Here is a 144,179-nt window from a genome sequence, read left to right as displayed (position 1 = left end):
CTACATAGATTCATAATCCCATTACCAAGCACTAATTACACATTTATTTAAGCAATTAACCATGAAAGTGGCTCTATTGTTAGAGATATAATACATGATCTGAAAGTCATTTGGTTAATGAAGAACAGGAAGTGCTTACTAACCAGGGCAGGTATTTTGTTGGCAGCATCACTAATTACCCTGACAAGCTTCTAAATGAGGATTCTGCATCCAGAAGTTTTGCTGGTTTTCCTCCCTCTCCATCCCCAGGAAAAAATCCTTTTCTTTTTCTAACTGGCTATATTATTTGTGATGGAATCACAGAAAGTTTTGGGTTGGAAGGGACTTTTAAAGGTCATTTAGTCCAACCTCCCCAACATGGGAGGGGACATTATTGTGCTATATCATTGTTCAAATGCAGTGTATTGACTGTGCTTCTCATGGAAGTAGAGTCCCACTATTCAAATTTGCAGTATTCTTCTTTGATGTAGCACTACATATGTTGGCTACGTTAAAAAATTGCTGCAAGAAATACTTTCCATGAGGATAGAGCCAATGCACTTAAAGAATGCATAGGACAGAAGAAAATTTACTATTCTTAAAGCTGGATGAAGACCAATTATATTTTATGGTGTTGTCTTGTAGACGTAGCACAAATGAAATTAATGGACTAAGCATGTGCTTAAATACATAAAAGATAAAGGTCTAACTCTGCTTTACAGTCTGCCAACAGTTTTTCAAGTCAGGTACCTGATTCAAGTTTCAAAGCTCTATTATTCAAATGTTGGCCAAGTCAAATGTTGCATATTCTATCTTTCTGCAAAAGTACCAATAAGTAAATAAGAAAAAAAATAGGTAAGTGAATGTTTACATTTAATTGCCTTATGAATGAATAACAGGGGTTTTTTTATTTTAGGGGGTTTTTTTCAGTTAATGAAAAAAAGAGATCAATGACAAGGAAAATTGAAAGTCTGATGACCCAAGAGTACTAAAACTCATGTATCTACAATTTGTAATGGTACCATAAAGCATCATATTGCTTGAACTTTATTAGATTCTCCACTACAGTCTTAAGTTCAGTCCAAAGATTTCAGTAGACTGCATAAGATAGGTGTGTTATGATTCTTTTATTTGAATTCTAGATTAGATCATCTATACTTTACACCAGTGTTATAAAATAGATCACATATAAGAAATTACTGCCAAAATAGTTCTATCAACAAGCTCAGCACAATTCTTTTTATTCCAAGCTAGTGTATATCTAGTTTATTATAAAGAAAATTTTAATAATCACAAGAAATTATTATAATAAAAACACATAGTTCTATTAAAAAATCCTTATTAATCTAGGTAATTTCTATTATCTAATTATAGACATATTCATTTACACATAATACATAGACACCGAACTTTTTGTTACCACTTCAGTGTGAATAGTAAATAGATAACTAAAAACTACTTCTTTATGAAAACAACACAGCTAACAAATACAGAAATGCAGGCTCATATAAAATGTATTTTAAAAAATTTGAAAGGGATTTTGTTCTGCAAGACATCTGTGTATTATCATTGCAATGGTTACTGTTTTAGCAGAAATACTGAATAAAAACGTTCTGATTCTTTAAAGTCAAAATATAAACTCTGGAATTGTGTGTGTGTGTGTGTGTACATGCAAAGCTTTCTACAAATATTTTGAATCTGCAGGCAAATGTAGTCAGAGTGCTTACACATTTAACAACTTAATAAAGCAGAAAATTAGATTTATTTTTTTTTTACCCCAGAGTGCTATCAAATTTATTACTTTGTAAATGGTCATCACATACAGTATCATCAAGAATTGTTGTATTTTGAGGTTTAAAATAAAGTACAATTCCATTTTTTATGAAATAGTGTTTCAGTTTAAGAAAGTTCATGACACATTCACAACCAAAGATGTTATACATTTAACATTAAACTTTCCTAGTTTTATGGGTATATTTCATAACAAAGAAAAATTTTCATCTGCACTTAGGTTTATTTGTTGACCTTGTAAAATTGAAAACATTTCTTTTTAGCAAGGCAAGAGACTAAAGAAGAAATGTGGGCCAGAATCTCAACCAGTGTGTGCTATCTTCTTTCCATACTCCTTCCTCAAAGCTCACATAAGGTGAATATGCCTTACACAGAAAAAGATACACCTTTCCCGCAAGAGCTCATACTACACTATTCAATGTTGCATTCTTCAGTAACCTAGTTTTTAACCCAGGTTACAGTTTTTGCTTTAGACATCTCCATAGTTCCTCTCTAGTGATACTGTTAGCACCATCAATTCACTCTGCATATTTCAATTAATTGCATACAATTAAAACAGATTCTTATTCTGGGGATATTGAAAAGTACTATACCTCTTTTATAATCACAATTTTAATTGTAATTTTGTTTATTCATTTATCGTTACTTGAAAGGAATCTACTGAGGCATACATTAAAGTTATTGGAAAAGACTACAGTTGCAGTTAACATTTTTATATAGCTGTCACAGTTTTATATGGTGTATTATGCCTCTGACCTTTGCACAGCTCCTCTGGGAGAATAATGGTGATAGACTTCAGGTCTCCAGTACTCTGCAAAGGTGAATTCCATGCTCAGCTGTGCTGACAGCTCAGTTTGCTACTTTACTCTTTCTCCTCCACCTATCTCTGCAATGGTATTTATTTTTCAGTGAAACAAGAAAAATTTTGACAAATAAATCACTATTACTAGAAGGAATGCAGTAATTTGGTGTGGTTATGGTAAAACACACACACACACACACACACCAGCCTAAATATAAACATACATATATTTGTTCCCCATTAAGCAGTCTGGGAAATCTATGTTATTGACTTTTTTTTGACACTTCAATTCTTTTTCAAACTGTAGTTGTTTTCCTAAGTTTTATCTTTCTTGCCCAATAATTATTAAAAGTTATTAGCCACTTCAAAATGTGGTGCCCAACCTGTTTGAATATATGTGTTACATAACAAATATGATTTAATGTCCCCTGAAACATACTGTATACCTTTCAAAATCAGGCACAGGGGGAGTACTGCAACCACAGTTCCATTCATGACTTATATCACAAAAAAAATCTTTGAGTTCCACTGGGTAAACAAATAGATGTAAGTCACTTGTAGATGCCTACATTTGCAGTCCCAGCAGGCTTGCCTCTTTCTGAAAATGGAAACTCTGATTATCATTTCTAGTCTATATTCTACCATGGAAATGGAAAACAGTCTCTTAATAACTCAAAAGCTAAGACATGTATACACCTGTATGCAAATACATAAATAAATACATACAGTGATATTGGACAACCTGTGGTAGTTTACTGATTCTACGGCCCTTCACAAGCACCTGGCAGTATTAATACCTGGTAGTATTAATGTCTCCATCTCTAGTAGGGAATAATAAAAACTGTGTAGAATCAATTAAGATTTTTATTTTGTGTTTTTGTTTGTTTTAGAAGAAAAAAATATTTTTACTATTGCCCTTAATATTATTTTTCATTGGCAAAGTATTTGAAAACTTTAGCTACTTAAATCAGCAAGTCTTCACAATACATATATGAATATTGTTGACATTGTAGAGGAACAGGAGCATAAGAATTAATATTATTTCCAAGTTCGCAGAAAGAAAAGCTCACATATATTTTATATGCTCTAGACTGTGAGGGCCATATTGACCCAGCAGAAGTGCCAGTATATACATTCCTTTTCTTTTAAGGTAAGACGATTTAGCTCACTAATTGGACGTAGTACTGAAAAGAATTACTCCCTGTAGAATCCTTCCTTTCTAGTTTTGGTTTAATGACTCAGCTTTCCATGAGCAAAACTATGCAAAGTTTATGCAATTGCCTCAGTAGATTAGTGCTGTAGCAATGTTAAAATTACCCATTGTAGTTATATAGAATGAAATGTGAATGGATAACCTTAGATATTATTAGTGTTCAGGTTAGGTCTTATCGACAGATCCTTCATATTCCAAACCACTTAATTTATTGTATAGAATGTCTAGTACAACTGTTGCACTGTAATCTATATACAATATTTGGTTTTGCATAGTATTAATTACAGATTAGTGAGAAATTTTAGTAGTTGATATTAGGTTGACTCATTAAGAGTAGTACCTTTAGATATGCACATACTGCTTCATCAGTTAAACAAATAAACAAACACCAAAAACCCCAGAACCTAGTAAACAAGAAAAAAAATAATCTGAAGCTGCTCTGAGAATTTGAAAAGAACACTGATTTGTTGAATTTGCACATAGACAGATATGCTGACTTCCACATGAGAAAGAAACAACAGCTAAACAGCTTCAACATTACCCTCATTTCTGATGTTGATGTTTCATGCTAGCAATATCATATGCAAACACACTTGATGCTATATAGGGAAACAGCTTTGGCCAAGGTCAAATGATTTATTGTTAGTGTTTTATAAAGAGAAAATATTGGTAGGTATATACTTTTTGCAGCATTAAACAAAACACAAGTGATATTGCTACAAGTAATTTTACTATTTTAGTCACAAATTTTTGTTTATTCTTTCTTTAATTGTCTGCTTAGTTTAGAATCTTTTAATTTATGTCCAGAGCCCATAGGACTCAAATAAATTGGTGACATAAAGTAAATTCCTTTGAAATCTACCAAATGGATGCTATATCTCTCAAGGATTATAGGAATTGTGACTGAAAAATATAGCAGCCTTCTCAGCTTCCTCTATGAAACTGCTTCTGGGAGTAATTAAAATTAAGAATCTGTTCTTTGATAATAAATGATTGAGGAAGAAGATGATATTTAATATGTTCCTAATTACTAGTTGTATGGTGTACATTCAAATAAGTTAATTAAGTTTTCATTATCTTAATTTATCTGCTTCACCTACAGCTGATATGCTCATAGATTTATGCAGTAGCTGTCACTTTCTTGAAAATATCTACTGATGATTTAATAAGCAGTTATAAACAGGTTAGCTACAGAATCTTATTTTTATAAATATACATATATTTGAACATTTAAAAGGAGTATACATTATAATTTAGTGTACTTTACTTCATCAAATTTGTTCCCATTATGAGAATTATGATTGCTTAATGCTTCAACTACATCTTAATTCTTTTCAATTATTAGCAAAATATTAAACTGTGATTTCTACAGGTTCCATAATTGGAGATTAGTGATAAAGATTAGAAAAACTGAAAATGTGAAAGTATGTGATACCTAAACACGTTAAGAATAAAAACAACAACTGGCCACACCTGTTTCCATATCCAACAAATAATTATATTGTTATTCATTTTGGTAACACTGTTGTTTATTTCCTTCTTTTTTGTTTTTGGCTTCTTTGGGGGGAATAGTGGAAAAACTTTATCTGTCTGAAAAATAATAAATTTAATTCTTGAAACAATGTTATGCATAGAAAACACACATAACATTTTTTTTCAAAAAAAGTTGGTTTTTTCACTCTTTTGTGACATCTTTTGCCAAGTGAAATAAAGATGAATTCATATAAATTTGAAAATAAAATATACAAGCAAGCAGGAAGTCTGTGTTGCTGCTTTCTTCCCCAGCAAGAATCTAGCCATCAGTGACACCAGCAATAGAAGTGGGGAGTACAATAGAATATTTTTTCAATCCTGCATTGCAAATTCTAAGCAATCCTACAACATGAGCTGGATCCCTGCAACCTTATGGTGTTGCCTTGAATATAATGAACACAAACTATTTCTCTATGTATTTTCTTGTTATTATTATTATTGTTGTTATTGTTATTATTATTATTAACAGTAATTGTTGGGTTTAATACTATTTGTCAAATGTAGGTTTAAAAACATTATGAAGATAAAGTGTTTCTAATTACCTTTTACATAGAGCTGTTAAATTAACAAAAACACAATATTATGACAACATTGTAGGTTGGTACTTATCAGAGAGAACTCAACAGAAACAAAGTCATGGATTGTTGTTCATATAGGGATCTTGTTGACTACATAGACTGTGTGGAACCAGCAGGGATTCAGAATCCGAAGTCAAACAAAATGTGTTTAACAAAGAACAATACATTTTAACCAAACATCTTAACTGAGGAGTTACACTGCTATAGAACAGAACAAGTATAAAGATGACAACTTAAATACTATGGTCAAATCACCACTTTTCTTTGTCTGCAGAAATGTAAAAGATTTCTTAATGTTTAACAGGTCCTGTTTAGAATTTACAGGCAGTTTTACAGGTCAAGTGGAGGAATAATGGAGGAAAAGTGGAGGAAAACCTGGAGGAATACTAACTATTAATATTGCATCACAATAATCATTTAACTATTTTTAAAAACACTGCAATTAGTTTCTGTATCCTAATACTCAGACACATGCAGGGTGTAGTAGAATGACTTGGCATCAAATGGAAGCTCAGAAAAAGGAGTATGTCACAAATGCAAAGAAGATCCATATTTATACACATGGACACATATGGGATGTATTTATTTGAAACTTTCTTAATGAACTTCTGTCCTGGTTTCGGCTGGGATAGAGTTAATTTTCTTTCTAGTAGCTGGTATAGGGTTATGTTTTGGGTTCAGTATGAGAAGAATGTCGATAACACCTGATGTTTTCAGTTGTTGCTAAGTAGTGTTTAGACTAAGTCAAGGATTTTTCAGCTCCTCATGCCCAGCCAGCAGGAAGGCTGGAGGGGCACAAGAAGTTGGGAGGGGACACAACCAGGGCACCTGACCCAAACTGGCCAACAGGGTATTCCACACCGTGGGATGTCATGCCCAGTATATAAACTAGGGGGAGTTGGCCTGGGAGGCATTGCTGCTCTGGAACTAACTGGGCATCCATTGGTGAGTGGTGAGCAATTACACTGTGCATCACTTGTTTTGTATATTCCAACCCTTCTATTATTATTGTCATTTTATTATTGTCATTATTATCATTATTAGTTTCTTCCATTCTGTTCTGTTAAACTACTCTTATCTCAACCCATGAGTTTTTTTGTTTTGTTTTTTTTTTTCCAATTCTCTCCCCCATCCCACTGGGGGCCGGGAGAGTGAGTGAGTGGCTGTGTGGTGTTTAGTTACCAGCTGGGGTTAAACCATGACAACTTCCCATCAAATAGGCCCATCATCAGATACCTGTATAAGGAGATATTTGAACCAAATTAATGTAGTTCAATTTAGAAATTAAAGATATCTAGACTATAAAAATAAACAAACACAATCACTTATGCAAATGACAGCAGGATGTTCTGAAATCTTCGAAACAAAGGTCTTTGGGATTTAAACATAATGTAGTTGAAGAAGCAGCACATTGCTCTTGGACACATTGTATGCCACTATACTATGAAAATCAGATGGGTGAGAATCTCATCAGGTGGGTGAGAATTTCGTGAGAAACTGGCAGAATCATCTGGACCATGGGATTAGAGATTAACAAGGAACTTTCCCCAGGTATTTGCTGGAAAATGACAAACCAAACAGAACCAATAGTAACAGAGTGGCAAATAAGTTTTAAAAACACGTGCTTATGGCATTGATTCTGATAGTTATTTTTATATTGAAGAAGTAAAAAGAGAGAAGGGTATGACTGACCGGTAAACCCCTACAATGGAAGAAGGCTCAGAGACAATGGGCAAGGGAGATGTGCCCATGAATCTCAAGGAATAAAGCAGGCTGTGACTGCCCATAGCTGTTGCAAAGAAGCTGACTGTATCTCAACACAAAGAGAACTAGAGGGTGGACTTCCTTTTAGATAAACAGCTATCAACAACTGAGTGCATTAAAAAAGTGTGAATGCCCTCTGAGTTAGCCAGACCAGCATCGCAGGGGGTGAATACATGACTCAGCCCAACATAGAATATGAAAAATGAACAAATAACAAAAGAATTTCAAAGACAGCAATGGACTTCAACTGGTTTCAATCCATGTATACCACCCTAGCAACTAGCATGTGCTGGTTTTGTCTGGGATAGAATTAATTTTTTCCATATTAGCTTGTATGGGACTATGTTTTGGATTTGTGCTGAAAACAGTGTGGATAATACAGGGATGTTTTGTTATTGCTGAGCAGTGCTTACACAGAGTCAAGGCCTTTTCTGCTTCTCACCCCACTCCACCAGCAAGTAGGCTGGGGGGGGGGCACAAGAACCTGGCAGAGGACACAGCTGGTACAGCTGACCCCAGCTGACCAAAGGGATATTCCAGACCATATGACATTGTGCTCAGCAATAAAACCTGGGGAAGAAGAAAAAAAAAAAAGAAAATATTACACAAGTACAATAGCGTAAGACTAAAATTAACAAAATACTTACTTTGCTATTCTTCTCATCCAGGTATCAAGTCAATATTTTAATCAAGGACTTAAACTTCCATATCATGAGTAATTCTTTTAAATCGCCAGACAATTTCAAATTGAATTTAAGGGAAATAAAGTTAAACAAGGGTTATAGAAGACAAATTCAAGACAATCTTGACACATTGCAGAAAGTAACTGAAAGAATGAAAACAAAATAGGTACCTGTGTTTATTTAGTGCTTCTATTGTTGTATTAATTGCATTTTAATTCATGAATGGGATCTGAGACAGCTGGCCTAAGCTTGAGTAGATCTAGACTTACTCATATAAACAAGTGAAGTTAAGTAAAATGAAGAACACTGAAGAAGATTAAAAAAAAACTTTTAGATTAGGTTAGATGCATGCAGGAATGAGGGAAATAAATACTTCTTTACATATGCTAAAAGAGAATAGGAAGCAGGGTTACTAAAAATCAGCAAGAAAAATTTAGGTTGAAGGTTAAGATCAACTTCTCTCTGTAAGCACAAATGAACATTAACAGAAGTTATCTAAGGATATACTCCATCACTACATTTCCCTATATTTCAGTTTATACAAACATCCAATAAGAATTGCTTAGGCATATCTGATCCTTTTTTAGACTTAGAGGATGAACTGGGTACTATCTTGAGGCCTCATAAAGTTTATTTTTCATACTACTAAGAAATTGAATAGATATTATCTTAAGCAATGCCACAGTCTTAAATACTATCATTTTTAATGTTTCATATTCTAAAACTTTTTTTTTTTTTCAGATATCCTAGATAATCAAATTATTAAACTATATTGTATATTCAGATACTGGAAGAAAAGATTGTTCTAGCATTTTTTCACTTTGTTACACAGTGGTTTGTGTTTGTGTGGTGAGGTTTTGGTAGTGAGGGAGGGATTACAGGGGTGGCTCCTGTGAGAAGCTGCTAGAAGCTTCCTCAGCTCCAAGTAGGACCCACCTCTGGCCAAGGCTGACTCAGTCAGCGATGGTGGTAGCGCCTCTGGGAGAACAGGTTTAAGAAGGGGACCCTCCAGTGAGTTGGGGGATTGGGATGTGAGAGGAACCCCTCTGCAGGTACCGAGGTCAGTGAGGAAGGAGGGGAGGAGGAGCGGGGGAGGAGGGGATGCCCCTGCAGCCCGTTGTGAGACGGCAGGCTGTCCCCCCCAGCCCGTGGAGGGGAGCGGGGGAGCGGCGGCCCCCCAAGATGGCCGGGACTCCATGGGAAAGCCCGCGCTGGAGCAGGCTGTGACTGAAGATCGGCCTGCGGAAAGGACCCACGCCAGGGAAGTTCGTGAAGGACTGTCTCCCGTGAGAGGGACCCCACGCTGGAGCAGGGGAAGAGTGTGAGTCCTCCACCCCTGAGGAGGAAGGCTCGGCAGAGACAAGGTGTGTGGAGCTGACCCCAACCCCCACCCCCTGTTCCCCTGCGCCGCCGGGGGCAGGAGGGAGAGAGAACCGGGAGTGGGGCTGAGCCGGGAAGGAGGGAGGGGTGGGGGAAGGTGTTCTGAGGTTTGGGGTTACTTCTCAGTATCCTTGTTTTGATTTGATCGGTAGTAAATTAAATTGATTTTGTTTCTTCCCCAAGCTGAGCCTGTCTTTTGCCCGTGACCATAAGTGGGGAGTGATCCCTCCCTGTCCCTGTGCCGACCCACGAGCGTTTCTTTGTATTTTCAGCTCCCCATCCCACCGGGGCCAGGGGGGAGGAGTGAGTGAGCGGCTGCGTGGTGCTTAGCTGGGCTTAAACCATAACAAAAAGTAACATGAAGAAAGTCTCAGAATGAATATAAGAACACAATCCCATTAAAATTACTAATGTAATTTATAAATACAGTTTAATTATAGAAGATAGATTTTATCACTAAGAAGAGTTATTAAAATAACTTGTGATAGTGTAGTGGGCAGCCAGCAGGAATTATAGCTATTTTTAACGTGGTTTTTTTATTCATTCTGTTTATTCTTTATTTATTCTGTTTATTCTTATTTATTGTATTAAAAACAGATCACTGTTTTTAAAGCAGCAAATCACATAACCATAAGCACTACATGGAAATCATATGGGTGTGATGAAGGCGTTTGAGAAAGTAAAGGAATATCTACCAGACAGAATTTGTTAAAAGCTGAAGTTCACAATACCTCATCAGTTCTTCACTTTTCAGTCAATTCATTATCACCAGATAAAGCCTATGAAGCTCTCTTGTACTCAGATCTATCAGAAAGACTCTTGTCACAAAGCATTCTAGGGATTACTAAGCAATGCCCTCATACAATACGTTATTGATTTCAAATTGAAAGCTAATTCCTAACTCTATAAAAGGACCATAGTTCAGTCTACTGCCACTGTGGCTGTAAAGAAGTGCGAGTACTGTAAATAAATTTATTTTCTTGGCCATTACACTTGATGAGTTGCAAAGTCCTTTGGATATTTTCCATTTTGTCTGTGTCAATTTTTGAAAAAGGTAGTTCAGGATTCTATTTAGCTGCAAGGTATAATTTAAGTGAATTAATATCACATTTACTTTTTCTATGATACATATGCATTGCTTCACTGTTACTCAGCAATACAGAAATGGAAATGACACAAATTCAAGTAATATTTAAGAAGGTTATGACACATTTAGGCCTGAAGAGGGTACAAATCAATAACAGCTCACTGCATCTTCTGTCAAAATTTTTCAATGCCTTCAAGGATTTATTTTTCTTTTTTTCTTTTAATCGTTGCAGAGATAATCCTATGCTGAGTGTTCATAAGTCCCTTCAGCTTCAGTAGAGTTGGAAGCTGAAGACATTCAACAGCTGTCAGGATATACCTCTCTAAGGGCTGGTAATTAGAGCCAGAATTAAATTTACACGCATTTGATAAAGCTGAATGATGCTAATGCAGAGCATGCCAGTCAGATGTCTTCCAAACTACATACATAAGGAAAAGTTGTCTCTTTACTGAAAACTGTAGAATCTTCTCTGAATCTAAAGAAATCAAGATTTCAACTGTAGGAACAGAATTTGCATCATCAAAACAAGTCACAAATGAGTGAATCTACCTATTTTTGTCATCTACTAACAAGCAAAATCCAGTCCAAGCCAACTAGAAATGGAACATCCTTACAGACGTCTTACATAACCAAGTGTAAGTGAGGTTGTAAGAGACACAACCAGTAACTGCGATATGGACTCAGAAGTGAAAAACTCCATTCTCAGTAATGAATGGGTTCTACAGATATGTTACTGAGCCAGGTGTAACACTGTGAAAATACAAGTTAAGAAAATCAATAGCTATGCACGACTAACCCTGTTCAAAACACTAGACAGTAATGCATGACCAATTTTGTGCAAGAACAAATACTAGAACAATAAGTGCAAGAGCACTAGAATAGATAGTGAAATATCATTGCAACCTCACCACCAGAAGAAATAACCCATTTAGCCAGGGAAACAGTACCAGCTTCTGTAAGTTGAAGGAAGATAATAGCAAGTAGGTAAGTAGCCTTGAATGAGTCTGAGGCTTCTGGCAAAAAGATAATACTGCCACAAAAAAATTTGGTCTAAAAATTGCTGAAACAAAGTCCTCAGAGTCCTGATTTGAAAAAGCCAGGCATTTTTTCCCCTCTCTATGCAGAGTTCATCTGCCATCTGCAGTTTATTTTTAAGTACACTGAAACTACTTATTCCATACATGTCCTTATCATGAGGATCAGCTGCTGCTTCTCTCATGCCTATGTCAAAGTACAGATTAGCATGGTTATTTCCCTTTCTAACATCTCTGAAAGTATATTGACATGCTTCAGAATTTCTTAGCACAGAACATTTTAATGTTTGGAAGACAAGTAAAGCAAGCAGCATTTGGCATCATCTTTGTCCAAAAACACTGTCTTCAAATACTAGTATACTAGACGAAGAGCCAATAAAGTTTATTTAATTTAAGTTTCTCAAGATAGCAATGCAGATGAAGGTTGACTGATACGCAAGTTGCAAAATCTGTTGGCAGTGACATAGGTGAAATGGAAAATCATAATGAGGGAAGAATTATAATAGTGGTAAATGCTAAAATTATGATTCAAAGAAGCTGAAATCTTTACAAGAATCAAACCATAAGCTATGGTAAGATTTTTATTTATTTATTTAATTAATTTATTATTTTTATTTTTCCTGCTTCTTTCGGAAAGCAGGTCTAAGGAATTTCTTTGCTGACCTTAAATTCCAGTAAGAATGCAATAAATAACTTTCAATTACATAACATTGTATTAACAAACTAAACAAAATTCTACTTTTACCTGGTTTATAGTTGCTGACCTACTAAGTCATTTATACCTAAAATTTTTAACGCATCTGCTGTATTTATCTTATGATCAATAATGTCTCTTGTAACTGTCTTGACTCAGGAAGGCAGAGAAAATGCTTTGCAAACAACCTCTTAACTAAGCCTCTGATAAGATTCATTTATTAACAGTAGAAACTTCTGCCACAGTTGTCATTATTAATTATTAGATCTTGTTAGATAGTCTGAGCTATCATTTGGGACTCACCTTTGCTGATCTTACTTGTCTTGAATGATACTTAATTCATTGATCATCCCCTGCATTGTTTAAACAGGTCCTATTTGAATCCCTTTATAATTATTACTGGAGTTTCATCTCAGCTTCTTTTTTATTCTCTCTCAGTGCATCCTCTCAGTAGTCATTATGACAGGTTTTGGTCTCAGATAACATTTTCATGCAGACGATGCATCCTTTTACAGGTTTTTTTGAATATTCCATGACTTCCTTATTCCACTTTGACTTTCTGAGAGCAACTGTTTGATGTGTAAAAATAATGAATGCTAATATTTTGATCTGCAATGTTTCCCAACGAGATCTCACAGATGTTGACACTGATGTGACTTACGTTTGACACCAAATATACTATATAAAAATGTCATAACTAACGCTGAGCTGGTGACATGTGGCTTTCCCCAGAGGAAATCACCTTTCTTCAGTATTGCTCAGGGAAAGAGCTGATACTTGATGCTGACTGACTAGCAAAATGTTTTCTCTTTTTTAAAACCAGGATATTTCACCGACCTTCTAGAAAACACAAAATCATAAGAAGTAAATGAAATGCTTATCTAAAATGCTTTTCAGCATTTGCACTTTCTAGGGAAAACTTCAATAAGGTATCAACATTGACAATATTTGAATTTTTTATAAACTTGTATTATGAATAGAAAACAATACTGTTAATCCATTTGGAATGGACTAGAAATGTTGAGCTGAGTCAAAAATGCCTCTTTAGGGACTGAAGCTGAAGAAAAAGTGTTACCTATATTCATAAAGTACAGATTGAAAACAAAGGCATGTAAAACAAGAGATTTTGAAAATTGTAAGGGACTATGGCCAGAGGACTCTTTTATTCTTATTATCATAATACGTAGACACAGACCCACTGACCTAAGTACTGCAGAAATACATTTAAAAAAAATCTGTCTCAGAGGGTTTTGATACTACTGTTTTAGAACACCTTTTGGTCTACTTGCTCCGTTTGTCACTTCCAGGCTTTCACAGACTGATTGAATAAAGATCCATTCCAACAGTCTTGATATAGTGGCATGTCTCTGCTTTTAATATTAAGCAGGTGAAGGATACGAATGTATCCTGTTCAGTGCCTGATGTTCTCTAATTATCAACAACGGCTACTTCTTCTTTATCTCCAGTCACTGAAGAGGTGTTCCTTAAAAAAAGAAATACTGAAGTGGTTCTGTCATGAAGCGCTCACATTTTGACTGAAAAAACCTAGACATTGCAGTGACATCTTCAGATGGATAGAGAGACGATTCAAAGACTTCAGAGTGATGTATATAGGAGCAATCCTATCCATTTTATCAAAAAAATATCAAAATCCCTCTTCCATCTACCTTTTTCACCCCAAAACACGCGTGTATCAGCCTCTGTCTGATGGTCTCACTGCTTTATAGCCCTTAGAGTTCTCAAAAGTAGAGAACGAGACTGTGGAAAAACAAGAATAGAGACATTTATGTCTTCAAACATTAATCATTGTGTGAAGTTTTCTAACTATTCAATATACATTTCTTTTTTTTTTTTTCAAAATCCATTTCAAATGTAATGTTTACATTTCAGTAGATTTGTCTGGACACTTGTGCCATTATTTGTATGTGGTCATTATGAACCATGATGAATCATTTCTTAGATAATCTGTGTAGTACTATTTCATCATTTCTTGTGAGCTGGTTGAGTAAACAGAAATGTTACCATTTTTTGATGGAAATATATAACAATATTACCTACTTGTTTTCTACACAAGGACATTTGTACACTGAGAAGTTTTTTGTGTGTTTATTCAAATACCTGCTTGAACCAAGATTCATACCAAGAATTTTTGCAGTCACCTGGAGGTTACTTGGCAATGTCATTATTTATTCCATTCTCCTTTTCTTAGTTATAAATTTTATTTTTTTAAAAAAGAAACAGCAACTTGCAGAAAATTAGTATGTAGAAGAGCTTGCAGATACTTCATAGATTTAAATAATTTTTTAGGAAACAGTTACTAAAACATTTTTTAGCATGTACAAATTTGGGCTATTTGAAGTTTGTTACTATTGATTTATGGACAGGGAAAATATAACTTATTTGCAGAATAACTTCTTTCTTATGAACAGTTTAAATTACTATTTACAACTAAAAATATATATTGTTCCAAAGAACTTTGAATTTATCAACTGAAGAAGCATTTAGATTTAAGAACAGAAAAGGTCATTATTACCTGTATATTAAAACTCACTCTATTATCTGACAGCCTGCACCTTGACCAATGTCAGCAGCGTAGACAGATTGCCAACACCCTGTCCCCGACAGACATCGGCAGCGTAGGCAGGATGCCTCCCACATTATTCATGTAAAATATGACCCTCTCAAATCACCTACCCTTGGTGGAGTCAAGGGGCAGCACAACTCTTGCCCACATTCAGGAGGCATTTGCACAATTGGCTGTTGTGGCCAGATGACCCAAACACCAAGTGTCCGTGGCAGTCCACTGGAGCTACAGTGTCAGTCATGATCTACTACTGGGGACTGAGTGAGTTGCCATATGGCTGCATTGCTGCTCATCTTTCTTACTGCCTCAGTACAGCTTTGCTCTATAACTTGTTGTCAGACTCATTACTGTTTGGACCACACCATCCTCAGGTCGCATCATACTTTTCTGGTGCTATTTGTCTCTCATCTATCATTATGAATATTTTTCATTCAATTGCTTTTATTTTTCTATACTTAGAAAAACTGTGGTTTGCAAGTCTTTCCCTTTTTTGACTAAAATGAATTACTGCTCTTTATAGTTTAGACTTTGAGTTAAGATTTTATTAAGTGATTTTGAAATTGCAAACATAAAAAATGCAGAATCAATAAAAAGGACAAACTTATGCCAAGATGTAAAACTGAAATGGTGTCTCTTGTGAATCACAACTAGAGAAAGAAAACAATCAACTAGATAAAACAACAACTAAATCATTCAACGTAGGAAAAGGAATTCAATAAATAAGTCAAGCCAGGTAAAATTGAAATAGAGAACCAGACATAAAAGAATGAAAGAGATTTTTCAGGACATTGCAAGAACAGCAAACAACTTTTTAATAAAGTAAGTAGGATAGACAACAAATGAAAGGATTAATCCCTTCTCCTTGACTCCCAAATGGACTGTAATTTCAAAAGAAAGTAAAAACAAGAAAAAAAAAAACCCAAACTTCACTGTATTACAGCCTAATCCAAAGTTAGTCTGAATTGTCAAATGACTGGATCAAAATGTACAGACCAAATTCTGCTTTTAGTAAAGGCAATGTTTAGGTGCCAAAGTAATTTAGTAAAACCAGTTATACCCAGTTCTTGTATTAGGAGAACAAATTCACTCTTATTCACCATCTCTATTCCAAACTTTTATTTTATAGAATATTATCATAAAGCTTCCTCCCCCAAGTTCTTGTATAGATAGATGTTCTTCTTACGGAAAGATGTTCCATGTCTTTCATCAAAAGGACTGACCTAGTGCTCATAGGAGCCTTATCTTTTGTAAGTTTTACAGGCAAGTAAGCCACTATTGTTTTTTTTATCTTATATAAAGAATGACATGCCCTGTTTTGCTAAATTACAGCTTGTCAGCATGCTTTGTAACAGCCAAGAATATTTGATGTGACAGATGAAACATCCAGGCCTAGCTTTCCTTAACAGAATCAATTCACTTTTTAAAATTAGTATATACGCATAAAAATAATTAGTATTCTTTTGAAAATGAGCAGAGACATTGGTTGAATGTATTCTTGGTACAAAATACAGTGACAGAACAGTGACTAGAATTCATGAGGGGTTTTTTACAGCAATTGTACAATACCCTCTGATCTTAACATTTTTGTACTTGAGTTTTATTATCTAGTAATATGTGTTATTTCTATGGAATAAAATAGCTTACACTGTAAAAGTAGAGTTATTATGAAATCCCAATGTTTTCCCAGTGTTTCCAAAGAACACTTAAATAATCTACATTGTGCCTTGCAGCAAAAAGATATTGATTTTAATGAGATGGAGAATTACCCAAACTCCAGAAACCCTGATTCTCAGTGTTTTTTTTAATTTCTGTTTGTATCAGAAATCTGATATTTAATTTTTTTCATTACTTTCATGTAAATATGATGGAAAGATCAGTAAGTAAATTAAAATATGGCAGTTTTGAAGTTGTATGCCTTGATTTTGACCAGGAATTTTGACTGGCATGCCTCATCAAGATTCTGTACTCTGTTCTGATGAAGCAGATTGTAACAAAAGGAAGGTAGTATTTTAAAAACAATGCTCTGGTTTTGATTAAAACATCAAAATCTTTTTGGAATTTATGGAGGATAAAATCATGGTTAGGGCAGCAGGAAATAAGGAGATAACTGCCTGTACGCTGTAGAGCTAGGAAGATGGAAGACAGATTCAGATTTTTTTCTTTTCTTTTTTTTTTTTCTTTTAGAGTAACAAGCTTTTGATATTAGGCTTTTGGCAGACACTGCAGATCATTTAACATTTCCTGATGCCGAGAAGACATTTTTAAGTGCTTTCTCCTAATAAAATATGATGCTTGTCTTACAGCACTGTTTCATTATATTAATATTTTTGGAACAAGCCTTGAATTAATTGATTTTGAGCTTTAAATCATGTGGTTTGCCACTAGATACTTAGTTTCATCAGCAAAACCACCTATTGATTTGAGATCAATCCCTGATATTTGATCCTACTATACTTTCAGAGTGTATTCAGCCTTGTTGAATTTTTCTCATTTGCATTTGCAAAACAATACTTCTGGATGCTAATCATTAAAAAAAACTCAAACAACCTTTTTTATGTGGAGAAAGACATTTCTGTTCACAGAAGTTTAGCAATTTTAAAATATGCCTTCTTTTTTTGCATTGTGAAACAGAAGCAAATTAGTAGGTTCTTTTGAAAGGTAGGTGCAGTTTGAACAGTGAGAAGTCTCTATACTCACTTGCCATGGACTTCTTTGCCCTGTAGCTGTCAGCTCTGATCTTGTGTAAATGGGGTACAAAAGAATAAGGTTACCTATTAGTAAAAATCCAAAGTGTCAAAGAGCCCTAAATCTCAAAGCAACCTTTCCTAGAGCAGACTTCTTTCTCTCACAGCAGACTAGATGATGAGTGGATGGATGAGAAAGCAGAAAACAATGAAGACCTGTGGGTAAAATCTGTTAATGAAGGATTAAAAAAATCTCCCTAGGTTCTTCCAAACATTGTCAACATTCCCAAGCGTTTTATCACATTAATCAGTTGGTAATGATTGATGAAAATATTGATTATTCCATACTTATTACTGCTCTGCACATATAGATCCACATGAGAAACATCCCACTGAAATCTCAATTAATTTACCCATATAAGAAGCAAAATTATTATTCTTTTTACTTACTTAGTTATTCACAGAACAAGAAGCCATTGACATTTTTTTACAAGTGACATTTTTTTTCAAAAATTTTCTCTGATGACGTACTAGGAAATGGTTATCTTTTTCTCTCATTCAATCCAGTTTAGGTATGGAATAAACTAAACAATGTCAAGACTTACACTAGATTTATGATAGTGAAGCAATGAGAATTATGTAGTCTTGTATCTTAAGTTACTTATTCTGAAACAAACTGCTTACTTCAAAATTCAAACCATATTTCACAGCTGCAATTAGTTTAGTGGAATGTTCATGCTACTGAGAAGTCAATTCTAAATCAATTCATCGGAAAAAAAAAAAAACAAACAACAAAAGAATAGCTGTCTATCCGACCTACTTGAATTCTAAATCTATCTGTGATTTCTGGCCTGAGAATGGATGAAAATAGTTCTTTGATCTATAAGTAATGGTGGAAACATTCATGAGTTTTGAGTGAGCAGATCAGAATATGACAATTGGACTTCATGGTTAATGAGAATCTCATACAGTAAAGATACTACTGAGACTAGAGTAGGAGTTTGAATAACATCACAATCTCATGAGTTCATAGGAAACAGTGCAGAAAAAAACAATACAACCATGGTTACGAAACAATGACCTCTTTCAAAAATTTACAGATGAAAAAGAGGAGAGAGGCTGGTGCTTTCATAACAAAGGTGGTACTTCATCCTGCATAGTCTAAGGATAGAGAGTTTTATTATGTACACAAGCTTCCAGAGGCTTCTCTAAGCTTAATTTTTGTTCTCAGTCTTAGTGGGGGGGGAAGCATAACTTTTTCTTTAAAGTTATAACTGTAATCCTAGAACATCTGACTTTTGAAATGTCAGCTTAAGACTTTAACCTGCTGACTTTGGAACTCAAAGCAAGTAGGTACCAAACTGTCACTAAGAGTGTAAATATTGGAAAGAAGACACTAGAAATCCAGGATAAGAACTCATGCCAACCACACGCTTTCTTGAATTATACATTAATACAGCTTATACTGTAAGAGTATCATCTTGTGAGTAGCAAGGTTGAGAGAACTACATAGCAAAGCACATCACTTCTGGCACCTAAGTTGCAAATGAGATGACAGTCATAAATTGATTTCAGGAAAAAAGACTGAAGTTGCTATCTGTTCACTCATTAAAAATCACTCCACTTTATTAATCAGGATTACCTGATATTCTGAGACCTACAGGAGGTAACACCCTTTTAGAAAAGTGCATCAGGAATTTGGGCAAATCTAAGAGGCCTAGTTGAAGGTAATGATGTGTAATTAGAATGTGAAGTTAAAATTAATTCTCTGCTTAATCTTCCTCAAATTATGAAATATTCTTATTTTCTTTGAGGTTACTAAAGCATTGCACAAATTCAATAGTTCTTTCAGTTACTCAGAGTGAGAGTACTAATTAGCAATTTCTAGGAGAAATATGCACGGGATCAATTTTACTGCATTATTACATTTCAAAACAAAAGCTTCCACATTTTAACATGATTCTGAAAAGACAAGAATAGTTATTATCTTCAGTCTTCTCTTTTCAGGAGTTGCTTCTGTAAAGGAATTTCTCTGCATGCTTTTTCTCTTCTGCACACACACTGCACACACAAATATTAAAACAAAAAAGGTAAAGTTTTCGAACAGAAATAGTTTATTGTGCATTATTGTTTATGACGATTATGACAGACAAAAATGCTGTAGATAGTTTGCAAATACAGATAATAGCAAGTTGTAAATATTTAGTGGGATGATTTTCAATACTTCGACAGGAAAGTAAATGTTACCACTGTGTTCAAAGATCCGGTAAGATGCATGAACAAAACTGAATGATTATATACACAATAACTTTGTTAAACAGAACCAGCAAAATCAACTAAGATATTTTACCATATTTTGCTGATTATAAATAAAATATCCTATGCTACCATTTCCAACAGTGTTAGAGTAATCATATTTTTAATATATGAATTTTCTTGAATTGACTATTGTTAACTAATTAGATAGGATTTTAAAAGTAATATTAATCAATATAAGTCAGTTAACCTCTGAATTAATAGCTGTCCATAAGATGCATACAAATAAAAATAACTAATACATATTAAGGGATAGCAGGAAAACAGAATGATTGTGATCTACTTTATTTTTATTTCAAATAGGATTTTTAAGTGCGAACTCATACAGACAGAAAAGAATGGAAGTCATCACTGCTGAAATAAAAAATCTAATGTAGTATGGTACTGATTATAAACAATTACTTTTATTTTCCTCTAGCAAATGACATAAGCAGGGGATATGAGCATTACTAGAGATATGATTACCTTTTAGACAACTTAAGCTGCATTGCCTCTTTAGTATGAGGTGACTCTTTGGAAAGGTGTCAAGACATAAAAATAACTCCAGTGCAGATCCAGTTTTATTCTGGAAAACTTACAAGGGTATGTCAATGCCTCCATAAAAGAGGATTTTGGCATCCAAATCTCAGAATAATTATATTTCACCAAAATTTTGCATATTTTTAATACTGACTACACATCAAACACCTATGACAACTTAGAAGGGAATAAATAGTAAAATGTAATGCTCTTTCTATCTCACCACTGTCCTGAGACAGTGGAAAGGCGTGAGAACAACAAAGTAGAATTTATCAAAAGATTAAGTAAAATTTATCAGAAGATGTTATTAGATAAAAGAGGCTGAAATTCACATGTAACACCACTGTCTTAAATTGTCTTAAAACCACAATAAAAATAATCCATATTTCCCACAACTGCTTTGGTAATTGGCATTTTTCCATTAACTTTCTCCAAATAATTCATGATTACATCTATATTTTTGTTTGTTTGTTTGTTTTTATTGCAACATACCTTGTTGCTTTTTGAGGATTAATATCAGCTATTTCTTGGTCTAATATAAGCAGGACATACTGTAAGCACAGGATTTTTCTAAGGCCATTTTTACCTGATTTCCTTTGCAGAAGCTAGGTTCTAGACCATAGCTTCTGAAGAAAAAAAAAGAGATTTGACTTACCGAGGCCATTGTTGATTTTAAATGGCATTCCTGCATCAACCCATTGTCCTAATAATGTCTCTAATATTATTGTAGCTGTAGAACAGTTATGTTTATTACATTTGTTATATTTAACCTTAGAAATTACTAAAGAAATTCTTTTTGCACCTATGGTGTATCACTGGATTACCTTAATGTTACAAAGATGCAATAGGTGTTAACAGGCAGTTATGGTACTCCTAGCATCTGTCACAGTGATACTTAAATTCACTGAAACATTCCAAAGTAATACAATGCATGTTTATTTCAGCAAAATTAATACCACACCACTCTGATCAAGAAATAAAAATTAATTCAGCTTCATTTTGTGGTTTTTTTTTTTATCAATTTGTCAACATTTTGACAGGAACTTTTCCTTTCTCTCCCATGTTGCTGTGTTGGTGCAACTTTTCCATTAAATTAGGGAAATTATGCTATTGCAGCTGCTATTAGAGTTGAATATTTTCTATCCAAGACCAAGAAAAACCTCAAGATTTGCGTCAAATCTTAAGATTTTCCAGGTTTACGTTTTAATGGTTAAATTTCAAGAATATTCTGATGAAACTAGCCAACATTCCTGAGAGCAAGGATTCTCAAGAGTTTCTTCCAAGTGAAAATAAAATTATTTCCCAGTTCCTCCTAGTTACCCCATGTAGATAAAGGGTCATTGATTTATTATCATTTGCCATTTATGCATCTAATTTTGCTGTCAGCAAGTCACAAGTTTCAAGTTTCACAGTCCTTGTGACTTCTGATAACATTTCTCTGGAAGAATTTTTTTCACTTAAATATATATTTTAGTTTTGGAAAGTAAGTACATTTAACAATTCTTCCTCTATTCTACCAGCTTTCCCTATCCTCTTAGTTCACTAACTTCCTTTCATAAAGAAGAACTACTTGCCTATAAAACACCAATGAAGTAAAACACAGTAGATTCAGCCATCATATGGGCAATATCAGTAGAAGCTCTGGCATACGTTGTGAGCTTCTATGCATTTATGGCAGCCAGATACAGGAGGTTTTTAATTTGCATTCAGCCTTCATTCTGTTGTCATGACAAGTTCCCAGGACCTGTCATGAACAACATTAGAAAAATCAGTTAATTCTGTTAAGATGTGCTGAAATTTTACTTTAAGGCCACCACATGTCCCTTGCTTATTTAATTCTTCTACTTCTGCTCAGGTCCTCTTAACCCCTATGTGCAGAAATATGTTTCCTATGGTAAGACTGTTCTATTTTTCCACTTTGCTACTTCTAAAGCTGTTAATAAGTCACTTAAAGTTTCTACCAGAACAGAAATACAAATTCTGCTTGGATTTTTTCTGGGTTTTTTTTTGCTTATATTTTATCATTACTTAGGAAATTCTCTTTGTTGCTGTAGTAACAGCTTGTCAGTTCAACACTGAGAAGACAAACTATGCCCATGAGAAATTTCCAAGACTGTGTCACTGTCTGCTGCTGGGCAAACACCTCATAGGGCGTCTTGAGGTTTGGCTGCCAGGCTTCGGGGCCAGCTCAGTGTCAGCATGGCCAAGGGCATCCCTGTCCTGCTGCTGGCCACTGGGAGAGGCTCCTGGGCAACCTGCAAGGCTGTAATGGCAATCACAGCCAGGGCCAACCGCCTGCCCATGGGGGTCAGGCAGCTTTTGGCAGAGATGATGGCGCTTATCCCCTGCCAGAGAATGTGTTATTTGGGCTACAGGCTCAGCCTCACAGCAGGCTGGACCTGGAGAGCTTGGAGCTGCAGCAGCCTCACCTCTGTTGGCAGCTGCTGGATTTAACAAATCCCCTAAAACAAGTGTCCCTAAAAGAGACCTCTCAGGCAATGATGAAGAGCGTTCTAAAAACATGTTGAAGAGATCATACACTATATTTTAACTAGTTTATGTATACTATATTACGTACACACAGAAACTGGAACCCTCTCAGTTTTCTCTTTGATTGTTTTTGGAGTTTGGGGTTTGCAGTTCTCCAACTTTAACATTCTCATGTTCACCCTCCAGTGCCCTTCCTATGGTGGCGAACGAAAGCATAGCTTGTGATAGCCAAACTTGAATGAAAAATATTAATCATACAGCACAGACTCTGCAAGGAGTACTGACAATTTTGTATTCAGTTGTATGTACATGTAGAGAACAAATTTTACTCCTTTGTACCATGTGCTATCATAATAGCCTCTCCCCTTACACCTTAGAGACTGTGTCACTTTAATGGTTTTGTTCAAGTGCAGTTTGGCTGTTTCCTTCCAATCACAGGCTCCCCATTTCTGCTCTCTGATGCTGTTTTTTCTGATGCCAGTGAGAACGTCTCTTCCATTTCAAATTGATTTTTTTTCTCACTTCTTTTATACTATTTTCTTTTCTTAGGAAAGAAATACAGCTTCCTCTAAGCCTGGCCTTTGGATTAAAACTACACTTTGGGAGAAATATTTTCAGGTACCATATTTGACTAGCTGCTGTTTGTAAATACATTTTATTTCATGTAGATTTGAACTATCTTAAATGTGTTCAGGCATTTATACTGTACTTCTCATGCTGTCAGATATTTTAGATAATTTGATGTCTAAATTATACGAGTTGTACTCTGAACAACATGTTAAAAGATCACTTTCAGTCAACTGGTCATGCCCTAGCTGTTACTTTCATTCTGTTGAGAAAAAAAATTGTAGTTATATGACTTATGCAAAAAAACCCCAACATTATGAAAAAATACAGTTGAATTTGATAATTTCCTGTTATTTCAGACAATTATTAGTAGGAGAATAACGTAAAAAGAGCTTTCAGAATTAATAATATTTAAAATACTGAATAATTATCCTATGTAGATTTATTTAAATTTCATTCAGATTTGTTCAAATTTATGTTTATTTTTCAAGGGGGTTTTTTCCTCCTTAGAAATTAAAAAAAAAAACCAAAACCAAAACATACAGTTTATGCCATTCCATCCATGAGAAAATTATTTCCAACTGTTGTAGAAAACATTGGTTTTTATGTAATTGATCAGTGTATATTTAAAATAACTATAGTAGGAGTTATTTTCCAAAAAAAGATTATACCCCCCAAAATGAAATATGATGTAGTACAAGGAACCACACCCTACCTGAGGTCAAGACATAATTGGAAAGGATATTTTCTCATTAATTTCTCTTTCTAGGATCTTTCGTTCCACCCCATACTCTACCTGTAAGCATTGATTTGTAATTACTGTCGTCTTTTCTCTTGGTTCCCCTTTTCTCATTTTGGCTGATACTGTCATTCTGCTGATTGACAAAACTTCCTTTAATTCAAAGCTACAGTGGAGGTGGAAGAGGAAAAGAAGAGTACAAGGTAAGGATGAAGAAAGAAGGAAGTGTGGTAGAGGAAGAGACAGATCATTAAACTTTGGAAATATAACTATAAAGGACAAAAAACATTGCGGATATGAAAATAATGAAAAGTGTACATTAACTCAGGTTAGAATTCTAAAAATACTATTCTGACTGTTGATGTATTAGAAAGTAGAAAAGTCCATGGTACTTTGTTACTTTCTGCTTGTTATTTTATTGTGCTTTCCTTCCAACTATATTGCCTTTATCTTTTCTGCCCAAGACCAGTTTTGCCATCAATACTAATGATCTTCCTGAATTGCTTCTTTCAGGATAGAGTTTAATCAGATGCATCCAAAATTTTTGGTTGCAGTCCTATCCATTTACAAAAAATGTAAGAATGCTTTTCCTGAACATGGAAGGGGCAAACAATGAGAGGCAGTTTTTCCATTCAAAAGCTGAAGCATACTTTCAACCAGTGATCTGCTCCCAAAAAAAAGGCCTTTGGCTTTCTGCTGAAGCTACATCGGTGGTACTTTATGTCTGCCTTTCTGTTCAGGTGCTTTTCTGATGCTCTTCACACAGCTGGGTTTGCTGGTAACAATATCAGCCTCTAAGATTGGAATACAATTCTATGAAAAAATCTTGGCCCATCCTCACCATGCCGATTCAATACCTTCTGCAGTTTATTCTATGGTAGAGATACACATCACATCAGAGAGTGTGATTTTTCACTATCACAACATTTCCAGTCAAAAAAGGGAAGCTCCATGGAGCCAATAGCTCAATAGCTAATATTTCAGTAATCTAGATTAAATACTTCTGATTTGTCTGATCCAAAGGGTGGTGTGTTTCTTTTAAGGGAGCACAATTATCTACATTTCGTGTCAGTGTCCTAACATTCAAGTAGGAAGTAATCCTTGTAAATTTTCATTTTCCCATCTACTTAAATAATTATGCATTCAATAAGCCACAGAGGAAGAAAATGTTCTTACAACTCAGTGATATTCCTAACCTGGTGTAGAAAGTCCTGCGGACTTCATTTAATCAATCCCCAGAATGTGAGGAGATTTGAAATGAAAATAATGCATATTAATGAAAAAGTTTTATTTTGAGTGATTGATATTTTTCAAAGGAAAAAAAATCAGAATATTTCATTGCAGCTTTGTCTTAGATTGTGTTCCCAGTTATCATAAACTGTGTGAAGACGACTTTCCCTGGACTTCAAGTTGTAGAATTTTGTGTATATAAATACATATATACAAAAATTTGTCTTCAAAGGTAGTATTGCATACCTTGATTCAATATCTTTAAATGTCTTGAGAAACCCTTGCCTCTGATGAGCATTATTCCTGTCATTTGTTTCTGCAGTTCTGAGTTAAATGACTGTGGTTTCGTGTGAGCAAGGATTGCAGGACATAGCCACCAAGGAACTGACATTGATGTGTAGCCTGCTTAAAACTAATGACTGCTCTGTTATGTATGCATTTGGGTACAACAATTATGCATAGCTAATGTTATGTAGACAAAGTGAGTGAATTTTATTATTTCTGTAATCTGCTTCTTTAACAAATTTAAGTCAGAGCTGTGACATTCACTGAATGCAGTTAGTTTTAAGTCTTTAAAATAGTATCTGATGTTAGTAACATGCCATAAAAGGTCTACAAGGAAAGCAGGATAATTCAGATGATTTTTAGATTTAATTGCACAGCAATTTGTAAGGTTTGTTTTCTTCTGTTGTATTGTTATTCAATTTTTCCATACTTGTCAGATAAAGTTACTTGTTCCATTGCCATAATATGTGTTTATGAGTTTACACTTGTAGAGATTTCAGCCTCCCTTTGTAACAACAATTACCTTTCAAAGTGTTCTGGGTTTTTTTAGGATTAATATTTCATACATTCTCCAGTATCTGCCCTCTGAGTTTACACTTGTTATCACAAGTATGTTAACTTAAACTGTATTTAAACATGTGTGTTACAGTGGTAGACAGTTGTATAGCATGTTTTCCAAAACCATTCATATGCCATATGGATAAAAGCAGCTGTCATAGAACAACATCTATAAAGTAATTAATCATTTACTTCTAATTACTGTGGATTCAAATTAGCCACTAGTTTAATTGGTTTAGTTCAATTTTTCCAAAATGAACCAAAAGTTCAGGAAAAAAAGAAACCCAAGGAACAATTCTGTTTTCTGATTTGGTTTGCTGGTGCTTGTTTTTGGTGTTTTGGTTCTGTACAGTTAAAATATAAAAGTTTCTTGTAATCAGCAGCAGAGTTTAATAATTCTGTTGTGTCACAACAACCTTGTAGCTGTGGCATAATGCAGTTTCAATGAAATTATGTGTAACTCTTTACAAAGACTATAAAATACCACCATTTTGTCTCTCTATTAAAAAAACTCTCATGAGCTGAAAATCAAGTCTGTTCCAAAACTTACCAAAAGGTTCCAAAAGATTAGGTGTCTTCCTAGGACTTGGTAACTCCAAAGATGACTGTAAACTGCAAAACTTTTTTTCTTGCCCACAGTCTAGATTACAAGGATGGTTATATCTTGTTTCAGAATGAATGTCTGAGCTTTAGTTGCAGCAGTTTCACAACAGCATTCACAGTTCTAAATCTTATAAATCAGACAATGCTTCAATTACTTTAATACTTATATTTATAGATACATATATATCTTAATAGCATCAAAAGTTACCATGAAGACTATTTCAGCAGTACAGAATTCTTTAAAAATGTTTGCCAAGTATTTATTTGACAGTCGAAGATTTATGCATTTAAGCAGATTCAAAGGTTCACAGAAGTCAGAAAGCCTCTGGTCAGTGGATGCCACTATATCATCTGTTCTGTCCTTTATACTGCAGATTTTTAAATTTAATCAGTTATCCCCCAACTGATTTCAATAATTTCTGTTTCAGTAAAGCACAGCTTTCAGAAAGAATGTCAATCTTCATTTGAAAGCCCTGGAAAACAGAAGGCCAGCTTAAACACCCTGTTTAATTCTTCTGGCCATTGCATGAAGTTGTAAGGCCTGAACCCTTCACTACGTGAGTATTACCCCAGAATACTCATACACAGGAGATCCCTGAGATCTCACTGTAAATAATCACATTTCTAATAGCAAACCATTAAATCCCAGAGAGTTGTAAAAGCAGTTTGTCATTCATTTTGAACACGAATACTTTATTCAGTGAAGAGGTTGGTCATTTCCTGGCTTTTTGCAAATAGATGTCTAAATCAACTGAAAATATTTTGAAAACTTTACTTTATTCCCAAGATACACAAGTGAGTTGGCTATGTAGGGCCAGTTGTATGATTACAGAAGGTACATGACAGGGGTAACCAGAGCAGATTGTGAAAGGTTAAGCACCCATCAACTTTTAATGTATAAATCTTTGCTAAAATCAAAAGGGCTATTCCAATTTGACTGTGTATTTCTTACTCTGTATTTCTGAACCACTTCACCTTCTATTTCACAGCTTCCCTATCATGCAGGCATGTTTTATAAGCCTAAAAGAAGATGGGATGAATAAAGCAGATGCATTTTCTTAATTCAGAGAGAGACAAATATCTCAGCTGTTTCTTACAAGGCTAAGTAGGATTTTTCTGAAAGTTACCTACTAGGCAAATGTCTGCTTCATTTTTATTTTCACTTTTGACTACATATCCACTTCAAATTCAGAATGCTTTTCTTTCAACATGTTTTCCCTTAAGGTGTTCAAAGATGTGAATATGTAATCAATGCCAGTGATTATACAGTATATTCTTTTCATAGAAATTTTATGAAGAACCAGCAAAATTGTTCTTCCAAAAGTGCAAGTATTAGATGTAGACAACACTATTAATTCAATTTTACCCCATTCTTTCTTCCCAAACCTGTCACATTTCTAATAAAGGAAAAGTGCCTAAGTGCTGATGAGATATTTTGTTTTACTGAGAAGAGAAACTAAACAAAACAAAACCCAGAGTTACTACATACCATTCCCAACAACATAGATCCTGAATTGTGTCAGATATTTCAAACATTATAAAATATTTGGATGCTTACTATTTACAGTTGCAGAAGGGTCTTACAGAACCTCTAGAAACTGCTTCTACTTTGTAACCCCAGAGAAATTTGCAAAATGATCTTGAAGTGCCAGTTCACATAAGACACCAGGTACAAGGAGGATCCTCTTTCTCCAGACTATTCTGCACATGACTCCATGATCACTACGTCCTCTTCTCTCATCTTTACAGATCTGGAAACATAATTCTTATGTCTGACTACAATAGAACACCATTCTAGACATCTGGATAACTGAAAACTTGGAAACTGTATTCTCTAGTCTCCATCCTAAGCATCCTGTTCAACATTTATCTTTTTGGGTTTTACTTCTGCCACAAGATTTTTCATAGAAAGATGTTTGTTTACAAGTTGTCTTACTCTGTTTAAAATTAAGGTTGGTTTTGTTGGCTTTTTTAAAAGTAGAATGACAGAGATATTGACTAAGACTAGAAATATTGGACTGAATAATGAAAATAAATTTGAAAAATAAAAATGCATTGGGAAAGTGAAGTCACCACAGATTTCCAATTAATGTATTTCTGACACAAATTATGAAACAAGATTTCATTTATGGACATTAGTTTTGCCTGTATTTTGTTTTGCTTTTATTTTATCTGGAAAAATTAGTATCCAGGTTTTTCTTACAGAGAAGTGCTGTGTTTCTATATGCATATTTAAGCTCTTTTACTTAGCTAGTCACATTTAAGTAACTAATATTACTATCTTTTTTACTGCCTGTCAATCTTTCTTTAAAGTTTTTTTTTTCTCTAGTATATAGCAAAGTCCATGAAAAAGCCTATGTATTTATTTATGAGCTTACTGATTCTCTCACACTTTGCAGAACAGAGGCTTTTACCCTTGTTTTTTTCTGGCATTTTCCCCCTTTCATAACTTTGTCAAGTATTCTTTCTACTGTGCATCACAGTGATCCTCGATCTGTGGGATTTTCTGAAATGCCAGTCTACCACTTCTTTGAGGAGAGCATGACAACTTTTTTACCACCATCAGTTAGGAATCAGTAGGAAAAATCATCAAATGACCTGAATATCTTAAATGAGCAAGCTTAACATGCCTGAAATTTTGCATTAACCTTTCCATTAAGGTATAAAAGGTGGAAAGTGTGGCCTTCTGACTTCTCACCTTTAACAGTGTGTATGGAAACAGAAATACTGATCACCCAACGCACTGCTGATTTAATTTTGGAGTGATACTGAAGATTGATTAGTTCCTTTACAACAATGTTGCTAGAAAACAAGAAATTTAAAAGCTATGACATTGTTTTTCATTGTAAACTAGACTGAAAGCCATCTGGGGCCAATGAAAGACTTTTATTTGACTTTAGTATGCTGAGGATGAGGCTTTGAAAGAGGAAGATCAGGTACATAACAGTTAAGTTAAAGTTTCTCAAAGACACTCTGTAAATGTAAAAATGCATGAGAGAAAAATAAGGGAAGAAAATTGTTCCCTTATGGTTGTGAGGAAATCACTGACATTTGCATGCTTACTTGTGCAACCTTAATATCACCATCACAGTTTTAGTATTCAGTTCCATAAGGTTTTTGCTTCTATATAAGAATTTCAGTGCCTTTATAAGAGAGTATATTGGTCATCCTGTACTGAGAAGTAGCTCATCCATATAATTGGAAACTTGAAGCAGTTTTATTAAAGAATATGTTCTTACTAAAGACGACCAGTGCACTAGAGTTAAATCCAACTCCTAAGACTTAGGAAGCAGGTTTTTAAGATCTTGGTTCTCTGCTATCCCTTCAAGTGTAACTACATGTACCTTTCTATGCATACATAAAAGATGATCATGCTGAGTCAAACTAAAGATTTATCTGGCACAGCATCCTGTCTCTGAAGTGGGCAACAAAAAGTACTAAGGGAAAGAATATACAAAATTGGCAAATATGGATTTTTAGGTTCTGGGATCTAGTGGTTTAAGAAGTGTATTTAATCTCTTTTTGTCTTCTAAAAGCTTTTACAAAAATGAATTTTTATAACTAACTATACATTGTATGAATAAGATTTTGTTTCTTGCTATAAACTTCTTGCATGATAAAACAGTGATGTCCTGATGCATACAATCAATCAATTTTAATACTAATGAGCAGATGTTAGCATTTGGAAATGTTCATGCAGGTGTATGTATGTGGAAGCTTGGGCCAATTCCCCATTGGAAACCAAGCCCTAATGTGCATTTCTAAGTGACAGCTCAGTCATAAATTCAGATATACATAAAAAAGAGAAGATTTATTAGCAGTCTCATTATGTTTCTGTCCTACAGAAACTGACTGAAATGGTGATGATACCTAGGGAAGTGACAGAAACACTCATGGCTATTTTTTCACTAAATATATGGGTGTTACTCCAATTACGTTAGTGGGAATTATGTGTGCATATTGAGAGAGAAATAAATCAGCCTGCAAAGTACTGAAAGTGCGCAGGTGTTCCCACTTTTAATTTTTTTCTCATTAAATTGCTCATTTGTAATTTCCACATGTATTCATACCCCTTAGAGCTCTCAGCTGAATATTTTTCTCACACTAAATCCTCATAAGCATTTATAACAACTTGATTCTCTGGTAAATAGTCTGTACTCCTTAAGAAAAAAGGAAAAAAAAAAAAAAAAAAAAAAACAGTAAAGGCAAAAACATGGCGCAATCTAAAGAACAAATTATGGATCTCAGTGTTACATTCCACATCATTTTGTGGGAAAGTGTCTTCTTCATGTGTATAGACTATATAATTTCTTTCCTCTGACAGAAAAAGATTTCAAAACTGAAATGCAACTCATCTGTCATTCAGTTATTCAGATTATTTGCTATTTCTCAGCCTTCATTCAACCCTCCAAATTAAGGCAAAGTCTCCATCTTTCAGATTTTTTTCTGCATGACAGTTTTAGTGGCTGAACCTTCCAACCTATCTGTGCAATGAAAACACATCCATACCATCTCATATTCTCTCATGTCATCTAGAGGAAAAATGGAAAAGAGTCCATCTATCTAATTTATTTTAGAAAGGCTGTGCCCTTCATAAATGTAACCTTTTCGTGTTTATATCTAACCAGAATTCTGAAAAGATCATTTTCTTACCTCAAAGATTTCCGAATAGTGCTAGTCTTATCAGTGGGGGGACATGACTTGCTTCAATGTGGTTTGCAGAAGAAATCTCTGTCTCTTGGTATCAGGTGCTGAGTATTGTGGCAAATGCCTCCACACATGGAGTTACTCCTGAACAACTGTTCTCTGTAAGGTCTGCATGTATCCAGCGGTAGCATGAAAGCAGCTGGGTCCCTGGCCCAAAGCACATGCAGTGCCTAGTGGAGGAATCCAGATAGTGTCAGTGTGAACAAACTGTATAGAGCAAGAATGAAGGAGATAACCTGGACTAGGTGAGAGGATGGAGTTATGACCCAGTGTGGTGTACCCAAAAGGATGCTTGACAGCAGGATGAGAGGATAAGATGTGCCAAGAAATGCCTAGTCTGCCCAGAACACAGACTTTCTGCTACTATTGTTAGTCTCACCTGCAACTTTCTCTGCCAGCAGTACCAGTGTATCTGAGATGAAGTAACAATTGTTTTGACCTGCCAAATGTTGATATATGCTCCTTTATCACTATCTCAGGCAGCAGATGTGCAGAAGCTTCTTGTCTTAATTTTAAAAATCCTTCAAAGACTCTCATCTTTCATTCAGTATCAGAAAATTATTTGATTTCCATATCAGAGACCTCTGACCTTCCAAATGTTGCCTGCTGATTGAATTTTCAAACAAGTGTGCTGATAGTCAGTCCTTAGCAGTGCAAGCATATTTTGCACTTCACACTTTTGCCCATATTGGAGTTAATAGGAACAATGTCACATCATAAGTCTCAGGCATATGGCAGAATTCCCATCTCTTTCTCTTAAAATCAAGCTTGAAAGTATTGCTTAAAGATATGATTTCTTACAAGCAGACTTTTTGATCCATTTACATTCAAGGTGAGGCAAATTCATCATTTTAGACCTTTAATTTTTAATTTAGCAATGCTTTAGTGTGACATAAGTTCATGACCTTAATTTTTTTTTTGTAAAATAAAAATCTTCATGTGAAAATTACATTTATTCTTCTATAAATTTGCTTATTATATGTTTATGACAACTATCTTGCATTTAAAAAATGGTAACAAACTGATATGACAATAAGACTGAAAGCAAAATACTACACATCTTAAATGAAACAGAATCTCATACTGGGCTTCCACATTCAAAGCATACACTGCATTTTTTAACAATTCTATTAGCTTACTAAATATGACAAATAGTTCCACATACAAGAAAAACATTCTGTCATATTACTACACTGTTTACTTAGAATTGTGTGTCCTCTGCAAGCTGGTAAATAGGTAAGTGGCAAAATACATTTTCAAGCAACTTCTTGGTACCACAACACTGGTTTCATGACTTAATGAATGGAGAACAATTTGTATTGTTATTAATATAAAATACAGCTGATTTTAGAGTCACCAACTAGTTCTTAGATAATTTTTACACAATAATTGCCACCTACATTACTATTTATTAGATTTCATCATTTCAAGATTTTTCTAGAATGTAATAAAACTTTCCTTGCTAATCAGGTTTTAGTATAAATAAAAACTAGAGCAAGTGCAAAAATTACAGAAAATGATATTAATGTAGGCTGTTGATTTTCTATCAAAGCCAACAACATCTTCATCAGCATTACAGCCATTTTGTTGTATTAGTTTCACTGGTAGGATGGTGAAATTAGAATGTAATGAAGAAGTCTATTACTGGACAATTGCAGCCAAGTATCTAGAAAAGCAAAGTAGACAAATTTTAGAACAAGCAATCATTTTATGATTTCAGCCTATGTCCTTATTTCTGTGACAACTATATCCTTCCTCCATATCCTGTATTTGTGCAACCAAAAGATGGCAGTGCTTCATCAACAATTCCCACCAAGTTTAAGTTTATCCTTAGGTCATCATTTATGCTATGTGAAAGCTTTAAGGAAATGCAGTTTTACAAGCTATCCAGTCTCCCTCTGTGATCAAATTTCAAAGGGAATGAAAGGGGTTCCAAATTGGTTTTAAGGTGTTTTGGTTCTCTGACATCTTACAAAGCTTACTTGATTAATATCCTCTGTTTCACTTATAAAACAAGATTTTGTAGAATACTTAATAAATATAGATCAGTTAAGTCAGTTTCTCCTATTCTAAGATTTAACAAACTTAGGCAATACTGTATCTGGCAGTGACTTATCATCATAACTTTATAGTCTTTCCTCAAACTTGATATTACAACTCAGACTGAATCCTTAACCATTTTAAATAGAGACCAAAGACAGACATTTAAAACTTTGTATGAACCCAGTGATGTCATTTGTAGTTTATTCCTCTATATTAAAGCATAGAAGCCAACATTTTTTTTTTCATAAAAACCAAGTGTCATGTATCATGTTTCTGCCTTTTTCTTTTTCCATGTTGTATTTTCCTCAGAACACTTTTTTTCATACAAAAAGTTGTTCACAACAGCTCTGTCTCATAAAAATTTTGGCAGATTCTGTGCTAGTGCTGCTCAGCATGTCTGTGTCATAAACATGAAACAGATCTATACTATTTACCATGACCCTAGATTTGGTTTATTTTTATGATAAGATACATTCTATTTCATGTAAAATACCTTTCTGTAAAAAGAAAATAAAATACCAAGCCATACAGTTACAAACTAATGAATAGCTCTGTTAGAATCAATTCAGTTGTTCTGTTCTAATTAATTTATCAAAAAAGTATTATATTTACTTCTGTTCAATAGTGGTTCCTGTTCTGATGGTTTTGTGAAAAAGTTAATTCAGCCTTCACTGCTTCATTTATTCTTTTTCTTAAAATGAGGATAATAATACTAATATTTTAAAAATAATTTTGGAATTATACTGACAAGAAAAGACATATATATATAAATATATACACAGACATAAATGCAAATAGGCATGCAAATAGGAGCTACATACTACGAATAATGTTTTATAAATATTTCAACATCAGTACAATGTTTGTTGTGATCTCAGGTCTACATTATAGAAAGTGAGTAATCTAACCTATTATTAGTCATCTGCTAATATCCTTAAGAAAGACATGTATAAACATAGAATTACTGGACTTCTTATTCCTTAAAGGTGAAGTATAACTTTTTGCAAGGTTTTTTTTCAAAACTGATAGCCCAGAAATGCTCAATGAACTGCACATCAGAACATTATGTCCATATTCCTTACTATAAATTCAATTTCTTGAGCAGATACACATCTCACTTTTTTGCTAATGTGACTTTATGCATGAGAGGATATGTATAGTGACTTGAGATATCCATAATGCAGTTTCCAGAAGGTACTAAAGTAGAATTTTTTAATAAAAACTAGTTTTCTGCCAGCTCACCTGACGGTTTCTGGCAGCTCACTTGGTTGGCTATCATAGACGAGCAGCTTTTGGTTATTTTGGTTGCATACCAACATTTATACTTGCTTATCAGTCTGCGTTCACAGCAGAAGTGCCTATTTTGCATCATGCAAATCCCTGGGGTTTTGTCTCTTGTGCTTTTAACAGATATATGCACATGTAATTCCAATTAAACAAAACTTTATCTATTCAGGACAAAGTAGCTTGTTCCCAAGAAGATCTTGTCACTAGACATTCAGCATCTTTTATATGAACAGTTTCTTCCATCAGATGTTGATAATCTGGAAAAAAAAAAATAGTTTGGATTTTGTCAAATCTATTCACAGTCTTCTGGAGCAAAAGAAAAAAATTTAAAAAATTGTAAGGGTAGACTTGCAGGGAGGAGAAGGAAAAAGAGCAAAAATGCATGTTTCTTCAACACCTTGATACTTAAAATTTTGCAGGTTAATTGAGAAGTTCTTTTTTAGCCTGGCAGAATTTCAGTACATGCTCTTTTTCACCATACATCTACTATAGATAAGACCCAAACCAAACTGTTCAAGTTTACTTTACTGAGTTAAAGTATCTTGTAACAATCTCCGACTCAAAAGAACCTTCTAATTTCAGATGGAGTTTTGAATCTAGTACTATATAAATCAATTTCTACAAGTAATATTTTCTAAAGGGAAAAAAAAATATGATTTTGCAATTTCTGATGGCAGCAGATTCCTCCTATATTAATTATTTTTCCTCCTAACCTGTATGTGATCTATGACACTTCTTATCTGAGCAGGTTATTTCTTAAGATAATAATATTCAATAACTCTCAATACTTCTTTTCCCAGACTAGATGAATGCTAAAAAAGTCTAGGTATCCGTAAATGCACAGTTTGCAATCAAAATTAACTTTCTACCTAATGTCAACCAAGTTTATCTTTTAGCTATTTTGGATGTCACTTGGATAACGTCAGCATTTAAACACTACTTAAACACATATTTAGTCTAAGCAATAAAACATTACAAAGCATATTATGAAACATTACATTGAGATGAAAATTACTATTTACAAGCTGAGGACTAGGTTTGCGTTGAACGTAACACAAGATTACAATGTTGTACCGTATGGTAAAGTTTTCTATTTTTATTTTATATTTATATAGGCATGCAAGGGTAGCTTCAGAGAAAAATGAAACATATCTCATCTCTTTGCTACCATTTATATGTACAAATACAGCTTTTGCTCATATTCCCACTATCTCACACCTCAACACATCATGCTGTACTTTCTCTTTGGTAAATGTAAATTCTTAGGACATTTTCATCTAGAAGATTCTTTTTCTTGCTCTCTGCATTCACCATGTCATCTTTTCGCCCTTCTCTTGTTCTGTTACACCAAACACAACCTGATTACCTTTTATTTCACTGGCTTTGTAGTTTATTCCATTACGCCTTTTCATTCGTCAGTGCTGCTTTCAATATGCCCATCATGCCAATCTCCATTACAGACAGTTGAATTTTCCAGCAAGGATCTCCATGCTTTGTCTCTCACATGACAATGGTAAAGTGACACTTTGTAAATCAAAATAACAGTACTAGTGAAAATTAATAACAGTAATAACATTATTTATGTCCTTTCATTTGTTGTGAAACATATTGTTAAAAAGTTGTGTGCAAGAAGCTATCATCAGTGCACAAGAGGTTTTGCTGCAGTCCAGGGAATTAGGATGAATACTTACTAATAAGGTATAACAATGTTTTATTTACTTGAACAACCATTTGCAGAGATGTTGGAATATTCTTGTAGTGGAAACATCTAGGCAATGTAAATGGAAACATATAGTCTACACACCAGGAAGCAGAGCTCAGAAGTACCCAAGCTAATGCTGCATAAAGCCAATTTGACATGGTAGAGTTTGTGAGCTTGTGACCATTTTAATAGTGGCTGAACCATTTCTGTACTTGAGTTGATTCTAGAGAAAATGTAGCTGCTTTAACCCAATGCTACAAATGGGTTACTGAGTCCCCTGAATTCAACCTAGGTGCGTTGTATTTAGTCACCTACACCATGGCATGATTATTTCTCCAAGTTCAGTTACTTGTAAACAGATAATCTGTACCGATCTTCTGATTTTAGTGCACTGTAGTGACATAAATTGTTTTTTCCACGTCTAGTGTTTGTGACATTTAAGCCTTTAGCAGTGGCAGGTTGTATATGGGCCCTTTAACTTTGTGCTTTTGTTTCCTTGTTAAGCGAAATGGATTTAATATTGGTTGCAAACTTCATAAGTAGATGAAGATATAAGTCAATATTACTAAAAATTAGTGAATTACTATGGCAACAAAATCCACCAGAACACTATAAATAAAGGAGACATAAGTAGGATAAATCCAGCCTAAAGACATCAAACCATGTCCTGTTGGTGCTAACATCTTTGGAATGTGTCAGTGGAGAATCTAAATCAGCTGACTTACAGCATCATGGAATAACCACAAGTATGTTCTACCGAACTGCACCATCTCTCCACTGCATCACTTTTACGGTCCTCCTTCAAGACCAGATTTTATCACTGTGACATTTAGTTGCTTTTGTTGTTTAACCTTACTTTTTTATCTCTCTTCCTTTTCTTTTTTTCCTACCATGCACAAATCAGCATTGATACTCCAGCTGCGAGAATAATCCTACCAACTGTATAATGTTATGATTATAGTCTATGTTCTGAGCTATCAATCAGCTCCTCAAGACCATTATATGCATTAAATGGAAATATTTAATATATTTTAGGGGACTCTTTCTATATCTATTATATCTATTTTTGAGAAGATGAGAAGTTCCAGTCTGAGAACCAGAATAGAAATATTTTGAAATATCCCATTTTTTAAACTTTAAAATCAAGAAAGATATAAAATGAATAGCTATCACTACTGAGCTTAGAAACAAATTTTAATTGAGGATCCTTTTCAATAGATCCTCAGTTTTAATTAATTGAAGGGTTTGAAATCCATATTGCTACAAATGGATTTTCTCACTCTGGTCGTTTCCAGGAAAAAAAAAGGAAAAATGGCAAAAAAAGTATCGAATGTTGATACTTTGGGCATTTGGTTTTCTTCAAGATTTGATTCAAGTTGTTTTCATTCACCTATATCAGTGACTGAGCTGAACTAAAAGTGACTTTACTAAGGCATTGTCTGTATAACCTCTATGAGAAGTTACCCATTCTTACTCACATAGTGGAATTCAAATCATTCTTTCCACTTAATTTTACCTATGAGAGTCAGCCTCCAGATAGGTGTCATTATTGAAATGCTTTTTAACCATGACCCAGTTGCTAAGGGATGTTCTGGAAGTCTGAAGAAACAAAACCATTCCCTTTATTAGCCCTTATTTTAAGGAATATCCACGCTGAGCCAAACCCAGGTACTGGGAATATCTTTGATAAATATATCTCTCCTCCCATTACACATAATATTTCACAAGGAAACTTAGAGTTTTTACGCAAGCTAAAGAACTTTTATATGACATAGTTTTTAGGATGATTGTCCACAGATAGCATAAAAGCAAGTCAGATTCTTTCCTAAAGTAAATATTTTAAATCAATGGAGTTATACTAGTAAACACATACTGCTTATAATTAAGTCCTTAAATTACTCTAGAACTATGAAACACAGTATTTATGAATACAAATGTTCTCCTGAAAATGAATCTTTCAAATATTTTAACCGTGAGCAATATCAAATACCACTAAGTTGTGTATTCATCAGGGTTAAGACAGTTCATATCAACAGAAAGCACACTATTACATCCAAGAACACAAAAAATTACACATGCACAGTCAAGTACATCTTCCATATAGCTTTGGTTATCTATACAGTCTTTTCTACACGTTCATTTTTAGAACCTGTTCCAATCCACAACTCATGTACTATATTTCTGCATTAGTCATGCAGATTCTGACTTCTTTTTTTTTCACAGATTTGGGGAATTTTTTGCTAACTACTTTCTGTTCAGTTAAGTACATACACTTTTTAAAAAAATTCATTTAATAATATTCTATCCATGATTTACAAGTAAATAAAAGTGAATATGATATATATCAGATTTAATAATTGATAACCATAAAAAGATTTAGTATTCCAAGCATTTAGGGTGAGATGGTTTTTTTGTTAGTGAGGGTTTCTATTAAAAATAAACAACTCTACTAAATATATAATACTTAGCAGTTTTTAGAAATTAAGATTTAAATATAGATTCAAAGAGCTTGTGAAAAAGCAACTTTATGAGTCAGCTCTTAAATTCCTGTAAATCAGCTTACTCCCATTCAGTTAACTCAAGGTCTGTTTTTTTAAATGCAACATGGAAATATTGCTCGCGCTAGACATGATCAGAAATGCTAATTTATTTTTTCACAAAATTTTGTACTCTTTTCACTTTGTCAAATGGCTGTACTGAAAAGAAATGGTATAAGGCATAGTGACATCTGAGAAATTCTACGTAGCCAGGGATTTACTAATCCTCTTTTAAGAGTACTGAACAATGTGGAAAAAGGGAAAGAAAATTAAGAATAGCATTTTTATGCACATCCAGCTCTGCCTCTCCAGATAGAAGTGTGAAGTGAGGATTGCTTAAATGGGATGGAAGAAGGTGATCAAAAGCAGCATGAAATCTATCCACCATGTGACCAATGCAAAACACATTATAGAACTAAAATAGAAAGGCTTAAACAGTAAATATTTCCCCAAACCTAAAAAGAATTTGCCAGAAATCTTTGTAGTTGGGAAAAGCACCACTGAGACATATTAACATTTACTCCACTTGTTTTGTATTATCTATCTCCAAACACTTGATGTTTTGAATGAAAAGACTAGTGAGTCCTCTCTAACCACACAGGTTTCTTTCTGTTACTCCTCATCAATCTGCTAACTTTTTTTTTTTTTTTTTCTCCTCTGGAATTTCCCACTTTAGTTTGAAATTTTTCACACTTCTTCATGAGTGAATCTTAAAAAGAATTCTGTTATCCTATTCAAAAAAGCAGAGATAAGTTTAGCTGAGAGCTAAATTTAGCTAGATCTATGAACTATTATTCTCAAGAATGCTTCATGTACATGAGGCCATTTTCTTGACTGTCAGAAATCCATGAGCACTTCTTATCTAATACAGTGTGGCAGGGCACAGTGGGGGCCAGCAGCTCCCTGGGGGCAGGGAGGGCTGTGGGCATGGGGGCTCTCCTGGGGTGGGCAGTGCAGGGCCTGGCAGCCAGGGCTGGTCCCACTGCCCCAGCCAGAAGCTTGGGGAGCAGCCCCAGCCCTGAGCACTGGGCACCTCCCTGGGGTCAGGGACACACCGAGGTCAGGCTGGGATGTCAGCCCACAGGTGGGAGTCAGGATAAGGCCTGGTGAGGGGAACCTGGGTCAGACACAGCACCGAGGTGGTCCAGCAGGGCCACGGGGATGGAGATGGGATGAGACGGGGCCAGGGGTCGGGAGGAGGGTCAAGGTCCTGGCCAGGCCAGGGCATGGCTGCAGTCAGCTCAGGCTGAGACCACACCTGACAGCACAGGTTTAAAACTGCTCCTGAGTGAAAAAACAGAGCGGGGAGCCTCCACTGAGCTGTCTTGATGCACTTCATCCAGGACAGCCACTGCCTCATGTCTAAGCTGGCCCAAGCCCCAGCAGCCACATCCCCATGAGCCAAGGTGCACTCAGGCCCCTGAGAGCATCATCATAGACGTTTTTGTGTTTTGTATATTGCTACTGCAAGAAAGAGCTGCAGCTAGTTTCTACAAATCCCTTCAAATCTATGACAGCTCCCAGAACACTAAAAAGGAGGAGCAAGGTTATTCCAACCATGTGCCACTTATGTGGGGGCAATATATGTGTACTCAAATACATAGTTTCAAGTTTCAACCACATTTGAGAAAGAAAACAATTACATTAAAATTCATTTCCCCCCCTTCTTTTAACTCTTAATAAAGGTGAAAACTCAGAATATACAAACTGCCTATGTAAACTGAGAAAATGTCATGTTTAGCATAAATACTCTCAAAGCTTTATTAGAACAGTTGCTATCTTTACTTCAGGGAGCTAAACCTTTGTCTGGGTAAATGGATGTATGGAAGCCACTAAACAACATCTGTTGGATTTCTGGTTTTGTGCTATCAGTATAAATGCTAGTAAATGGACTTCTACTAATTTAATGAAAAATAGTAGCCACTTTTGGTTGAGTGGCATAACTGGATAAAGGTATCCTCTGTCAAAAGTACACACTTCTTCTATCTTCTATGGCATGTGTTATCTTTATGAAGCTGTTCACTAGATCAATTTGTTTGGAAAAGAATGTTTACAGATTTAAAAAAAAAAAGGATATTTACATATGAATATGCTAAATATTTTTGTTTATTTTGCAGGTGTTTTACAAAAAGTCTGGTGAAAACAAGGAAGACAGAAAAAAAAAAAAATCTTACAGGTTATTTACCATTCCACCATCAGAAATCAAAATTCAACACACTTATCCTTACTTGCTCTAAGAGTAGAATGCTTCAACTGCATGGACTGAGAGAAACACATCGTACAAATAGCAAAGGAAACAATGACTGGGCATTTCTGACATTGGAAACACTGCAATACAAATGCTGGCAAGCTACTTCAGACTTTCCCACTTATTGTGAGGTCCCTAAACCACTAATAAATTAAACAAACAAACAAAAAACAATTTTATAACAATTCTTTTTTTTCTTTTTTTTTTTTTTTTACATTTTTAAGAATTGGCTCCATTTTATGTGTTACTTGCTTTTTATGACACTAACAGCTTTGTCACGTGAAACATAAGTTTCCAAGCACTCACCAGAACAGCTTTTTATTCTACAGTGTAAAAAGTTAGTATCTCAATTAAATGTATGAAATTTTTTGGCATCACAGATAATCACCACCACATTTTTGTTATTCTTGCTAATTTCTTTTACAACATGAAAAGCAAAATTTCTCTAAGTAGTGAAATATTTTATTGTTAATTTTGTATTAACCTGCAGTATATGATGCACCAATCGTTGACTTAGAAATAAAGCACCATGTAGAAGACGGTCATGTTGTGTCAATTGTTTAAAAACAGATAACTTCTGATAAGAGATCCTAACTCTTACAGTCACAATACCTTAATAATAATTTCATGTGCTTCTTATAAAGGTTTTGAAAGCTGACAAATAACTTCTAAATACAGTGTTTCATCTGTCAGTCTTTTTTTGTTCTGCAAATAGTTGTTTGTTCTGTTTTCAAAATGCTAGCCAGTTATAGAAATATTACGTGTCTTCTTTATGAAACAATCCAGATGATTTTTCTTAGTCAGAAGAGTCTGAAATCTAAGAATTATGCACAGAAGAATTATCCATTGAACTTGATGAGGTATTCAAAGCAGGTGTGTGTGGTGGCATGGAGATGGAAAGGATGTTGCTCTATTTTATAACGTGATGGTTTGAAACCAGAGCATAAAGATAAACTTTTTGTACAATCAGTCCTTCCTCTCTCTTTAGATTTATGTTGTACAATTTTAAGATACTGAGATGTGGTACTTTCAGCTTTCCCTAGGCACATTCACTACTTCCCACTTGTCTCCAATTTTCCCCATGGGCGGGGAGGGGGGTGTGTGTTAAAAAAAATAAATTTTCAATAAACAGCTACTGCACAGACTAATGGCTGATTCTGTACAGTTGTTTGGTACCTATATAGTGCTTCTGACACAAGAAAACAAACTGCTGATAATCTCCTTATTTTCTTAAATACCTTAGACTTACACAGCTGAAAAAGTTCCATTTATTTTGAGTTTCTTCTGTGCAAAATGCACGGTCTGTTTGTTTTCTTTTATTTGTTTCATTTTAAAAACATAATTGAAAGAAACTAATTTCTTCTAAACTTCAGGGGAAAATCAATTATACATTGTTTTCTGTCTTTAATATTTACTTTTCATTACAAATCCAAGACAAACCCAAATCTCTAATAATTTTAAATCAGATGTTATATGTGAAAAGCTAACTCAAGTTCTGACCATAAATGGTATTTTTATTAAAGTTCTCAACACTGTGTTGAACACCTCAGTCTGGAGAAGCCAGCTATTTTTATATAAGGCTACTGGTGACAAAGTGGTGTCTGAAATAGATGTCGTAACATCAATCAGTCAGACAAAATGGAGTACAGTACTTTATATGATGATTCTTTAATTCACCATGATGCAAAGTGCTTTTTTTTTTTTTTCCTTTTTATTTTTTTTCTTAAAAGGAGTTTACTGTGTGAAGTTCCTAAGTGGCAAAAGACATTTAAATCTCGAGATAAGGATATTGTCTGAGCATACTGCGTTAATCAACACAGGTATGCTAATTCTAGCATTTTGTGTATCTAACAAATGGTGCTGCATTCTAGTCTAGAGATGAGGTGCCTAGAAGTTATGCATTTCAATGTTTGATTTACATATACCAAAATCCTTTGGATTAAGCTTTAACTTCCTTGTAAAGCACACAGACCTACAGCTAAGAACTATAGAAAAACTGTGTAGGAAAACTGTGATGTGTTATTATTATTTCACGTTTGTGCTTCAGATATTCTGATTATGTGTACTTGTGCCCACCTACATTGGACTGCTAATGTTCAAAGAGTGTCAAATAAACAACTTATGTATTCAAACCACACAGACTTTTTAACAACTGACATGCAATAAGGTAAACAATAACTGCATACCTTTTATATATATATAGACTGATTTTGTAATGATCAGTTTTCTAATATTTTAATAAGTATGTAATGAAAGCTTATTTTAAAAGTTGTATTTAAATGATAAACTTTTCTTATAGTATTTTTTGGGCAGGGGTGGAAACAGGATAGGAGAGGAAAAGTCTTGAAAAGACAGTAAAACAACTATGCGGAGTTAAAATAAAGGACAGAATTTTACTACCTGTACCTACATCAAAACTTTTTCAAAGTTTTGCAGTTTTTACAGTGTGAATGTTGAATGAGGAATGTTTTTTCAGACAATAACATAGTAATAGTAACTAGTAGGAAAAATCATTTTTCTAGGTGCAGGTATGTATGGGGGCATCTGTGTGAGCTTATTACAAAATTATATGTTTTTCAGGGTTTTATGCCTCATTGATTTATACTTGGGTTTTGAGTACCAGCAAGCACTGTCCTTAGAAGCTTGTTGTATGATCAGAGTGGGTTTTATTATTATTTTGTGGAGTTTATTATTATTTTGTTGTGATTTCAAAAAACACTTAAAATACTTAATCCCCCCCTTGTGCTGTAGCTCTTGGGTTTCTTCGTGCTACCTCTCACTGAAAAACTCTAGCCTCTAGCACATGCTGGAGTGATAGTCTTACAAACTGTAAATCTATCCAGTCATCTGTGTCTCTGATGAGCACGGATGATTTGGAGGTGATCACAGATGTCAGTGAAGTCTGCAAATCCTTGACAGTGCTGCCAAGATTGCTAACAAGGGAGCTAGTTATTGTCACTAAAAGAAATGGTAAAGCAGATAGAGGTTTCCTGTGATCTAGATTACAACAACCAGTTCATCCCAGTCAAAAAAAGCATGAATGTTCTTCGGTCAGTATCTATCAGCACCAAAACAGTAAAGGAATGAGCTATCTTACTTCTTTCCATCTTCTTCAGATTTTCATGTTCTTTTTTTTGTTTTTCTTTTTCAGCTTTGTATTTCAAAGGCAGTAAATTGCTTCAGTTTCTTACATTTATCAAGATATTATCTTAAAGTTCTATGTGTAATTTCTCACACAGTTATTCATTATTATTTACATGCACACCTGTCATGCCAGGGCTCAGCTCTACATTAAAGATTTACTGTCACTTTGAGCATTTTTTTTACATGAATCTGAGCTCTCAACCACTTTGGGACCTAAGAAATATGTATAGACAAACTACCTTAACCTATGTTTCATGCTTTGCTACAGTTCTTATAGCATCTCTGTGCCTGAGGTGCATCTGGATTCTTACACTTTAATGAACTATTAACTAAAAAACTGAAAAAAACCTGTCCATTGAACAACAGTCTGAAGGAAGATACAACAAGCTCAGCTATGCAGGAGATAACAGGCAGTCAGAAGTAGATTCTTCAGCCAAAATGAATGGTTTCTATGCCTAATAGTGCTGCTGATTTCCACAATCTTTATTTAGCAAGTCACCTTCCTGCTTTCTTATCTCTTTCCCTTTTATCTTTAGTTTATACTGGCTGTAAAAGGTTCAGGGTAAGGAGCATGTTCCACCTCATATATAATGTAAGCTGTTAGGAATTAGGTTGTTTTGTGGTTTGGGTTTTTTTTCACATGTTTTTCCTTGTCATAGTCTCTAAAATTAATTAGCCATGCCAGTTCTGAAGAAAAGGGGTCTTGGTTCCATGGGACATACTTGTTGTTAAAGATCAGGTAGGATCACAAGCCAGGAGTTTATAGACCTGTGGCTAAGGTATGTGTGTAGGACACAGAACACTGAAATCATAACAGTGGTCTAAATAAGACAGCATTAAGTTAAAACTGGATTTATGACATCTTAACTGATCTCTCTATTTGACCATTCTTATATTTCTGCTCTCCATTAAAAAGATTGTAAGTATCTTTGAAATGTCTTGGCTTGATCCAGATGTGAAGTAAAGATTTTTCCACTTTTATTTAGAGATAGTTGTCAAACAAAAAAAATTGACCTCATGCAGGTTTAGTGCTACATTCTGCCAAAATAATTGCATGAAATCTCCAAATAGAGTGGTGCAAATAGAGTAATGATAATAACAACAATAATGGTAACTATGAATTGTATTATTTTTATGCACAGAAACAGGATAATTCTTCCTTGCCTTTAAGATATGTTTCCAAATTAAATGATCATTGTAAATGTAAAATCATCATATATTTAGTGCTATAATCCAAGTCTCTTCAGAAATAATTTTAAGGTCAAATAGAGGCCTATGTCAGTTATCTACAAGAAAATAATCATTTTTCTTTAGATCAACTTCATCCTGATTTCAATCTTCATTTTGACGACTGAAAAGGAAATTTTGTTTGCTTTCAGAGTAACTTTTTTCTGATAAGAGGCAAGCTGGATACTGAATAAGAACAGTCAATTCGAGTAAATGAAGAATAAAAATTTTTACCAGGTTTCCAAAGTCAATGGGAAAAAAAAAAGTATACTGGAATTTACTTTATTTGATCTTACCCTTTATTTCTTCCTTCACTCTTCATCTGCTCTGAGAATATACTGATGGTGCAGGTTTAGGAACTTTTCCATGCACTCTGCCTTTGCTGCCATACCAATCAGTAACTGGGGTGGATAAAATTTTTATGCCCTGGAATTGATGAGGACAGGAGTAATTTGGTCACTGAAACTCTTCTTTTTTATTCATGCTTTTTCTCTCTCCTTATCTTACTTATTAAGAAGGATTTTGACACAAGAGATAATGAATCCATTCCTGCTGCATTATTAATTTGGAATTAGATATTAAAAAACAGTTCTTCTGAAGGAAGAAGAGCATATAATTCATACTTGGGGATTGCATTAATTCTGATTATGTATATATTTAAAAATAGATGGCCTTTATCAGCTTCTGTATTGATACGCTGTACTTGCTTACATGTGCTTACATGTAAATATGGCTCCAATTGCTAGAGAAACCTTTAGGTGATAATCTTGCTCTACCAATTCCCATCAGTTTTTCTGCCTGCTATCTCTGGATTTCACCAGCTTAGCAGTTCCATTTAATGATCTTTTATTACCAGCTTTTGGCACCATAAACACTTGATACAAATTAGAGCCACTCTAGTAAAGAGCAATTACCAAACCTGGGGAAAAAATACACATCTTAAAATATCCTCTCCCCTCACCCCTGTTTTTGGCTATAGGAAGCCCTTTTCACTTAGGGTCCAGTTCTTATGCTAACTTTTCTAAGTCTTTCACTTTTTAAAGTGTTCATTACTTTATTTAACAAAAAAATTGTAAGTGACTGTAGTCTGCATAGTCCACCATAAAGCAAATTACTGGAATTTTTATTAGATCAATTTATGACTTTCATGCAGATATGACTGATAAATGGATCATCTCTTCAAAAAGAAGTAACTTCAAAAGCTGAAAAGAATAGCAGATGAAAAGAAGGTCATTTCATTTGACTTCTCTCAGCAGAAAAACAGCCTGTAATGTTTGCTTCAAGCAGTTCATTACAACTACCTCTGAAACCCAGAACAAGAATATAAATGCACAGATTACTTTGGTTGCTACCCCTCCTACCCCAATTAAAATGATTTTCAAAGGTGTTTAAAATGTGCAAGAGCAAAATTTTGCACTGGGATAAACGGGCAGTATTCTCCTCGACTTCAAAGAATGATGGCTAAGATCATCTGGTAGTACAGCTTGCCCCTTAGTAATGGGTAGTGATGGAGATGTACACTAGCAATTGTTTGAGTGGTTTCCATTAAGTTTACCCTTACGATAATACAGAGAAGCTGTCTGTGACAAGTACTGACATCTCATTTGGGCATGTGATATTCAGATGCGCAGAGAATTCTGACCCCCTTCTGTAAGTGCTATATCATTCTCATACCTGCTCCCCCTACCTGCAACCTTTTCTTCTTATTTCTCCCCTTCAGTTACAAGTTGCCTTCCCCAGTGTATTTCTTTTGCAGCTCTTCAAAGTAGGGACAGTTTTGTCACAAACAGGATGTGCATCTGCTCCTCAGAAAGACTCTCAAATATTTCCCTGTTACTTAATACCGTTGACAGCAATACACAAATTCCAATTCTATATTTTTAATGTCATTACAGTCAATGGGATTACATGGTAGTATTTTATTAGTTTACAGCCTAAACAATTTGCAGCCTAAACAACTTCATTTCAATCTTTTGTTGGGTTTGGGGCTGGGGGCGGGGGGGGGGGGGGGGGGTTTGGAGTTTTTTGTGTTTGTTTTTTAGTTTGGGGGTTTTGGGGGGGGCTGTTTGGTTTGGTTTGGTTTGGTTTGGTTTAAAAAAATGGCAAATCATTGCTTTTAACGCATATTGATAAAATGGGACTTCTGCAGGGCTAGATTTATGGAGTTTGGAGGTGGATTTCAATAGTATGAAAACTAACTGATTAAGCCCACCATCCTTAGTAGAAGCTACCTGTAAAGCCTAGCAGAATTCTTGCTTCCATATCAAAATGGATATCTTCAGACTTCACAGTTAGCTGTTAGTGATTTCCCTCTATTTAATTCTTCTCACTGGGAGTGCTAGGAATAATTACTGGATGAAGTAATATGTTCTTAATTACTAATTGCTCATGGAGATAAACGTAGATACTTTCCCTTCCTCTGGTGTAACCTTCTGCTGGCATTTCAGATCTCAAAAATCTCCTTAGGACTATGTAGGGATACTATATACCATTAAGCTGACTTAACACATCCTAGGTTTAACTGTATGCAAATGGTAGAAGACAACAAAATCCGTTTATTTATGTGTGTTCCTAGAATATGTTTGGCTGAAGAAAGTGGGAAATATATACCAAAATAAATTCATTTCCCCACATAATTCTGTAGTTAATGCATGTTATGGGTTGGTTTCTTTTTCTTCTCAGAATAAGTAGAGTGAAGAACAAAAAAAATGTTGCCCAGGAGGAAGAATTAGGACTTTGAGTTTACATTTTTATGTTACCAACCCTGGGCTTCTCTCCTATTTTTCAAGTTAGACCAAGGTATACAAGACTGGGCTGACACAATCTCATAAATCACCTCTCATTTAAATGAACAACCAGGATTTTTTTCTCAGTATACTTAATATTTTATAATCAAATCATTTTTATAGTTGATAGGCTAAAATGAGTAAGATACTTGCAGCTATGGTGTACTATTTTCAGCACACAGAAACACAATATAATTCAAGATTGACTGTAAGTAATTATTCCATTACTAAATTTAAAAAGAGGTAGTTATTAACAAATTGTACATTGCATAAAAAGGAGACACATTATTTTAAAAAATGGCTACTATGTGGTTCTAAAAAGCTGTTAAATCAGGTTTGATTTATGTCATTAATATTCAAACAATTCTGTAAAAAACATAAGGCAATACATACATTATGCAATCCATCAAGAGCCAGGTATATATTGCATAAAGTATACCTACATATTCTAGAAATTTTATGTGGACAGTTATGCAATACAGCCACTGCTGTAGTGACTTTGACACTTAAAGAAAAGCTATGTAATAAATCAGCTAATTCTTGGAAGAATCTCAAAGTACCCTCTGAGATTAAGTACACTTCTGTTTCTCCTGTTACATGCCAAAAATACATCCTGGTCACTTCTGATTACTGTAAGAGTTCTTCATTTCCTGACTTCTGTGACTGCAGCTCTCCACTTGGTCCAGACTGTGTCTATCTGGGTGAACTGGTTTCAGCTGGGATAGAGTTAATTGTCTTCCTAGTAGCTGGTATAGTGTTATGTTTTGGGTTCAGTGTGAGAAGAATGTTGATAACACACTGATGTTTTCAGTTGTTGCTAAGTAGTGTTTAGACTAAGTCAAGGATTTTTCAGCTCCTCATGCCCAGCCAGCAGGAAGGCTGGAGGAGCACAAGAAGTTGGGAGGGGACACAGCCAGGGCAGCTGACCCAAACTGGCCAAAGGGATATTCCATACCATGTCACGTCATGCCCAGTATATAAATTGCGGGGCGGGGCGGGGGGGAAGAGTGGTGGGGATTGCTGCTCGGGAACTAACTGGGTGTCAGTCGGCGAGTGGTGAGCAATTGCATTGTGCATCACTTGTATATTCAAAACCTTTTATTATTATTGTAATTTTATTATTATTATCATCATTATTAGTTTCTTCCTTTCTGTTCTGTTAAACTCTTTTTATCTCAACGTGTGACTTACTTTTTTTTTTCCAATTCTCTCCCCCTTTCTACTGGGTGAGTGACTGTGTAGTGCTTAGCTGCTGGCTGGGGTTAAACCATGGCACTGGGAAACACTTCATTGCTTTTTTTGACAGTTGACAGTGGCTTAGGTACCCAGTCTTGCACTGTGTGCATTTGTTAGGCTCTTCAGTTAGGAAAACCTTGTTGGCATTTACAAAGTCATCCTGAGCTCAAGACAGCTTACAGTCTAGTAAAAATAAAAGTATTCATTCACAGCACCCAATACAAATGGCTATGTTCTTTGTTTGTTTTGATAAAAGATGCATTTGAAGAAATAAAAGTGAAGGAACATTAAGACAGAGTTGTCAAAAGTCCTTCAATTCCACTGTCCATGACACCACCTTTGTATATTTGACACTATCATGACAGGGTTTCTGTCTTTCTGCATTCCTTGTTTCTGAGGTTACATCTTAAGTGAGAACTCTTTTATCTTAGCATCCAGGATTTATAATTGATTTGGTTTTGAAGTACTTCAGAGGGCCTACGCAGTTTAAATCCTACTGAAATTCATTCTTTCTTTTTTACTAGAAGATACAAATTGGCCACTCTTTTTCACTGAAGTATGCATGTCTTAATAACTGTGGAGATGGAAATGTCTCTTTTTTTATACTAGATATCGATTCTTGGACTTGACTGGCTGATTTATGACTATTTGACTCCAGATGGTGAAAAAACAAAGTCTGTCTTTACTGGCTTAGGCACAATTACACATGAACTATAGCCAAGCTAGCCTGCGTATGCAGCATTCCTACCATTTGCAGCCCTCAGCTGCATAGTTCTGTTATTAGTGGTAGCTGTGACACTCATACAAACATTTGGTGAGATGTTTTATGTAGTTGTTCTGGATGAAAACTAACCACTTTGTTTTATAGGATTGTTTTCAGGCAACTCGACTATCTCTGAACTAACTTGCTACACATGTGCAGAAGTGCTGGCACACGGGATGGACAGAGTTATTCCTTGTGAATAGAACAAATAAGACTGCTGAAGTAGGACCAAGGGAACTCTGATTAGGTTTGGTTGAAAATGCTGTGAAAGCACATCCTTATCATGCATCTGTCAGTTTGAAGCACCTCCTCTACTGAACCTTGCCTTCTGTATTATTTTGTACATTTGCTAACATATTTAATAAAACAGCTGAGTCCAATACATTTTGATCACTAATAAGCCTCAGTTGATTGAGATTTACACCACTTAAAGTTGACAATGTGCTTGCTGTGGCTGATCATTTACTACCTTTCTTTTAAGGGTACTGTATATGGCACAAAGCAGTTTATTGTTAGACAAGAATCAAAACAAAGCACTTGCCTTACAGAGATTTTATTAATTAGGTTATAATCTTTCCTTAATGCAGGATGAATAGACAAAAATATGATCTAGAATTTCCATCCAAGGACCCAACCTAATATTTACTGACAGTTTGATCCTCAACCAGTTGTGACTAGATTTAAATGAGTTAGAAATTTAGTCATCAGTTTTATTGACTGGATCATTCTGACAAGACAGACTCATCTCCCAAGAGTGTGAGGTCTGAACCATTAGGGCTGTTTGAATTTCTAAGGCTTTTATCTTGCTTCTTTTAACATACAGGTGATTCTAGTCTTAACAACTGCAATAATTTTTCAGGTAATTTGAAGAATAAAAAATATCTGAAGAACCTAAAAGCTTTAAAGTGCACAGAAATGAAGAGTTAAAATGTCTGTATTATAGGAAATGACTGACTGTCTCTTCAAAATTTTGCCAGGATGAAGAAGACGTATTCTCAAATAGTTTTAAATTCTATTTGCAAATAAGGACAGAAAGTGAAGATTTTAAACTAAATCAGATATGGTGGGTTTTGTAAAGAAAAAATACATAGGGAGAGGACAGGATCATAAAGAGATTGAACAAGGCAGCAAATACAGTAGGACTGACACTAGAAAGGGAGATACCAGTAAATTAGCTGAAAAGAGAGCCAGCAGAAGTCAGGGACGCATAAGACAAATCAGGTTACTAACTCTGGCCACCCTTCTCTCCCACCACACATTTGTTCCATGTCTAAGTTCTGGAAATCAAACTTAGAACATGGATGTACAATTTGTAAATTCCTGTCATTGCTATCAGTTTCCTTTGGGATTCTGAGCAAGCCCATCATCTACAGGACTCATCTCATATTCTGTAAAAGTGGACACTTTTACATAGCATTTCTCACCAGCAGAATCATAGGATATTGTGGGAAGCATATTAAGAAGTATTCCAGAAACAGTAACTAAATTCAGAAATACCAGCAAAGACATCTGAAAGCATTCAGGAGTTTATCAGATAACAAATTTGCACAGTTATTTAGCCAGTATATCATAGTTTCTGCCTCACACATGAACTGAGACTGTTTACTTTTCTTTTGCATACCTTTAAAATGAATTAATTATATATTTGTATGTAAGGTGAAATTTTTCCCCTTCTTTTATCAAGTCAGGACAAAGTTTAAATGCCTCTGTTGACAGACACTGAGATAGCATGCTATTGGGATATAGTGCAGTTTTTCAACTATAAGTTCCATGACCATTGAGGTAAAAATAGTTCAAAACTAGTTTTAAAATTCTACTCATCACATAAAAAAGAGCCAGTCCCCATCTGCAGATTTTTGGCTGATTCCTTACTATAAACCATTTACAATATTTTTAATAAAATTTTATTTCCTTTATGCCTATTAAAGTCAGTAGTTTTTTGTGACATTTTGTTTTAGTTTTCCATAATAACACCCTACAGTCAGCATTGCATGAGAGGTACAGCAACCACTTACTGTTGAACAGTATCAATGTATGAATGCAGTAATCAGCTATGTCTGAGAAATACATGTACAAGACAAAGGAAAGTGAATGACTAAAAAAAAAGGAAAATACTATAAACAGACATAGAAGCTATGCCAGAAAAAGAAGCAAGGATTAGCCAGGAAAAAATCAGGGAATTAGAATAAATGAAGAAGAAGCCCAGTGAGTACAAGCAGCAGTTAAACACTCATAATGAAAGAGTTTTTGTGTGTACTGACCAAACATAGTCCCATGTTGTAATCCACTTGGTCCCAGACAGAAACCCAGTGTATTCTGGCAATAGTATTTCTGTGTCCATCATTCTGATATCTGAACAGCTAAAGAGAAAAAGTCAAGTTCAAACCTTCCTGACTCAACAGGAAATTGGACCTACTATGAGGGATCATCTAATATATCTGTCTTACATTAAAATATGATGTTAGTTTAGCAGATGGACTAGAAGCCGAGTGGAAAGCTAGAGATATAATTCAGTTAAGCACTGGTCATTATGCTAATTGTTTAATTGGTTTTAAGCTTACACCTAGTGCTCATTACACAGCTTTACTTTGGTATAAGTTTATTCTAAGTTCTTCTGATTCATATTAAGACTTTTCATGAGTCAGTCTACTAGTGCTGATGTTTTATGTGCATTTTACATTTAGATTATGGCATTAATTATTATTTCTAGGATAAGGTATTTATCCATAGTAGTTAAAAGTACTTTCTCCACAAACCTTGAATTTTCCAGGGCCAATATGTTTGATATTCACAAGTAGAGTAGTTGTCAAGTATAGAATATTACCTTTCTTAAGATCAAAGCAGCATGTTGTAAAAAACACGACAAAGTTCTTTCTTTAAATTAAACACATATTCATCAATGTACCCTGAGTATTGCAATATCCAGAAAAAGCTTTTTTTTGCCCAAATGATATTATATATCCTTCACAAGCTCTGAATATAAATAATTACATATCTACATATTAGCAGTACAGTCCCTATTCATTTTAATTCATTAATATTTATCTGAACTAGAGAGTGAGATCCTAAAGTAGCTAAGAAAATATTAACCAGTGCACCGCTTACTACCAGGTAACTTTTCCCCCCCTATGCTGTCATAACTGTCAAACTGTATTTTTAATACAAGTAAGAGATACAGCTCTGTAACAGTTGTGTCTACCTTAATGCATAATGTCTGAGTATCCTAAATTTGGAAACAACATGAAGTGCTGCAAACTGTCAGTTTGAATAAGGCCACGTTGTATTTACTTCCTGGTGTGTGTATCTTCTATTTGTACTGTTTCCATAGTTAGCGTATATCATTATTTATTACTATACCTTATTGAAACTGAGCTGAATCAGTAGGGGGAGCTTTAAGACCCATGAGCCAAAATTGTTTTTCTGTTCTTCTACTAAAAGCTTAAAATGCCTGAGGGCTTCAGTGTTAAACATATTGCTCCGCTCAATGAATAGTGGCACAGAGATTTCTACAAATGTATTTTTGTTTCCAAAGCACTTGTAGGGTGCCTATAATCACCTTGTCCTTTGTAACATTGATTTTTAATATATATGGTTAGCCCAGGATATTTTATAACCCAAATGAAAAGCTCCTGGAAGTAAATATCACAAAGGACTGGAAGTGTATAGTTTATGTATCCAGAAATAGAAAATCATTTGTTTAAATAAACTCAAGCTGAGCACAGTAATTGATGGCTTCTTTACCCCCTGAAGTTCCATGAAATGACTGTGCCTTTATATAGTAATTAAAATGTGCCAACAACTATTTTATTGTCTCCAATGGAACTGTCAAGCATTGTTCCAAAAACAAATCGGGGCAAAGCTGCTAAACATGGTATTATCTGCCATTGTAGTTTGTAGGCTTGTATTAAAAAAAAGGCCAACTGTCACATCATATGTATGTCTCCATTAACAGTTAAGATCCTGAGACTCTCTGTTCCTTTCTTAGGTAAAAGGTAGTTCATGTCTTTTTCTTAAATAAAAAATCTGTTCTGACCATCTTGTTCCTCTTTAAACCTACAAGATGCACAAGGACCACCATCTTTGTATCCTGTGGACAACGTTTTATTTATTGAAAAGGAAAATTATAAACCAAATTTAAAGAAGTGTTCTGGTTCAATCTTATTTTGAAAAGAAAGGTCTAGACACCAAAGTGTATCATCAAAATGGTCTGAGGAAAAAAATGTTAGAGATTAAATTTAGGTATAAGGGATACTGGAAAAAAGCAAACTAAATACCCATGCCCTATATTGACTTAGTTTTCATTTTCATTAAATGCAAGATTAGAAATGCATAGTGTCTGTAATATCAGCTGTTTCTTTTTCCATGGAGCCTATAACCAACTAAACAAAAACACAGAAAATTCCAAATTGACTCATGGATTCTTATTTTTCAGCAAATGTTATTGTACTAAGAAAAGTTTTACTCGATTCTAAACCATAAATGCATTAATAAGAATTAAATACTTAGAATTATTTTTATTACTTAATTCTTAAAAGCAAAACTTACTTCTCTGACTACCAGTCATACTGTTCCAAACATAAATCACTTGATACCATCAGGTATGTAGAAATATGAAATATGAAATGTCTCTTCCACAGAAAGCACACTGCAGTTATTAATAAGCCTAAAAATTACATATGTAAAATTCACATGCGACCTTACAACTTTTTTTTTTTTTTTTTTTTTTTTTTAGCACTCTTATTTACACTCTGTGCCTTCTGTTACTTCTGCAGGACTTCTTTCTTACACAGTGAACATGTTGGAATGTGACCATTAAAGAAGGTAATTTTAGAATATATACACATATTCTTAATCTGTAGAAATGATGTTGTGTCATTATACAATTCTTCTTATTTGTAATTTAGAAGATCATGACACAGTATCCAGCTTAAAGGTTTTACACTGACATCCTTCAGTTCTGTCTTCAGTTACAATATTTATGTCTTGAGTTACTTAACAGAATCTCAAAATAGATGTCAGAATTTGGCTCCAAGTGATCTTTCATGACTTTATTGCTGAGATCCCAGAACTCTAAGGATATCTCAGATGGAAGTGGAGTAACTTAAAGGTTTCAATATCCTTTTCTAGTACTTATCTGTGTTTATCTACAACTTTGACAATAAGATATTGAGGTTTTGGTTGTTAGGTTGGTTTTTTTCAATACCACCTGTATGCTTATAAAATGTCTTTGACTGTAATAGGTCACTGACTGCACATGCAGGAGAGAATGTTCTATTAGACTGCAATAGGCTTAAAGTTAGCAAATGTGACAAAAATCCTAGACAGGATATAACCACAATTGTATTGTTGATGATGTGGTACAAACTTGATATAAGCAAAACAAGTCAGCATAGAAAAAATGCATAGAAATAGAATCTCTCCTTAGAGATGATAATAATTTTTGTATCCAGACACCTAATTAAAATATGAATGATATTTCCAAGAAAGGTAAAGGGAAGATTTTTATTACCAAAATAATATTGATTTGGACACAGCAGAAAGAAGGATGATTGTACCTTAATGTAGTTCAGTTAGACTGCAACTTCATTAACTTTTTATAATTATATATTTCCAAGCATAATTGACCCAGTGTGAGCCAAACTTGTCTTAATAAACATTCCCTCAGGAAAGCTAAGTTCACAAATAATTTGCCTTTATCTCACCCTGCAGCAATCCTACCACCTGTCCTCACTGAGGCTGAAGACAGAGAATGGGAGGCTGCCCTCCCAACTGCACATATGCTGAATTTCTTGGCTTCTCTTATTCTCTGTTCTCATTCCATTTGACTTGGGATCTAAAATTCTTCTAAAGTGTTCAGTAGTAGATGTTCATAAAATTGAAACAATGTGAAAGTGTAGTCATATCTAGTCTTTCCATCCCACATTTGTGTCACTTGCAGGGAAAGAAACAAACTTCCCCCATTTGTGTGCATCATTTTGTATCTGAAATAGTTTGTGCTGATCAAGAGCAAGGAACTAAAAAGGAATAATTTCAAAAGCAGGCCTAATTCAGCAACAGAATAAAAGTCTTTTTCACCCCTTAGAAGAAAAGAACAGATACAAAAAAGCAGCAGCATCTCTGTTATCATAGCTGCCTTTCCCATCTCTGCCTAAACTGATGTATTAGACCTTCCAGATAGTCTATTTAGGAAGAAAATGCTGAAGAGCTAAATTAAACTGTGACAATTGTCATTTTGCTAAATGGCTTCCTGAGATCTGAGATTTTTCACCTTCACTTTGTCCTATCTGTGAGGCTGCTTTCCATAGAAGTAAGTCCCAGCTTTTCTAAGCAGCATTTATGTGGCCAGAGGCAGCATGCCTAGCATGTACAGTAGTCTTAAACTTAAGGTAGCAAAAAAAACCCCTTTGCCTTTTCTTCTGCAGTATATTTCAACACAACATGTTGTTATTTTTCAATTAAATTTTGAATTTCATTTCTAACTGCTACCTTTATCAGTTTTTGTGACGTTTTCAGAAGCAGCTGAAAAGCAAAGCTATGTTTCCTAGTGTTTTCCTTTCTTTTCCACACTGTTTTTTCTCTTTGCTACTTTTCTGCTTTTCTGTCTCTCTGCGTTCTGCTTATTTACAAAGTTTTAGCTGTAGTCATCCAAGAGTCTTTTTTACCATAGTGTATGGGGTTTAAGTGGCAAAGGGTAGGGGGTGCTGCAGGGCGGCCTCTGTGAGGAGAGGCCGGGGACCACCCTGTGCAGGACCGAGCCGGTTCCAGCCGGCTCCAGCCGACCCACCACAGGGCACGGCTGAGTCCCTCAGGCAAGCTGGGGGCACCTCTGTAAACCATGTTTAAGAAAAGGCAAAAAGTGCTGCACAGACAGTGGCAGATGGAACAGAAAGAATGAGAAACAGCAGAGGGAACACCACAGTCAGACAAGGAGGGCAGGGAGAATGTGCTCCAGGTGCCCAAGCAGCTCTTCCCCCTGCAGCCCATGAAGAAGACCATGGTGAAGCAAGTTTTGCCCCTGCAGTCCATGGAGGACTATGCCGGAGCAGATATCCACACTCTGGGGGACCCCACACCAGAGCAGGTGGATGTGCCCTGAAGGAAGCTGCAGCCCATGGAGACCCCACGTGCTTCTTGCAGGAACTGAAGCCTGTGAAGGACCCGTGCTGAAGCAGTCTGTTCCTGATGGACTGTGGAGAGAACCCATGCAGTTCTTGGAAGAACTGCAGCCAGTGGGAAGGATACACATTGGAGCAGTTTGTGAAGGACTGTATGCCGTGGGAGGGAAACCACACTGCAGCAGGGGAAAAGCGTGAGGAGAAAGGAGCGGCAGAGACAAATTTTTATGAACTTGGCTGCAATCCTAGTTCCCCATCCCCCTGCACTTCTTGGGACGAAGGAGGTAGAAGAGTCAGGAGTGAAGTCGAGTCTGGGAGGAAGGAGGAAGGGAGGGGGAAGTATTTTTTAGTTTTTGTTTCTCACTATCCTATTCTATTGCTAATTGGTAATAAATTAGACTAATCTTCCCATAGCTGAGTCTGGTTTGCCCGTGATAGTAATTGGTAAGCAATATCCCTGTTTTTAGCTTGACCCATGACCTTTTCTATCTTATTCCCACCCCCACCCCCCACCCCCATCCCCTGTCCTGTTGAGGAAAAGGAGTGAGAGAGCAGATGGGTGGGCAACAGGCAGCCAGCCAAGGTCAACCCACCACACGTGCTGTTCTGATTCTATATCCAGAAATGCAAGGGGAAAAAAATATTCAACAGCCTGACGTTATTACATGCATGCCATGTCTTGGAGTGGCTGCTAAGACAATGCTTATTGCTCGTATTTCCAGGAGCGGAGGTGTAAGCAAGAACTAGCACCACAGGCAGAAGATTGTTTATGGTATTGCTCTGCTTTTCTCATTTTGTGTATTTGTTTTTATAGTTTTTGTATGTGTTGTCTTTCAGAAGAACCTAGTTAGACTTCTCCCTAAAAAAAAAACCAAACAAAAAAATTTCCAACTGGTATCACTCTTCATACATGTATGTATAACAAGGAGTAATTTCTTTATGTTTGTTTTCTGGTTCACCTCGCCTTCCCTCACTCCACTGTAAATTTTGTACAGCCAGAAGGAGAGGAAGTCTTTATCAAAAGCTTGCCTTGTTTCTTTTGTCCTCTCTCTCCCCCCCGCCCTTCCCTCCCTCCCTTTCTTCCTCCCTTCCTTCCTCTTTCTCCCTCTCCCCCTCTACTTCTCTCCTCCTTTCAACCTTCTTTTTTCTTCCTTTCTGTGTCTATCCTTTCTCTGTATCTTTAATGAAAACAAGTCTAAAATTAAGCAAAAGTTGCATGGCTTAAAATCTCTCATTACAAAAAAAAGATAAAATATTTGCTGATTTTGGAAAAATCACCTGAAGCATTTAGAACACTGGAGAATGTGAATTTTCTGATACTTCTGCAGTTATTAAATAGCTCTTTCCCCACTCTTTTCTTCAAGTAAACTGTTTCCCTAACACCTGATTGAATTTATTGAAAATAACTAAACATAGAGGGGGGAAATTGAAAAGATACATTAAAACGATTTGTTATTGTACTGAGTGCAAAATACAGTCACTAGAAGTAAAATCATTCTAAAATATACACTGGAAACAGGAGTCAAATCCAGAATGGAGCAGGGAAAGCAACAGTCCTTGTTTATCTGCATTATAAATAAACCAATCAAAACTACAGATAAAGAGATCTAGAAGATGGGTGCTCCATTATGTTTGTAAAAATTAATTTCTCTAAGTGATGTGGCAGAGAGAAGCATGGAAACCCTTATGCAGCTGTAAAATGGAGTTAGCATGTTCATAGGCTGGAATATAGCACTTTGTACATTTGTTCTCAAAAGCAATATAGTTAATGCAATGCCATGCCAACACTGATGAACTGTGCTGCACCTGGTGCTGGAGTTAGCACAGTCTATACTGGTTTAAATATCATCATATTTCTCTGCATTGCACATGTTATTTTCTTTTACAAAGCAAGCTAACCTAGTTCAAGAACAAAGGCAGCAGAAAATAAAATTGTGTGTGCATAAAAATGTGCAGGTCAGCTGTCTGATTGTGAAGCTAACAGCAAAGAAATTCAAATTTATCTGCTTGGAGGTAGCAAGGATCTATGCAAACTATCCATCTTCTGAGCCAGTTCACCTTCCTTGAATTGTGCTATAGAATTGAGTCCAGGAATGCCTACAGATCCATTTATACTTTAACTCAAGCCTGATTGAGTCAGGCTCAAAGCAAGGAGTCCAATAATCCGACATCCCGAAATTCTCCAGAGCCCTTAGGGTCAGTAGGCTGCAGACCCCTTTATTCTGGATCAGCATGAATGAATTGGCCTAAGAGGATCATTGATGTAATAGAATTCTCTTTTTTGAGTTGTTACAAGTGTTTCTGCATTTTTCTCTCTTTTACTCAACTGTTGCCACAATCCTTCAGCACTGAAAAAAAAGAAAAAGTTTCTCTCTCTGTCGTCTCAAACTTCTGGATTGTAAGATGGTGACAATAGAAGTAGGAAACAAATACACAATGGGCCCACAGTATTTAAAAGATTCTATTAAGCACTTTTATTAGTGATGGACTGAACTTAGCCAGCTTCTAGATGCCCACCCAGCTGCTCTCTCACTCCCTTTCCTTAACAGGCTGGGGAGAAAAATAAGATAAAAAAGCTTGTGGGTCAAGAGAAAGACAGGGGGATCACTTATCAATTACCATCATGGGCAAAGCAAACTCAGCTTCAGAAAAAGTAATTTAATTTATTACAATTAAAATAGATTTGGATAGTGAGAAAAAAAGACAAACATTAAAACACCTTTCCTCCACACCACTCCCTTCTTCCCAAGTCCAACTTCAGTCTTTCATTCCCAACACCTCTACCTTCCCCCCTCCCCCCAAATGGTGCATGGGGATGGGGAATGGGAGGTTGCAGTCAGTATGTAATGGTTCCTCTCTGCCACTCCTTCATCCTCATGCTTTTCCCCTCCTTCTGTGTGAGTCCTTTCCATGGGTACAGGCCTCCAGGAAAAATCTGCTCCAGCACAGGCTCTCCATTGGCCACAGTTCCTTCAGTAAATATGCATCTGCTCCACCAGTCCTCCCCGCTCCAGCACAGTCCTCCCTGCAGGCTGCAGGAAAATACCTACTCCACCATGCTGCTTCCATGGGCTGCAAGGGAATCTCTGCTCTGGTGCCTGAGGAACCTCCTCACCCTCCTTTTTCTCACTATTTCCATTCTCCCTCCCTCCCCCCGCCCCCCCCAATTCAGGAAAGACACAGACAGACTAGAGATTTTTCAAAGGAGGGCCACAAAGATGATCAAAGGGCTGGAGAACTTGGAACTTGCCCTTTGAGGAAAGACTGAAGGAGTTAGGCCTTTTCTCCCTACAGAAAAGGTGGCTCAGGGGGAACCTCATCACTGTATTCCAGTACATAAAGGGTGGATACAAAGAGGATGGAGGCTCTCTCTTCACAAGGAGACACATGGAGAATACAAGGGACAATGGGTACAAGTTGCACCAGGGGAGATTTCATCTTGACATAAGAAAGAAATTTTTTACAGTGAGAACAATCATTCATTGGAACAGCCTCCCCAGGGATGTGGTAGAGTCCCCGTTGCTGGAGTTTTTAGAGATGCAATTAGACAGGGTGCTAGATAATCTCATATAGTCTCTCTTTCCCACAAAAGGTTGGACCAGAAGACTTTTCAAGGTCCCTTCCAGCCTGGGCTATTCTATGATTCAATGATTTTAAGATTTTATGATTCTGTGATTCTATGATGACTGATGTCTAAAAACCAGCTGATCATCAGCTAATAGTCAATATATTTCAAAATTTCTCCCTACATCCTTTAATAATTACATATTTGGATAGTTAGTGTTCTTGTGCCACTGTCTAGACAACTACAGACAGTTTCAGCTCTGTCAGCAGTTCATTAACACAGCAAACAGGTGAAACATTAGGAACAGTGCATGACAAACACTAAACTCTTGTAGAAGCCGTTGCTTTGTATCAAATGTTGGGATTCAGCAGCAATATTCAGGACCACCCTGTTGCACCTGACTACATTCAGTTTTAATGCAGGCGTTTGAGTCAGAAAGTGCTTTTTCAAGGGGTCCAGCAATGAAAAGCCTCAACTTCTGAATGGGAATGACATAAAAAGGGAGCTGAGGCATCTGCTCTGAATCATTTCCCATGAGGAACCTGCCCTTTTCCATCAACTCTGCAGAGATGGGTAGTGGGAGTCATTTAGTTAACCCTACCAGAATCAACTGAGACTTTACATTTACCATTACCTTTACAATTGGTTGATTCAGAAAACTATAAACCAGGTGTTGCTTAGACTGTTTTGTTTTATTTTATTTTATTTTATTTTATTTTATAATTGGGAGAACTATAATTGGTAACTTTTAACAAATTGATGTATAAGCACTGTTTCTGTAATTTTACAGTAGTATTTTACAGCAAATATTTGAAGAAGTAACATTACATTTATCCTTACAGACAATACTGCAGGTATATGAAGAAGATGCCCATTTTGTGGATATTATTACAGAGAAGGTAAAATATAAGTGAATCAGAGTTTCACAGATTTATATGTAGTAAGGCTGGGTGAGGAGGAAGAACTAGATTTATTTCAAAAAGTTTTGAGGGAGCGTGAACTGGACAAGCAAAGTGTAAGATACTTTAAAAATATGTTAAAGAAAAATGAAATTCAGACTCAAAAAAACCCAGAAGAATGCTGATGTCATATATTTTTAAGGATAGTACTTGAGACTTACATTTTAAGAAAGCAAATATTACACTTGAAGGAGAAAACACTAAATTTTTCCTAATCAGTGCCAAAGCTAATATAATTCTCTTTGCTTACAGTAGAGTTAAAATTTCAGCATTTTCCTGAGTGCAATTTTTTCCAGGATTAGTTGCAGCTCACAGAGTCCCCCTGCACCTCAAATAATAAAAGAGATTGTGTTAGTGTGTAATGATTTCTAGGTTACAATTAACCTGATATTACATGAGAAATAGTTATATACTAGGATCAATAATGAGCAAGAAATACTTTTCTACAATAGAACTAAGATACATTGGTCTACAAATTAACACCACAGACAAATGAAAAAGTACATCTGATTTTCTAGGTGTGGCTGACTCCAATACAAGTTTTGCTTGGAATATAATTTGAAACACACTACTTGAAATTAAGCATGGCTCAAGTGCTGTATATCAGTCTTTTCACTTAGGATTAGCTGAAATATATGCAGGTCAGAAGAACTTTTAAATATGCTGCTTAAAAGTGGTTTTGGAGCATGTGAGCAGAAATGTATGACTTATCTGCATGGTGCTATCAGAAGAGAAAACTGAAGCCATCCCTATGACACTTCAGTGATAATGATAGGGCTGTCTTCTGACAGTCTTCACTCGTTGCTGCATTAGATATGAATCAATGACAACAACTCTAAATGAGCTTTTGTTCTGCAGATAGAAACTGTGTTGGCCCATTTATCTTACAGAAACCTCTGAAGGTTTGTATCACTCCATAGTCCATATGCACTAGGAACTATCTTTGCATAGGAAATCAATTGATGTTTCTTCATAAGGAACAGAATAACTTCACTTCCAGATGAAACTTACACTGGAAAACAAAGTGGTTTTGCTTTTTGACCTGTCTCCCTTGGAACAAGGCAAGACAACTCTGAAATTAGTCTGGAGACTACAAAACATCTTTATTGTGAGAAAAGAAAATTCTGGTATTCATGGTTAAAATATTGATTTTAAAACCCGTACATGAATGTGAATTGCTTTTTGTGATGCTGTTGAATTTGTCAACTAAGGATAATGATGAAGAACCAAGATACAAGCATGACATTCTGTTTACCCAAGGACAAATGACACAGTGCATACTATGGGCAATGACTGAGTGTTGCTAGTGTCTGACATCATGAATAGTCATGTATGAAAATACATTTTTACTATCTTGCTAGTAAAGTGTATTAAAGCAGATATTGATATTTCTCAGTGTGTGGATCACAGTTATTACACTAATGAACCTTTAATCCTAACTATGCCAAGAAACAACATGGATATTAAAAAAATAAAGTTTCACTACTCATCATAAATTGATAACACAACATATAAATGGTAAAACAGCTTCCAGACTGACAGCAGATATGAAGTTCTTAATGCTCATAAGGGTTAGTATCAGGTTAGTCTCTAAATTGTTTTCCTTTCATGGTACAAGGCAAGTTTTTTCTATTGTCTCCAGGAAATAGTGCAGGGAAATGAAGAACACAAATGTGAAAAAGTTAAAGAACATCCATATTATAGTAAAAAATGCAAAGACCTGCTTCAAAGGCCTTTTATGGATAGAAATAAAGAAACAATAGGCAGTGAGGGCAGAATCCCTTTCTTAATGCAAATAGCAGAGGCTGCAGCAACCTGGTAAAAATCCAAGTGACTGGAAAGAAAATTACTGCTCTTTATATGATCAGGGAGCTTACATATATTTCCTGCTGTGTAGAAGTGTTTCCAACAGCATTTAAGTCACACAAACAGATGTCCAGCTCTGAAATGTAACCCATTCAGTAGCCACAAGTATCTTGAGGAAACGAGCAAAAAGAAGAAGAGTTATGCATAGCCCTGGGAAGATCCATATGAGATACCTTTCTCATTAAGTGAAAGGGTGGGGGAGGGAGCAAGTGGCTGTGTGGTTGCCAGCCAGGGTTGCCAGCCAGGGTTACAACATGCCAATATCCACATTACTCCGTATTACTTTTGAAACAGTAAAGAAGTGTAGCATTGGTGAAGCAGAAAAGAGTATACATGGAAAATGAAAAAAAAACTTAAGAAAAAAAAGATGGGCCTGTAAATAAATCATTCTTTGGTTATACCAGTGGAATAATTAAGTTGATACTTCATTGAAAAAGAGGCAAGCCAAAAAATTCTTTTTGTGGCTGCTAATACATTTCAGAATTCGGCATCTTGGAAAGTTAAAATAGTGTGATATACCTTATGCTCTATTGATCTAAAATGTGTTAAAAATTATTGTTAAAGCACAAGCATAATATAGTAGCTGTGTAGAGCTTTCTTACACAGCTTCATTGTATCTTTTTGTCAGTTGAATAGTTTATTCAAAGATAAGCTTGCCTATATCCTCACATTTGTATTCTTTATTATTCAACAACTGTATCTATTTCATTGTTTTATTATTATTAAATGTGAATTTACATTCCTGTATGTATTGCCCCATTCAAAATACCAAGAATAACAACAAGGTATCTGATTTCAAGGACTTAAATCAGGTCCTTAATTTGTAATTTTTTTTATTTTTTTTTTTTACAATAGCTCAGGAAAAAAATCGTGTGTCCTTTTACATTAATCTTCCATTTCTACAATAGTTCAGAAAAAAACCTGTGCCTTTTGCATTAATCTCCTTCCATTTCCTGCAGACAATAAAAGAAACATTCCTTATGCAATTAAATGGAAACAAAGAGATCAAAGAGAAGCATCAGATTGTCACCTTCATGAAGAATGAGTTCCCAATAGTTCAATAAGTTCTTCCATTTTTCAGAGCAGAGATTTTGCAGTTTAACAATTTACCAGCCTAGTTATCAAAAGGTAAGGACTGTTAATGAAGGAAGATTGGTCGTGCTAATTCAAGTGTGTTCAAATGTTGTTCTTACAAACAAAGAATTATTCTGGATCAAATAAAGGCTATTCTTTTAATTGTTGAATTTTTTTTTCATGCATTTGTACACTTCTTAAGTATGATAATAAGTTCCTTAATAAGATCTGATGTATTGTAGCAAGATAAAATGTTTGCTAATATGAGACAGAATTAACTCTGATCTTATTGTAGGAGGGAACATCAAATCATATTAGATTTTTGTTTTTCTCCCTTCATATCAGTGGTTATGTAGTCTGCTTCACTGATGATCAGATTACTGTGAAAAGAAATATTTCTTTATTAAAAAGGTTGATTTTCCATAAACTCATCATGACGCAAGATATCCCAGTTTGTTACAAAATTCTGAAGAGACAAGCAGCTGTATGGAACAGTTCATATTTTCTAAAAGAGTAAGCAAGGCATTCACATAAAGAGTGAATAACCCATATGTTTTAATCTAAAGAAGAAAAAGGAGTTTTGGACAAGACTTATTTAATCTTTTTACCTCATATGATTTCTTTGTGTCTCTGAACCTGTGAATAAAAAAAAATTAAATTATTTACAAGAGGTCCAAATTCATTAAAATGGAAGGATAATTTGTATATGATTTGGACAAACTTCAGGAAAGTTCAGAATGTACTTTCAAATAACGATATCTGCACACATATATAATGCATACACTTCGGGGAAACAGTAGGCATTTTTATTAATCCAAGACATTTTCTCCTATATTCAGAAAAGAAGAAAATAAATGGATTTGTCAAAAAAAGAATACTGCACTGGTCTCAAATGTAGAAAAATCACATAATTGATATGGTTTAGAGGGAATATTTTGAAACAAGGATTCTGTTATGGTTGCACAGATACATACATACTGCAGTAAAGATTCAGACGCTAACCAGATCCTCCTTGCAATGCAAATATTGCAGTGCAAATTCTCATAGAAGTGATAGTTACAGCAGCAGTAATGGATTGGAGCAGAAGCTGTATGAAAAGGATATTCTAAATGTTCTTTTATAGAATTTTTTTGTTTAATGATAAAATTGAAGATCAAAATTCAACTTGTACAGCTGTCATGCATACCAATATGACCACTACATAAATGAGAAGAATAATCTAAATATCAAACTATTCTGTTCTTGTGCAAAGTATTACAAATAGAAACACCAAGGTAGGGTAATATACTTTATACTCTCTAATACTGTCTATAGCTTCTTAAAAATACAAACTAATATTTAAAATATTTGTTATGCAGACAGCAGCATTCACCTTCAGGCAAAAATCAATACTGTGTAAATGAAGTCCAATATGCACCCAATTCCACATTATTTTCTCCAGCATTTATTCTATAATAACAACCAAAAAATGATGGCATAGGTGCTGTTATAAAGCCTTTTTTGAAAGCTCTTCCACACAAGAGAGATTTTACAGGCAAAAGTAGTTTATTAAAGCTACCTTATGCTAGCAAAGTTATCTGAATTTTCCTGAGCACTGGGGACTATCACTTCAAAATTTGCACTTAGACATCATCAGTTCATGTTGTACCTAAAAGGTTGAAAGATCAGTAGAGGAAGGAAGGCTGCTTGTTTGCTTGCTTTTAAAAGCCAGGGAGTCAAATATGAAACAGCAAAGAATCACAGAATGGAAAACCAGAAACTCCAACAGAAATGGGAGTGACTATGAGGAAATTTTCAGAATATGATTCCTTGACACCAAAAAGGGTAATATTGACCTTCTGTTTCCTTCTAACCCAGGAAATTAATTATGTCTCCTTTACGTTATCATTAGTGATCAATGAGGATGTGCAAGGGATGAGTTCAGTCTAATAATCATACTGAAAGCTTCTCCTTTTCCCCCCAATTAATTTTTAGCAGAATCATCGAAATCCATGATTACCACATGAGTCAATAATCAACTTCTGTGTAGTTTATACACAGAGGAGGATATGAGAAAACCTGGGCCATCTCTTTAAAAAGGATTGATTTAAAATTAATTGTGAAACTGCAACTACAGGAAAGAGAGATGATTTTTCTTCATCTGAAAGGAAGTTATTAGGTGAAAGCAAGTTAGTTAGGTCATTCCAACTGTGGATCCCATTTTAAGTATCATCTTTTCTGATGGTTTAAATTACATGTTCAGCTTAGTACAAATAATGATGGGACACTATTAAAAAGAGCGGACACGCTCCTAAATTTTTCTTGGTACATAAAACTTTTGATAATGACAGAAACGGATCTTCTGCAAATACCATGCTAATGCAAGATAAATTAATAAGTGTGTGGGAAGATAGAGTGAAAGAATGAAAGCTGTTGTCAAAAATATCAGAAACTAATAACATTTTGGATTTCAGCAAAGATGACCTGAAAAATGTATATGTAATAAAAAAACCCAAATCCTATCATCCTCAGGGAGCATCATTCAGAAAGACAGGAAAACTTTAGCTCTGGGGAATCTCCTAGAACTTGTATACTTTTGTTGCTGCAATGGTATGAATAGAATTTGTTATATTCTCTGGTTAGACTGGATCCTAATTGATTCAGTCATAAGGTATTTTAACCAAATATTTCACACTTGTTCCAGTTGTTTAGATAAAAGGTCAGAGTACAAAGTCAGCTGGACACATTTTAACAGCATTTTCACTTTGTAGTCTCATCTGTTGGTTATCCATTGAGCAAACTCCTTCCAGAAAGAAGTGTTCTTCAGATAACTGAGCTCAGTATTTTGCTGAAATGTGGTATTTCCATTGTTCAAAAGTTCTCATTGTGTCTCTCAAACACTTTGTAGGAGAATGCCTCAGGCTACAGAGGGCCTGCTGAACTATCACCAAAAGATGTAATATGCAATTATTTTGGTAAGTGTTATTTGATCTTCCCACTGTTTAGAAGACCATAATCTACTCAACTGTACACGTATTTAAAAAGCTTGTGTTTACGGGCGTCTCAGTGTTAAGGATAAAATCACAGGAATGCTGATCTTGGGTAGATACAACTTTACCTAAGCATTCCTGTACTCACTGTAGGAAATAGTATAAATATTGAAAAAAACATATTATTTTTTTTTTTCTATATTAGCATTTAAAGAAATCAAAGGGATTTGGAGACTGACTGCTATCTTCCTTTATTTGGGACAGATGGCAGAGTTTGCTTTTAGCTTTGAATAAGAGGTGATACAGATTCATATCTCTATACCAGAGAGGCTTTAAGTTAAAGTATGCAAGATAACATGAAAATTATTTCTCCTCTATGTTAGGCAACATAATTCTCCATGAGACTGGGAGCAGGGAAACCATTGCATAATTGACCCAGGTTTGAATTTACTGACTTTGTGACTGCTGTGTCACAGTCAAGCCTGGGGGTTTTCAGACACTGAAAGGCAGAAAATATTAGCAAGTAGTTTCTCATATCAGACTAGTTTTTTCCTGCATGTGAAATAAGATCTCTTCTGCCTTGATCTACAGGTAATTTTAAGGAAGCTGTTTCACTATCAGAACCACATTTGAGAGACAGTTGTTGCCAACAACCCCGTTCTAGTGCCTGTCAGCAGCTTAAAGTAAAGGGCTTGTAGAGTGGGCACTCATGTAAGCACCAGTCTCATCTTGGAGGCAAAGTTTAGTGGTGCCAGAAACTCTTAAATAAGACTGAAGCTTTCCTGTGTGAACCCACCTTTGCTGGTTGATTAAGCTATGGTGCTTCTGGTACATATCAGAACAACAGAGAAGAAATCACACATCTAGTTTCATGAAGGAGCAAGCAAAGCAGCTATGAGCACTACTTCCCAAGTTAGGGGAGAGCCCGACTGCTTGAATGATCTTCTTTGCTCAGCCTGTGAGAGTGCAGTTGCTAGATTTAGCGTGGAGATATGACTATTGGTGAATACCTCTCTCAGGTGGTAAGTAAGAAAATCTTGGCCAGGCTCTAGTTTCAACTGACATCCTAAGGGTGTCTCTACCATCCGTGCTGGAATATTTAAGCTCTGTGGGGTTGGTTCTGATTCTATGGATATCTAGGGAGTACTGTAGTCCAGGTTAGAAATTGAAACTGTGTGCATCATAGGTTTCAGACCAGATGAAATATATTATGAGCAAACAGTGTTTGTTGCAAATGCCTCCCAAACTGTACTGGCTGGTTGTAAGATTGCTAGAATAACTTTATGGCAATATTTGCTGCTGGCTAGGTTTCTGTGCAGGATAAAACATCCAGTATGTATTTCTTATACTTATTTCTTCATGCTATTTTGCAGTTACAACTGTGAGAGCAGCAAATACAAATGTTATTTATACACAAAGCTGTCGGTGTTAAGTAAACATGTATAACACTTTAAATCAATCAGTCTTGATATTGTACGGAGAGATTAGCAGTCTGGAGGGAAAGGGGCTTCCCTACCAACCACAGACCAAGTTTGGAAATTAAAAATGGGTAGAAATAAAACAGATTTTGGAGCAAACTGCAGGAACTTGCTCAGATTCATAGCCTACTTTTTGAAGAAAAGTCACTATAAATCAATAATTATAAAATGGCCACAATGGGCCAGAACAAAGGTCCACTTAGTTAAATACTCTAACGGTGAGTGTATCAGGTGCTTGCAAAAATGGTATGGAAGAGAGCAAGCATAGAATATGCCTCCTATAGTACAGCTTCTCTGCCTAAGGCAATCAGCAGTTTAGGGAATCTAACTATATGGTCCAGTATTAGCCCTCTATACCTATCTTAATCTTTATATATGTGCTTTTGGACAAATCATTGAACTTTTGCATTGTTCATCCCACTTGTCCTTCAGGACTAGCTTATTCTTTTAAAAATACATTTGTACAGGACCTAACACAATGCAGTCCTGATCTTAGTGGGGATTTGTGAATATCACTGTAATTTAATGAATTCTCTTCAGTACTAGTTCAAGATCTAATTTTATTAATTTTATTCAAAGCATACCAGAAATGTACATTCAAAATTGCTAGCAAAGCAGACTGAACTTATCAGTGGCTGCTTTAGGACGGACTAATTTTTTCCTAGAAAATAAAAATACGTAATTCTGCATAATTTGCCAAGCTTTCTTTCAGTTCAGGTAACAGTGGTCCTTACACATGCTGTTAAATCATATACCTAGCAAACACTGCAAGAAGTAGTTTTTTAACATCCCTGGGTTTTATTTGAATGGCTGCCACTCTATAGTCTTTTCTAATTAAAAAAGATCTAAGTTAAGAGCAAACAGAACATACTGTAAGTGAAGTCAGAAAAGAAATTACCTGTTGTGGTGTCAAGATGAAATTAAAACATTTCATTGCAAGGTATGATTGATATGTGTAGTACCTGGAGTCAACTGTGATGAAAAATTTTGATTACCCAAGAGAGCAAGTAGCTAGTGAGCTCAGTAACGTTTCTTACTGAAGCTGACTGTGATGCTACATTGCAACATGCTAAAGGAATTCTGTATCCCTAAAACATTTAAAGTCTTCATATGAATGATGCATTAATAATGCTACAGGCTCAACCATCCTTTGATGGTACAATTCATATGGATCATTTACAAGCAATGTGAAGAATATTTATGTCCTGGACAATAGAATTAAAACCCTTTTCTTCTTTCTATTTCAATGAAAATAAAGAGACTGAGAGGGAAAGAAATCTTTGATTATTTTCCTGGGATTATTTGCCAATTTGATCATTGGTCCTGCAGGATTAGAATAGGCCTACTGTTCCTTAAAATTTTCAGGGTAGCATATCTTAGCATTAGTTTCAGTTTATTTTAAAGGAGGGGTTCCTATTCAGAAGTAGATATAATCACTCATTTTGTGCTAATACTCATAGATGTTACACTGTGGAATGAGATGAAAGTCAAACAGTTAGGCCTAACCAATTCATCTTTAAAAACGCCTTTAAGTTTGAAACTGCTTAAGAAGAAAGAGGAGGTTTGGTGTGATGTGATACTCCAGCCATTTTTTGTTACCTATGTATTAATTCACCATTTGTGTCTAGTGCTGTCACAAATTGGTGAGGCATGAAATGGCCTGTCTCCTAGTGATTAAGGAAGATAAGACATTAGTGTGGTTTGCATCTGAGAGTTATTGATATACATTTATAAGCATTAGATCTTCTAAATTAAAAAAACCATCAGAACAATAGAAAGAATAATGATATTAATATCCTTGTTGAATTTGTTGTGCAGACTCCTTACTCAAGAGTACCTAAAATTCTAACTCATTTACATTAAATATCTTAATTTAATAAATGTACAGAAACTGCTACAACAGGTTCTTTTTAAAAAGAAAATGATCTGGTAAAAATAAAGCTTTGTTTTTTCCTCTTGAAATCTGCATCATTGTCCTTGTTTTTCAACACATACTAAGTTAGTTGTGCAGATCTCTTCATCCTACTATTTGAACACCTCCCACATGACTGAAGAAAATTAAAATTATGATGTTCATTTTACATCAACCCTCTTTCATTATTAGGCTTTCCTTTTTTGGCATCAATAATAAAATATTTTGATCAGGGAATGCAATAAGAAATTCTCTATAGAGTATGCATGTCCAGAATTATAGAACTATAAAACTTTATTATATAATTTAACTTCTAAATTTATAAACCTTATGGGAGGAAAACTTCTTTTAAACTAAGGAAACTAAATCTTTTTACATATCATTAATGTTCTTGCAACTGTTTTGAGAGATACACTTAATACTAAAAAATACTTCTTATAAATTTTTTTTTTACTTTCTCATAACTACCCCAAATATTCATCTCTGGGGCTGACATATTCTTTACTTGATTTCTACTTGAAGGTAAATTGCTTTCAGATAAGTTTTGGAATAAAATCTCTTTAATATGTTTTGTGGGTTTTTAAAAAAATTATTTTATTTATGGATTTATTTATTTTTTAGTTTCAGGAATATTAGACAAAAACCCCTTTTCCTAACAAAAATCAAAACAGCAGTTAACAATTGAAATCAGAAAATTGATGGGATTATATTCTGGTTTGGAATGTAATTACATGGATGTGAGGCACAGTTTTTCATTAAATCATCACATGGTAGTCAACAAGTAATTACAAATTCAGAACATGAAGGCATTTAAAAGTTGAACCTGTTCATTAGCCACCCTCTTCACTGAAAATGCTTTTTGCCATGAGGTTTTTTAATTTAAAATTATCCAAGATTTACTGCCTCACAGCTTTTAGAAATACCATCAAGTTGCTGCATGTCAGCTTAGAGGCAGTAACAGCCTATGTATACATTCTTAGTCCATCATGTGTCTGCAGGTCTGTTTAGTAGAACATTATTGCAAGTCTGTTTCTGAACTCTATTCCCAGTTTGGTTTGATTTCTCAAGTTCTTATTTGACTTGAAATATCATCCCTCCTATTGGGCTTTAAAAATTAAATGTAATAGCTATCGTGTCTGACCTTTGATTCAGTTCAGTTTTGATGGTTCCACATATGAGACAGCAAGATTTTAAATCACATTGTTTTACAGTTTAGCCTAATCAGTCTGCTAAGGGGACAACTGAGAAAGAGAGGCAAAACTGAGTTGTTCTACTATCCCTGACTTCTGATCAGCTTGAAAGCTGATACTCACTCATTCCATGCTTAAAAAGATGTTTGACATTTCCAGGTCATTCCCAGTCTCTGCTGGTTAAAATATAGTAACACAGTTTGAAAAATGTTCTTGGAAATAGCATATGCAAAAATTCTTAGTCATAAGCAAAGGCAATGAGGTGTTGTAGGGAAACCAAATTCATTTCCTCAGAGGCTGATTTTTCAAAATACATTGTTCATAAAGAAAGACTGGACAAAGACTATAAAAGATTAATCAGTATTCACCCTTTCATTCAAATTGTTTTCTGTTTAAGGACAATTGGTTCGCTCACAGAAGCATTTGTGAATAACATTTGGACAGATTTTCCTGAGTCAAAACATGCAATTTAGTTAAGGAACACTTAAGGCACGTTTCTTATCAGAAAAGGTGTTAAAAACTATCCATCTTACTTATCCAGACTCAGTTACACAAGGAAATGGAAGGATAACACAATAATTTGAAAGAGGTAAAGAGAAAAATACCAAAGGGTTCTAGAATACTTAATTTTAAATTAAAGAATCAGATCACACTTAATTATTATTGTAATAGATTCCTGACTCAAATCCATGATGTTGTTTGTTCACTCGCCTGTCAGTTTGTACCATCTGAGAGAGTTGCCACAAACCCAACAGACTTTACATGCAGCAGATGACAGTATAGAAACCTCCTCAACATGTGTAAAGGAGTCCATCTGGAAGACACAGTGGAGCAGCCATAAACTTCACCTACAGCTAAGAAACAGAAACTTTTCCACTGGCTTCATTAGTCCCATGACTACAATTCTTGAGGCTATAGAAATCTTCAGCTGGAGGACAAGATCCTGCAATTATTTTTTAGTAATCACTGTTTCCTTCTAAAGAATGTTATCTGAGGGGACTAAAGGACTAAAATCATATGCAGGAAGGTTAAATGACCAACTAGAAAAGCTTATAGGAATCTAAGGCACTATAATTATATGCAGCCATTGTTATGAACTGTAGGTTGTTGCTTTACATACCTGTTCAGATAAAAAACATAAATACTAACTTCATTCATTAATAATAATACAATTATTAATAATAATGAGTTAGAATGGTTGTTGGTAAGAACAACTCTCTTTAATTTTATGCTATTTTATTTCTACTAATTGTCAAGATAGGAATTTATATTATTAGTGTGTTTTCTTTACTCACTTTTTGAATTGTTGAATTATAAAATTGTATATATTATTACTTTTCTCACTTTTGCAAGTGTTACTTTTGGGAGCTGCATACACACTTTGATGTCTCCATGTTATTCTAAGTTTCCCTACAACATCTGAGAAAGAAAAAGTTTTGTGTAGATGACCTGTACAGGAAGATCTAATTTACACTTTTAATGCTCCTATTTGTCTTTTTAGTGGTCCTGAATAAACTACTTTGCTTAAATTTAGGTTTAAAATAGGCCCTTACTGTCTCTGTCTCACATGTACATTGAAAGCTATTTCATTAATGCCTTTAAGACAATTTTAAATAGAAAAATACTGCAGTTTTTGTGATGTCACACAGTCCTAGCATTTAAAGCAGAACTCTTCATCAAGAGTTAAACAATACAGGATGGTATTTTTAATGACAAATTTTAAGCCTAACTTTATCCAACTATTGCAATAATCATTGTAAGCACCACAGTTTTGAGTAATTCAACTGTTTTATTAATCATGTCCTGAAATAATATCCAAGGTTATTGCCTGTTGAACTTTTTTTTAAAATTCCAGTTAAAATTATTTAGGAATATTATTAGCTTGAGACTATTATTAATAGTAATGGGAGTTACAGCAACAGATTAACTAGGAAAATGTTATTTTATGAGTTAGTATTTGTATGATAATATTTGCCATAATTTTGCTGTACCTTTACCTTCAGCCATTTCAAATACTAAAACTATCACAAAATGGTAAAAATAAATAGGGTCCTAAGCCCAGCGTCATTAGTGCCAGGGTCTTTTGGGGGGCAAGGTGGAGAGGGTGTCTACAAACAAAACATTTTTAATTTGTGCCCATTGTCTAACTTCTTTCAGTGCCTTCATTTTTGAAAGTGGGCTTCATAGCTATCGAATTTTAATGCATATCACCCTCAGAAATCTAGTCTATCACTGGATACAATTCTCAGTTTTCTTCCTTTAACTCTTTGGATTCTCTGCTGACCTGTATTGAATTGAGGTTCTCAGATTAAGGGGTCAAGCCTCTAAAGTATTAAGGTAAAAGATTCCAGATCTCTGAAACTTTGTAAGAAAGACAACCTGTCTGAAGCAACAAAGGGCAATTAATGTTTGGCAGTGCTGAAAAATGTCTCCTCATCATTTCCTACTGGCTAATTTAGATATTTTTTTCTCTTCTTGCAAGTATTGAAAGAGTAGTTCTCTTGGGTTCCTGTGGACTATACCGAGGACAGGATTTCTCTAACTGTAGGAGTAGGTACCTATGTAGCCAGGTGCTTCTTTGGCTGAACTGCTTTATTGATAAAATTTCTTTGTTGAGCTAACTCCAAAAGTACTTGTCTATACAAAGGATAATATATAATTTTAAAATATTTATGAGGTTTTTTGGTTGGTTTGTTTGTTTGTGTGTAGGTTGGTTTGTTTTCTTCCCTTTGGGAAGCTGTTAATTCTTGCCTTGTACATTCTAAAGTTTCTTATTTTCTATGAAGAACTCTTGTATGAAGCTTAAAATTAGATAAAGGCAAGTACACAATTAAAAAGGAATAGCATTCTGTTCAGGAAAGACTTTGAGAAGCACTACTTGACTTTAAAACATTGAATTACCTCCTTGGGATTCTTACTTGCAATATTATTATTTGCATTTATATTAGAGAAGTGCCTAGCAGTCCAAAGTAAGCACAAGTTTGCTGTATTTTGCACCTCCCGGATAAACAGCAAGAAGCAGACTATATTCAAAGAGCTTAAAAAGTAAACAGGCAAGACAGACTAACAGAGATGAATTTAAAAAACACTTTTTGTTCCAAGTTTTATAGGCAGAAATGGGGAAATAAGGTGGTCTATGCTCTAGGACTTTGGTTAAGTACTTTGGTTAGCCTTCAAAGAAGCTTCCTCATTCTGCTTCAGATCTGCATCTGGGAAACTTGCCTTGAAGGCAAGCAACTGCTTCATTTCACTCAAAAACTGAAAAGGAACAGTCTTTTATTTTGAATCACAGCCACAGAATGTTACCAATGCGTAAAAACAGATTACATGTAAGGTAATCCTCAGAGAAAGGACTATCTGTGTGTATACATGTCTATATATATTTGTGAGAGGAAAAAGAACAGCAAGCTCATAATAAAGATACTTAAACAGGAGAACAGAGTCCTGTGCTTTAATTCGTGATAATCAGGAAAGTATATAGATAGTTTTGGTAAGAGGGTTGAACGTAAAGGAATACATTTAACCTTTTCTTGTATACCATAGATGAAAAGTGTCATCTTCTCTGTATTTTAAACAATAGCCAGGGCAATGGTTGTATTTTTGAACACAACAATAGATCTGGTTGAATACCAATGAAGCGCAGAAACAGACTCCACAATCAGTGAGACTGTAAAGTAGGTATGTTCATTCAGCGCTGGGCAGCACAGGGGGTAGTCCCACCAAAGTCGTGCGTGCCCGACTTGGCAGTTCACTTCAAGTTTATACAGTCAAGTGTTACGTATTCACAATACACCTATACATATGCATGACCTATCCCCGCTTCATATTAAAATTAGCTCCGAGAGGTCATTTCCATAGTCTCCTCTCAGCTGCGCTTGCGCAGTGCCTCCTTATGGTGGTCATCTGGTGGTCACAGAGATGAAGATAGACGACTCCTCTTTGTCACCGCTAGTAACCTCTTTTCTTGTGCAGGCTCAGTGGTTTCTTGGTATTCACCCAAGCCGCAAGACCAGTCTTGGCTGGCCCTTGGGGCCAGCTCCTGCTTCTTATCAGGAACTGTCTCTGCCTCATTGGCTGGTTCTTGGGGCCAGCTCTTCTTATCAAGGACTGTCTCTGCCTCAGCTAATTTCAACAATGTAAGCACTAAACATTATCTTTCATCCCCCTTTATTATGTCTACTGAGATTCTTTTGACTCCCCTTGTCTCACCAACATGCTGGATAAATGTGATTTGATTAAATTTCTCAGGATTTAGGTGAAAAAGTATCTTTCTTCTAGAAACTAGGTGGGCTTAGAAATGAGAATAGTAATGAACAGATAGTAAATACCTCAATATGAACAGAAGAGATTTGTAGTATATTAAGAAGTTTAAATCAGAAACACATTCTCTGTGCTATAGCAAAAGTTTTTCAGGATCACAGTCTTGGGATTAAACATGTGGGATGAAGTTTAGTTGCTTAATCTTAAGTGTCTAGTGACATTTAAGATGTCCTTTTTATCTGAGGCATCTACAAAAGCTATGACACAGGAACCATGAGATGTCCCAGATGGAGGCCATTTGTGTAGTCTTAGGACATCCAAATTGGCTGATTAACATGAGTATCTAGTGCCAACTTCCATGCCTAATGTATGTATGAGATCCCCAAAATACTTTGTCTTTTGGTTTTAAATTTTCTCTTTTCGTCATGTCCTTAAATCTAAGGCCAAACACAAGTCCTATAGCAAAAACAGTTGAAAATCAGAACTTCACTTCTTGAATGCTGCTCAGAGAGTTTAAGCATAAGGAAGTTTTTATTGCTTTTCATTTTTTTCTTCTTGTGCTGTTGGCTGCATAGATGCTAGAGAAGTCTCTTTTTCAGGACTGCAAAACTGACCTTGAGATGATACAGGTAAAAGTCATATTAAAAAAAAAAAGGAAAAGTTATATACAAAACCATTATTTACTGCTATTTTAAATTTGGCTAAGGGAGGCAACCATTTCTCCTACTGAATACAGTTTCAAAATATTTAACAATAAAACTGTTTATATTCCTTTGGAAACTCACTGAAACACCATTTCATAAAATCTGACTTTCACAGTTAACATTACTACAAATTGCAAGTGAATCAAAAAGACTACTGTATTTGACAGATCAGGGTGGGAGGCAGAACAAACAAAAACCCCTGAAACCCAGTTGTCATTAGTCTTCACTACTAAATATTGCTTATTTGGAGTTCCTCCACATTTCAGTGGACATTAACATTATGAAACAGAACACAAAATGCTGATATATATAATTAGGGTCCAAGCAATGAGAGTCTTGCTTTCCCCAAAGCAAATTATTTCAGTGGACATTGGATCTATTGAACACAAAAATATTAAATACTCTACAGATTGTTTTTATTAGGTCTGCAGTAATTAATTAAGCACAGATGTCTCACCAGAAGATGAAATGGAATGCATTCAGGGAAGAGGATAAGGAATAATGAGATCCTGAAATACAATACATCAAATGAAGGAAAGAATGTAAAATATGGCCTAATCACATTCTGCATTACACAGATGCTCTGGGAGAGTATGTGGACCTTCAAGGCAGGTTATGCATCTAGTATTCAAATCTGTACAATGCTGCTCCACATATGCTCCACAGCCTCTAAGGAGAGCACATTCAGCTGATTTAGGTGAATTTTATGTAATAAGAGGTATAGCATGTACAGGCTGGAAATACTTAAGTTTTTTCACTTTTCCTAGCTGGTAAGAATTTCTCAGTGCCTTCAGAGGAGGAAGTCCTAAGTCCTACAGCATTTTAAAGGAATATTCAGGCACCTGTTTCTTCTAATTGTGCCACTTTATTTCTTCACCAGTTGGAAGCTACACAGTAGGCCAATGCTAATCAGACTATACCTTTACCACTGAGTGCATAGTGGGCATGCAGAACATGCAACCAGCTGATATCCCTTTAGTTCTGAGTCTCCTTCTGTAGTGGATTAACCCCAGCCAGCAACTAAGCACCATACAGCCGCTCACTCACTCACTCCCCCCCCACCAGGTGGGTTGGGGGTGAAAATCGGGAAAAGAAGAAAAACTCGTGGATTGAGATAAGAACAGTTTAATAGAACAGAAAAGAAGAAACTAATAATGATAATGATAACACTAATACAATGACAGCAGCAATAATAAAAGGATTGGAATGTAGAAATTATGCACAGGGCAATTGATCACCATCCGCCAACCAACACCCAGCCAGTCCCTGAGCGGCAATTCCCCGCCCCCACTTCCCAGTTCCTATACTAGATGGGACGTCCCATGCTATGGAATACACTGTTGGCCAGTTTGGGTCAGGTGCCCTGGCTGTGTCCTGTGCCAACTTCTTGTGCCCCTCCAGCTTTCTAGCTGGCTGGGCATGAGAAGCTGAAAATTACTTGACTGTGGTCTAAACACTACTGAGCAACAACTGAAAACATCAGTGTGTTATCAACATTCTTCACATACTGAACTCAAAACATAGCACCGTACCAGCTACTAGAAAAACAATTAACTCTATCACAGCTGAAACCAGGACAGTATCCACCCCTTGATCACAAGCCCATCTATATGTTGCATCTCTTCCCTGATGGCCTGAAGTATCATGGGCCCACCGAGCCATAAATACCTCACAGTTATGTTGCCAGTCCAGGCCTACCTGAGCCACTTCAATCTTGGCAGCCTGATCCACCTGTTGGTTATTTTGATGTTCTTCAGTGGCCCAACCCTTGGGTATGTGAGCATCTACATGACATACTTTTACAACTAGATTCTCTAGCCGGGACGCAATATCTTGCCACAGTGCGGCAGCCCAGATGGCTTTACCTCTGCGCTGCCAGTTGCTCTGCTTCCATTGCTGTAGCCACCCCCACAGGGCATTTGCCACCATCCATGAGTCAGTATAGAGACAGAGCACTGGCCGCTTTTCTCTTTCAGCAATGTCTAACGCTAGCTGGGTGGCTTTCACCTCTGCAAACTGGCTTGATTCACCTTCTCCTTCAGCTGCTTCTGCAACTTGTCATGTAGGACTCCATACAGCAGCCTTCGACCTCTGATGCTTTCCCACAATGCGACAGGACCCATCAGTGAACAGGGCACACTGCCTCTCATTTTCTGGCAGTTTCTTATACAGTGGGGCCTCTTCAGCACGTGCCACCTCCTCCTCTAGTGACATTCCAAAATCTTTGCCTTCTGGCCAGTCCGTGATCACTTCTAAAATTCCTGGGTGACTGGGGTTTCCTGTGCGAGCCCGCTGTGTGATCAGTGCGATCCACTTACTCCACGTGGCATCAGTTGAGTGATGTGTAGAGGAGACCCTCCCTTTGAACATCCAGCCCAGCACTGGCAGTCGGGGTGCTAAGAGGAGCTGTGTTTCAGTACCAACCACTTCTGAGGCGGCTCGAACTCCTTCATATGCTGCCAAGATCTCTTTTTCAGTTGGAGTATAGCGAGCCTTGGATCCTCGATATCCTTGACTCCAAAACCCCAGGGGTCGGCCTCGGGTCTCCCCAGGTGGTTTCTGCCAGAGGCTCCAGGTAGGGCCATTCTCCCCAGCTGCAGTGTAGAGCCCATTTTTAACACCTTGTCCTGCCCAGACTGGTCCAAGGGCTACTGCATGAGCAATCTCCTGTTTAATTTCTTCAAAGGCTTGTTGTTGCTCAGGGCCCCATTTAAAATCATTCATTCTTCCTGGTCACTTGATAGAGAGGGCTTACAATCAGACTGCAATTTGGAATGTGCATTCTCCAAAACCCCACGACACCTAAGAAGGCCCGCGTTTCCTTTTTATTAGTCGGTGGAGACATAGCTGCTATTTTGTTGATCACGTCCATTGGGATCTGACGACATCCATCTTGCCATTTTATTCCTAAAAACTGGATCTCCTGTGCAGGTCCCTTGACCTTTCTTTCTTTTATGGCAAAACCGGCTTTCAAAAGGATGTGGATTATTTTCTTCCCTTTCTCAAAGACTTCTTCTGCCATGTTGCCCCATACGATGATGTCATCAACGTATTGCAGGTGTTCCAGAGCTTCACCTCTTTCCAGTGCAGTCTGGATTAGTCCATGGCAAATGGTGGTGCTGTGTTTCCACCCCTGGGGCAATCAATTCCAAGTGTACTGGACACCCCTCCAAATAAAGGCAAATTGTGGATGACACTCTGCTGCCGGAGGGATTGAGAAAAATGCATTAGCAATGTCAATTGTGGCATACCACTTGGCTGCCTTTGACTCTAGTTTGTATTGAAGGTCTAGCATATCTGGAACGGCAGCACTCAGCGGTGGCGTAACTTCATTCAGGCCGCGATGGTCAACTGTTAGTCTCCACTCCCCATTAGACTTTTGCACTGGCCATATGGGACTATTAAAGGGTGAGTGAGTTTTGCTGATCACTCCTTGGCTCTCCAGTTGGTGAATCAACTTGTGGATGGGAATCAGAGAGTCTCGGTTGGTGTGATATTGCCGCCGGACCACCGTCGTGGTAGCAATTGGCACTTGTTCTTCAACCTGCAGCACCTTCACAAACCTACCTCTTGCAGTAAGTATTTCATCAAAGTCAAGGCAGAACTTTAATATAGAAATTAGCTTTGTTGTTTAACTTTAAAGCATCATAGATGAATCCAGAATGTTAGACTGACAAATGGTTATTTTTTTATGTCAGAGAAGTCATAAATTCAGCATGCCTCTAGCATCCCTAGTATTAAATGAAGTCTAGTGAAAGATTGTTAGTGAAATGAAGTGGGACAAGGATTCCAAAATAATTATGACCTCCATTAGAGCATATAGTAGTTACAGAGATATTTCTTTCCGCCCTATAAGCACTGACCTAGGAATTGTGGACACTGCATATTGTATCACTAAGGACTGACTGAGATTCTAATTATATACACTGCAGCTTTATAATACTGATAATAATGTTTCTTATAGACTGCTAGCAGAAATACAGTGACTAGCTGTACATCTGTTAGTCATCACTTTCCTTGCATTTGGGTTTTTTGGTATCAGTTTAGGAGGGAATCTAATTAATTGATGATTGCAACTTTTTTTACATATCCACCAAAAATCATGTTTGTTAATCAAATTTGTACTGTAGTTCTAAATAAAGACTCATTTTTGTGTCTGTGCAGTTTCAAATACTGCTTTATAGAAATGTATAAATAAACTATATTAAAATGTTGCATTGTAAGTGTTCTATAACTATTAAAATATCTGAATAAAAAAATTCCAGTTAATTTGAATATTAGACAATTGATTCATTATAATTATTTTGATGTTTAGATCACCTTTTGTTCAAGGAAATTCTCTTATTTCTAAGTTTGAACATGTGAATTTCCCTTAAAGTAGCAGCAGTAGAAATGTCAGGGAAAATATTAATTCTATATGAACAGTACTACTAGTGACTGTTATTACTGGACCAGTTCTCACATCACAGACTAGCTGACTACTTTTGCCAATTGGGTTTGCTTAACTGTCATACTTTCTTAGCCAAAGGCACAAAGTATTGAAAGTCTGTAACTGAAGGCATTGGCAGGAGCTTTACTGATTATAATATGTGTGAGAAAGTATCAGACCAAATGCAGTCTTAAAGATAATGAAGCTGATATTGCAAAGAGAATTCAGGGTGACAGTTTCATGTTGTTTTTTAACTCTTCCATTGTTAAAATCAGTGGTATATGGTCTGTAAACCATAGGGCAATATTAACATGCCATTCTTTGCAACCAAGTTATCCAAGACGTTTACTATGTTGGTTAATTTGAAAATATAAACTACCTTATAACACATAACATGCGAAGAAATTTAATTTTTTAAATCCCCTACACTTCAAAAAAAATTACTGGAATGGGAAAGCAGTAGATAATTGTTATTTGGGTATAAACAAAAATGTAAATGGAAACAGAAGAAGAACCAGATAAATATGGATATTAAATGACTGTACAGTTCATATTATTCTGTAAATAATAAATAAAAAAATCTGTAAATTTCCATGTTGCACTGAAAACAGTGGATTTAAGGCAAGGTCTGCCTCATAGAAATGTGCATACAATATTTGAAAAAAAATCATCCTCCTGTTCAGAATGTTGCCTGTGCTTCCAAATAGTTGTTCAGCATGTAACTGGAACAAGACTGTTGAAACTTGAGATGTTTGGAAAACAAAAACTTCCCTTGCAATCGAAAATGAAATTTCATCACTCATTTTTGATCCAAGCAATGAGAATATTTTGATTTAGAAAATAATCAGAATAATCTCAAAAAAGAGACATTTTGTCATTATTAAAAGTAAATTGTGCAATATTTTTTTTCCATTGATCTACAAATAAAGTTATTAGGACTTTTGTATTCACCTTTTAGCATGTTAGCCACTGTCCCAATCCAATGTCAGGGAAGGTTTTGATATGATCCCAAGAGCGAGTTTAAGACACAAACGAGGTCAAATGCCATATAACCAAAACAGCTTTTATTATCAAAAAGTATCAAAAGTAGAAAATAGTAGTGATAGGATAGAATGGAAGAAAAGGCAGAAATAAGCATCAGTCAGTATAGAGTTGCAAGAATAGTCACCACCATGGATCCAGCGGCATCCCGTTGGTCCTCAGTATTCAATTCTTCGGTGATGGGTGCACACCACGGCTTGTCTCTACGTTTTGTTGTAGGGCATAGTCCAATGATGCATGCACATACGTACTGTTCATGCACTGTTCATGCACTGCAGGTTTCATCTATCACATGACCTTCCCATAATCAACATCAGAAACCAGTACCTTATCTCAAGGACTACAGTTTCCATGACAATGGTAGTCTCCACATTCCTGCATGCTTTGTTGTCTCCAGCTTGTCTCCTCCCCTGGATGCCTCAGTGGCCTGGTAATCATCCTTATGGACAGAGGAGTGCCCTGCTTAAACAAGCCATCCCAGAGACAAATGAGGTAAATAGTTCACAGTTCAGTCTCTCACAGCAAACAATCTTTGAGACAAATGGCTCCAGATGACAGTTCAGTCTCTCACAGCCACTAAGGTGGAAAGGAGTAAAGAATGCACAAGAAAAAATGTCAGTTAATAAAGCTGTACTTTGTCATTGGATGAGAGAGGAGTGGAAGAAGCAAAAAACAAGGCTGGGAAGAGAGAAAAGGTAAAAGACGAAAGAAAGGCAATGCAAGGAGTGGAAGAAATATTCCAGTATTTATGAAGGAAGCCAGACTTAGTTACATGACTTTGAAACAGGTGATCACATGCACTACAAGCAGAAGTTGTCATAGACATGTTTTTGATCATATGGCCTCGAACAGCATGTGGCACTGCTGGTGCGTGTGTGATGGTGCACCATCTCAGAGCACAGCAAACAGTGCTGCTATAACATTAGCTGTTTTATAATCCTAACCTCCCATGTCTACAGAGCTTTTCCCCATCAGCCTGCCATTTCCCACCTTTGTAACTTTGTAATGGAGCTGGAATTGTATTTGGAACAATTTTCTTCTGGACAAAGAAGATGAAGACACTTTTTTTTTTTATTATTATCACTGACAGAGGTGGGTCCATAAAAGAGTATTTATTTTTAATTACATTTCCTAGGAAAATGAGACAATGGTCTGTCCCTGTGTTTCTATGAAATGCTCTCATTGTTCTTGTAAATCAGCTTCAACCATATAGGGGGTAGAGGTCTTAAATAAAGGAAGTTTCTACATGTGTGACAAAAGGAAGCTGGCTGAAGGAGAGATATTGAAATGGGTGATCCTTGGGGACAGGCAGTTACAAGAATAAATTAGGCCCATTCTGAATTATAGCAGCCAGTTATTAACATATTGGCAAGGGTTCAGCATAATCCACATTGTCACAAACACAACCAAACCACTTGAATTATATTATTAGGTAAAAAAGAAAAGAGAACTGTGTTTGCTCAAATATCATGGCCCAAATACAATCTCATTATTGCTCAGCAAGCTTTTGTGTTCTTTGTTTTTACTAAGACATTAATCTGGACGAACCTCTCTTCTTTCTGTGGACATGTACACCAGCTCTTCACATCTTCATGTCTATATTGCCTGTCTTATTATGACACGTTTGTGTGATGCTCAGAATATCACAGTATTCAGTGCTTAAAAGACCAGAGTGTGGACACATCCCAGTGTTAAAAGGGTATGGAATAATTGAATCATAGTATGTAACCCTGTGACACCTTCTCCCATTTATATTTATGTTTGGGGAGGAAAGTAGGTGAGGAGAAAGCCACTGAGGACCCATTGGATCCTTTCCCTTTACTTACACCAAAAGTACATTATCTGTTTCAGTACATTAATACATTTAGTACATATATAGCTTTTGTATGTTACCTGCTATAGCTGCCTCATAGAGATGATGATGTTGCTGTTCCTGTCTTAGAGAATCATGGGCAAATGATTCCAGAGAACATATGCACAGCTGGACTCTGCCTGCTTCTTCATACAAGAGGAAGACAGGGGAAACTAGACTATTTTCAGTGAGGAAGTGGTGAAAGCAGTGATGCAATGTTGCTTTTATGTGAATACTACAAAAGAAATTATAGATAGCTGCCGAGGTCTCTATTAATGCCTTCAGCTTCAGACTTTACACAGTTTAAAGAGCAGATTCAGCAGAGCTAGAAGGAGATAGTGACTTCATTTTCTTCCATTGTTCTTTTGTTCCATTTTGTTAGTAATGCCAGTTCACAGCTGTGCAATCACAGACCTAGTTTCAACCCTTTTGACTCTGGTAAGTCATTCAAAGAGATACCACTCACTTCTGTCACATCAGTGACCTCACAATCAAAGTAGCCAAAGTAGCCTTACAATCAAACTCAATGAAAGAAAGTACAGACAACATGGCTGGACAAGCCTATACATAGAGTGGTTTGAAATGAACTTGTATCAAAGTAAACAAATAAGTTGAAATAAGGTGCTCTGTTACATTTTTAATGGATTTTGTTCTGTTTCTAAACTTTACACCAGTTTTTACATTTTCTTTTAACAGGTGGAATTCTCATTAATTATTTTGATTGAGATTAAAATGAATTTCTGAGAGAAAAAGTAGTTCATCAGAAGTATTTATACCCAATGGTTATGAAAATTTTTTCCTAGTAGATTTCAAAATATTTTACAATCATCATTAAATATTGAATTATCACAGTGTTCTAAGTTTGAAACTTCATTAGCAGCAGTGGTATAATTCAGCATACACAAACAATAGATCTGGTTCTCATATGCCTTGATCATATACCTTGATTTGTGAATTGTACAATCCAATAAATATAAAAAGACACTTCACACTAGCTTAATAGTGGATCAAAAGCTGGTGTACAGGGTTGGCAAAGTTCCCCTGAGAACCCAGTCTATTAGCAGCTGCTGATTTCTGGATCTGGAAGTAATGTTACAGGTATATAATGATGATTACTTGGAAGTAATTGATTACAGATTACTTTTTCTTTGCTCAGTACAGCTGTTACCATGCTGGCTACTATGACTAAATACAATGATAATGCACACAATCAAGGCAGGAGTAGTAAAATTGCCAAGGAAAGTAACAGAGAGTAATTAGAGTTGCTTTTTCACTTGAGAAGTGCACAGATAACGTCTTAGAACAGCATTTTTAAAAATAGTTTCACTTACTGTTCTTTCTGCTGTCAAATCTCCTGCAAGTAGTAGTCTGCCTTCTTCATCTCTACTATTCTGGTGCTTTGGAAGGATTGCTGTTATAAAACTGAGTAATTTAGGTACCCTATTAGACAAGCATATCCCATGTATTCATTCTTTTTTGATCTGCCCTAACTTATACAGTCATCTCAGTTATTTTTATTTCTCAGGACTATCATATTTATCAGTCACCCAGGAGTGGGTCTAACCATATTGAAGAAGGGAGATATGTGATATGACACAGTGCAGCTTCTCCCCGCCAAAGTGATGTGCAACATGCAACACTCTACACAGCACTGATTAGGGAACCACGGCATCCTGAATCACCTCCACTGATCATTATGTCTTACATATCCCTTCAATATCAACTTTTCTCTCCCTAACATGCATTAGTAGATGTATAACCATGTGATCTCTGACCTGAGAAAGACTTTTTGTGGAAAATCTTGTGCTAAATGAACAAAAGATGGCCTGATCTTAATTTATGCAAATGATCACAATAAGTTATGAATAAAGATTGTCCTTGCTAACTCCTTGTTCTGATGAAATTGCTCACTGAAAAAGACAAGTCAGACAGCCCAAGGGCATGTCAATTCTATTGATTTTGGCTCACTGATTTCTAAATGCTTCATTTCTACTATCAATAGAAATCTCTTTGCATTGTCAATAGTAATTTATCACATAAAGAGAAAAGATAGCAACATAAGATTATTAAGACTGAAAGGAACAGAACAGACTATGTACCTTCTCTCAGCATAAGCTGGGTCTATATTATATATAGACTGAGAGAAGAGTCTACTCAGAACTTACTTTATATAAAGGTTCAAAGAAGCCTCTTTTCTAATTCTGTTCAACAGCATCAATTCACCAGCCTTCATTCTTATTGCAGAATTGTATCAGAAGTGTTTTTGCAAAAGAACCAATAATCCTATGCTGGAAAAGCTATACAGATGAAGAACTCCACCCTCACCCCCACCACCTTGATGTCTTTCTGTCTCTTCTGTATTTCCAGCAAGGAACCTGCCTACACTCAGTATATTTAGTAGGAGTCTAACATAAGGCATGTAAATCTGACTCATATCCTATCTGGCTGGTGAAAGGTATATTATATTATATTATATTATATTATATACAGCAGTATATTTATACTACTAACTTTGAGCTTAATGTAGAACGTATTTCCAGAATAACTTAGATAACTCTATTAAGTTGATTCTTACATTGAAAAGAAACACAATTTAACTGCTTATATTTCACTTTAACAAATGAGGCAAAATGAAGTTCTTGCTAATAATGACAGCTAACTTTAGAAAATAAGAAATACAGAAATAAGGATAAAAGCCTTCTGAATATGATGTTTTAATATTTCTGAAGTAGAGGAAAGGGAGGACTTCATTGTTATTTGTCAGATTTCTAAAAAGCCATCTTAATTAACATACAGTAACTAATGCAGTTTTTCAGTACATTACAAGCTGGCAATGTCCTCTTTCCCTGGTGTTTCATTTATTTGTTTATTTTTGCCAAATGAATTCTTTTATAAGACATTTATTTAAAAAGACTCAGGAATTGTATAAATAAATTCAGCTTTGGCACATGGATAATGTATCCTTTTTAACAAAGAAAGTACTTGAAAAGAAGCCGTTATTGCATCTTACGTTTGATGCAGAGGAGGCTTGCTTTTTAAATAGGTTTATTCCTTTTAATATATGCTCATTTAGCTGGACTACACTTTCCTTCAGTGCATTATAAAGCACACATGCTAATAGAAGTTGGCAAGATAGCATAAACAAATTTTTCTCGATATTAACTATGAATTGGTGGCAAATGCGTGCAGTAAAACTTCTTCTGACTTCATCCTATATAGTGCTATATAAAGAAATGTCTGTGAATGTGTTATTTGCTTTGCATTTCATTCTGCATGATAAATTCTGTTGAGGCTTACTATATACTGTGTTTAAAAAATAAATTAAATAAATGTCAATAACAATAGTTTACCACAGAATGGAACGATTGCTAGAGAAAAGACCCATGTGCAGATTGTACAGATAATACAGACAGTAACAGGTACAGAGTTTGGATACAGATAATGTTTAATACTTTTGACATTGTTTTCATTAATCACTGAGAGCAAAAACAGTTCCTTGCTGTAGTGAAACATACAAATACAGGTATTATGCAGTTCATCGTATATAGGAATACAAATTTAGTGAAGGGTAGTCAAAGTTAGTATATGATATTACACCCACACATTAAGATATTGTTTTGGGTTTGTATGGCAGGGTTTTGGTAACGGGGAGGGGCTGCAGGGTTGGCTCCTGTGAGAAGGTGCCAGAAGCTTCCCCGGCTCCAAGTCGGACCCGCCTCTGGCCCAGGCCGAGCCCCTCAGCGACGGTGGTGGCAGCACCTCTGGGAGAACAGATTTAAGAGGGGGAACCGGCAGTGAGTTGGGGGATTGGGATGTGAGAGGAACCCCTCTGCAGGTACCGAGGTCAGTGAGGAAGGAGGGGAGGAGGAGCGGGGGAGGAGGGGATGCCCCTGCAGCCCGTGGTGAGACGGCAGGCTGTCCCCCCCAGCCCGTGGAGGGGAGCGGGGAAGCAGCGGCCCCCCAGGATGGCCGGGACTCCACGGGAAAGCCCGCACTGGAGCAGGCTGTGACTGAAGATCGGCCTGCGGAAAGGACCCACGCCAGGGAAGTTCGTGAAGGACTGTCTCCCGTGAGAGGGACCCCACGCTGGAGCAGGGGAAGAGTGTGAGTCCTCCACCCCTGAGGAGGAAGGCTCGGCAGAGACAGGGTGTGTGGAGCTGACCCCAACCCCCACCCCCTGTTCCCCTGCGCCGCCGGGGGCAGGAGGGAGAGAGAACCGGGAGTGGGGCTGAGCTGGGAAGGTGTTCTGAGGTTTGGGGTTACTTCTCAGTATCCTTGTTTTGATTTGATCGGTAGTAAATTAAATTGATTTTGTTTCTTCCCCAAGCCAAGCCTTGTCTTTTGGCCGTGACCATAAGTGGGGAGTGATCCCTCCCTGTCCCTGTGCCGACCCACGAGCGTTTCTTAGTATTTTCAGCTCCCCATCCCACCGGGGCCAGGGGGGAGGAGTGAGTGAGCGGCTGCATGGTGATTTGTTACCAGCTGGGCTTAAACCAAGACAGATATTATGCATGTAATATTAAGAAGTAATGTCTGTGAATTGCAATACCTGATTTATTAGAGTCAATAGTATCTTTTGAGAAAAGTACTTCAGGAAGGGGAATGAAGCACCATAACAAGAAATAATAATTTTTTTGAGCTAAAGCAGAGGTCACTAATGATATGGCTAAGGCCAGTCCAGTGACAGCCAAAATGTGAGAGCCTGGAACAGAAAGGAGATGATAACTTCTCCAACTGGCACTATAGGCACTGTTCTTCAGAACTTTCAAGGCAGAGCTATAAATTTTTATTTTTTTTTATATTTGTGCAAAGATTGTGTTAACTTTGATGGGACTTACTGGCCTGTCAACCTCATGCATTAAGTGTTGCAGCTGATTATATGTATCACTTAGGAAATGAGAGGTTGTTGGGATGGGAGTGTTTAGAAAAGTGATAAATCAGTCTTTAAAATCAATCTTTAAACTTAACAGACTGGCATTCATTAATGACACACTACATGCTTATAGCTCTTAGATATTATTTATCATTATCACTACTTATTCCAAAGAGTCAGTTCATAATAGTCATATCCTATAGTAGCTGTGAGTATGCAACACTATGCATAGGTAATGGCTACAGCCCTTTATAAATCTTAGCTAGCAAGATAGCCTTCAGAGTCTGTTGATAAGAGAAGCTGGAAATGCAGTAGTTGTTGGGTTTTTTCCTCTCCCCCCAGCTCCTCAAATCTGATATCTTTTCCTTTTGTAAGACAGTTGAGTTTCCAGAGAATTGCGAACCCTTGGCCTCCCCTCCCTCTAGAGCATGCACTCTGCAATACTGAAGCAGGATTATTTTCCCAGGCCATGGCATGTGCCTTCTCCTGCTGCTCTGCTCTTCTTAAACTTTTTTCAGCTGCTGCTCCTTTTCTAAAAGGATGCATTTTACAGATGCTTTAGCTACACACATTTAAACTTTCCAAGTACCATCCATTTACTACTGGTAATGTCTGGGGCAGTTCCTTAGGAAGTATAATGTAAATTCTTTGTTAGGACACATTTTACAATCAGAAAATCTTTGGATACTGCAAGACACAGCTGTGATTCAAAGTGTCTGTTCTGCAGCCATCCAACCTAGCTCATTTTGGCCAGGGAATTCCCTGAGCATTTGAGATTCTTTGTAGTGCTCTTGCCTAGAATTGCACAGAGGGAGCAGCTAGAGATCTAGGTCCTGCGTAAACCATGAGAGTGTTTAAACAATAGTCAGATGAGTCTATTCAAAGGTCTGGTCCATTAAGAGTACAAACTTGGTGTTACATTGGTACACTCTCGTTTGAAATAATAAACTTAATGCCGTAACTATACATATTGCATATGTATTAGCTCAAATGTATAATCTGTTCTGGAATAAACTGAACAATATAGCCTGCTTAATATCTTAGTGCGTGGGTGTTTTACTATAATTTCCATGAAATATGAGCAGGAAATGTATCATCTAGTTGTGCTTTAATACTTCTTTGATAAATGGAGTATTATATGAAATCAGATTATTCACAGGATCTGTTTACATACAGGGTCATATCATGTGTTCTTACTGCAGTTTAAAGTCACTGAACCTCTTATGATACGGAGAATGACTATTTCTTATGGAAGAAGCTGTTTAGTTGCATCACACGCAGTGCATTCAAACTGAACATTTGATAGGAATCTGTCTAGCAAAAGACTGCATATTATCAAAGGAGACTTTTACTTCCACTACTAGCTTTGACCATAATTTGAAAGAAAGACATGATTCATTCTTCTAAGAATTATGTCAGTATTGTAATTCTTGCCTTTTAAGGGGAAAAAAGAAACTGGGAGAGAAAAACAACAGCAGAACAGTAGAAAGCATTCGAGAAGCAAATGCCATACTGAAATGCAGTACAATAAGGAAAGCACTTTGTAAAATGTACCACCACAGGAAATAGGAAATAGCTTTTATGTTTACAGTGTTTATGTATTTCTGCTTGCATCTAGTCTCCAGTAATATATTTCTCTAAAGCCTCAGTTTATATGCCCTGCTTTTTCAACTGGTAACAAACTATATGCTTTCTTAGAATGCTGTCTCACTTATGGAGATTTGACATCTGTAGGAGACCATGTAATAGCAGTCTGAATAGTTTGTTACAAAATATGCTCTCCTTCCATGGAGGGAAAGAATGCATTTCTTTTAGCTGTAGTTTACTAATTCCCATTTATATTCTGCATATACTTTCACAGATTACAGGTATTACTGATTAATACTCAAGGCTGAATAAAGTCCACATATAGCAATAAAAATAAGAACAATGTAACATTTTAGATTTTCCTTCTCAGACTTCAAAGCAATTTGAGATTCATCTCATGCCTGAGGCTGTTCCCTCATGTTGTCATGTGCAACTGATGAACTTTGGAGAGAAAATCAAGACATGGAATGACATATAAATGATAACATTAAAATAATTCTCTTAGTAGTTTATTAAGAAACTGAAGTAATGAAACCTGTCTTCTTGAAGATTCCTACCTCAGAACTGATCTCTTAACTCTGCTCCTTTGAAATCTACTAAATGGTGAGTCCATTCACAGTTTTTCCCTGTGAAGGGGTCTCATGATCAAGCTCGCTCCCCTGCTCTGGGTTATTCTGCAGTGTAAACACAACTTAAATTTTTTCTCCTCTAATATGGCAATCTGTTTTAAAATAAACATATGATAATCTAATATTCTTGAAACTTCTTGTCCTCTGTCCATTAGAACAAAAGTTATTTAACAAGCTGATTAATCATATTACATTCCATTGAACTATGCCAACATAGATTGAATTCAATGTAGTTATGACATTTTTGCACCAGCTAAGGGTTTGTCTTGGTCTTCCATAGTATGCTGCATTCAATATTGTGCAAACACACCATGTAATATATACATATGGTAAGTATTTCAAACTAAAAGTGGTGGTTTTGCTAAAGTATACTCACAAAAACTGGTTATGCGATAGGCTATGCTGATCTAATGTCATACTACCACTGAACAAAGCAGCCTTTTTCTTCATGGTATCCCTCTACCTTTCATGTTCCCTTATAGCTGCCATTTATGTTTGTGATGGGTTGACCCTGGCTGGATGCCAGGTGCCCACCAAAGCCGTTCTATCACTCCCCCATCCTCAGCTGGACAGGGGAGAGAAAAAAATAACAAAAAGCTTGCGGGTCAAGATAAGGACAGGAGAGATCATTCACTAATTACCGTCACGGGCAAAACAGACTCAACTTGGGGAAAATTAACTCAATTTATTACAAATCAGCTAGAGTAAGGTAAAGATAAATAAAACCAAATCTCAGAACACCTTCCCTCCACCCCTCCCTTCTTCCTGGGCACAACTTCACTCTTGGATTTCTTCACCAAGCCCGCCCCAGCAGCACAAGGCGGACGGGGATGGGGTTTACGGTCATCACATGTTATTTTCTGCTGCTAATCCTCCTCAGGGGGAGGGCTCATCACACTCTTCCCCTGCTCCAGCATGGGGTCCCACCCACAGGAGAGAGTCCTCCACGAAATTCTCTAACGTGGGCCCTTCCCACGGGCTGCAGTTCTTCACAAACTGCTCCAGCATGGGTCCTTTCCACGCTGTGCGGTCCTTCAGAAGCACACTGCTCCAGCGTGGGATCCCCATGGGGTCACAAGTCCTGCCAGAAAACCTGCTCCGTGGGATCCTCTCTCCACAGATCCACAGTTCCTGCCAGGAGCCTGCTCCAGCGCAGGGTTCCCATGGGGTCACAGCCTCCTGTGGGCACCCACCTGCTCCAGCGTGGGGTCCTCCACGGGCTGCAGTTGGATATCTGCTCCATCATGGACCTCCCTGGACTGCAGGGGGACAGCCTGCCTCAACAGGGTCTTCACCACGGGCTGCAGGGGAGTCTTTGCTCCAGTGCCTGGAGCATCTCCTCCCCCTCCTTCTTCACTGACCTTGGTTTTCGCAGAGTTGTTTTCTCTTACATGTTCTCACTCCTCGCTCCGGCAGCTGTTTCTCTGCGTCCCAAATTTTTTCCCTTCTTAAAAATGTTATCACAGAGGCGTTAGCACTATCACTGATTGGCTCGGCCTTGGCTGGCGGTGGGTCTGTCTTAGAGCCGGCTGGTATAGGCTCTCTCTCGAACACAGGGGAAGCTTCCAGCAGCTTCTTACAAAAGCCACCCTTGTAACCCTCCCCGCTACCAAAACCTTGCCTCACAAAACCAATACAATGTTGTACCAAGACTGGAGCACAATGGAGCTCTTCCATGGACTAGTTTAAGCTAACACCCCTCTCCTCCCTCTCTCCCCTAGAATGAATAGCATTCTTCTAAGTCAATGAGTTACCTAGTAATAGTATAAAGAAGAGAAAGAAAATGCACTGTCAGAACTAAGGCAAGAGGAAGGAAGGAGGGGGAGTAGAGGGCAGGCTAAAAATAGGGAACAAGACCTCTTCTTTGATAGAAGACTGGCTCAACCATCCTTGTCACTTCAACCTCAAGCTGAAAGCTCAAATGCCATCTTTAACTCACTGTATCCTGTTTAACAAAGAAACAAGATCTGATGACATTCCCATTTAGTGAGTTTTCATTTACAGGTGCACATTAAAATAAGTCTTAACACCTACATAACCTGGTATCCAAAATTACCTGAAACACACTCATAATTGAAATAGAAGACACTCCTTTGTGATTCCACTGAACTGGTATGTGGATATTCTATCAATCATCTGCCACAGTGTTTTGTCTTATGACACAGAAGGTACTATTTGAAAATAACAGAAGCATTTTGGGTATTTGGGCTGTCTCTGTATTAAAGATTAGGCTAAATTTCATCTCCAACTTAATGTCCTGACTAAATGGGCATTTTTATTAACAGTTACTAAGTAAAGTGAATAAATATTCCTTAGGTCTAGGTTGAAAAATATACTCTCATGCTTTAAGGCCTAGATTATTTTATAATGAGGAACGACTAAAACCTTCCCTAGTAGCTGCTATTGTTTTCTTTTTCTGTTCAATTTTTCAGTTTTGTTCTGAAGATGCTAACTCTAGGTGATCAGGATGATCAGTTACATGAAGCACTTTCTATGTGAAGAGAGACTAAGTAGATTCTATACATGATGAAAAGAGCTGGCTGAAAGGAAATATCATCCAAAAAATCTTGAACATATGGAGAGGAAGTATCATTTGTAAAACCATGAATGAATGCAGACAGTTTAGATTAACTTTAATCTGAACAATTATTATTCTCTTTATATTCTTCTCTGGGAAAATTTATGATGAAAAAGTAGAGTTGCATTGATACATTTCAGTCTATGTTTATATACATAATCATGTATGGGTTTTTATTAAAACACTGAAGCTAATAAATCTGTTTTCTGGATTGCTAGAAAGGCAAGCTGCAGCTATACCAGAAGCAACTGAAAATGAAGAATTAGAAATATATTCAGGTATTCCTATGACCCAACTGTGAGACCATTTTTTCCTCAGTTTCTTTTGACTAGCACATCTGAAACAAATATATTGATTTTTTTTTCTTACTTCAGAAAAAAAAAAGAAACAAATTCCAAATCTTCCAGTCAAACACTTTGATTTGGAAGAGATAAGCATTTGCTATCACAGAATTTGCCACTTGCCATTGTCCCACCATCTTCACATTTAGAGGTATTCTGGTGATTTGAAGAATGGGTAACATTTTGTACTTTCACAATGAGGTCACTACAGTATATACTCATCAACATTTTTAAAAATATAATTTTACTGGAGTAATCCAAAGTATTTCAGTTGTAAAGCAGTTAAAATACTTCATATCATCTCATGAACCTGTGGTTTAGTGATCAATTGGTAAGCTCTTGATTAGCAGCTATTGAAGTTTTTAAAAGTCTATCACTTCCCAGAAGTCTTTGACTGGCTTTCCAGGTCCTTGAAGACAAATGAGAATCTCAAACTAATCAAAAGCAATAAATCATTGGGCTTTCTGCTGATTGGGAATCATGTCTACTACTTTTCAGGTTGGTTGTCAGCTAATATCCTACTGAAACATCTAATGTCTCTCAAGGGGCTTTCTATAAAAAGTGTTGAAGAAAACAATTGGTCTGCTGAGGAAAAAAAGAAGAAAAGAAATTGATGGTAAGAAATCAGTAGGAGAGTTATATTTTAGGCTTACATGTATCTATGCCCAAATTAGAATAATTTTACTTTGTTTGCTAATACTAATTAATTGAATTATAGCTACTAATTGAAATGAAAATTATTTATTTTACATTAAAACAGATTTCAGGCTTTTATATGACCAGACAGTACGTAATCTACTGAAGCGAATGCAAGTTAAAGCCCCAGATGTAACCATACTCCAGTATTTAAATATGTATGAAGATTAGGTGCAGCTTTTAAGGATTTCCTGGTATTACTTAAATTCCAGACAGTGTCTGACTGCTGAGTTTTTCACATACAATAAACCTATCGTATTGATAGACAAACAAAAGTAATGTGTTACAAAACAGGTGTTAATATTTAGCAGAAGATATGGATGAAGTAGATATGCTTTGCTGTTAATGAATAATGTATTATTAAATGATGGTTTTCAAGTGTCTATTTGAAATTTGACGAGGAATTTTTTAGATGTAAAAGTGAATCTTTGAAAAGCAGCTGATTAATAGTTCAGGTTTCTATAAGGAACATGAATATAAATAATATGCATTAATTATTTTTACCTATTGAAAAGTATAGAGGACTCAGTTTTCATAGCCTATCTATTTAGGTCTGTACTGCTCAGATGCTGAATCCTGTATCATATAATACAGCTGAAAATGCATAGACCTATGACCTTCTCTCAGTCACCTCTCTCTTAAATAGAACGGTGTTCATCTCTGGCTGGCTGTGATATTGATCTGAAAGGAAGGAGGTGGCACATAATATTCTAAAAGAAAGGTGTAATTTGCAGGTTGAAAACTTTTTTGATACAGACAAGGCCAGATAACTTTATATAAAAAAAATTAATGAGGGTGAAGATTAGTAGGAAAAATAAGTACAGAATATTTTAAAGTTTCATTTTAGCTGTTACATAGACATAGTTTAGCTATTACACAATTAAAATCTGAGACCTTCATTGGCATCCATGTCCCTCTTGTCTTGATCTTTCACTCCACTTCTGCAACACCACTCACTTTATACTAACTGTCCCTAAGTTAAAAGAATGTGAACAGAAATACAAAACATGCAATAAGCAAATGGACATACTGCAACATCCAGTGAACATCAGGAGGGAAATTATAAGCTTACATCACATATTTGTTTTTCTTCAAAAGCAAAAATCTTCAGAGTCATTCTCATAACTCTAAATTATCTTTGATGATCTACACCAGACTTGTTCACAACAAGTTGCTATAAAGTTTAAGTTTTCACTGGTTAAAATTTTTCTATAGCTGCTTCACAGAATTTTATTCTATGGTATACTTTAATTCATAACTTTGTTTTTCTGAGGTGAAAATATGAAATATTCTATGGGAAAGAACAAATTGGCAAAAATACTTGGAAAAAAAGAAGACCTCTACCTTAAGAAGTTTTACAGAAAACTACTTAACTGTCTAATCATATTAATCTTGTCAGTGCTTTCTTTTTCTTTCATTTATTATTGTTTTATTATTACTATGTTGATTATTATGATTATTTCTTATGATGGGTGTGATTGAAAAAAAAAAAGTTTTGTTTGTTTGCTGCATTCGGTATTCTACCTGAAAGGAGGTTGTAGTGAGGTGGGTGCTGGTCTCTTCTGTCAGGTGGCTGGAGATAGGATGAGAGGAAATGGCCTCAAGTCGCACCAGGGGAGGTTTATATTGGATATTGGGAAAAATTTCTTTACTGAAGGGGTTGCCAGACATTGGAACAGGCTGCCCAGGGGAGTGGTTGAGTCACCGTCCCTGGAGGTATTCAGAAAGCGTGTAGATAAGGCACTCCAGAACATGTTTTAGTGGGCATGGTTAATGGTTGGACTCAATGATCTTGAAGGTCTTTTCCAACTTAAATGATTCTATGATTCTATGATTCTATTTTCAGGTCTCTCCTGACTTCAAAAATTGGATATAGTAATTTTTTTCTTTCTAATTGTAGGTGGGCATCGTCACAAGTGGTTTTGTCTCCATTCTGTCTCTTGTGCCATTTTGTATTCTCAGTAAGAAAAATAGTTTACCCTTCTTTGACCTGTTAGCGTCAAAAACTATATCTCCTAACAAGTTATAAGGTATCTTAAGGTTGCTGCTAGGTATGTTGGCATTTTCAAACTGCATGTGACCCTGTTAATGCATGTTCTACCTATGAGATTATACTGTTTGTCTCCTAGTTACATTTTGTGGTTCCATGTATCTGTTCATTTGTTTATTTAGATTTTTTTAAAGACCTGTATAGTTTCAGAGGACTCATTCAGGGTTATAATAAAATAGACAAAAAGGCCTTGAAGTCCTAAACAAGTTTTTGTCTTTACAGAGAAAGCATTTCTTTGATCTCTATTTGTTCAGTTAATAGCAGGCAGTGGTCACAAAGGACCACTGAAAACCAGGAAAGCTTTTTCCAATATATGAATAGAAAGAAGGTGTTATAAGAAGAGAACCAAAAAGACAGGAAAATGATACACATTTTAATAAATTTGCTAACCTACATGTGCTCCCTTTATTATAAATCAAGTAATTTTCACTGAAAAACAAGTTTAGTTATCTTTTCCTAATGTGTCTGAAACATTGTATTTTATTTATTAAACTGCTTTTTTGACTATTTATAGTTGAATTCTACTTTTCTTTTTAATGAAAGTGTCAAAAATAATGAGTAAAAGTTAACCATCATTTAGGTATAATCGAGATCTTAATTCCTTACTTGCAAACAAAGTAGAAGTTCAGAAGGATCCGCATAAATGCATATTAAGTTACATAGTTGCTTAAAAAAACCCAAATATAAAGCATAAATTTGGTAACACTTGTGTCAGCTAGTGAGAAACAGCATTTCTTGGGGAAATACCTAAATTTCAAAGCAAAACATTAAAATTTATTCTTTAAATCAAGATTCAATGCTTCTTTACTCAAGTCAATCCACTCCACAATGAGAGACCTCCAGAGAAATAAAAAAAAATCCTTCCCAATAAGCTGTTGCAACCCATAGCTTTAGGATCAGAAGTAAGTTCCATGAATTTCTATTCATAAACAAATAAAACTTCAGTAAAGCTTTCTGTTGAGAACTTATATTAAGGGACAAAGGAGGAAAGAAAATGCCTTTGTGGTTGTTTTGTTTCCTTTTTTTATTACCCTGAGCAGATATTTGAGTGACAATGGGCACAGGTGGAATTGTAAAGATTTCTAGGACATGGCCTGCCTCACCTGACACACACAATTCATCTCCCCGAAATTGCAATCAGAAACAGATTCCATTGCTGTAAATCTGCACATTTTCCTTGAGAATACCAGTAGAAACATTAAAAAATATAGTGAGTTACACTGAAGTCACTACACATTCATGTGGATCAACATTTACAAATTCAAGTATTTAGCAAGAAACAGGAAAAAAATAGAACTTAAAGGATATCTGATTCTTATTCCATTCTTCATTAAAATATAGGCTAGAGAAAAATATTGTACCATAGAAGCAATAGATTATTTAAAAACATATCAAATTAAGTACATTGTTAAATATTCTGCAGCAGCTGTGGAGTACTTTACCATATGAAAGTATTAAAACAAAAAAATGAGTTAAAGGTATTAAGTTTCTTCACAACATAACAGGTCACAAATAATATTTGTATATACATGGTAGAGAAACTATCGTAACCTTGCTGGAAGGTTGTGATTTCAAATGGTAGAAAAATTTTATGGGAAGCAATCATCCCAGAACTTTGTAACATACAAGATAATGTTTAGTGGAATTGAAGATTTTTTTAAAAACATTATGCACAGGATGCTATCAGAGACAAGCTTAAACTAGGTGTAGTTAGAGATTATACATCAATTTCTTACGTGTACATGTCCTTCTAACAAGTATATTAAAAGAAAGCCATAACACACACACACACATGCTGTCCACAATAACTGACTCTTAAACACAGTCTTATTTTTGTCATTTAAAACCATAGTCATAAAGCAAACCACTTAGAATTTTTCAAGAGGCAAAAATAAACAAAACCAAAAAAAACCCTAAAAACATTTAATTGATGTACTTTCCTAAAAAAAAAAACCCAAACCCAACAAAACACTTTCACAATCACATTCATTCAGCTTTGAGAAAGTCCACTTAGGTTTTTTTAACCATGAGTGAACAGCCCTGATAAAAGTATTTCTGCTAGAAATGAAAATGAGAAAAAATATGTTAACACTGCTAGTCTGTAAATGTCTGGCAAATGAAAATCTAAAACACTGAATCTCCTGCTAAGACTGAGGAAAGCATTTCAAATGTCAGCATGCTACAGTACAAGCTGATGAACTATTATTAGGCAAGAAACACCCATGATGCCTAAAAGTACCTAATAAATGTAGCTTTCATGCTACAGTGCTTATGTATATAAATCAGATATATTCAAAGTGACTGAATTTTATTACAACTAGACATTTTGACACTATGGACAAGGAGACACTATTCTTTTTTCTACATATAATGTATGTAAATTCATGAGAAGCTGAAATAAACTTAAAAAAAAAGCAAGGAAAAAACTTCAAGAGATTAATTTAGACAGGTCTGTTTTAAGGTAGGATCGATTGTAGGTATAATATATTACAAGGACTGTTATACACTGCAGTTATTTTCTTCTATTAAAAGGAGTTCGAGATGAGATGAAATTGCAAATGCTAAGTCCTGTCTTATTACACCTGAAGATAATAACAACAGCTTCAAAGTCATATGCACAGTAATATGTCTGATCTGTAAGGATTAAAATGGTTGGATAAATTAAGTGATGATACAAATCTCTATATGCCACAAAACTTACACATCCACTTATGGTCATACCTTTACAATTTCTGGAAGATAGAAGTAAAGAGTAAAAGAGTGAGTCACTTCAGTGCAAAGAATAAAGTTCACCTTGTGCAAAAGGGCACTGCAAATACTTTTCTTTTTTGATTCTCAAGAGGGAGAAAAGAGAAGATCAAATGTTGAGTAGGGAAATGATAGGAGCACATGGGAAATACTAACTTGCTGAATTCCTTTTTGAACTGTTCTGGATCTTTGAATATCCCCTCACATGCCTGTTTATAATTGCTTAATTTAGAGAATGCTTTTATAATTAAGGAGTAACTACTCAATGTATATGAAGTATCTGAAAGATGGTGGAAGCTAAATGTTACTTGCAAAAACATCATATCAGTCATATAGCTTCATAAAACTCATGCTAAGCATCTTAACTTTGGGAAGATTATCGAAAACTCAAAGCTTTCTGAGCTTCATTCATCCCTAATTACAGGATGAACATTTTGCAACATCTGGTTTAGACAGGTTCTGTAGCACATTTCACTTCAGTAACACAGTAAAAAAGAGGGAAGTACTGAAGTTAATTTATAGGAAATAATTTTTTTTAAAAGATTACTATAGTTAAGCAAAATAAAACAAGAACTGCTCATCACTTAAATAATTTAATCTACTTATTTGCAACTGTCTTAAATCTGAGCCATAGCATATGCCTGTTTGCAAAGACAGTCAGCTGACAGTACTCATAAAATCATAGCAACTATGGACTGTGCAATATAAATGAAAGCTCCTGTTCACTGAGACCCCAGAAGAATCATGAAGTCTTGCCTTATGTTGCCATATCCTGCTGCTAGTGCATGTTTGGAATTGTTTACCATCTACACTTCTGAGAGATCCTCATAGACAGTGTGGTCAGCAGTGTTCATATTACTCAGAAAGACAATTTGTGTCTCTTCATCCTACCAATTCCTTGATAAACCTGAACCTGAGAAATGTCACAAACAAGCAAGAAAAATAAAAGAAATATTTTGAGAATTTTGTATTCCAGTCTATACAGACACAGTAAATGTTTTTAAACTGCATTCAAATCTCTGGCTTTGAAGGATTAAATGTTGGCCTTTTTTAATAAATAAGTATTGGAAAATCCTATTCCTTCTTTAGATATAGGAATATAGGAGCATATAATGGGAAAAGAACATCTTGGAATACTGAGTTGAATTTCTTTGTCTCTCATCTCATTCATGCAAGCTCTAGTTTAACACTGCTTTAGGATATACTCCCCACCCCCACCCCCCCCATTAGCCCTCTGTAACTGAGCTGTTATTTCTTATTGCTGAGGCCAGCAAGAGCTCAGAAAAGGACCAAAAGATATTATGAAGCACAGTATAATCCACTGAAAGCTGTTCATCCTCTGTTAATGGAGAAGCAAAATCCAGTTATGTCTTCCTTATTTTTGGATGGAAAAGACCAATAGGGACAGGACACACAGAAAAAAAAAAAAATTGAAAGAAAGTATAAAACCGAACTATTAGCAAAATTCATTAAAATCAAGGAAATACAGTAAGTTCAATAGTCTCCATAGCATTATGCTCATAAGAAACAAAGCACAATACATAGCAATAACATTAACCACCTTCCAACACCATTTTGAGAATTCTATGGAGTAGCTTGGAATGTTTCTTTCAAAACATTTTTTAAAAATGAAAATTACTTCTAAAAAGAAATCTGTGTTTCCTCTTTTTAATAAATTTAATTTCTAAGAAAAATTAGGAAAATATCTTGAAAAATGAATTTTTATATTTAGCTTTTTTGCAAATTCTCTTTTCAGGACATCAGAAATAGACTTTCCACTGTATGAAAACAAATTTCAGAAAAGAATCACAATTTAAATTCTAGGTATCTGAATGTTATCTTGCAAATGCCAACTGTTTCATTTTATTACTATTGAAGACTGTGAGGAAACTCCATACACCATTTTGGCCCGTAATGTTGTATTTTTGAAAAAGACTTTTGATACTAATTGTTTTGGTTGTGAAGTGGTGAGTTTTAGACTTTCGCCACGGTGTTCAAAGATCCTACACATCTCCAGTAAAAGTTCCTAGAAAATTTTTGAGTAAAATATTTTAACTGAAAAATTACAGTTTGAATATGTGAGAAAATGTGCATAGTATCATTTCTTTCAAAATTATTTTCATATAAAACAGAAAACCCAGAAAACTAACTAAAAAAAGAGCTTGAAACAAATTGTGGTTTGTCTGTTTGTTTGTTTGTTCATTTGTGTTGTGGTTTAACCCCAACCAGCAACTAAGCACCACGCAGCAGCTCACTCACTCCCCCCCCACCCAGTGGGATGGGGGAGAAAATCAGGAAAAAGAAGATAACCCGCACGTTGAGATAAGAACAGTTTAATAGAACAGAAAAGAAGAAACTGATAATTATAATGATAACACTAATAAAATGACAACAATAATAATAAAAGGATTGGAATGTACAAATGATGCGCAGGGCAATTGCTCACCACCCGCCCACCAACACCCAGCCAGTCCCCGAGCGGTGATTCCCCGCCCCCACTTCCCAGTTCCTAAACTAGATGGGACGTCCCATGGTATGGAATACACCGTTGGCCAATTTGGGTCAGGTGCCCTGGCTGTGTCCTGTGCCAACTTCTTGTGCCCCTCCAGCTTTCTCGCTGGCTGGGGATGAGAAGCTGAAAAATCCTTGGCTTTAGTCTAAACACTAGTGAGCAACAACTGAAAACATGAGTGTTATCAACATTCTTCACATACTGAACTCAAAACATAGCACCGTACCAGCTACTAGGAAGACAGTTAACTCTATCCCAGCTGAAACCAGGACAGTATCCACCCCTTATCCTATACCATTGACGTCATGCTCCGTTCCCATACCTTTAGTTACATCCTGGTCAATCATCATCACCTTTCCATCCCTTTGAGACATATGAACAATGATATATATATATATATATATATATATATCTGTATGTATACACACACGGAGATATCATTCCTTTAGTTCATGGGTTATGTTCATAAAAAGTTTGTTGAGTTCATTTAGTTTCCGACTCTGGGCTCCATCTGTCATACCAGTCTGTCTGGACAGGAGGGATAGTGCAAAATCCTCTCAGTCAGTAAAGCAGAGTTGGGCTTCAGTGCGGTGTGACGAGCAGCTGACATTGGACACAGCAGGAGGATGGTGTGCACCGTTGGATTGTTGCATGCTGGAGTCAGTTCTGGTTCCATCACTACTGCGCCTTGCTCAGTTCTATCACTGTTCTTTCTTGCTTAATCTAAGTGATTCTTACTACAGTACAATGGATATAGCATATAACAATTATAGTCATGATAACACACAGTAGCAGGGTTATATAGCAACTAATATCATACAGTTTAATTCTGGCTATTTTCACCTAAAATCAAATCCCCTTGAGGCACACATCAGACTTCATCTTTTCACATCACCCACCAAGTGCACCCAGGCCCTTGAGCTAAAGCAATCCCACGAATGGGTTTACCTTTGAGGCAGGAGCAACCCAGACTGTTTTCCCTAACATATTTTTCATGTGCACTACAGGGACTTTATCTCCTTCTACAGTATGTAAAAATTCTGATTGGGCAGGGCCACTCCGATTGGCAGATCCTCTGGTGTTGACTAACCAGGTGGCTTTTGCTAAATGTGTATCCCAACGTTTGAAAGCTCTCAATGTAGCCTTTAACAGTCCATCGTATTGCTCAATTTTCCCAGAGGCTGGTGCATGATAGGGAATATGATACACCCACTCAATGCCATGTTCTTTGGCCTATGAGTTTTTTTCGGAAATGAGTCCCGTTGTCTGACTCAGTTCTTTCTGGGGTGCCATGTTGCCACAAGACCTGCTTCTCAAGGCCCAGGATAGTGTTCTGGTCAGTGGCATGGGGCACAGAATATGTTTCCAGCCATCCGATGGTTGCTTCCACCATTGTCAGCACATAGCGCTTGCCTTGGCGAGTTTGTGGGAGTGTGATATAGTCAATCTGCCAGGCTTCCCCAGATTTATATTTCAGCCATTGCCCTCCATGCGACAGGGGCTTTAACCACTTGGCTTGCTTAATTGCAGCACATGTTTCACATTCATGGATAACCTGCGTGATAGTGTCCATGGTCAGGTCCACACCTTGATCTTGAGCCCATCTATATGTTGCATCTCTTCTTTGATGGCCTGAAGTATCATGGGCCCACCGAGCCATAAATACCTCACAGTTATGTTGCCAGTCCAGGCCTACCTGAGCCACTTCAATCTTGGCAGCCTGATCCACCTGTTGGTTATTTTGATGTTCTTCAGTGGCCCAACCCTTGGGTATGTGAGCATCTACATGACATACTTTTACAACTAGATTCTCTAGCCGGGACGCAATATCTTGCCACAGTGCGGCAGCCCAGATGGCTTTACCTCTGCGCTGCCAGTTGCTCTGCTTCCATTGCTGTAGCCACCCCCACAGGGCATTTGCCACCATCCATGAGTCAGTATAGAGACAGAGCACTGGCCGCTTTTCTCTTTCAGCAATGTCTAACGCTAGCTGGGTGGCTTTCACCTCTGCAAACTGGCTTGATTCACCTTCTCCTTCAGCTGCTTCTGCAACTTGTCATGTAGGACTCCATACAGCAGCCTTCGACCTCTGATGCTTTCCCACAATGCGACAGGACCCATCAGTGAACAGGGCATACTGCCTCTCATTTTCTGGCAGTTTCTTATACAGTGGGGCCTCTTCAGCACGTGCCACCTCCTCCTCTAGTGACATTCCAAAATCTTTGCCTTCTGGCCAGTCCGTGATCACTTCTAAAATTCCTGGGTGACTGGGGTTTCCTGTGCGAGCCCGCTGTGTGATCAGTGCGATCCACTTACTCCACGTGGCATCAGTTGAGTGATGTGTAGAGGAGACCCTCCCTTTGAACATCCAGCCCAGCACTGGCAGTCGGGGTGCTAAGAGGAGCTGTGTTTCAGTACCAACCACTTCTGAGGCGGCTCGAACTCCTTCATATGCTGCCAAGATCTCTTTTTCAGTTGGAGTATAGCGAGCCTTGGATCCTCGATATCCTTGACTCCAAAACCCCAGGGGTCGGCCTCGGGTCTCCCCAGGTGGTTTCTGCCAGAGGCTCCAGGTAGGGCCATTCTCCCCAGCTGCAGTGTAGAGCCCATTTTTAACACCTTGTCCTGCCCAGACTGGTCCAAGGGCTACTGCATGAGCAATCTCCTGTTTAATTTCTTCAAAGGCTTGTTGTTGCTCAGGGCCCCATTTAAAATCATTCATTCTTCCTGGTCACTTGATAGAGAGGGCTTACAATCAGACTGCAATTTGGAATGTGCATTCTCCAAAACCCCACGACACCTAAGAAGGCCCGCGTTTCCTTTTTATTAGTCGGTGGAGACATAGCTGCTATTTTGTTGATCACGTCCATTGGGATCTGACGACATCCATCTTGCCATTTTATTCCTAAAAACTGGATCTCCTGTGCAGGTCCCTTGACCTTTCTTTCTTTTATGGCAAAACCGGCTTTCAAAAGGATGTGGATTATTTTCTTCCCTTTCTGAAAGACTTCTTCTGCCGTGTTGCCCCATATGATGATGTCATCAACGTATTGCAGGTGTTCCAGAGCTTCACCTCTTTCCAGTGCAGTCTGGATTAGTCCATGGCAAATGGTGGTGCTGTGTTTCCACCCCTGGGGCAATCGATTCCAAGCATACTGGACACCCCTCCAAGTGAAAGCAAATTGTGGATGACACTCTGCTGCCAGTAGGATTGAGAAAAATGCATTAGCAATGTCAATTGTGGCATACCACTTGGCTGCCTTTGACTCTAGTTTGTATTGAAGGTCTAGCATATCTGGAACGGCAGCACTCAGCGGTGGCATAACGTCATTCTGGCCACGATAGTTAACTGTTAGTCTCCACTCCCCATTAGACTTTTGCACTGGCCATATGGGACTATTAAAGGGTGAGCGAGTTTTGCTGATCACTCCTTGGCTCTCCAGTTGGCGAATCAACTTGTGGATGGGAATCAGAGAGTCTCGGATGGTGTGATATTGCCGCTGGACCACCGTCGTGGTAGCAATTGGCACTTGTTCTTCAGCCCTCAGCAACCCCACAGTCAAAGGGTCTTGAGAGAGACCAGGCAGGGTAGACATTCGCTGAGTGCCCTCCGACTCCAAGGCAGCTCTACCAAAAGCCCATCGATACCCTTTTGGGTCCTTAAAATACCCCCTCCTGAGATAGTCTATGCCAAGGATACACGGAGCCTCTGGACCAGTCACAATGGGCTGTTTCTGCCATTCGTTTCCAGTTAGACTTACTTCAGCTTCCAATACAGTTAACTCTTGAGATCCCCCGTCACACCAGAGATACAAATGGGTTCTGCCCCTTTATAGCTTGATGGCATTAGAGTACACTGTGCGCCAGTGTCTACTAGAGCCTTATACTCGTGTGGGTCTGATGTGCCAAGCTGTTGAATCCGCACAGTCCAATAGACCCGGTTATCCCTTTCCTCCACCTGGCTGGAGGCAGGGCCCCTCTAATTCTGGTCAGAGTATCCAGTATTCATTTCTCGTAATGTTGGCTCAGAAGTCCCTTCAAGAGAATCAGAAATAACATCAGCCCTTCTACTCTGTTTGGAAACTGGAGTGGCATTTTTCCTGGTAGAATCCCCTTTTGTGGTGTTTTTTCCTTGCAGCTCACGTACCCGTGCATTTAGGACCAAGGTAGGTTTTCCATCCCATTTCCTCCTGTCCTCTCCATGATCACATAGGTAAAACCACAGGGCACCTCGTAGTGTGTATATTCTATATTCTCTCTGTTGGGCAGAGAAGTGCTCAATCCTAATAGCTGAGACATTGGTCCTTACAGGTGCGGAATAGGACATATCCTCTTTGAATTGCTGGAAATCCTGGGAAAGCTTCTCCAGTTGAAATGTAGGCTTGTAGGGAGGAGGAGAGATTTTCTTCGTAATGATGGATCTGGTGAGCCACTTCCTCCCCTGTCAGTGCCTCTTCGTCTTTCCAGGACATTATTGCCAATGTGTTGACATAGGATGATGGTGCGCTCCGTACAAACTTCCGCCAAATGGGTCGTGTGCATTGGACTTCGTCTGGATCTTTGGGTAATTGTGGGTTCTCCGGGTCATGATGAATCGTCTCTAGCACAGCTAATTCCCTCAGATATTGGATACCTCTTTCCATGGTTGTCCACTTGCTTGATTGACATATAACATCTTCCTTAACCTTTCCTTCACACTTGACAGGAGTGACCTCCAGAAGCTGATGGCTTGTGTCCCTTTTCCAATTGCCTTGTCAATGCCACTTTCCCTGGCAAGCGATCCCAGCTGCTTGGCTTCCCTACCTTCTAATTCCAAGCTATTAGCCCCATTGTCCCAGCATCGGAGGAGCCAGGTGATAATATGCTCACCTATACGGCAGCCAAAATCTTTATGCATATCCCACAGCTCACTCAAGGATAGGGACCGGGTTATTACCTCTGGTTCTGCCTCTTCCTCCTGTTCCCGTGATGACCCTGGTTCACCTTCATCCTTCGCTAAGTGAACTGATTTTTTTGTATATTTCTTTTTCTGTATGGGGGCAACTGATACTGGTCCAGGTTGGTCCACTGGTTCAGCTGCAGTATCACTTGCCGGGTTTTGGATAACCGTAGCATCTGTTGCCAAGGCTTGGGTAGCTGCTGTGCTCGTTGCCAGGCCTGGAGGGGCTGCAGTGCCTGTTGCTGAGGTTTGGGTAGCCACAGTTCTCATTGCCGGGGCTGGAGGCGTTGTGGTGCCTGTCGGCAAGGTCTGGGTGCCTGCAATGCTCCTTGCCAGGCCTGGAGGGGCCGCAGCACCCACTGCCGAGGTTTGGGTGACTGCAGCGCTCATCATTTTGTTTTTAGGTCCAAAGACCTTCTCTTCCCCTTGAGGGTACTGAGTGGTGTCGAACAGGGCTCGATAGACATGGGCCAGGCCCCAGCACGTTGCAGTGATTTGTATGTCTCTGGAGCTGCCGGGGTGACAGCATACCTTTTCCAAATATCTTACTAGTTCTTCTGGATTCTGTACTTTTTCAGGGGTGAATTTCCAAAACATTGGAGGTGTCCATTTTTCTAGGTACTTGCTCATACTACCCCACACACCCTGCCCCTCATAATTGTCCAGCCTCAGGGCAGATCTCTGGGTGATCTTCTTAAATAGTTGTTTAACCTTAAACAAGAGCTGAACCCCATTCAGGAGCATGATAATTCATAGCAGTAGAGCTAGGACCGTGCTGGTCTAAACATCCCAAGAGTATCCACATTTTTCAAAATTCTCAAACACCATTGTAACTGGACTGAAGGAGAAAGGAGAGGGGAAGAAAGGTACCCCACCCATAGACCGGTTTTCCAAGGAGGAAAGGTAAATGGTATAATTATTAATAGTTTCCCACAGATGGCTCCCGCAGTATAGAGGTGACAATGCTAAGTGCAAATACCGGATTAATCCCACAACCAATGACTTTATCATACCATAAACCAGTGTTATACAATACATGAAAGTGAAAAACTTAATCCACCTCCCATGGATGATAAAGCAGCAGAAGAGGGACTACATACAGCAAGCGAGGTGATACATAACAGAACTTTAAAAGCCAGAGCAACAACTCTAACAACACATAAATCAACATAATGACCAGCGACTATTAGACCAATATAATGCATGCTTACAACAAATTTGTTTTAACAAGCTCTGGTCAGGTTTGTCGTTATCTCAACCCTTCGGGCCCCATGTTGGGTGCCAAAATGGACTGTCGTGGTTTAACCCCAGCCAGCAACTAAACACCACGCAGCCACTCAGTCACTCCCCCCCGACCCAGTGGGATGGGGGAGAAAATTGGGAAAAGAAGAAAAACCTGTGGGTTGAGATAAGAATGGTTTAATAGAACAGAAAAGAAGAAACTAATAATGATAATACTAAAAAAAATGACAACAGCAATAATGAAAGGATTGGAATGTACAAATGATGCGCAGGGCCATTGCTCACCACCCGCCAAACAACACCCAGCCAGTCCCCAAGCAGCGATTCCCTGCCCCCCCACTTCCCAGTTCCTAAACTAGATGGGACGTCCCATGGTATGGAATACACCGTTGGCCAGTTTGGGTCAGGTGCCCTGGCTGTGTCCTGTGCCAACTTCTTGTGCCCTGGCTGGGCATGAGAAGCTGAAAAATTCTTGACTTTAGTCTAAACACTACTTAAAAACAACTGAAAACATCAGTGTGTTATCAACATTCTTCACATGCTGAACTCAAAACATAGCACTGTACCAGGTACTAGGAAAACACTTAACTCTATCCCAGCTGTAACTAAGACAATTTGTTTGTTTTATTTTCCTCCTCTTCTCTATTCTCCTTCACCTCTTTCTAACTGTAATCTATCCCTATCTATCTGAATCAATTTTAGACTAAAAAATAAGTCAAATATTATTTATGTGATAAATCTTAGAATTTCCTATTGGAAACATCAGGAAAAAAAACCCTTACTTCTCTGAGAAAAATATCACTGAGAATCAGTAAATTCAATCCATTGCTTCCAGTTGTAACAGAGGTTAACATTTCTGAGGAAAAGTTTTTAATGTATCAGTTTGAAAGTTGCCTGACAATCAAGCAGCTAAGATCATCAAGTATTCATGACCCAGAATTGTATGGTCTGAACTGAAGATCATAGTTACATATAGTAGTCATTTATTTACATGTATCTAAGTAGCTATATGTAGATTGCTAGATTACTTGCATCTAACGATTGGTCATGTAACACAAACCTGTATTCTTCTACCCTTGGCGTTCTTAATTTGAGAAACCCACTTGAGTATGATTTTTTATTTCAAAATTCTTTGTCCTGCTTTGTTGTTTTTGTTTCAGCTACAGAGATGTGTTCCTTGCTTTGTTTTGCTCTATGAGTTATGTCTTTCAAAGACACACTGCATATGCTTCACTGACATTTCTATTGCAGTAATGTCATTGGCAACCTTGTGTAATAAGCTTTTTAAGGAATTTTGGTATTCTAATATGATTTTTCTTTATCTAGCTGCTACCAGAACCTACGTCTTCCCCCCTCCTCAAGACTAATTATCCAGTGCTCAAGAGAAGAGGGCTTTAAATAGCTGAGAGTGTGTGATTACTAAAAAGTACACTTTGTAATCCTTAAGCATGTGTTTGTTCATGTGTGTATTTTTTTATGTGTATTATTTATTTAAAGTACCTGTATTTTTCTTTTCAAAAGTTAAAACAATCTAGTTTTAGAGAGCTAACGATTAATCACAAGATAATAATCAAGTTTTTGAGTGACTGATGACAAATCCAGTTTTCAGAGGTTCCTTCATTTGTAGAAATGTGATTATTTTATGAAAACACAAACGGCTAAAACACAAAAACAGTATTTCAATGTATGTTTTTTAAATAATAAAATACTACAATGTAGGCAATGATTACTTCAAAATTAATGAAAATTTAAATCAATATAATAACATCACTAAGCTAGTCTCATTTAAATATTAGATCAAGATATTAGTAATATTAACCAGAGAGCTAGGAAATTCTTAGGACATGTTTACAAAATTGCAATCACTTTTGCTGTAAAACCCAACTAAATATTTTTGCTGTTGTTGATTTTCTGTAAGCCAATCAAATACAGTTACACTTCTTACCACAAAGAGTGGTGAAAGCAAATTATTATCTAATGCTCTTGTCTTAACTGCAATACCAGTTATAAAGATTCACCTGGAGAGTTAAAATTCTATTTCCCTTTATAGTATGGACTTCTACAGAACTCTCTTGTTGTGTACAAATTTGGCACAGGTTAGTTACACTGCAAATCATAACTAAGACATTATACGTGTCTTCAGACTCAGATTTTTGAAGAGAAACTCAGGGCACATTGAAGAAAAAAATTAAGACATGATATTTTATTATTGCATGAAAATATTTATAGAAAAAAAAAAATAATTGGAAGTCTTGGTGAAACCCATATCTATATATAGATAGATAGACAGATTTAGAAATTCACATTGGATTTTACTGTTGGTGGATAAATGAGTATTTTCCTATACACAACTGCCAATTTATAAAACAATATATAATTAAACAATTTCAACAGTTTCACATACAATTTAACACACTGTTAAGCATTTGGTCTCAAAGCTTTTGGGTTTATCCTGTATGTATATATTAAAATCCACTTCAAATTTTAATTTGTGTGAGTACTGACCAAACGTTTATGAAAGCACATGAATTTTCTTTTTTTTTTTTTAAACGAACAAAAAATATTCTTTTTTTGCCAGGGGAGTCCGAGAAGCAGACTATCAAATTATAACTCTTAGTAAGTTCTTAGTATTATAGCTAGTAAGGGGCAGAAAAGTTTGCATGTTCCTCTGGAATTACGTAATCTATATCAGCAGCAAAAGACTAACTTTTTTTTTTCTTTTGGGAATGTCCTGGTTCCAAGCACCTTCATAAAACACCTAAATGTATGGATGCAGTAAAAGAATGATTATTTCCTGATCATCAGCCACTTACATCCTGTTATGTGTCATGAATAAAATATGACTGTCAAATAAATATCCATCATGCTTCCTAATGTTCACTCACTGAGAGTAGCAGCAAGTTATAAGACTGATCAGTAGCTAAAGGATTAAAAGTCCAGTTTAAAGTGAATAGGGAAGTTTTCATGTCATAGATGGATTTGGATGAAAATGACTGGGTTTGCTTTAGATTTCAGATTCAAATCAACCAAATATCTTCTAGCAAAATTTTGTTGCAATCAATGGAAGGATAAAGACATTGTGATCCCAAAAACCTAGTTGCTTTTAGCCAATAAATGATATTACCTTTCTTTAAAAATCCTGTTCATAATGAAGGCAGCAGTATATATGTGTTTATGTATATGCTAATAAATATATATAGTGGTACTTATGATATTCAGGAAAAGTGGTTTAAGCTGACTTTGAAGAACTTGCATCTAAGTGACAGCACAAGTTTGGAGTGCATGTGAACTTTACAAGCAATGGTCTCCACTCAATTCCTCATTCTGATTATCAAAATAAATTACTTGCAGATTTATTTAATAGATCTCATGGATATAATTTCCAGCTTTTCTATTGCTCTGTAGAGTTCTTTAATAGAGATAATGTAGTCATAATAATATGTAAACTCAGTGCTTAAGGCATCTATGATTTGTGCTTCAGTTAACAATCACATCTTTGTTAAGGTCCATTAGACGCTTTTCCCCTCTATTATGACCCAAAGAAAATTAATTTTGGATCATAAAAAAATACACAGTTAAATTTGTGCTGCCCTGTAAACCATTGAGGAAAAGTAATCAGGCACCAGCTTGCTTTATTACATCTTTCTTCTCACAGAGTCCTTAATATTCATGATATACACATTGTCCTTAAATCTATGGTTGGACTTGATGATCTTAAAGGTCTTTTCCAACCTAAATGATTCTATGATTCTATTTAGTTGTTGCTCTTGTAATCGAGAGATATCTGGCTCAGCTAGAGCTGTTGCAAGCAGCCAGCTGGGTGGAAACATAAAATGTTCTTCATGTTGTGGCTGACATGTTTTCAAGCCTATTGATTCATTTATCTGATCTAATATTAGTTTAGATATTCAAGGCTTCTTAGACAAGCAGGAGGGCTACAACTAATTTTAGTAAGAACTGAGTTTTGATTTAATGAGTCAAATTAATCTCTGGGAGTAACTCAACTGAAATTAATCAAGCCATCAGTGAGAAGGTATGTCTTCAGTATATATTTGGAAGTCCTGATTTAGAGAACAAAGTCAGCTTTACAGAGGAATATGAAAATACTTTACCAAAACAAACTATCCTGTGATCAACACTGCTAGCATATATCATACAAGAAGGGCATTTTTGGTTAAGCCTTCATGGCACAAAGCAAGGCTTCAGAAAGATATCCTCCCTATCTCAGGATAAGCAAGCCAGCATACAAGTGTGAAAGCATAGTGTGCTAGACGGAATATTATACAAACATGGAAATATTGCTACTTACAATCAGCATATCTGGCATGGCAGAGCATTGAGCTTGGTGGAAGTGCTGTTGATAAACTAACATAATGAATTTTAGTTCCTATTCTTAACTTACTCATGGTCAGATATATTCTGACTTGAACAGTTTCATCCAATTAATTTTCAGAGACATAACTTCACATTAAAATAAGAACATGTAATTCCACTAAATATGATGCAGTGGATCATGATTTCTACAGATTATAAAAGGAAATCCTATCTTCCTTCTTGGTTTTCTCTAAGCTCTCTTGTAGGTATAGATGGTAGGTATTTTTAATTGTACAATCTAATCTTAGAATGAACTGTTAAAATTAGTTTTGTCCTTTCTATGCAAGAATGCAGGATGTCTGAATCTGCTACCCTAATACAATGTGCAGAGTTCAATACACCTTTTTCAGATCAGTTCACAAAAGAAGAATTGTGCAGGGGTACTAAAATCATTCGGAACTTTTAATAGTATCTTTTTGAGGATGTGAATTTTAAAAGAAAAATTCAGTCATGAAAGCTGGCATAATTCTATAGAAACAACCAATATGCATATAATACTACCCTGAGCATTTACTTTTTTTTTTTTTTTTTTTTTTTTTTTTTCTAAGATGCACATTGATCTACAGTAGCTATACTTGGGGCTCTATAATGACTAATGCTGCCCTTAAAAGAAATGTATACCCATACATTTTATAGTTCAATAACTCTTTTTTGCAGGGTGACAGAGGGATAGAACAAGCAACACACACCTCCTAACTACTAACTTAGTGCTATTGACATTAGCTTTTAATAGCAATACTTCTTCAGAAGCTTTATTTATGGCCTCATTTAATGGCTACAAAACTCAAGACATCTCTGTTACTCCACAGTGTTCCCATCACTCAAGTCACCTGTGCATGTACTCTAATGCACTTTACCTCTGTGAACCGATGCTGCCTGATGTCTCTTTTAGCTGTATGACATGCAAAGCTTTATCACATTGCCACTTCCCTTTTTAATTTGAACTTGAGTAAATTTTATTTTTCACAGAATACAATCAAAATGGAATCACCAGTTCTTCAGAATATGATCCATTTTCAAGTGAACAAAGGGTTCCTAAATCACCCTAAACACCATATGATTAGGCCATACTGTACTTCACTTGCAAATATCTGCTCTGCTGTTAGGATGAAACAAAGTCAGAACCCAGACCTCAGTAGCGAAGCTCAATCTGTAATAATTGATTGCTAGGCAGCTTTTACCCAAACCTGATTTTCTTAAAAGCTGCTAGGCAATTTTTATATTTCAGGGCAATCCCCAATAAGTACCACTTGACTTTTCAACACTATTTAGAGCAGAAATAGGCTAATTGGCTTCACTTCCATACCTCCAAAAAGGAGAGTAACAATAACTTCTAGAGGTAATGAGAATTTTTATAAGCATATCTGTTAGTATGCATGCAGTACTTAATTACTAAAAAGCACCACGAGACAGCGTAAACAATTATGTTGTTTACAACCCTCTGCTCCTTCATGGCTCACGCACACACACATGATTCCATATTAATGAGGGAAACAGTGTTAGCTTATTTCACTCCTTCATCTGAAGTCTCATAATAAGTAAATGTTGAACAAAGTAGCAGCAATGAATTGTGTGGAAAACAGTTATCATTCACACAAAGTAGTCAAAATACAGCTTTGTTATCATTTGTTGGCTCGTTTCATAATCTGTCTCTACCACCAGGCATGTAAATTTAATAAGAGAGTAAGTAAAGCAAACATTCATGAATTATAGTGTAGTTTCATGTGGTATTTAGGACCTGTCCCAGTTATATTCATCAAAACACAGATCTTGACAGTTCCAGTGAAGTCACCCCATAAGAGCTATTCCTTGCAAATGCAGACCTATCACATTTTTTTTATACCATATGGCAAGTCAATATTAATTCCCAGGGGAAAGCAGCTCTTAAAGTGTTCCTTTCCCTATGCTCACCCCATTTCAACTCATATTTCAGTAACTTCTTTGGTAGGTTCCTTCTTAGTTCTTCAGTCTAGTAGTTTAAATCTTTTTAGCAAATTATTTGAAAATTACTGTCTGGTCAGTAGAAACTTTTAAATGTCAAGCCTCCCACACCATCATCATCTAGATATACTTTAAAATATTCCTTTTCATAGAAATGTCTTGTTTCAAAAAAGCGAGGCTTTTTGCAGCTATAAAAAAGATTTGTAAAGGAAAAAAAAGCAGACTACTCTAAAAGTTATTGTATATCAAAAAAAGATGCATCTGTGGTACTGTTTTACATATCAATACAAATCACTGCAGAATAGAAAACACCTCATTTTCTGTATGCTCACAGAATGAATCAAGCTGATTGCATTTTACACACTAAAGTTTTAATTATTTGTGATCTTGTTGAGCTAATCTAACTGGTTTCAGAAAAAAAAAAAATATAGTAACCATCATCCTCACGCTTTAATGATGATTCTGTAACAGTAGATTTATTCACGAGGTCAATTGTAGAATAAGTGCTATAAAAAAGAATAGAAAGAATTCCATTCTACATTAACACATAAGTTTTAGTATATTTAACTCTCAGTTTATTTATGTCCCTATGTGAATAGTATCCACAAAACTTGTTATTATTATTTTGATAATATTTTTCTGGAAGTGCATGAAAAAGAGCGAGAAAGATCTTTCGACACAAGTAATTAGACATAGTTATTGTTCAAATACTTTTATAATTTAGATAGAATACTCTAAAGCTACTGGTAAAATAAAGTGGGGGGAGAAAAAAAAAAACAAATTGAAAAACTACTTTTAATATTTCCATATTTCTAATTAAAATGCTTAATGGTGTTCATATTGATTTATTTGCTGATTTTTTTGGTGTTGCAGTCTTTGGGCTATCTAGGGGCTGCTGCACTGTTTTTTTCTCAAGAGTAAGTGACATAGCTAAGGTGTAGACTCCTTATAGTCATCTTTCCTGAATTTTTCTTCACTATTTCTCTTTTTTCCCTCAAGAACAATTTGTTGAAAGACAAAAATAATCCTTTGGTGCAGAGATCTCAGCTGAGCTGTTCACTTCCATACGTGAGTAGTACTAGACACCACACTTGTGCTCCTCCACCTTGCTTACCATCCTTCTAATACCACAAGTCCAGAGTTGCTGGCTACAGAGGTAGAAGTACCCTCAGCAAGAATGTCCAATAGACATTAACTGCAGAAGTGACAGGGGAGATTAAGTCCTTTGTGCTGTGATGGGAAAGTGTACCCAGATGTTCTTTGGCATTTGTCTAAGCATTAACCATTCTGCAAAATCTGAACAGAATCATTACTGGTTTTATTTGGCCTGCTTTCCTAAGGAAAAAAAGCAGTAAGGTTCAAATACTACCAGTGACACCCATGCACGTGCATGCACAGCACAACTGCAAATTTGCTAAAGGGATAAAGATCTTAAATGAGAATTTTGTTGCCTTAGTCCTGAGTGGTTTCAGGAAATAAGGAATTAGTACACATCTAGGACTGAGCTTAAGGATCTGGGAGCAGGATCCTTTCAAAGCAAATTTGTCAGCTATTTGTTAGCTACCTGCCTAAGACATATTTTTAGGCAGAGTTGTCATTTATTATATTTCCTTCCTAAGCCCTTATCTGAATGAAGATGAAGGTGCACTAAATTCAACCAAACTCTCTTAAATATTTTTTACATTAAGTACAAGACCCTTTAATCACATTTGAAATCTTTATCAATAAAAGATGTTCAATTTCTGTACATATGTATATACATTTGTGCTAAAATACAAAATTATTTTGTATTAAAATATTTAAATGTCCTGCAGTCCGTGTAAAAATAAAAAATATTTTGTATAAAAATTAAAATACCCTGTCATTAATACTCTGTGTCTTCATGTTTTGTCTTGTTTCAGTATTCATCACAAATGCCCTCTTTATTGGTGGCAAAATTATAATCTATGTATGATTTGTTTTTTCTTTCTCCCAAATCAAGTGAAGGACAAAATTCACCAGCTGGTAACTCCAAGTGTCCAATGCTGCATAAAGCTCTAGTCTTCAGTTGTATGCTGTGTCCCTTTTATTCTGTTTTTTGGTGGTTTGGTTTGTGTTGTTTTTCTTTTTTTCCAATGACTTCTTTATTTGCAATATCACATTTCAGTGATTTGAAGGGGTACATGAAGATTCTTTTCCACGTGACTTTCAGGAACTAATTTGTTTATTATGTTGTTTCTTTGTTTGCAGTACTCATTCTCTGAAAAAAACTGGCAATGCTCAAAATTGAAATAAAGAAGGGTACTTAAATCAAAACTATTGGGCAGTCAGTTAGATTTTGTGAACTTTTCTAAACGTACCCCTATAAAAGTTCATGGTAAAGGTTTTTGTATGAAATTCACCATCTTCAACTGTTTCTAATTTGCTAATGTCGTGGTTTAACTCCAACCAGCAACTAAGCACCATGCAGTCACTCACTCACTCCCCCACACACCCAGTGGGATGGAGGAGAAAAATCAGGAAAAAGAAGCAAAACCCATGGGTTGAGATAAGAATGGTTTAATAGAACAGAAAAGAAGAAACTAATAATGATAATGATAACACTAATAAAAATGACAATAGCAATAATAAAAGGATTGGAATGTACAAATGATGCGCAGGGCAATTGCTCTCCACCCGCCGACCAACACCTGGCTAGTCCCCAAGCAGTGATTCCCCGCCCCCACTCCCAAGTTCCTATACTAGATGTGACGTCCCATGGTATGGAATACACCGTTGGCCAGTTTGGGTCAGGTGCCCTGGCTGTGTCCCCTCCCGACTTCTTGTGCTCCTCCAGCCTTCTTGCTGGCTGGGCATGAGAAGCTGAAAAATCCTTGACTTTAGTCTAAACACTACTGAGCAACAACTGAAAACATCAGTGTGTTATCAACATTCTTCACATACTGAACTCAAAACATAGCACTGTACCAGCTATTAGGAAGATAGTTAACTCTATCCCAGCTGTAACTAGGACAGCTAAAAACAATTATACATAAACCTGTGTATGCATTAATTTCTGGTCAGCTATTTCATAGCACAGAATAATTTTTCACTGAACTATACATTTCTCATGCTATGCTAACTTAAAACAAGTGCTCTGTAAATCAGAGGGTTAGAGGCAGGGTAGCCAAAAAACCCACAATGCCTTAGAAAGCTCATGTTTCTCTTTTGTTAGTTGGTGGAGATGTAGCTGTTATTTTATTGAACACATCCATTACAATATGGTGATGCCCATCTTGTCATTTTATTTCTAAAAACTGGATCTCCTTTATAGGCCCTTTGACTTTAAACTGTTTTATGGCAAAATGAGCTTTCAGAAAAATCTGGATTATTCTTTTTCCTTTTTCAAACGTTTTCTCTGTTGTGTTGCCCCACACAATGATGTCATCAATATATTGCAGTTGTTCAGGAGCTTCACCCTGTTCCAGTGCAGTCTGTATTGGTCCATGACAAATGGTAGAGCTGTTTTTCCCCCCGGGACAGTTGATTCTAGGTGTACTGGACAACCCACCACATGGCTTTCACTCCACAGCCAAATGGGGTCTATCCAGGAAAATTACTGCTCCAATTTCTATTAGGCAATTCCCCAGAGAGAATAGACGGACTGATCTTACTTCTGACCCTAATGGAGGGACTTCCAGTTTGCAGTTACAAGAATCAGGTAATGAATATTCCAACCTTTTTGGTGCCTGACATTGGGCACTGAAAAGGACTATTGTGGTTTAACTCTGGTAGGCAGCTTAGCACTACACAGCTGCTCTCTCATGCATCCCCAGTTGGATGGGAAAAAGAACTGGAAGGATAAAAGTGAGAAAACTCCTGAGTCGAGATAAAGATGGTTTGACAGTTAAAACAAAAGCTGCATGCACAAGCAAAGCAAAATAAGGAATTTCTTCACTAGTTCCCATCAACAGGCAGGTGTTCAGCCATTTCCAGGAAATCAGGCTCCATTCATGCATAACAGTTACTTGGGAAGACAAATGCCGTAGCTCCGAATGTCCTCCCCTTTCTCCTTCTTCCTCCAGATTTTATTGCTGGGCATGACATCACATGCTGTGGAATATCCCTTTGGTCAGTTGGGGTGAGCTGTGCTGGCTGTGTCCCCTTCCAACTTCTTCTTGCACCCCCAGCCTACTTGCTGGGTCAGTGTGAGAAACAGAGAATGCCTTGATGCTGTGCAAACACTGTTCAGCAAGAGCTTAAACTAGTGTGTTATCAACACTCTTTTGGTCTCAAATCCAAAACATAACCCTTACAAGCTACTATGAAGAAATTTAACTCTATCCCAGCCAAAACTAGCTAACCACTTTTTTTTTTTTTTCAATGCATGTCAGATTTTGTCACATAATTTTTTGCTGCCTGGAGTCACAACCTGTGCTGGACAGACCAGGGAGGGGTTGTAGTGAGTTCAGAATTCCCTTGGGCTAAATTAAGGTGAAACAACACCAAACAATAAGTTAAATGTTTTATTTATGGCAGAAGCAAACTGAACTTGGAAGGTGTAAATGTAGGTAGCATGGTTTCTCACAACAGGAATTGCCGTGAACCTAAGTGTATAAACTGTGTAACACGTGGTAACCACATATGTATCAATTCAGGCAATAAGGAGAGCCCTCTCGCTGAGTCACAAGGTTCAGAGTGGACCCCCTTGCTTTCTAGACTCCTTCTCAGAGAAGGGCCCAGCTGTGGCTGGATCCACTCCTAGTCCCAGACTTGGTCAATGGTTTACGTCTAAAGGGATGAGGTGCAGGGATTATGGAGAAGGAGATAAAAGAGAGAGAAAAGAGAGAGAAAGAGGAAAAGAAAAGAGAAAGGTTTCACCAGTCCTGGGCCCAGTGTTGGTCCAGCCAGTATAGAGGTCCAGTTCCTATGGGCATGCACATGGGGCTTCAGTTTGTGCCCTTTAATCATCTCCTTGCTCCTCCTTTGGGCAGGTGCTCGAACTCATTAGGCTAATTCGGTGTCATGCGTGGTTTGTGCTTTCAGAACCTTCAGGAAATGGGTCGGTGGGCTTGGGGGTCATTTGGGGAGTAACTTCTCCCTCCCTGCAGGCATGACCGTTGTTTGATCTTTGGCCACACCTGGTGAGCTGCCCCGCTCAGCGTATCAGAACAGGGAGCTGCGCACCCTCCTGCACAGCCTCCCTGCCCTGTTGCTGACTGGCTTCTCACCTATGGTTTGTTGTTGTGCAGGGTTTGTTGCCCCGCCACAATGTTTGAGACATCAACTTTTTCATTCTCTCATACCTGTAGACTATTAATTTACCACGATGTCTTCTTTTCCCTATTATCCCAAGCTTCCTTCCTCAACACTAGATTGTTCTTGCATACATTCATCAAGAAAATCTCGTTCAGCACCATTGCAGAATCTCCACCACAGATGAGTTGAGAAGAAACATACAAACGGATGTTAATTTGTATTAGTGGAATATGCAGAACACTTAATATTTATGCTATATTCCTCGTAACTTTATTCCATCAGCATCCAGTGAGAAACAGTTTATATAACACATACTTCAGTGGAAATGTCTCTCCTGAAAAATGCTAAGCATCGATATTTGACTATTTGAGATACAGACTTTGCAATTAATATATAATGGCTCTTTGTCTATTACTAGTAAGCACATCTATATATTCCCTGCTGCAGTTTGAGTTCTGCATTTTTCTCATGTAAAAGTATTTTGTTTAAAAATAAACTGTGGTATTTCTTCTCTAACCAGAGAAAAAGTATTATTAAAACAGAGTGGTTAAGACTGTTGATTGCTTCACTGCATTAAAACTAGCTTGGCATTAATCAGAAAGTACTATATGATCCATTAGCTGTGAAAGGCTTTAAATAATTGATTTGCAGCATGGGGGATTAACACAGAATCTCATTAACCAAGAAAGTTTGCTATAGTTTTCATTTAAGTAGAACTTACGCTTTGGAAATTGCTTGATAGGGGTAAAAAAGCTATAGCTGTCTCAACAGAAAATCATTACTGCTAATATTACAAAACCTTCATCATATTATGTACCAATGATTTATTTTTTTTAATTGAACATAAGTCTGACTTCATAATAAACCTATGATGCACTCTGGACATATGTTGTTTGATCGAAATATTTGGTTGAGGCTTGTAATTTTTTATTTTTTTTTTCTGAAGAGTGTAGGTTAGATAAGTCTTACTGTAGATTGACTATAAAGATCAGAATTTTTTAAAACTGGTAGTGAGGTCAAGCCACATGGATTAAACTACTCCAAGGTCCTGGATATTTTACTAACAAATGAGAGAGGGAAGGGTTTGGGGGGAACCCAGTGAAGACACTTTCAAAGAAATGTTCCTCCCTTAGACAGCTATGCCTTTCTCCTTAATAGCATTTTTCTGAGTGTTGCAGGTCAGTTTCCTGTGGAGAAGAAATCAATTGCTTAGATGCTGTGTATTTTCTAGGGATTTCTTCTTCTAGTTAGGTGTAACACCAGTGACCTGGAAAAGTGTTAGTTGAGTAGACTTTTCTGTATCCATAGCTGACTCATATCAGAGACAGTCTAGAAACTAATTACCCTGATCCTTGCAGAGACCCAGTTTTATCATTAAATAAATGTATGTGATACCAAAACTATTTAGCAAAGATGCTACTGATGTGTTACAGCATCCTTCTAGGGGAAACTGAAAGAATGAAAATATATTTTTTACAACAATTAATTTGCCAAAAAGTGCTTTCAATTTTATCAATATCCTCTATCAAAATATTACACAAGATTCCTTATTATGTCAGATCAGTTTTGTCTAACCTTCCTTTTTCTTTCTGATGTCTGACATTATTAGATCCCTTTAAAAAAAAAAAAATCATTATAAAATAATCTGTTCATAGAAGTGTCTTCCTAATTTGAAGTACTCAATGGCTGGTGTATGCACTGAAGCATAAGTGTTTGTATCTGTCATAGACTTTTCACCCATCAAACATGAAAGAGAGCTTTTACATCCCTATACATCTAAGCTTTCTGGTTACTGGTTGTTACTACCTTATTAAATTTCGTTGCTTCTGCTCTCCATGTCCATGGCAAACTTTGCCCTCAATACTCTTTTCCTAACCAAACAACCCATAATAGTATTGAATTGGTTTGCAAATATATTGGATTAAACTGTATAGTCTTTTTACTCAGAAATTTTTTTAATTCCATACAACCATATATGTGCAATGCTACACCACCTTTAGATTTTACTATGTCCTTTATTCATTCTTAAACCCTAATTCAGGAGTAATCTATTGGAGTATTTTTAACTCACCTGAATCAAGTGGTAGTCAAGAATGACCTACCTCTTTTATTAAAATTCTTATATTTTTAATATTTTTTTCACTTAAATGATATATATTTACAGTTTGTGTGTGTGTGTGTTCGAGAGAGTTTGTTTTGCATTTGCCCAAGAGTATATTGATTTAATGGTGTATTTGACTTCATTTAGGTTTCTTTTCTCTGTTCCTATGACTTCATCCATTCCTTGTATTTCAGGTACTTCCCCCCCCACCCCCACCCCCCCATCTGTTTCTGGAATATTTTTTATTTTCTGGTATAGTTTGCCAGTCTCTTATAGAGAGATAGATGCTTTTCAGTCCTTCCTTCAGCTCCTTGTTTAAAAAAAAATCTCCTCAAACATTGTGTATCTTTGGTGCCAGCAGACTAGTACAGCTTTTGTTTGAGATACAGACAATCCGCTAGGTGTCGGCTAAAGCAAAAAAAACTATAAATCCTCAATGCATTGTAAATTTTAAAATCTTTTCCTCATGCCATCTTTTAAATCACTCAATAAAATTCAGAAGTTGTTTATACCTATCTACTTCTGCATAAGAAACCAGAAATATTTTAGAAAAATACTATGAGAATTTTTAATTTCTAACTTTTTTTTGTTAATCTAATTTTGTAATCCTAAATGTGGCACCAATGTTTATTATGACATTCTTAGTGTAATTTTCTAATAAGCATCTGTTTTAATAAGCAGCATATTAAACAGTTTGGACAAAAGTGTTAGCTACGAATATTTTATTATTCATGCCATCAGTTCAAGTTTAGTTCCAGCATAACATTTACTGTGTTTTTTATCATTTTGTGGGAGGATCACATGTTCTAAATGGGCAGTTTTCATCCATTGCCCTCCTAATGTGTAGTATGACTATTTTACAAGAGAGGTGACTTAGAACAATGGTCAGCAGGCTGGAAAATAAAATAAAAATAGTACAGAAAAAAACCAAACAGGAATGGTTATGAACATAAAATGATCTCACTTCACTGGGCAATCTCTAATAGAGGTGAGGTTCCTTAGAACAGAATAGTCAAGGATCTGACACTGCTGTCACATTATAGGTGTTTCTAGTGCTATTAGTCTGACAGTTTCAGGAAGCAATAATTTCATTCTATTTCTCAGAAAGGGCACAGTTGAAAATTCAGGTGTTATAGCTGAATAAAAAAAAAATTAAATAATCCACAAACATGTTACATTACATTGATAGCTTACTCCTTTCCTTATAAACTTCAGCAAAATAATCTTCTTCAATAACTTATCCCAAGTGAATGAACACGAGTTTAACATTGTGGCCCTATACAACAGATTGTGATGTAGACTGTGATGTAGATTTAAATAAAATAAAAAGTAGAAATTATACATACTTTGTGTCTGTACTATCCACTCCTGTAATGCAGAGAAATAGACAAAATTAATAAAATAAACAAATATAATTGTTTTCTGAAATGTTCTGAAAAATAAATATTCCTCCCTACTAAACTAGAAAAAGTCAATAGAACTCAATCCCTCCCATTTAATTAAAAAATAACATTAAATAGTATTAGAGTATATCTTTTTTCTCTATTCTGTCATACACTAAATCTTATCCAGAGCTTACTGGAATCAGGTCAAAAAATCTCCCATTATCTTCAGTGAAATTTGTGTAAGGATCAGAATAGCATTGCATTTTATATCCATATAGAAATTAGGAGCAAAAGTATCTAATTTATGTTAATTTCACAGACTAAGCTATACCATTACTTCAATAAATAGGTTCAGAACTTGTTTTATTATTTATTCTTTGGGCTTAAACATACCATTGACATTATAGTATTATTTGCAGAGCAATAACATCATTGTGCTGTTATGACATTCCATTGTGACATAATAGTATGATTTTAGGATTTTTATTTTGTGATTATGATTTTTGTCCATCCCCTTCTTTCTAACGCATTGCTTCTATGAAAAAGAAAGGGAATTTGGAAGGGACATACAGAACACCCTTGCCAGGAAGAAATTAAGGCATGGAAAAGGAATCTATGAATGAAGGGGCACAAGAGAAAGGCACCCAGATAGTGGCGAAGGCTGGGGGAAAGAAGTATTGGAGGACATTTGTAAATACAATATACATGTCTGACAGAAATGTGCAATTTTTCCTATTTATTTTATTTTTTTTTCTCCTCCATTTTAATTTCTGTGATATTCTGTCACTGGGAAAGTCACTGATTCTGCATTTGAAGAAGTGGCTTTAAAACTTAATAATTCTCTCCTTTCATTTCTCATTTTCTTAATATCTTGGCTATCTCAGACACTGAACATGCAACCAATTAACAAAATTCTGTTTACTTTGTCTTGGGGTAAGGAAGAAATGTTATTATTGTTGATCCTTCTATAAAAGTTTACCTTTTTTTTATGTTCTTGAAGCCACCACTGCCCAAAACAAGGTACATGTCATGTGGCCTCGTATGTTAAATTATATTATTTTAATTGTTTAATGATAGCTCATGAAAACACAGCTCATGTAAAAATATACGTAAATCACTTGTGCAAGTTCCAAAGTAATTTCTGTAAAAGGAGAATCACCATAGTCATCTTATTATATGATGCCATAAAAATCAGTGAATTTAAAGTAGCTATTGTAGACATTCGTCTGATCACCCCGTGGGACTCGGGCACAGGGTCCACCATACCCTGGGCCACAGAGCACTGACACCAATATGAGGATGCTGCAAATGGCGTTTATTCAACTGCGTCACGCCCTTATATACTGTCTGTCGGTCATCCCGCCTCCTTTAACCCTTCTCTTTCCGTACATCGCGAGATCTTCCGAGCGCCAATCCCTACAAGTCCCCCCTCACTATGGCGGATGACCGACGGTACAAACTGGCGTTACAGCTATAAGCGATCCCACCACCTCATGGTAATTCGTGTACTGGTGGGTACCCGCACTCTGTATAAAGAGTTTCCGCACGCAAACAGTCAGTGCTGGTATCCCACAACAAACCATAATAACCACCACCACCAAAAGGATTCCAAATAGGGTCAACGTTTTTCAGTCAAAGACAGGAGCCATTGCCAGGTCGACGAGAGGAGATTGTCAAGCCACTGTCACCTGCCTCCTGTAATTGATTGGCTTTGTCTAAAAGCATATCATAGTCCCCTGCTTATGGGGTACACACAGCGGTTGCTGTAAAGTGGATCTGCGGTGTTCAAAACATCGGTCACACCATTTTGATGCTCGGTTGGTGCGTCTCCAGAGTTGTTGTCCACAGCGGTCATACTTGATAAGCACCCAAGGGTCGCAGCGACCACAGTGCAGGTACTCAGATGATCTTTTGAACGGCATCCTGCAAAATAAACTCACAAAAAGTCGTTATGGACTGAGGTCTGGTTTCAACCACCGTGCCGGCACCCAGCGCACACGTGAGTCTGGGTGCTCTGATGATTGTACTGCAGCATACCCTCTTCCCTGTGTCACCAAGCGCCACCCACCTTCCCACTTTCCTGTTTCTGGGTCACGGACCAATACTGGTGGCCCTACTCCCCTTATCGCCTGTTGCCAATGCTTCTGCATTGGACTCTGTGACTCTGTACCACGGGCAAACTGATTGAGTGCAAATAGTGCTAAAGCCAACAACCGTGCATTACGGTGCACAGGGGTCTCACGAGCAGAACGTCGGCATTTGGGATTTTGTTGCTGATGATTTTTGTGGTCAAGAGGGTCTGTCTCTTGGGGTACCTGCTCCCCCTCCCTAAGAACATCAAGCTTGGCTTTTAATGTGCGATGTGCGCGTTCTACAATGGCCTGTCCCTGACTGTTATAGGGAATACCGTGAAGCAGTCGGATTCCCCAACGATCTGCCCACTGTTGGGTAGAAGCTGTGGTAAAACAGGACCCATTATCTGTTTTGATAGTGCGTGGGCAACCTAACCACGCCATGGCAGTCAGCCAATGTTGTTGCGCAGCACGGGCCGTAACCTTTCTGTGAAGAGTCGCAACGAGAACGCCACTGCAGGTGTCGATGGTAACCGCAATGTGAGGGGATGGCTGAAAGGGTGGATACATGGTGAAATCAGTTTGCCATAACTCCGAGGGCTCTAGCCCCCGCGGATTCACTCCCGCGAGCCACAAAGGAGAATGCTGACAGTGAGGACAAGTAGCCACAACGTCCCGTGCTTGGTGTAAGGGAATGTCACAGTGCCGTGACAGTGCCTTTGCCCCAATGTGTAAGTCATGGTGTAACTGCCGGGCCTGCTGTAGAGTGTTCACCTGATGAGCAGCTAGGTCAGCGCGACGATTTCCATCATAATAGAACCCTGAATGATTCGTGTGCGCTGTCACATGAATAATTGATATGGGCGCAGAACGTCGCGTAAGCGCTGCTTCCAACATGACGGCTACGTCTGAAATAGGCCAGCCAGATTCTGCCATAGTGTGTATCAGTTTCGCCACATATATCGAATCTGTCACGATGTTCGAGGGCTGTTCAGGAAACAAGCAAAGAGCCATGCGAATCCCATGGGCTTCGAGTTTCTGCACTGAGCACGACTCATCCTGGTATACCATTCTTTTCCAATCAGTGCCTTCTTGCCATACAACTACTGCTCGCTGCGTCTGTGAAGACGCATCTGTAAACAGAGTAGGACCTTGCACCGGTTGTTCACTGATGCGTAGGACTGGCTTCAGACACAGTAATGGCAAAAAGGTCTTTGCCTCAAGAGTGGGCCCATACGCTAGGTGTCCCACAAAACCCTCAAAGGCCAAAGCCAGTTCGTCCTGTTGGCTCAGGTTCCTTTGCCATGTTTCCGCACGTACCGGCAGCCAGATTCTGTCTGGCTCTTTCCCAAACACTCTACGGGTTACTTCGCGGCCCCGCAAAATCAACAATGCCAGTGCCTTTGAATAGGCTTGAAAAGCCGTTTTTATCTGGGTGGATGTAATCCACCATAGAGCCCTAGGCTTCGAGGGTTCACCTTGGCCTACTAGTCCAATAGCACCCTTCTTTGTCAGGCTCAAATACAGTTGCAATGGTTCTTTTGGCTGCCATCTGTGCAAGCTTTCTACACTCATGAGTTCTGCAATTCTGTTCAATGAGTTCTTTGCTTCCTGAGTCAAAGTCCTTTTCTCCCACGGGTGGTGTCCTCTCAAGAGCTCATATAGAGGACGCATCCAATTGGGAGGAATGGGCAAGACACCATTTAACCACTGCAAAGCTCCAACTAATTTCTGTATGTCATGTAAAGTATTAACGACTGGCTCCAAGATCTGCTGTTGTGCTCGGACTGCATGAGGGCCAATGCTGAGCCCTAAATACTTACAGGCTGGCCCTTTTTGCGTCTTAGCCTCTTGCACTTCTAGGCCTTCCGCCTGCAGAGCCTGTAAAATTTGTTGCTCACCAGAACGGAGGGACTCCTCCGAAGGCGCTGCCACCAAAATATCATCCATGTAGTGACAGATGACCAACTGAGAATTGTTTTGTCTTACCGGCTGCAGGGCAAGGGCCACTGCCCTTTGACACAAGGTTGGTGAATTTTTCATGCCTTGCGGCAAAACTGTCCACTGATACCGCTTTGCTGGTTCAGCCAGGTTGGTTGCTGGGAGTGTAAAAGCAAACTTTTCTTGGTCTTCCTCTGCCAACGGGATAGAGAAAAAACAATCTTTAATGTCCATGATCAAAATTGGCCAGCCATCTGGCAGGGCAGAAGGAATAGGCAGGCCGGGTTGCAAAGGCCCCATGTCTTCCAATACCGCATTGACGGCCCGCAAGTCCTGTAGTAGCCGCCATTTGTTCTTGTCCTTCTTTGGGACAACAAAAATGGGTGTATTCCATGGACTAGTGCTCTCAACAAGGTGTCCCTTTTTGAGTTCTCTATTTACTATTTCAGTCGCCGCTTGTAATTTTTCTTGCGTGAGGGGCCACTGTTCTACCCAAACCGGATCAGTGGTTTTCCACTTCATACATACCGCAAGCTCGCGGCGCATCAGGTAGACAGTGGCCCCACTCAAAAATTTGACAAGCGGACACCCCATTGTTGCAACACGTCACGGCCAAGTAAAGGCTCAGACACCTGTGCCTTATGCGGTCTGACATTAGCAACCAAGACTGACCCGTCGGAGTCCTGGGCAGAAACCCAACAGGCCAGCAGTGAATGTTCTGACAGAGAGTTACCACCCAGTCCTTCTAAGCGGCTTTGTACAGTAGGCCAAGAATCTGGCCACATTCCATGAGGAAGACATGAGACATCAGCACCTGTATCCACGAGTGCAGAACACCACAGCTCACGTGGTGTGATGTTGTCGGCCACAATCCGTATACAGACCTGTACATGTGGCCTGTCCCAGCAATCTAACACCAAGGCCACTTGGGGTTCCGCGACTGCTCCATCGCCGTTGCGGAGGACGCGTTGTGGGGCTCTTGTGAGATGGAGGGAGGCATGCCCCGCTGTCTCCCCCGAAAGCCGTTTCCCGCTTGGCAGGTCTTTGCCAGATGTCCTGTTTGTCCGCATTTCCAACAAGGCCCCGGAGGACCTCCTGACTCACGCTTCTCTGCCTTGCATTGATCTCTCTTATGCCCTTTGCGACCACAACGGTAGCAAACCACCTGTCCGGAGCTACCTCTTTGCTCCGGAGCCCTTACTGCAGCCACAACTGACTGTACCACTGAATCAGGAACCTCCCGCTGCTTCTTCAATACTGCCTCTACCATCACTCCAAGGGATGCCCCCAGAGGCACTGTCCGTAAGACCGCTTTTGTAGTTTCATTCGCCTGCTGTCTAACACACTCCAACAACACTGGTCCTTTAGCTGAATCAGGGAGATGCGCCTGCTCTATGGCTCCCTGTAACCGGTCACAAAATTTTGGAAATTCCTCCGCTACCCCTTGCTTGATTTTCGTCCATGGCTCCTTTGGAGTCATCAGGGGTGTAACAGCTGTCAAGGCTGCACGCGCTGCCCGCGTCGACGTTGTCAATTCCCTAGCTGTAAGTTGTCCCGCCTGTTGCTGCGGCGTCAGCTGACCAGGGTCTGACCCTCGCAGACGCTGTACTGACGAATTAGGTAATGGGTTGGGTCTTTCTTGTTGGGCCTCAACTAGTGCTGCCTGTAACCTGTTTGTCCAAGCTTCTTTCCAAATCAAAAAAAACGTGGGAGTCAAAATCATACTACAAAACTGTCGCGAATCCCAGGGAGTCAGTGAACCTGAAAAAACCACATCTAAAAGAGAGCCTGTCATGGGATGTCCTAAGCCGTAATCATCCACGGCCTTCTTCACTTGTTGCAAAAGCTTGCTATCTAACGGAGACCACTCCACCCCTACACCACCTGGACCAGCTCGGACTGGGCAAACTAAAGGGGGTCCTTCAAAACGTATGCCGTCCATAACACATTCCTTTGCTACAATTTTCCAGTCTGGCAACGTGACCTTCGGTGAATTGGGAACTCCTTTCTGTTCCCCAGCTGCTTGTAGCAGCTCCCGCTGTTGCTTCACCTGCTCCTGCAACTCCTCTACTACTCGCTGCAGCATCTGCAGCGGATCTGTAGCTGGGTCGGGCGCAGGTGTTAAAGACATAGGCGTTGCCTTTTCACTGGCTGCTGCCGACTGCGCCTTACAGCCGGAAATAGCCTTTTGTTTTATCGCTGCATGTGGCGGACGACAGCGGTTTCCGCCCACCAGTTGCCACGCCTCCTCTAACCGTTGAGCCGACCCCTCGATTGAGTCCGGCCCACTCTCTTCCTCTTCCGCTACGCGCGGAAGTGGGAGTGTCCTGACTTTCCTTCCTCCTTCCTTTGGCCGTGCTCCGCCTCTCCCGACCTCCGGAGAGACATCCGGGGAGAAAGCGGATGTCGGCGCCATCTTAGGGTGCGCTTGTGGCGCGGTTCGCAAAACACGTCCCGGCACCCAATCCTCCGGATCATACAGGGGAACCGCTCCCTCCTCTACCTGCTCCTTTTCTGATCCCTTCATCACAGCCCTCTCCGCCTCCTCTAGCCTCTGCCTCTCCTTCTCCCGTCTCCTTTGCTCAGCCACGGGTTCCTCTGCCTCCTGAATTAACTGTCGCTCTTTCTCCCGCTCCTCCTCTCTCGCCCGTTCACGCTCCCGTTCAAACTCCTCCCAAGGGTATCCCGGTGGTTCGGCCGGTGCCGATGGCTGCACTGGGAGCACCAGAGGCGTCTGCTCCGCTACCTCCGTCAGCCCTTCTGTCCGCGCCTCCCCATCCGCCTGCACGCCCCGCTCCGCCTGCGCGTGCATCAATCTCTTTGCTTCCTTCCATGTTAAGCCCTCCTCCCGCACTTTCCTGAAAATCGCCCTAATCCGCCCCCACGTCTTTAACTCCGGACCATGCTGCGTCGCCATAGCCCGTTCCGCTAAAGCCGCGGTGCATTTCGGCCAGCACTCAGGAGACAATATGTCCCCCGGGCGCTCTATCGCTTCCTCTTTCAGGAGCCGCTCTAGGCAAGCTTTCGCTTCTTTTTGTCCCATAGGGATTTTTACCTCTCTAGAGCACGAGTCCAACACCTTCAGGACTGCTTCCATGCCTGGCCAGGCCTTCGATTACGCCCCGCGTAATCCGCCGATGTCCAATCACGTCGGGGTCACCACTTGTAGACATTCGTCTGATCACCCCGTGGGACTCGGCACAGGGTCCACCATACCCTGGGCCACAGAGCACTGACACCAATATGAGGATGCTGCAAATGGCGTTTATTCAACTGCGTCACGCCCTTATATACTGTCTGTCGGTCATCCCGCCTCCTTTAACCCTTCTCTTTCCGTACATCGCGAGATCTTCCGAGCGCCAATCCCTACAGCTATTGACTGAGTTTGAGACAGAAAAATTGATTGCCAGAATGCATGCAAATTACATTTCCTCCCCAGCACAAACTCACAAACTGTGCTTTTGCCTAAAAAATTAACTACTACAGTGAAACAAAGCTACTTACAGATTACATGCTTTCAGTATTATGCTTACACACATTCTCTACAGATATACCTGAAGCGCTAATTAAAGGTTAACTGAATATGGACCAATGTCAGCTTCTTCATTTTCCACTTTGCACCTTATACAAAAATCCTACATGTAGGGTTCGGCGTCCGGAAGATCTCGCGATGTTACGGAAAGATGGAGGGTTAGTCGCAGCCCTATGACACACCTGTAACCCCGCCTGCCCTTGTTAGTATAAAAGGAATCAACTGCGCAATAAAAGGTGGAAGTTGGTGCTCACACTGTGTGTGTTATTTGTCTCTTCCCCTGGTCCGGACCCACCAGTGATCTAATCGTGGCACCTTGATATGTAGTGAACGCTACACCTACATTTTATTCAATTCAAACTGACATTTTCTATAACACTGCCCTTCTCTGATCTCTGTTCTTTTTCTTCCAAATTTTCTCTTTGAGAAACTAAACATAAGCTTTGAAAGTAACATAAACTTATTTTATAAGACTTTGGTTTTCATTAATAACAAGATAAAATGTAAGAGAAATAAACAAAAAAAAAGAGGTATTAAGGCTCTTGGAAGGCAAACATAACATTAAAGGACAGACACAGGGATTTTACAGAATTCAAACTATGATCATTCCTGCTTCCTAGAAACAATGCAGCATCAATTTGATGCAGAGGCTTAATCATTCAATTCAGATTTGATTAGACTATTTCAGCATAGTGGCTTCCTTAAAAAAATAGATCATTTTCTGGTCATATTATTTCATTTTTCCATCTCCTTTTTGTTATTGAAAACTCTCAAATCCAAATTTTATCAAATATTTTTCTCTATCTTCACCCAATTTATGCAGATAATAGGTATATCTGAATAATAGGAAAAATTGGGAATAATAAGGAATGCAGTATGAAAACTTTGTTCAATTTAATTTCCTATTCTGGCATTGTGCAGCGTCAGAAATATGATTTCTGCCACTACCAGCAAAAGGCCACTGACATTTTATTGGTCTGAGCTGACTTCAGTTTGGTATAGCTGTGATAGCAATTGTCTAGCAGACAAGAAACTATTGCATAAATATGTTTTAGTTAAACTTAGTTTATAGTAATGATAATAGAAATGTGTATACTGAACTGTTCATGGCTCCCATATAAAAATTGTTGTAGAAAAGTGTAGACACGGGATGGTACCTGAGGTCCAGGAATGCAATCTTGTGAATCAGGCAGAACTGGATTTAGATGTAATTGCACAGTTACCATGAAATTTATTTTTACCTAGAAGTGCCAACAGCAAAAGTAATGAGAAAATAGCACAGTGATAAAATGCTTTATTATATGAGCTCCTCAGCCCCCCTCCCCAGATCTCAGATGGGAAACAAGAGAATCCAGAGAAACTTAAATCTCAGAGTAATACATTTCAATTACAATTTTAAGATATAAAGATTTTACTTAAAATTGTAATCACCCAATAAAATAGGAAACAGCCAGAGAATCAAAGTGAGAAAAAAGAAAGTGGTCATGTTGTGCTAATATGGAATTTAAGATTATGAAGAAAAAACTCCTGCGCCTAAATTCATATTTTACATCAAAGGATACTACTAAGTAGTCACTCTGTTAGGAATAAAACTGCACTTGTCTAACTTAAGCTGAAAGACAGTGTTTGAAAGAAAAATTATGGAAACCCTGAGATGAATACAAGTTCTCTACTACGATTAACTGATTATTTTTTTCCCACATTATTTCATCACAAATACAAAATGATACTATTAATACCGTTATCTTGATATGTGTAAGGCGTGTGTTTAAATATATATAAATATATATGCTACAAGTGCAGATTTATACATAAGCTAAGAAATGTATCAGCCATTCTCCAAAGAGCAGTTTTCTACTGTTTCTGTCTCAAAGGAACCTGGCCTATTTATTTATTTCAAAATTGTTTGCAATTCTTATGTTTGATGGTCATCCTCATTATTCTGAGAAGGATTAAAGCTGAGTGGGGTATATTTTGGTGATTAACTGTCAATCATGTTCACTAACCTTTTACTGGTGTTATTTTATCTAATGGTCATTGTACACCATTTCTTGTGTTAAGTAATAGATATGGGCATAGTGAAAGAGTTAAAATCATGTTAGGCCTCCAATTAACGAACAGTTTTGATTGCCCAGTAATGTCGCAGAATTCACGAGATTCAGACTTCTGAAAACAGAGAAATAACGTCTCTCATTGAAACTACTGCAATGAGGCAAACACAGCAGACAGGAAGAGCTAGTTTTCACTGTTGTCATTATGAAGACATTGGATATATTGCAAAGCTATCATTGTATTCCTCCCAGTCTTTTCTTTTCTCATCTAAATAAACTTGATTGTTCCTCAGAGATCATGTTTTCTCATCATACCATTTGTGGTATCCTCTGTGAATGACTTATTTTGGCACAAGACCAATTGGCATTTTTTTTTTGCAGATTAGGAATGTGCTCAAACCACTGGCATAACTGGGGATTTTAGTTAGATTACATTATATACTGCTATGCATGACATAGAAATATTTTCATTAGTACTTGGAATGACAGATAAATTAAACTGTCCTTTCTGCTGTATCTAATTACCATACCAGAATCTGGTGGGAGAAATTATATTATAGAAACATATTGAGATAAATATATTATAAAATCTAACACTTTGGCTTTAAGATGCAAACTGCACTCCTGAAGCTTTACTTTTCCTTACTTCAGAGATTTGGGATCTTTGGCCAGATTCGTCTTTTTATTCTTCAGGTTTTTGTGCAGGTTTTCTCCTTCTAGGGAGATAAAGAACCAGAAGCCAGCACAAAGCAACTTGCCAGGCCTTTGCAGCCCACAGCTGAGAACTGCAGTTATTGGTGCATCAGCCTTTGGTCATTCTAAAGTCTAATGCTGAGCAACCAACTCTGACAGTGCTTGATGCCTATATTATATCCCATACTTTCTTGTCCTGTATTTCCTCAGGAGGTGCTGCTTTTGTCGTTGTTGATTGTTCTGTTGAGTGTCTAAACCTCATAGTTCCAAAGAAGACTAACCAAAGGCACAACCATTTCAGGAGCAAAAAGAAAACATCAGATCTAAGTTGTGAATTGTTTTAAACTTTGTGATGCCTGACTGTGGTTTTTGATTGTTTAATATTGCAAGTACTATAGGGATAAATGAATAGAATATAATCCTGAATGGGAGTGGTTTAAATCATACCATAACAATCACAGCTACATGACTGCTTTTTGTATTTGTCTCCCAGAACCAGCTCCATGGTGTCTTTTTATTCCCGGATGGAATATAGTCATCCAATGCAGAGAAAAGAGAGGAAAAACAGTAGTTTTATGTTCATCACAATCTTTTTAATACACTCTGAGAGATCATTGTTACCTACACAAATGGACCTAAACTGTGATTTAGCAATCAAATTTGTTTGCAATCAAATCTGTTTCAATAGTAACAAAAAATTTGTAGTGTGTATATCTAGTGAAATGCTATTGCCGCTACTCTTTCTTTGAATAGGTTTAATCTGGTTTACATTCATTCATTGATATTTTCAGTTGCATAACTGCAAAACTAGATAAAACAATTGATTAGTAATGTTTGGATAGATGTATGAATAGATAGATGTACATGCTTTAATTGTGTTTTTTGTAAACTGTCCAGGAAATATAAGTTTCACACAAGAAGGTATGTCTTGAAAATATATCTAATTCCCTCAATTACTATTATTATTTTGAAGAAAGGCTGTCTCAGAACTGTACTTATATCATTGCACTCTTGTGTGTCAAATGTATGTATCTTTTTCTTCAGTCTACATTGTCTTGTCTGTGGCTTTCTGAGTCCTTACAGAATTAAAAAAAAACAAAGATCAGTGTCCTAAGGAAATCCTCATTCAAAGAATTCACACAAATTCGTATTCTAACATTTTATTGTATAAGCTTACACAGATGCAATAACGCCCTGAGGAATATCTGTTCAAATTTACTTTCTAACAGTTTCTTTCAAGATTGCTTCACATTTATTTAAGTTGTAAATTAATCTTTAACCTCATGATTTATTAATTTTCTTACATGTGAGGCTTATTGTCACTGATTATTCTTACAAAGATTACCTTTTGGTACAATCTGTTGAACATAAGTAAATACAAATTTACTGTAACCGTATTATATTAACCAATTAACAATATATAACTATATTCTAAAGAAGTTCTTTTTACTAGGAAGAGGACTATATTACTATATATTAATAACATTTGTCTCCTGCAATACAAAATTGTTCATGTACAAAATTATTGAAAGCTTACCTAAAACAACCTTTAATCTTTCTGTTGCACCTTTAAGTAAATGATCAACACTGCACAATTTCTTAAGTATTTGCTGGCAATAAGATACAAATATATTCATTACATACATATTTGTTAACAAAGATGACGTGGAAAAATAAGATATAATAGCAGGTGGAACTTCAACTGTGTTTTAACAACTGACTGCTTCTGTTTTACTAGTTTTTTAGATCATTACCCTGATTATACTCTTCATATTTTTGTTTTGTAATCTTTATTAGACTGTCTCTATAACTGTATATTTTTTCTGAACAATACATAGGCCTTATGTACATTCACATGGAACTCAGTAAAGAGTAGGCATTGCAACCCTTGTTTGTGATGGGGACAATCATATTTGTAAGTGCTCTCAGATGAATGAGCATCCATCAACTTCTGGATTTTCCAACCAAGCATGAGCTTGATAGCAATGAAAATAAGACTGTATTCTGCCTATTACAACTATTAATTTGCACACTGAGCATCCTAAGAATTTTCACTGCCCTGCTTTAACTAATGATAAATTGAACAATTAACTTAAAATTTTAATGAAGTCAAAACCCTCAAAAAATAAATATAGTTTGGGAGGATATTGACCAAGAATTGTACCAACTCAGATTTAGTTTTATAAAACATACAAACAAGACAATCAAGACCTTATTTTGCTTACTTTAGAATTAAAATAATTGCTATTGAAATATGTGAGAGAATGCACATTGACAATGCAGATTCAGGAAGTCAAAACCAGAAGGATTGTCTTAAATCGTATCGTTATATATAAGCCTAAATTTTTCAGATTCTGCAGTTTAGATGGTGAGGAAACTACTTAAAGAACCTCAAACAAAAAGATAATTAATATTTAAAATAAAAGAATAAAAAGTTTCAAAACTTATGTCTTCTAGACTAATAAAAATAAAGTTGATTTCAAGAGTTCAATAAAAATAATAGCAATAAAAATTAAACTTGGATGTATTGTATCTTTTGAACTTCATTCTCCCTAACTGATGTACCTAATTTCAGAAACTAGTATTATCTCTGAACATTAAACAATTCATTGTTCCTTTATCTATCAGCTAATTATATGCATTTCCATTTAAAATAGGTAATCTCTACAGGAAATAAAAGCATATGACTACCTAAAAGTTGGGATCTCTTGTCTTTTTCAAAAATTGTTCCTATGGAAAATACAAATACATTTTATTTCTTTCAAAATTTCCATCTCTTAGAATCTACTTGCCTTAAATAATTGCATGAACAATAGAACTTCTTTGAGACCTTAAGCCTGGAAGAATTCAGTATAGTAACCCCAGTTCCATATCTAGATGCACAGCATGAAATCTCTACCATAGAATGCCTTTATTCACTTCCTCATGGCTCCACAGGGCATTGAAGCCCTTGCAAAATTGAATTAAGTTCCTAATATTCTGAGAATCTTCAAATAACTTTCTGCAAAGAGTTAGAACTTGCATATATAGTAATAAAAAGATTAATTTAAAAAACTGAATAAAAATAATTTTTGTAGTTCTATCACATTTCCTGATATTCCATTCTCCTGACTGTGCAACTCTTACCATGCAAACATTGCTACTAAAAAGCTGTGAGAGCTAGGTAGAAGCAAACTATCATCAGTCGTTTTCTGTGTCATTAAACATAAATTACATCAACTAAGAAAATCAGTGTAGAGCACAATATTTATTTACAGAAGAAGGGATAGGAAGAGAAAAGTGAAGAACCTTTGAAAGTGTTCAACAATCTCATCTCAAGCATTTGTATATGCACCCCAGAAAGCAGAACTATTTAACCCTTTAATACAAAAATAGACAAAAATGACAAAAATAGAACTGTTCATCAAATATCTTCTGTCTTTTGAAAGTTTTTCTGCTGACAATTTCTTTAGACAGTACTATTTGCCTTTCACATTAAAATCTTAAAATCAGTTAATAGAAAAAAAGAATCCACTGAGCAAAAATCCACAAAAAACCCCAAACATGGAGAAACACATGTCCAAATAGAACCAGATATTGTTTATTGTTCTGCTCTACAACAGTATATTTTAGCTTGGTTTTATATTACATATTACAGAAAATTGAAGTCAAATGCTGTTTCCATTGGTTTTAATTTTCAGTATATAACTAAAATATGTGTGAAAATTTTAGTTAAAATCAAATCAATTCCACAGCTACATTTTTTTCCTAATTCATTTAAGTTTGGATTAATTTCATCTATTCATGGCACTAGCCTAAGGTCTAGCTCATTAGATCTAAATGTAACCTTTCCATCCAACCCATGGAAAAAAAAAAAATTAAGTAGGCCAACTTGTCATTGAGAAATGTCTATTTTCCCCCATGAATGATGCAGAGAATAGCTGAAGTTAAACCATTCCATTTTCCTCATCTAAACTTAAATGAGATACAACCACTTCCAGTGTCCTCAGTAACATACACTGGAATATGAATTTAAAAATCATCTCACTAGATGACTGTTAAGCAAAAAAGAATGGTGTTAAATGAGAAAAGGAAGAAAAATTAAATGGTTTTTGTTAATCAACACAAGCTATGAAGATAGGACTAATTGCAATTACTGACAAACTATAAGCAATAAGGATATTTTAACTAATATAAAATATGATCCAGAGCAGAGTCTTCTACAACCTTGTTCAAGTTAAAAACCAAATAAAATTTATTGTTAAGTTGACAGAATAGTTTTATGATTTAGAACTGATGAGTAAAGACCAAATTTTATGTAGCTTTTTGTAGGTTTACGTCAAGATTAAAATCACCATGGCAACACTTCTCATATCAAAAAAGCAGGATAATAGATTTTGACTAGTTTATCATCTCCATCCTTATTTTCTGAGAAAAAAATAATCTGTTTTAATTCATTAGCAATTACAGCATCATGTTTTTGCCTTTATTATTAATTATTAAATTATTTTATATGTTTTGCATAAGTATAGGGGATCTTAAAGAATATTACAAAAGGTGTTACTGAAGTGTACTGCAAAACAATAGAAAGAAACAAAGTCCTAATTGTTTTCTCTGTTATCTAAACACTCCCATTCCTTAAAATTCCATCAGTGAACAGGGTTTTTTTGCCAAAACCTAATATTATTTACAGAGAAGTCATCCTTCCTATTCGTCTATCATATTCTCACCAATTTACTTATGTGGAGTAGTGCTTTCCTCTTTGAACTGTTGCATTAACTTCAAAGGAGATTACTCACTGAACCTTGTAAACAAAGCTATCAGAATATTAGTGTTTACCATTAAGTAAGTTCATGTTTAATTAACATTAAAGAGGAATGCCCATGATATTCTCATGATTGAGATAGCATAGGTAGTAATTCTTGCTAAGTCTTGCTGGGTCTCTCCCTTTCCTCACCTTTATTTGAGCAATGATTTAGTCTTGAATTTTTTGTCATTCAAATGACCAAATCATTGGCTTGATTTTTTTTTCTTGTCTTCCTTTTTTTTTTTTCATTTAAATTGAGTAAATAATTATTTTTTTCAAGGTGTACTGATTTCATTCTTACATTTTTTTTGTGTCAGCATTACCTTACTGGAAATAAAGACCTCATACACCTCTAAAATATTTTAAAAATGCAGATTTTCTTACAGGTTGAATTCATTTTCTAGGAATCTTATTTACCTATGTGTTTGCTTGTTTGTTTTTAGATCTAATAATTATGCTTGGAACCTAATAAATTTTGGAAAATGTTTTTAAATGGAAAATGTTGACAAACATTGTATCATCTTGGTAGCTGATCTCAAAATGAATCATTATAGATGAGAAATGACTCCACAAACTAGAATTAAGAAACAGATAATTTCTTTTAGAGGTCTTCAGTGGCATCAAAGTAAAAAAAATATTGCATCTACAAAACATCTTCTTTCTTCATGAAAGATAAAGCAATTCCATTAATAATTAAAAGTTATTATTAGTTAATAAATAATAATTAATAACCTTGTACCTTATTTTTTATTTTTAAATTATTTTTCTTATCCAGTGTTGGCTTTCCTCCTTGCTTATCCTCTTGCTTGAATTTTTCAAGATTTTTTTAAGTAGCTCATAATAACACAAACAGTAAAAAAGTTACTGCTGGGGGAGCACATCACACTATGTCGCTTCATGCTGGTTACTGCTCATGTGATAACAGTGACCAAATAGTTATACTAGTTCTTTAATTCTATGTAACACAATTCATTTTTCACTGATGATAGCATTCACATTTCATTTGTTTAAACACTTTTTCTATATATTTTCTTCTTACAAATGACACTGAGTCATTCTCACTCAAAAAAAAATCAAAAAAATACACTCTTGAAAAATCCACTTTATACATTAGCAGCTTTAAATAAAAAGCTTGACTATAACTATTAGATTTCATGTGTAATACAGACTTTATCATTCTCTAGAATTACAATACATCATAGCCTTCACCTCATTGTTTTCTAGCATTAAAAGGTTTTCCTTTTAGTTGCATCTAAACAATGCAATGGACCTTTGCCAAAGTACTATTGAAACCTAGGCATTATCATGGTTGTACAGTGACTTTATAGCAACTCAGTGTCTCTTTTCCTCATATATGAGAATAGATGCCATAATTCTTATTTACCTGGGGGCTAGAATTTCAATGTAATTAAAATGTCCAGGGCCACCACTTCAAGGAAAATTCTTGTCAGAATATGATAAAAGTTTGGGTTTGTTTCAATTCTGTGTCTCTTCTGTCCTCAAAATAAGTAACAGGTAAAATTTTTCCCTTTTTCCCAAAATGTAATATATAAAAAATTTAGATCTTGCAAATCTCAAATTCCAGATGATCTTTTTGTCAATGATCATTACATATTCATAGCCAAACATTTCCTTTGACAGCAATATTTACAGCTGTCTATTGATAATGTAACAATTCCTAATTACAATCTTCTAGACAGTTTTTCATATCCCCTTTGACTACTGAGTATTCACTGTCATAATAAATGCAAAATATTCTGATCCAACTTCCTTTTTGTAAGGGAAGTTCACCAAATTATCATCATCTCAAATTTCATTGTAAAGAATAGTTGAATTTTCTTTCTACACATATACCAAATATTCCTTAATATCTGATTTTAAAACATATTTATGTTTGATCTTTGCAATTAGTCTACACTCTTATACTGTTTTACAGGCATTTTAAAATCTTTTTTTTTTTTTTTTCCACTAGTTTCATAATCTTCCTAGCTACATGTTACTGTATTATTTTGTGCTATATAGTAGGATTTGGTAGCTATTATAGCATGGGACAGGAGTAAAGGACACAGGAGGATCCCTTTCTTGTATTGTCTTTCAGTATTATTACAGACAAGTACACAGAACCGAGTTCTTATTGTAATGGGTACTGAAAAGGACTCAAGGTAAAGATAAGGTCTAACAAACAATAATCAAAGACGACAGATGAGGTTAAAAAAAGTGTGGAAGCTAAATCAAGACATATAGATAGATATAAACCTCAATGACTAGAACTAGAAACCATATCCCTTCAGCTGTTGATAAATTGAAGAATTCCTTTTTTGAAGGAAGAGTTAAAGTTCATGATGGATAGCTGTCACTGGACTGGGGGTTGAGGAGTCTAAGGAAACATAAAATTAATTACATATACTTTATCAATTAAAAACTAACTGTTAACTTGCTTAGAGGACACAAATATGTCAAGGACAAATGATCATTTAAGTAAAAGTAAAAAGAATATCAATTTAGTGGTTCATATGTCTAAAGCAACAGTACTACATATATTGAGAATGAATAAACAACCATTTCCAAAATTATATATGAAGGATTAATTTTCTATTTCAGCAACAAACTTTTTTTTTCATTTTCAATGAAACCATCTTTAGCAACAACATAACCATTTGAATGAGAAGATGATCCCTCAATATCTGTTGTTTCCCTGCCTTGTACTTTTAGTAGCAAACTAAAGATTTTTTTTTTTTTTAATTCATAAACCTTACTTTGTACATATGCTATTAGTCTGTCTGTGATTGTTGCAAAGCAAGAACCATCCTCACCAGCTAACCTATGCATGTGACGTTTTTGGAGTGTGCTTCAGTGTTTGACTACAAGACAGGTTACTGGTCTTGTATTAGCAAAGGAACAAGTATAGATAAATGGTGGCTAAGTTATTAACATAAGATGAATATGGTGTCCCAGGCCATTACGTGATTGCATCGTTAAGTACCAGATGGCCTTATGTGATATCAAAATTACTTATACCATAAATAGTAACAAATACTAAACACAACACAAGATCATTCACCAAAGAATGAATGCACTGATGACTTATTCTGATTAATGCCAGATTAATTTTTCCCCAACTAGTCGTTGGGCCAGGGCTGATTGAAGAAGATTGTTTGATAGATCAATCAGTTCAAGAAACAAATCAGTTTGAAAAATAGCTTTTTTAAGTGCAATGTCAAATAAATTATTATTCAGGATACAAATCTCCCACAATAAGGTAACTTCCACCAGTTTAGAAAGAATTTAACTCTCATACTCACTGATTAGTCTAATATTGTTTTCTTGCAGAAAAGCCCCCTATTTTTTGCATTTAAATAATCTTATTTCATCAATATTGTTATTCTGGTTATATATATTATGCTTCTAAATTTCATAAATGATCCAGTGGATTTCTATCTATATATACAGTATAGATTTCAAATGTATGTCCAAACAGTGTGGTGGTCACAATCATCTATAACTCAGTTTTTGTTTGATATTTGATAACACTATTTCTGATACTGTTTTGTGCATTATGTGTGTAGAGTTGAAAAACATTTTTAAAAAGTCCTATAAAGTTTGCTCTACTCCATGGAAGTTCTATTCTTATTACAACAGTGCCAAAGAAAATGCAAACTAAATGTCTGGTTTTGCTGCTGAAAAAAACAAAGTATAGATGAGTAACATGAAATTCAATACATCAAATAAAATTGTTATTAACATAGGACATTTGGAACACTCTGGAAAAAGTAAAATGTATTTCATGTTCTGTTGTAAGCTGTGTGAAATCATATCTAAGAAACTGTGGATAGGAAACAGTCATTGCAGTGAAGTAGTCAGAGTAGTTCATAATGAAGAATAAAAAATATTTCTGTGATATCAGAACCAATATTACTGAGATAATAGAAGCAATGCTTGGTAGAAAAATGTAAATAAAATAAATATAATCCTAACAAATTAAAATATGTGAAAAATTACTTAAAAATTTGAAACAGATGGTGCAAAGAGAGGAAGAAATCAGAGGGAAGAAAAGTTAAGAGATCAGTAAGGTTGAAAAAAACATAAGAAACACATGCAGTGGTCCTCATGTGAGTTGTTTTTTGGTGTTTGTTTTTTTTTTTTTTTTCATTTTATAAAGGGGACTGCTTTTTTTAAACTGTCACAAATCCACAAGCAAGCAGGGCGCAAATGTGTAGACAACAGGTTAAAAATAACTCACTTCTCCATATGATTGAGCCATACATATACAGTAGGGAAGTTTGCAGTGGGATGTCTGAAAGTAAGAAAGGAAGTGGGTGGTGAGAAAATAGAAGAGGAAGAGCTGGTGCTGAGCAAGACCGGGATGCACGATTCTTGGTAAAAGACGTATCAGTGGGAAAGAGTGAAGTTTGCTGGAGCTAGGTTTTAACAGCTTCTTATGGAGCTAAAGAAAATTAGCAGATTGGCACAGCTGAAAACGTACGTGGAGCTATGCAGCCTGAGATGCTTTACATATTTTAATATTCACACAAATATTTTTGTCGTGAAGTATATTGCTGCCTCAAATATTCTGTGCTGAAATATTTCCAGCTTATTTGTCAGACCTGTGTAATCATTTTGGCAAATAACAGAGCTCAGTCTCTAATGATGACAGCAATCTGTCATCATTAGGATTTCACAGTGT

This window comes from Accipiter gentilis, chromosome 3, assembly GCF_929443795.1.
Source record: "Accipiter gentilis chromosome 3, bAccGen1.1, whole genome shotgun sequence".
Classification (NCBI taxonomy): Eukaryota; Metazoa; Chordata; class Aves; order Accipitriformes; family Accipitridae; genus Astur; species Astur gentilis.
Note: the sequence above shows the minus strand (reverse complement) of the source record.